At 38.0% G+C, this 144,179-nt stretch overlaps 1 long non-coding RNA gene and 1 pseudogene across 1 annotated transcript; one reads left to right on the top strand and one right to left on the bottom strand.

Moving 5' to 3' along the window:
- The first annotated feature begins 20,380 nt into the window (after window positions 1–20,380).
- On the top strand, window positions 20,381–39,065 carry LOC123642004 (annotated as a pseudogene).
- Window positions 39,066–54,464: 15,399 nt separating this feature from the next.
- LOC123642242 lies at window positions 54,465–112,713 on the bottom strand. Its single transcript, XR_006736410.1, has 3 exons — window positions 112,451–112,713; window positions 98,824–98,929; window positions 54,465–55,910 (listed from the first exon to the last, which is right to left on the bottom strand). It is a non-coding gene; the product is annotated as an uncharacterized LOC123642242 (long non-coding RNA).
- Window positions 112,714–144,179: the final 31,466 nt, after the last annotated feature.

The raw sequence follows: 144,179 nt of genomic DNA, 5'->3' as shown, positions 1-144,179 counted from the left end.
AACCAAAGTAGAAAATATGCATGAAAATTCCTTCTAAATTTTAAAGCGCCATGTACATTGTGGTAAAGCAGAAAAGACACTAGAAATGCTACTTACTAGGTCAATCATGCAAGTTAATCTTCTTTGCCTCAGTTTACTTATCACTAAAATAAGGGTGACAATACATACATAATGATGCTTTTTATGAGGATTAAATGAAATAATACATATAACACTAACTGTAATGTGTTATACTCACCCAATAAAAAATTATCATTATTTTGTACCTATTTCTCCTTCCCACCCCTTTAGTCACTAAGTTCCCTGAAGGTAATTGTACTGTACATATCTCTGTATTTCCCCTAGGACATACTGTAACATTCTTTCTACCCCATCATGGCCTTTTAGAGGTAAAGTGACCTTATATGGCACTTACAAAATTCTGGGGCCTAGGGAACACTTGGATTATACTTGTAAGTGCCCTAGACATTGTGGAAATATCTTGGAAGGAACATCTAGAACCTTCTGCTGTTCAAGCCAACTAGGGCAGAATCATTCACATTTAAGACATTCCTATAAATGTTTCCATGTCTGTAATCAATGAATTATTATAGCTAGGGGTAGGAATTCTTGATGCTAAGTAGAGAACAAGGTAGGAGAGGAGTTTGGGGAGGTACATGGAGAGAGTACATGAATTGTCTTACAGAGATTGAAAATGGTAAGTAATAAATTACTAAGAAACAGGGAAGTAGAACCAGAGCCTGGACTAGTGAATAAGGAATTCACTTCAGGTGCAAAATTTAAGGTGCCAAAAAACGCAGTGATCAATATAAATAATATTTAACACAATATTTTAAAAAATGAAATCAACACTCTGGCCCACTGGCTGGCACCTATTTCTATAAAGAAAGTTCTGCAGGAAACAGGGCCAGGGTTAGGATAAAGCAAGTGAGACAAGGCTGTAAAGTGCAGGGTCGGATTCTGTCTTTGTTTAAAATTTTGATATTGTGTCCATCATAGCTTTTTTGCATTAATTTAAAATTTTAAAATATTACATTAAAATATTATTTAACTCTTTGACTAAGTTTTTTGGTGCCCCTTAAATTTTGTACCCATGGTGAGAGTCTCGCAAGCTTCACTCTATTCCTGGCCCAGAGCAGAGCTGTCCTTTTTTGAGTATCATTTAATGTGCTGGCAATTTACCATATACTCTCTTGTTTAGCTCTCTCTATATCCCTATGAAGTAGCTATTGTTATCTTCATTCTCTACGTGAGAAAACAAGCGAGGAGAGAAGAATCCCTTGCCAAAGGCCTCCCAGCTAAAATGGCATGTCTGCTTCCCAAGTTCATCCTGTCCCCACTCCTGCAGCAGGGCTGCCCCCAAATGTTTCTTTTACATCTGAGGCATCCATACCTGAGCCCGGTTCTCTGCATAGGTGGTATCTGTAACCAGCAATTTTCAGTCTTTTCCCTGCATGCTTCTGCCAGACAGCACCACATGGCCAGAGAAGAATTTATATGCCTTGCACTGCTTCCCACTTTGCAGGACTAGAAGGAAAATACCAGATCTTTTCAGCTGCAATAGCCTGGCTGCCAAGGGAGGAAAAGAGAGGCAGCTGTTCCTGCAAGTACGTGCTGTGCCTGTTACCCAAATGGGCATCCGCAGGCTCTGGGCTGAAGCTCAACAGGAATGTTGGGTTTATGGTTTGGAACTAGATTCCACCCTGAGGAAGCCTATCTTACAGTTGGTCCATTGAACTATTTCAGAGTTCAATGGTGCGTGAGTGGCCTCTCTGGTCCCAACAGTTAGAACATGGCTGAGGGATCTGCCTTTGCCCAGGGATATGCCAAACTCCCTGCAGTGGCCACAGAAAAGCATGAATGACTTCCAGTTTAAAATTGATTTGATTATTCCCTTTCAAAACCCATCAAAAGCATGGGAAAAATGAAGTCTGTGAAAAATATTTTATAGTAAGAATCTAGAAGCAATTTTAATTTCTGTTACTTTTAAGACTGATGAAGATAGACTGATAATAATAATTATTGTCATAATCAAGTGTCACTTTCTAAAACAGAGCAGGACCACTAGCCTGAAAGAGGGGGAATCTCCTTTATTTTCTGTTTCATTCTGGATCAGAGACCTAGGTATTTATGAGCCAGAAAATTATGTTCCCCCCTTTCTTCTACGTGGGTGCTATTTTGAGGTAGTGCAAATACTGTCCCCTTCCATTCTTATCTTTTGACCACTCTTCCTAGACAAACAACACTCACAAAACAGTTTCTTAGAAAATAAGGAGAGGCTCGTGCTGGGACCAGTGCTTTACACATGTTAGGTATTCAGTAAATGTTTGTGGAATGAGTGAATAAATGATTCCCAGAGAAGATGTCAGCCCTGCAGTAAAGCACCGCAGATGGGGCCTGAGACTGGCAGAATGCTCATGGTAACAGTGGAAGAATTTGCATTTCTTAAAGAAAGAAATATGAAAGAAACATTAAAGATACAAGCAAAAGTTAAGGAATTACATAGAGAACAGAACTGAGGCTATGAGATATTCCTGTAAAAAATATTTAAAGTCAAACTTTTCAAAGTCTGATAAAGAGAAAGAAAAAACTCAATTGGACAAAAGTTAAAATGAGAAAGGGTTTATAATAACATAGAAGAGTTTAAATTTTGAAAAATACACTGTTTACATCTCCATTTCAATAATTTGGAAAGCACTGGTGAAATGGATGAATCTTACCTGAGAAAAATGTCTTATCATATTTATTCAAAAACAAGTAAAGAACTTGAGTATATCATTAACCAAGGACTAAATGGACAAGACTTATCAAAGAATTATATTCAAAAAGGTTTAGACTTGAAGGAAACATATTAATCTTTTGCAAAATATTTTTATTATGTAAACTGTTTAAAAGCTTAGAAAAATATCGGAAGATATACAGATCATTTTTATAAAGGTAGCATACGCTTATTCAGAAGAGAAAAACAGCACACATAAAAAAGCAAAACCTTGCGAAAGGACTTAAAAACTAACAGATTGAATTTGAAAGTTTAGCAAATAACCCATGGTCAATAGCATTTATCTAAAAATGTAAGCTTTAATTTCAGAACATTTATAAGTAAATTCTTTATATTAATAGTTGATAGAACAAAGTATATGATAATTTCAATAAATGTGGAGATGGCATTGATAAAAATTAACATCCAAAACTTTTAGAAAACAGAGGCTATCAGAATTAGGAAACTATCAGCAATAAAATAAAAAATATCTACCTTAAACCAACAATAAATATCAATGATTGACTAATTTATTGAACATTTATTGAGCAGCTTCTATGTACCAGATACTTTTTAGCCACTGGGGATATACCAGTGAAAGAAAATAAGCTCTGTCTTGAATTAGAACTTAAGTTAGAATGAGGTGACATTTAATACATAAGACAAATAAGTAAAATATATAACATATTGACATTTAAGTTCTAAGAGGGAAAGCAAAGCATGAAGGGGAATAGGGAATGTCTGGAGTGGGGAGCACTGTGATTTTAGATTTGGTGGCCAAGGAAGGCCTCACTGAAAGGTGACATTGAAGTAAAAACCTGAAGGGGGTGAGGGAGTGAGCCTCGTGGGTGTCTGGGGGAAATGAATTTGAGGTGGAAGGAATACCGTGACTGCTGGCCCTGAGCAAGCTGGGATGAGAGCAGAATGAAATGAGATCAGAGAAATAAGGGGGACAGCAGGGAGACGGTGTTGGGGGCAGATCAGGTGTGGACTTGTAGACCGTTGGAATGATTTTGGCTCTTGCTTTAGGTTAAATGGGCCACTGCAGGAGGATCACTCTGATAGCCATGTACACATTCGACTAACAGGAGCTTGGGCAAAAACAGGGAAACTCCAAGGGGCTTTTGCAGAGATCCAGGCAATCCATATGACATGTGCTTGGACTGGGGTGATGGTGAGAAGCTATGTAGGTCTCTGATCCAGAATGGAACAGAAAATAAAGGAGATTCTCCCTCTTTCAGACTAGTGGTACTGCTCTGTTTTATGAGGTGACACATGATCATGACAACAATGATAACTGCTATTTTGAAGGAAGGATAACAAGAGCTTCTGAAGGATGGGGGTAGGAGAAGAGGAATGGAGGATGATTCTAAAGCTTTGGATAACTAGAAAGATGGAATTAATTGCTGTTTCTTGAGATGAGGAAAGCCATGGGTGGAGCTTGTTAAGGGGAGAATATCAGGAACTCCGTTTTGGAAACCTTAAGTTTGCTGTGGTTATTAGACCTCAAGTAGAGATGTGTGTTGTAGGTTGGTCACACAAATCTGGAGTTCAGAAGAGAGGTCTGGGCTAGACATTAAAAAATTGTGAATTATCAGCATATTGTTGTCAATAAACTATGATATGATGCAGTCAAGGTAGAATAAAACTCTAGAGAAATTCCTGTTTAGAAAGAATCCCATTCCAATTCTAACTTTACAGAGACAAAATAAGTGTACCCTTTCAACTTTATTATTTAATAGGCTTTTGGAAGTAGTCTTGAAAGATATCAAAGGTATAATTATTGGTTAGGAATCACAAATTCTAAACACTATTATTTGTTTCTATGATAGCCTATACTCTATTCTTGCATTTTCTTTTGCCTCTCTGATTGTATCTTTTCAGTCTCCTTTGAGGCTCATCTCCTTGGTGAATTGAAGGTATGTATGGTGTATGTATGATGGTTTCTCAGGATAGCCTTTCAATTTTCTTTGTTTTCAGAGAGGTATAATAGGGTGGCATTGAGACAGTGGAGTTGTCATTATTGTTTCCACACAAGAGTCTATGAGCTTTAAAATGAGGTAGTTTCAGGTCGAAAGTCCAACTCTGCAATTTGTGTGTTTTACCCATAATTATTCTCTCAGTTCGATTTTCTTGATCTAAAGTGTAATATATCTGTAGTGACAGTAGTGCTGTCTACCTCCCAGGGGTGTTTTGAAGGATAAATGAGAACGTGTATGTAAAGTAAATAGGTAGGCTCTTGGTAAAAGATCTATAAATGTTTATTAATGTGTAAATGATAAACTGTCCTAGAACGTGAAGGAGACAGTCCTATAGATATATACTGATATGTGCTTACAATGACAGCAGAGTATGTTGCTTAACATATAATATGGAAAATCTCCAAGCTGTATTCTCTATTTAAAATAGTCTCTTTTTCTTTCCCCCAGAGCAGCTGCCTTCCTTCTTTGAAGTTTAGAGCTTATACCCTTAGTGAAGTCTTCCTAGACATCCCCCTCTGCTGGGACAGATGGTCAAAGCTCTGCAAACAAAAGAAGAAATGTCTGGAGAGAAAAGGAGCTATCCAGCCTGCTCCCTGCAGGGAACCTTCCCCTTTTCTTGGCATTTTGTGGCTAACAATGCCTGTGAGTCTCATTTCATATTGTTAGTCTCCTGAGAAGAAGCAATGTTTCCCTTAGTTTTCAGGATTTAAATTAGGCTGTCTGCACCACATGGTTTATAGATGAGTCCATGGTTTATAACACAAAGACATAATTGGAAACAGAACAATTTGAATCTTAACACCCAGGCTCTTGCAGTGTCTAGGGCAAAGGGAGGTAACAAAGTCTCCCTGATGGTGGAGGCTGAACATTCATTTATTCATTCAACAAACACTTACCATCTGGCCAAGGACAGGTTACCAAACTATTGCTATCAACACAGCCTATGGCTTCAAGGGTTTTAGAAGACAGATTTTCCTTTGGAACATCCAACCTGAGCCTCATGGCTGGGAACAGCAGAAGTGTTTGCTATTCTCCAGCACAGCTGCCCCACTCCTGCCTGAGAGCTGACAGTGGCACAGTTGGGGCTTGTTTACCACCTTCCTCTCACCCTCATTCCTACAACCCTAAGGAGAGACACTAGCAAGTTTATCAGTACATAATATATTTGTTATTCAGCCCAAATTACAAACCACATACTGGTGTCTCTATGTCTTTGTACTCATTTCATGTGCTAATGTTAATGACTTGGATCTGGAGCAGTGATGAGTTGCTAAAGAAAAGTGGGCATTTGGCTGCGTATGTATGCATCTGTGCGTGAATCTTGAATGCTTGCATGATTTTGCTTGTTTCTTTTTAAATTTTCACATATGAATGTCTCTGGAATCCCAACTAGATTGATGCTTTTCATGAACCTGGGTCATAGCCTCAAAATTTTTGGTACTTCCTGCCGTTACTCCTATTGTGTTTGGAGTATATTCTGCTGCATGCTTCATTCATGGTAAACACAGAAATGCCTATTTAATGAACAAATCAAAGACTGAGATATTCTCGGAAATAAAAGAAAGAGAGAGAAGAAAGAGAGAGAAGAGAATAAGATAGGTATAGGGAATGGGTGGATGGGATGAGAGGAACTGATGACAGAACCTCTCAATTACTGGGTGAGAAGGTAGAGAAGGAGAGTGATTTTCCTAGTGTTTCTAAGTCTTATCGCAAATTTCGAAAGGTTATGAAACTCAGTTCTGTGGAAGAGAAGTATATTCTCAAGGAGCTGGGATTCATATACAGCAATCCTTCCCACTCGAAGTCTAGGATTCTAGGATTCTTAGCTCTTAAGAGGCCACGTTACGTAATTTTAAGATGTGATTTTCAGTAGGACATTGCCTGTCCCTATTAGTGCACCAAGTGTGGAGTTCTGAGCATCTGGAGAGGTCTGTAGCCTCCGCTACGTGATGACTGTTCAGTCAGTTCTTTTTGGCTGGGGCATTCGGGATTCTGAAGGGGCGGTGGTGGGTGTGAAGTGCTTTAAAGCAACTTTAAGTGTTAACATTGAACCAGTTGACTTGGGCAATTACTAGTACTTAGTAATAGTTTACCACCATTTACTTAATGACCACTACTGTATGCCAAACATTATTATCTTGCAGTTGTCCCATTTAACTGCTATGACAACCTGATCAGGTAGGCAGTTTTTAGATGAGGAACAAGATGTTTAGTAAGGTTAAGGAGCCCAGGTCTCACACTCAGTAAATTGTAGAGCTGAGAAGATGCTTTCTTCTATATTGTGCTGCTCTTATATTTACTTAGTCTAGGAACCTCACTGAGCTTCCTCTGTGCCTGTTAGTCAACTAGAGGGGACTATGGGTTGAAGGCAGATTTGAAGACGTTTCCATGCACACTTCCACTGTCATTCTGTCACATTAAACTAGCTATCCCTGATGTACTGGGCAGTGTGCGCTTGAGCACTTGAGGGATTATTGCATTTTATGCTTATAAGTGCTACTGCTACATGCATTATAGGGGAAAGATTCCTACATCTTTGTTCTCAGAAGGAAATAAAATTGGATCCTTAATTATATCCAGTAAGTGATAGAATCTGTTGGGAGACAATTCTCCATAGGTCTTGTGTTTGTGTTTCTATTGTGAACAGAAGCATTGGTTGCCTTTGTTCTGGATGACCTTTTCAAGGTTGTTTGTATAGTGAACAGTTTTGGAATCTAGAGAAAGGGTTTCCCTCTGGAGCAAAGGGCAGGAATGCTTAACGTCTAGTACAATCAAGATAATAAGATAGAATATCCCTTTGGAGCATTCGGCAGGCATACTTACTACCCATTATAAAAGAATTGGGTTCCCCAAGCTCAGATGTACTCACTGTATGTATAGATGTCAATTGATCTTACCTCGTGAGAATTAGTGATTGGAGAACTGACAAAAATGCTAATACTCTATCTACTACCATTGCTGTAATAAACTATCCTTTGTCTGTGATCCTTTGTCTCATATCTTATATCAGCATCCATGAAACTTTGGCAAGCTAACTTACCACCTTGTAAGTAGGGGTAAAAATCTCAGCCCCTTCATAGCTCTTGACAGAACCTAGATTCAAATTCAAGTCAGTTTGACTCCCAAGCCCACATTCTTTACCATTGTACTGTTGTGCTAGAAGCTGTGTGTTTGGAGGTAAAGTTATGTAAGTAAAATAATATAATCCCACCTTGTCCCCTCCCTCCTCATGGAACCATCTTTTCATTCAAGGTATTTCTGGGGGGAAAATGGCAGGTTAAACTTCTTTTTTTTTAATATTTTGCTTTCTTGTTTTTATTTTTTATTTATTTATTTATTTATTTTTATTTATTTATTTTTTTTTGAGTCAGAGTCTCACTCTGTTGCCCAGGCTAGAATGAGTGCTGTGGCATCAGCCTAGCTCACAGCAACCTCAAACTCCTGGGCTCAAGCGATCCTTCTGCCTCAGCCTCCGAAGTAGCTGGGACTACAGGCATGTGCCACCATGGTCGGCTAATTTTTTCCATATATATTTTTAGCTGTCCATATAATTTCTTTCTATTTTTAGTAGAGACGGGGTCTCGCTCTTGCTCAGGCTGGTCTCGAACTCCTGAGCTCCAACGATCTGCCTGCCTAGGCCTCCCAGAGTGCTAGGATTACAGGCGTGAGCCACCGCACCCGGCCCTCAGGTTAAACTTCTATCTTGAAGCCACCTCTATTTCTGTTTTCCTGTCCTTATGCCATTTTTAGAAGGTGTTTTGGACTCTAACTGTGAACTCCTCCTTCAGTAACTAGGCGGAGTGTGGAGGAAAGAGTCCATGTGTCTGCCGGCTCTGTGAGAGAGAAAATCCCCAGATAACCCATCGTGTTGCTGTCCATTTCACTTGTCTTCATAATGCAAAAGGAGAGATGGGTCTGAATTACAGTCATTGGCTTCTCATGCCCATTGGTTTATAATTTTGTTAACTGATAGTTACAGGTCCGAACTTATCCTGTTAGCTACATTTCCCAGGGATAGCTTCCACACGTATAGTTCTTTACAATTTACAAATTACAAAAAGACAAGCAATCATTGTCTATTTGATCACAGTAATCATTTTGAAAGATAGAAAAATCAGGCTATAAGTTTAAGGGACTTGTCCAGAGTTACACAGTGCCAGAATTAGAAATTGAGTCCAAATCTACTGATTTTCTGCCCAGTGTCTTTTTTGCAACAGTCTTTCTCATTGAATTCTTTGGAACTAGCCCTCATGCCCTTCATAAAGTTGTTCAAGCTTCAATAAAAAATCAGCCCTCAGCTAACTTCAAGTGAGTAACAATCCAGATAATTTCATTCAAAAGAGAATTGATTGAAAACTTACCTCTTTGATGGTCCAAACTAAAGGAAATCATGGAGGTGCAACTTGGAGTTCAGGGACCATTTAGTAAGAAGTAGATATATTTTCATAGAGCCACAAAAATAATTGCATTTCTCTCTGTAGAATGGTGTGTACCACCCCTGCCTCCCACCTTCATATTATTAGATTGGCACATATTTCATGGGCAATTTTATGCCTACCACATAGAAATGTTGTTAGATAATTTTCAGAGCAAAAATATCTTCAGATGTACCAGTGTTTTGAGAAGTTTTTGTTTTTACTTTCTAATTTCTTCAAATTTTTATTATATATTATGTGAAAAGTACTGTATTAGTGGTCAAGAGGACTATAATGATGAATAACAAGTAACCCCTCTCCTTGAGAATTTTGCATTTCAAAGGCAATTTCAGATATATACTCAACCAGCAACAACTGGAAAAAGAATGAAATAGTTTTGTAGAGAAAGGGGTAAATCACTGTATCTAAGTGGAGAAATGTTAAATGATGTCCAATTAGTGCTAGTGGTAACAGCTTTATGAAGCAGATACTTTTGAACTGGGTCTTCCTGGATAAGTATTAATATTAATAGAATTTGGGTAGTTAGAGAAAGAGAAAAGCCCATTCCTGGCAGAAGGAAGAGCATAGATATAGGGATGGAAAATGAAAGTGACTATTACATTTCAGGGAAAGGCAGAAGTACAGGGTTCATGGAAAAATATAATGGGCAATGAAGATGGAGAAGCAGGATAGAAATAGACTGAAGAGCTTTGAATGCCATTTATACACATTGGATTTTAACCTGTAGGCTATGAGGAGCCATTGAAGTTTTCTGGGTAGAGGTATAGCATTACTCATACGCTTTATTTTATGTCTCCTTCTCAACACTGTGACATTATTAATTATATGTATTGGTCTCATTTTGCAGAAGCAGAAATAAAAATTTATAAAACTAAGTTATTTTTCTCACATAATAGTGGTGACAAAGCAAAGCTTCCAGCCCAAGTCCTTTTCCTCCTCTACTGCAGCTACTCAACATGGAAAATCACCACCTTAATAGGGCTTTCCATTACTATTAAGGAATAAAAACAGAGCGTTGAAGGTAAATGACCTGGTATAATTGCAGTAGGGATAATTAGCAGTCTCTTCTCATTTTCGAATTCAGGGATTCTCAAACATTTGGGTACATATAAATGACTTGGGAGTCTGATTCAGTAGATCTGGGAAGGCACCTGGGGTTCTCAACTTCTAATAAGCTTCCCAGTGATCCAGATGCCTTTGATCCTTGAACAAAAGTTTAGTAGTAAGGCTGTATAACATGTCTCGTGCCCTCTTTACCCTACTTTTAAGTTACACATGAACTTCAAATTTAACATACTGTCCCCAAATGAGCTTAAAAACATTTCCCCTCTGTGTGTCCCTCCATCTGGGCTGTGCTCTGGATGGTGAAGGGGAATTGAAGTTGAATATGCAAAAGCAAGTAGCAATGTCTGAGTACAGGAAGGTTGGCTAGTTCTGTTCTTATTGATGATCACTCTTTTCCTGTGCAACTTTTGCAATCCACTCTCTTCTTTCACTGACTCCCATTGAAAATATGAGTGAAGTATTTTAGGAACAAAACCAGTGAAAAATTAGTATTAATATTTTTTTTAAAGAAAGTTAAAATTTAAAGAGGCTTATGAATTACCATTTCTAAGCTAAGCTCAGTTGGTGATTTAGAAATTCAGAAATTAAGCTCTGATGCTTCAGGCAGTTTCTACCTTGTAAGATCTAAGGCCTGCTCAAAGCAGTCCCCAGCCTCTACGGGTTTCTCCTTCCTCTGTCATCTCTGTGAATTCTGATGAGCAGCGCTTTCGGCTGACAGTGCCAACAGCATCGTAGCTCTCAGCCCTGTGTGCTCTTTACCATTCATTAGCTTCTACTTCTTTTCTATTCCCCTTTCTCCTCCTTTTTCTCTTTGTGCTTTGAAGCCTGTATCATTACTTTCCTTTGATCTCTTGTTTCCCTAACTTCTTTCTATTGCCTTTTTGTTAGTTGTCATGGGAATGTACTAGCTGGGAGGGCTGAGTATGTGAGGCTGTTTGCAGACCTAGTTAGTATTCACAGACCCATAGAATGTTTGTTGCACCTGGAGAAAACTGAGTGATCTCTTGATCAATATCCCATGAGACAAAAAACAAAAAACTCTGAGACTCAGAGAGAGGCAGTAATTTTTCCAGAGAATCCCAGCCTCCAGACTTGAACTTTTCCCTGCTAATGCCCCCTTTAACTCACTGACATGAAGAAGGGAAAAAACCGAGAGCCATAGAGCCCTTACTGTAATATGTTCCAGAAAACTAGATATTTTATATTTACTACTCATTTAAGCCTCACAAAAACCATAAAAAGGGGAATTACTGCCTCTGATTCATAGATGAAAAAACTAAGTTTCAGAGAGGGTAAGTAAATTTCATAAACGTACTCAGCAAATCAGTGGCTGAACCAAAATGAAAACCCAAGGTTATTACAATATCCATGTTTTTTCCACCTCAGTGGACTATAAAGCAGTTTATAAGATTATTTTCACTAACATAACTGTTTTTGCTTAACGTATTAAAATGAATCATTCTTTTCAATTCTCTATCCTTTTGGCAAATTGGGCCAAGGGTTTTAGCGTGTTCCGTTTTTGGTACCTGTCAGGATGTACTGATATTCAAATCCATGAAATTTCTCACTGTCATTCTTCTGTCACGTTACACCCCAAGTCAACACATTTTGGCAAGACACTTACTATGAGCCTGGCAGAAGGTGCTATGTTGAATAGGGACTTGGTGTTTGTTACAGAAGGCCTCTGCCTTCACACGTCATGTACTCTAGTTGAGTCAAGAAAATTGAAACACAAGGGAATATATGTTTGCGTGCACTCTCCTATAACCCTTATATAATTTATGAGGAAATTCTTTGTCCCTGGGAGGCAATGAGATCAGTGTGTTTGGGCTGTAATGATCTCCTAATTGGTCTTTTTCCTGGTCAGCATAAGATTGTGAGTTTGGCAGAGAACAGGTACTAGGGGGCTGGGAGCTAAATGAAGATTCTGTAGGTCACACCATGCTGGCAGAGGTCCTGCCAGATGTTCAGCTGAGACCCCAGAGAAGCCACACGTTGAGAATAGAACTACTCTAGATCTGCCCTAACAAAGACTAAAAACAATATTTTCTAGGACAAAACTCATCCACCAGTGAAATAATTACTTTCCAAAATAAAACTCGACACTCTAAGGGAAGACCAAAATTGCAGCTTTTTAGCATTGTACCATCTACAATGTCCTACAAACAACAAAAAATTACTATGTCTGTGGAAAATAAGGAAATGTGTCCCAAAACTAGGAGGAAAAAAGTCAAGAGACTCAGATTTGACACAGATGTCTAAAAGAGTAAACGAGGACTTTAAAACAACTGTTATAAATATGTGTAAGGACTTAAAAATATAGAAAAAGTTAAGTGTACTATGGGAATCTGTGCAGAGAAATGGAAACTACTTGTATATGAAACCAAATGAAAATTCTCGATCTGAAAACATACCATGTCTGATATTTTAAAAAATCATTAAATGAATGGAATATTTTGAATACTGTGAAAGGAAGAAAAATAGGCATTGAACTCAAAGAGCAAATTAAACTTGAGGTGTGTAAAAGAAGGAAATGGTAAAGATAAGAGTGGAGATTAATGAAGAAGAAAACAAATGTAGAAAATATCAACAAAAACAAAAGTCAGTCTATTAAAAATATCAAGAAAATTGACATGCTTCTAGCTAGCTGTATCATGAAAAAAAATGTGAGAACAAACAAATTAACAATGTCTAAATGAAAGAGTAGGCATTGCTAGAAATTCTACACAGGCATTTAATGAATAGTAAGGTAATAGCATAAATAGAATGAACAACTACATGCCAATAAACTGGATAAATTGATAAATCATTTGAGAGACACAAATTACCAAAACTGACACCAAAAGAAATCTAAAAATTTCCCTATATTCATTAAATAAGTTGATTTCATAATTAATAAACTTTCCATCAAGAAAAATCTAGAGTGAGATGGGCTCACTGTTGAATTCTGTCAAATGTACTAAGAAAAAAATATCAATCTTTATTTAATAAATTAATAAAATACTAATATTAATAAGTTATTAAAAAATCAGTATCCAGTGATGATAAAAACTTGGCAAATTTGAAATGAAAGGAAGCATCCACAACCAGATAAAAGTCATGTATGTCAAACCTACAGCTAACACAATACTTCATGGTGAAATATGGAAGATTGTGAAATGTAAGGATGTTCACTCTTTTTTATTGGTACACAATGATTGTATGTATTTATGGAGTATATGCTATATGTGTACAATGTGTAATGATCAAATCAGAGTAATTAGAATATCCATCACCCCAAATATTTATCATTTCTTTGTGTTGGGAACATTTCAAATCTTCTAGCTATTTTGAAATATATAATATACAATAATTAAGTATACTCAGCCTACTGTGTTATCAAACACTAGAACTGACTCCTTCTAGCTAACTATATTTTTGCACACATTAACCATCCCCATTTTATCCCCCCTTTCCCACTATCATTCCCCAGCCTCTGGAAACCGTCATTCCACTCTCTGTTTCCATGAGATCAATTGTTTTTAATATTTAGCTCCCACATATGAGTTGAAAACATGCAAGATTGTCTTTCTATGCTTGGCTTATTTCACTTCACATAATGTTTTCCAGTTCCATTCCATGTTGTTGCAAATGGAAGAATTTCATTCTCTCTCTTTTTTTTTTTTTTTTGCTATATAATATTACCTTTTGTATATGTACCACAATTTCTTTATCCATTCATTCATTGTTGGACACTTATGTTGATTTCATATCTTGGCAATTGTGAAAAAGGCTGCATAAACATGGGAGTGCAGATATCTTTTCCATGTTCTGAATCCCCTTCTTTTTTGGATATATGTCAAGCAGTGGGATTACTGGGTCATATGGTAGTTCCATTTTTAGTTTTTTAAGAAACCTCAATACTGTTTTCCATAGTGATTGCACTAATTTACATTCCCACCAATAGTGTATGAGGGGCCCTTTCTCCATAACCTCACCAGCATTCGTTATTGCCTGACTTTTTGATAAAAGCCATTTTAACTTGGGTGAGGTGATATCTCATTTTAGTTTTTTTTTTTTCAGAATATTATGGGGGTACAATACCATATGTTAATGGTGTTATAGAGCAACTAGGACTTTCATACATTGCTATTTGTAGAGTAAAATAATTCAATTACTTTGGAAAACAGGCAATTTCTTATAAAGTTAAACCTACACATACCCTATCACTCTGCAATTCCACTCCTAGGTATTTACCCAAGAAAATAAAAACATGTGATAGGTCCAAAAAAAAAGACAAAAGACATGTGTACACTCAAAAAAATTTTTTTGTGTGTGTATATGTGTGTATGTATATTAAAAATAGCTTTATTTGTAATAGATGAAACCTGAAAAGACCTAAATGTTCATAAAGAAGAGAATGGATAAGCAAATTGAGGTATATTCTTAAAATCATATACCACCTAGCAATAGAATGAAGTATTTTTTTTACTTCTGGTAATGTGTTTAATTAAGACCAAATGATAGATATATATACATAATCTAAACTTTTGTACCCCCATAATATACTTAAAAAAAAGAAAAAAAAAAGGCCAAATGATTACAAAATTTCTAAAAGCCAACATTTTCCTCATAAAACATTCTTAAAACTCACAAGCATAATCTTCAGTAGCCATGTTTGAATTTTTCAAGTATTATTATTATTATTCCATTCCAAAAAGAATTGTATTTTGAAGACTTAATTAAATGTTTCATGGATTTGCAGATCCCTACTTTCTATGGATTCCCTGATGAAAGCCAAGAAAACAGCCAAGATGTAAAATGATCTGTCAATCCAGTGTGAAGGCACCAGCTCTGTGCTTAGAATGAAGTATGTTTTTGATAAATGCAATAACATGGGTGAATCTCAAAATATGCTGATGAAGAGAAGTCAGACAAAAAGTACAAAAAAACTTAACATTTATGTAAAATTCCTGAATAGGCAAAAATAATTGACAATCATAGAAATCTGAACAGGGGTTGCTTTTGGAAAGGTATAGTGATTTGCTTATAAGGGATCATTCCAAGCTAATGAAAATATTCTAAGCCCTTATAGGTATGTGTATGTCACACAAGTGTATACATATTTTTTAAATTTTATTTTATTTTTTTATTTTTTTATTTCAGGACATTATGGGTGTGCAACTATTTAGGTTACATATATTGCCTTTGCCCCACCCAAGTCAGAGCTTCATACCCTAGACGGTGGGCACCACACCCATTAGGTGTGAATATACTCATCCCCTCCCTCCTCCTCCCATCTGCCTGACAGCTGATGAATGTTACTACTGTATGTGCACATAAGTGTTGATCAGTTAATACCAGTTTGATGGTGAGTACATGTGGCACTTGTTTTTCCATTCTTGGGATACTTCACTTAGTAGAATGGGTTCCAGCTCTATCCAGGATAACACGAGGTGCTAGATCACCACTGTTTTTTTTTTTTGTGGCTGAGTAGAATTTCATAGTATACATATACCACATTTTATTAATCCACTCGTGTATTGATAGGCACTTGGGTTGTTTCCACCTCTTTGCAATCGTGAATTGTGCTACGATAAACATTCGAGTGCAGATGTCTTTTTTATGGAATGTCTTTTTTTCCTTTGGGTAGATGCCCAGTAATGGGATTGCTGGATCAAATGGTAGTTCTACTTGTAGCTCTTTAAGGTATCTCCATATTGCTTTCCACAGAGGTTGTACTAATTTGCAGTCCCACCAGCAGGGTATGAGTGTTCCTGCCTCTCTGCATCCACACCAACATTTATTGTTTTGAAACTTTTTGATAAGGACCATTTTCACTGGAGTTAAGTGATATCTCAGTGTATGTTTTTATCAAGTCCTTTCTACCCATATACTTAGGATCAGTGTATTTCAGTATATATATTAACAATTTATGACTCAATAAAAAATTGAACCATGCTATTGTCAGCTAAAACATCTCACTGGTTAGGCAGAGGATAGCAAACCTGCTAGAGAGCTCTTTACTTGCTCAAGGGATGAAATATAAAATAGAATCACTGTTTCACAGGTCTATTGAGACTACTACTTCCAAAGTTATGAGACATGTGAATGGAAGGGAAAAATCAAGGGAAGAATTAGACATGGACCGAGGGTGATGAGGAGATGGTAAATATTGTGATTGAGTAAGGGTAAACATAACTCTGGAGGAATTTAGTATTTCTCCAGATGTTTTTATTTTCCTCTCTTTAGGGCTCTGTGTCCTTTCTATAAAAATAGAGAGCTGAACCAGGTGAACCTTCTGTCTTTCCTGTCTATTGCATGGTGAGGAAAGAAAGGGATGATTCATGGAATGCATCTTGCTCTATAGGTTTAGGGGATCCTTTTCCCAGATTTTGTTCACTGGTCAAAACATATTATATAGTGGAACATTTATTCATTCACTAGATATCTATTGTGCTGCTGTCACATGCACAGGGCTCATCAAAGTCCTAAGGACACATAAAACACAAATGAGAAAAACTCAAATTAAGTCCTGGTTCTCATGGAGTTTACATTCCAGTTCAACTCAAAAGACAACAGTGAGCAAATATGCTAGTGTGTGGTGTGTGTGGTGTTAGTGCTGTGCAGAAAATAAACCAGAGTGAGGGAGGGTGGGGCAAGCAACTTTTTATACAAGGTGGTCAGGATGCCTTTGCTTAACATATTTCTTTGGAGAAGAGACCTTAAATAAATGAGGCAGTATATGACATGGCTTCTGGTGGGGAGGAATGCCAGGTGGAGAGAATAGCAAGTGCAAGGGCCCTGAGGTGGGAACATGTTTGGTGGTTTGAGGAATAGCAAGGAGGTCAGTATGGCTGGAGAAGAGTGAATAAGAGATAAGATGGGAGGAGGCAAGGTCACTGGAAGGACGTTGGATCTAACTGGAGGAAATCAGGAGCCTTTGTTTTGTTTTGTTTTTCAGCAGAGAAGATTTGACTTAGCTTTTTATAGAATAACTCTGGCGGCTGTGTGGGTAATAGACTGTAAAGAGCACGGAGAGAATGAGAGAGTCCATTTAGAAGACTCCTGCTTCTCTAGACAAAAGGTGATGGTAGCTTGGGCCAGGCTGGGGTTTGTGCAAGTGAGAATTGTCTGAAGTATATGTGTCTATGTGACAGGTCATAGTCTAATAAGCACCTTGTCAAGAGGTGTTTGGCCCCCATTATTTTCCTTCCCAAAGCAATATTTCTTTCTCGTGGTTTAAAGCCTCACAAGAGAAATTTCCATTGCAGGTCGATTCCCGAGGCCCTAGCTCAGCTTCTCCGGCACGATGGCCACACACAGCACAAGGATGACTCAGGTGCTGGAGCAGACAGCCAGGCTTCGGGGCATATGCCCTCGCTAGTCTGTTCCTCCTCCCACTAGCCTGCATTTCTGCTTTGTCACTTGATGGTATGCACAGTGCTCACAATTTTTAATTTTCTCCAAAATAAATGTGATGGGCTCACATTATGATAGTTCAGCCCCATTGCCCTGAAGGAGGATAGTTAACATGAGAGAGAAGTAAAAGGATCCACAAAAGATTCATTGCTCCTCTGTTCTCCTTTGGAGTATAATAGATGATCAACTCCTGAGGGAGTCTTTGGGAAAGAAATATAACATGCATATTAAATAGTATGAACTCGGTGAGATACAAACAGAGAATGGCTTTATCTCTCACTCGTTGCATTAAGTATACTCTGTCTGATCTTTCTCTCAAACCTCTTTTTACCATCTTGAGAGGTTGTAAAGTCTGTTGATTGCATTCAACTCTGAGAGTAGGTCCATGTGGGTCATTTAGCCTCACTTTCAGTTATAAAGAGATCCTGTCCAGTCTAAATAGAAATTTCAATCTCATACCTGATTCAGATCTTCCCCTCTCTTTCTACCCCCTTCTCCCTCCCACTTCAGCTCAGGCCTGGTCTGTGGCTGAGCTGCGGCAGTGTGCTGGAAAGGGATCGGAGTCCCCGCAAGAGCCAATTGTTAGCAACTCTTTGCAATTCCAAGTGCAATGTTGTCGGGTTGGTGGTTTAAAATCAGCCATGGTGGGAGTATTTGCACCATGGAAATTGGCAGGCACTATAAATTGGAGTGTTTTTCCTCCAAGAGAGCCAGCAGCATATCATTGCTCAGCGGCAAGTAGTGGGGAAAGACATTTTAAAAGAATCTTCCTCTCCACCCTTTCCCTCCTTTTCTGGCTTGCTCTTGTTCTGGGCAGGGGAGGAATTGAGAATTAAAAGATAAAGGGAGAAGGTGTCATTTAACTGGTGCTATTGCAAACTGGCTGTTGATGCTCTCTAAGTGGCAGACATTCGTTGCTGGCTTTCTTTTGGAGAACCAGTGTAAGCTCTTAGAAAGATCTTTCAGGATGTCCACAATGCACAGTTCTCTGGCATGTGGCTGACCTTTTAGGACTCTCCCCATCTTTTGACATGCTGCAGCGAAAAACATAAACCCTTTGTTCACCTAAAAGGCCTTCTTGGGTGGACAGAATACATCATGCAAGATAGCCCAAACTCTGCTTCCTTTTATAGCACCAGTCTTGTCCGTGGGAAACTCAGGCATCTTAGCTACGACGAAAGATGGGAGTCCAGGCTGCCCCACTGGAGCCCACTCTATTTAATTCCTGCCATCCAGAACTGCTCCCGCCATCTCCCTATGTTTAAAATTCTCTAGGCCACAAGCAGGCGCCGTCTCTATGTTCCCATACACCCCAATGATGAGGCTTTGTCAGGCTCCTGTGAACTTCCTGCCTGTGATCCTGTCTGCTCTGATGGGAGCCCCAGGCCGAGCCCACAGATCCTGCATCTCAGTGGGTCTCCAGCTGGGGAGTGAGTTAGCTACTTTCAGTGAAATGGGGGCTTCAGAGCTAAGTCTGGCTCCCAGGGAAGCCCTGCGTCTCAGTCTGGCTTTGCAGCAGCTGTGCCTGAGGTGAGGAACAGCCTGTCATGGCTGGAATAACCAAGGGAAGCTCATCCTCAGGGTACCCAGGGACTTCAGTGGTCCAGGCTGAGAGAAGAGAAGAGAGACTAAACAAGAGCAGGTGGAGCACACACCTCCTAGAGTGTGCCTGGGGATGTCCTGGAGTGCCTGGTGTGCTGTCCCAAAGGACAGAGAAATTCCAGGAGGTTAATGGGACATTCACTACCCAAATGGGTCAATTCAGAGGTGAGGAGGGGTAGGAGGAGTGTTCAGGGATAGCAATTCTGAAGTGAGGCAATTAGAAATCTGTCTGTTTGGAATCTACTATGGTGATAGTAGCAACAGCAGATTTATCTGTCACCAACAGATTTAGGGAATACCTTGCCATGCTCCAGGCAGTGGGTCAAGCTCTTTTCTGCATTATATTATTTTTCCTTCTTATTATCTCCACGAATCAGGTGCTACTACTTTCTATTTTACAGATGAGGAAACTGAGGCACAGCAAGTTCATGCAGCTTGCACAAGATGACACAGTTTCTAAGTGGCACTGTTGAAATTCAGCCCCATGTGGGCTGGCTCGACTTTTCATGCTCTTACTCTTTCACCTCTACTCCCCCTCGGGGTTAGTGGTTAGAAGCACACGTCTTGAATTCAGGTGAGATCTGAGTTTCCATGTGACCACAGGTGACTTGCTTAAAGTGTAAATGTTAGTAATATTTATTGACTTCACAGGGAAGCAAAGAGAATGGTAACTAACCTCAAGTGCTATGCTATACATTCAAGTATCCATTTACCTATTTATTTCTGTATTTATTTACATGTCAAGTTATTATAAGACTTATTAATATTTATTGAGCACTTACTATGTCCCAGGCCCTGCACTGAGTACTTCACATCTCATCTCATTAGTAATCACAATTGCAAGGAGTAGCAGCTACAGCTCACTCAATTTTATAGCTAAGAACACTGCAGTGGTTATATTTTTATCTATGTAAGATTCTAAAGTCAATGTGCTTTTTTATGATAATTGGATGGATATTCAAATATAAGGCTTTATTTATTCATTATTTGTTGTTTTTATTATTCAAGAGGGTTGTGTTGGAGAGAGAGCAGAAAGAGGAAGGGCTCTCTAACAGATAAGGGCTCTATTAGCACTGACAAGATAGGAAAACATCCAAGGAGGCTGTCCGGAATATGGAAGGTGAGTATGATGGATGATGAGCTCCCGAGCCTTTGCCAAGCACTGTGGAGAGGCGGCTGCAGAAGTCAGGGAAGGTGAGTTCCCAAGTCATCCCTGTCTCTGCTAAATCAATACCTGTCAGGGCCCAGCAGGAGGGAGACAGAGGGTGTAAGGAGGTCAGACTTCTCAAGGTTCCTGAAGTCTGCAGGCAGAGCTCCCAGCTGGCAGGGATGCATTTGACAAGGACCTATGGATGCTGGGAGGGGGGCGGCAGGCGGAGCCTCCCTTTCTGCTTCTGCGTGGGATTTAAGTGGAGAGAAATTGGAAAAGTGTCCAGGAAAATTGCCTCTTCCAGCATCTAGTGTCCAGACTGGAAACTTGATTGGACATGAGGATGTTTCTCAGAGTCGCAGGGGTTCTCAGGCAAAGTGAGCAGGCCTCACCATGCCACAGGGGAATAGATCAGGTCACCCTGTCACCATCTGAGGATCCGGGCCCCTCAGCTGGAATGCCACACAGGAAAATGACTTCTCTGCTGCCTTCCCTCTTCCTTTCCCTCTCTTTCTTCTCTCGTGGTCCCCGGCCCAGCCAAGGCGTTTTCAGTGCACTGTTTTTCCAACTGTGCTCTGCATGGCCCTGGGCATTCTCCAAAGCTGTCTCCACGGCCCCAGGAACGCTGAGTGGAGGGAGGGCAGGGAGGGCAGACAGAGCCCAGCCAGCAGCACCAACAGAGAAGTTTTGTTCTTTTATTTTATATATTATGGGTTTTGGTCTAAGGTTTTGTTTGGGGAAAGCCTTTTACCCTCCAGCACTCCTCTCCCAATAAATCCAGACCAGTCATGTGTTTTTTGTGCCTTACTTAGGCCATGGCTCCTAGCACGTAAACTCATGTACTGCATAATATGGTTTTGGTCACTGAAGGACTGTGTGTATGATGGTGTTCCCATAAGATTATAATACTGTATTTTTACTGTATCTTTTCTATGTTTAGATGTGTTTAGATACACAAGTATCTACCATTGTATTACAGTTGCCTACAGTATTCAGTACAGTCACAAGCTGTCCAGGTTTGTAGCGTAGGAGCATAGGCTATACCGTATAGCCTAAGTGTGCAGTACTATCTAGCTTTGTGTAAGTTCACTCTGTGATGTTCACACAATGACAAAATGCCTAATAACACATCTCTTAGAACGTAGCCCTGTTGTTAAGCAATGTGTGACTGTATTCGCTAAATAATAGCCATTATTAATAGTAGTACTACATACACAGGCCCTCAAGGGGCTGATGCTATAGGACATGGATGTATTCCCCTTGCTATTTCATGAGGAGCCATGCTAGGATGTGTCCACTCCTGACACTCCTTGCTCTCCTCTAAGAAGGCGTCGTACATCTCTGCTTGCTCTCTGTAAGCTGGAGTCCAAATGGAGCCTCTCTTGACTAAGGAGCAGACAGCCTGTGATAAAGATGAGACCATGGATATCAAAGTGCTTCATGGATTGTAAAAAGGCTGTAAAACAATTTGATGTTGTTACCCTTATTCTATTTTTAGGAGGAATTACAGTCACAATGAATATTCCTAGTGGGAATTTGGAAGAATTTCCTGGAGCAGATGAACTCCAGTTCTCAAAAGCAGTACGTGTTCCCTAAGCATGTAGCCTGGGACACTGATGGAGACTCCAAGAAGCCTGAATGATGAGGTCTTTGCCTAAAGGGAGCTTACCATAAAGCCTCGAATAACCAGATCCTACTTGCTCATGGCTTCAGTTAAATAGAATGACATCTTTTTTTTTTCCTTTAAACTTTTGTGAGAAAGGTAAATGGCAAGAAGACAAGAATATATCAAATATTTATGTATTATTTTCATTTTTACAGGCATTTATTTTGCAAGGGTAGTTTAGGATATGGACTGTGGTTGTCTATTCAGTGCATATTTATGAAACTGTACCAGCTACTGTCTGGGCCCTGGCGTGCGGGCTGGAGGGAGAGGGGAGGGGAGGAATGGCATTAACTCAGACCCAGGCACTGTGGTGGGAGTAACTGCAAACATGCAGCAAGGTAACTCCAGGGCAAAAAGAGGATAAGTGATGTACAGGAAGTACAGAGCTTCCAGGGAAGTTAAAAGAGGCAGTTTTTTCCTGGCTAGGGCATGTCAGAGCACGGCATCCCGGCATCCCTGCATTTATAAACTCCTAACTGAAAACTGATATTTCCACTGGTGCCAGTTGCACTCTTGGGCAAAATGGTGAGATGAGAAGAGGCTTTTTAAAGTATATTTTTAAAATTGTTTTCCTCTTCTCTCCTTTTCATTGCTCACAAACACCAGTGCCCTTGTACTCTGTCTCCCCTCTCACTCAAAGACACTCTCAGGTCCTTTGGGCACGTGCCATTAGTTGATTGATTAATTCAACAAATAGCCGTCAAGTGCCTTTTCTGTGCCAGGTACTGGGTACCATTCTCAATCACCACACTGGTAATAGCAGTGAATGAGATGGACACGTTTCTCTGTCCTGCAATGGGTAAGCTTGAAAACAAAATAGTAAAAAACAAATTAAACTGTCTGTTAAAAATTTTAAGTAATATTTTTAGGCCATGAAGAGAATGACTTTAAGATGTTGTTCCAGCCAGAGATTAAATGGCTACTCTAGACAGGAGGGTCAGGAACGGCCTCTCTGAAGAGAGACTACTTGAGCAAAGACCTGGATATAAGGATCTAGAAGCACAGTCGTCCAGAAACTGGGGATGTATAAAGACTCTGAGTTTTGAGCTGAGTTTCAAGTGTTTGAGGAATAGAAAGAAAGACAGTGTGTTACAGAGGAATGAATGAGAGAGAAAGCACAAAGGAATGAAGTCAGAGAGGAAGACAGTAATTTGAGTTTTGATATAGGCGTAATGAAAAACCGTTGGAGGTGACTGTAGCAGTATAAAGTGTTTCCCCTATAAGACATTTGCCTTTATGTATTTATATATCTTACTTCCTACACAAAATGTGCCTGAGGCCTCCTTGAATCCTACCTACAATCTCAGCACAGTGCCAGGCACAGAGCAAATGCTCAATAAATATTTACCCATTGGTTGAGCAATGGATAAGATCATAAACAAGAACAGAAGCAAAGGATCAGATCATAAACGAAAGCTACAAAGCCCTGATGGTAGAATATCAGACATTTCACCCCAAGATAGACCTGGGGAGACCCCATCCTCCCAGGTGTCTCAGAGGACACACTGTGAAATGGCCACTGCCCTGGACCTCAGGGCCCTGCCTCTCCTTTCCTTTTTCACAGGCCTCAGGCATTCAGCCTCTTCTCTTTCTCTTTACAGCCACCCCATTATTTGGGGTCTCCTCCCACCAAGCCTGGATTCATAGTCTCCCCTGCTCCTCCCACTTCTGCTAGCTCTATAGAAGGGCACAGGCCTGCCTCACTGAACAGTAGAATTGTTAAGTATTGCAAGGAAAATAACACGAACTGCAAATATGGGAATGTTGTTAGGAGTCTTCCCAAAGCTTTTCTTTTGGTAGATTTGGGGAACCTGCCTTCAGTTTCTTCCTTCTGCAATTGCCCTGGCTGCCACAAGGATGATAAACTGGGGGAAATTTCATTTTTTTAATTGAAATACTGTTTTCCATTATATTGTCACTGAGGGAGATTGACGGGATTCAGGCTGTTCTTGACCCTACATTCGGAGACCTTGGCTAAACATACTGCTGAAACTTGTCTCCGTGTGATTATGTGAGAGCAATTCACTCTTCTTTCCTTCCTCAAACCTGGAGAAAGTTCAGCTTTCCATCTGGACTCCAAATAGTTGTCAAAAATTCACCCTTCAATTCTCCTATTTTTGTCAGCAGGAAAACAGTGGGTAGCATCGGAGAAATAGAATTAAAAACAAAATCTGAATTTAACCCAGAAAAGCTCTCCACAAAGGTAGAAGAGAAATAAAGCAGTTTTGTTATTGAATAAGCCTTAAAGCAGAATGTGATGCACATCACAGGCAATCTGCTACAGAGATTGCCAAGACAGAAAGAAATTTCACTCTTTTATGTAGCCAAGTGGATATAACCTATTACATACATTGCTGTTCTCAAGAGAAATTTGCTAATTTTCTCCTATATTTATGACTAGAGGTAGGTTTTGCAATTTGGAGTCAGTTGACAACTGAATTGGGTCCATCTCCTCCCAGAAAACTGAGAGAGAGGGAACTTTATCTTTTTTGGTGATTACATTTCAAAGAGATGGCTCTTAGGTCTTTGAGGAAACACTTCTAAATTGTGAGACTGGCAAGAGCCTTATTTAACATCTGCCTTGCAGTAGGCGTTGGGATGCCATCGGGCTGATCCCAGTGGGTTAAAGTATAGGTCCCTCAGATACATACTCCAGAAGTGGGTGCTGGCTCAAACATGTGATCTTTCTACCTTGCCAAAAGTTTGAAGTTTTAGTGCTCTCACAGAGTTCTCACTGTGGGTGTCCCAGACCATAATACATGAGTCCTTTTAAGAACTATTTCTAGAGAGCATATTGAATAAATGTTTATTTTATTTGCTGACATAAAGTCTACAAAGTCTCTTCCCTTCTCAGTTGTCTCCTCCAACTTAGAAGAATCTGAGGACAGTTTCTCCCAGGAAGTGCCCTTTTTCCAACTATACAGGGCTAAACAGATGAATAGTGCTCTGAGTCTCAGATGCGAAGCCCCGAATGCTCGAACTTTGGAGGATGAATCCTGTCTCTTCTCTAACTAGCAGAATAATTAATATATTGGGGCCTTGCTTGAACCATCTGCCAAAGGAGGATAATAATTATTCTACCCTTCACCCTTTTCCCATCTTCACCTAGATAATTTCTATTCATTGTATAGGTTTTGACTGAATACTTTCTTTTGTCATAACCTATACTTCGTTTTAAGCTCATTGTGCCTGTAGCTATTAGCTTGCCTGTCTTGCCATGCTGTAAGGACAGAGGACTTATTCACTGCTTATTTTTAGGGACTGCTTATAATAGGGATTAGAGAACTTGTGAATGCTTGAATGAACCTACCTATTTGGATGGTCATGAGATGGAATGCTGTATTGTGAGTAAAGTTCCTGGCACACAAGGTCTATCCTCTCCCTTTCTTTAGAGCTAAGACCCTTTGAGCTGTTCTTCTTTCCTCTATAAGAACATCCTTTGGACATTTCCTCACCCTCAGCTGTGCTCTTTTTTCTTAGATTATGAATACGCTAAGACATGGTAGGTTCTTCTGAAACATTCATCATTTATTCAAATGCTGAATGTGGCCAAGAAATTAGCCTCTTCACTTCCAAAAGATTTTTTAAGCCAGGGGCTTGAAGAAAAAGATATTGCTGCTTATTGGTCTATTAACCAAGCAATCAAACTAACATCTTATTCCAGAAACATTGCATTTAATCAGTTTGGAAAGGGTAGGGGAAGAGCACCAAGAGAGAGTCTGGGTGAGCTCTTTTCTCATTTTGCAAGGTTTCCCTGGATGAGATTGTTCCAAACCATTGGCTTGCTGGGACTGTGGGGAGCAAGACTCAGTGAGGTGGTTCTGACACTTGAAAGGCCCGAGAGAAACACATCCCCACCAGGAGATTTACTGCTTGGAAGCACAGGTACCGATCACGCTGGTATTATAAAAACGGTTTGCTAGCTTCCTTCTGAGCTACAGGTAAGTAAGTGCATACTCACTTTAATCATTAGTAAGAAGATGAATTCTGGCAAAGAGGCTGTTGGTCCCACAGGATGTTCAAGGCTTCAAAGAAACAGATGAACATTTGAATAACTTTCCAGATGGAAGACAGCAGCCAGTATTAATTCTTAATTTATTTCCCCTCAGAGTAAATATCTCCTGGTAACTCTTAGTCAGACAGACAATGAGGGTTCAGCAAAATCATTTAGGAGTTTGCAGAAAAAAAAAACCAAAGGTTTTGAAGGTGAAGGGAAAATAAACATCCAAGAAAGGATTTTTTTTTTATCTCAAACTCAGGTGAATGAATGATTTAGAAATAGAAGGTTTGCATTGTAGACTTTACCAAATGACATCAGCATATTTGGATTTGCTGAATTCTCTCTTACTTTGGTATAACGCTATTCCACTGTTCATTTAATTAAAAAAACTATAATAATAGATCTTTAATTACTTGAAGAGACATTGCTGGTGATCTTTCCTATCTCTAATTATGGAAATTATTTCATATTTTAAAAATAGAATAATTAATCATGAGACTGTTTCACAATTTTGGCTGCTGGGTCTGTGCAAATGACACAGTCCCAGCAATTTTTTTTTTTGAGATGGGGCGAGGTATTAAGCTCTAGATTTTGCTTTTTCTTTTTTAAAAAATAAATTTTATTGTGTATATTTGACATTAACAACATGATGTCATGGGATACATATAGATAGTCAAACGGTTACTACGGTGAAGCAAGTTAGCATATCCATTCTTGCATATAGTTACTTTTTTGAGACAAGAACAGCTAAAATGTACTTATTTATCAAAAATTCCTAATACGATGCAATTTTATTAACTACAGTCCTCATGTTGTATGTTACATTTCTAGACTTGTTCTTTCGCACAGAGAGAATCAAACAGTGATTAGCAAGCGTGGGGTGAGTGGAAAAGAAACGGGGAGATGTAGTTGAAAGAATACCCAGCCTTCTTCCTAGGAAATTTCAATCTCCTATTATCTCATTGCTAAGAGAGGAACAAGCCCTGCCAACAAGGCCATGCAAATATTAACAATTGATATTTGCATAATGCTTTATTATTTAGAATGTATATTTATAAGCTTATTGTATCCAACCCTGTCAGCAACACTGTAAGAAAAGTGTCATTACATACTGAGAGAATAAATAGTAACATTAGTAGTAACAATAATGATAAGAAGAAGAAAGTAGGAAGATAATGACTTGCCCAAGGTCACACACCTGAGGGCAGAGCTGGGATGTAAACCCTTTCTTAATGTTCTTTCCATTGTGTTTGTTTTTTGTAGAGGTGAGGATAAATGAGTGAGACAGACTCTGGTGGGAAGACTTTCAGAATTCTCAATTACAGAGTTGGAAGGAAACCTAAGGATCACCTACCTACAACTCCCTTAGAAAGATGAAGATGGAGGTAATTGCTACCTGTGCACAGATGGTTAGTGGGAGAGCCTGGTCCTTAAGCGAAGCTTCCTGACATGTGGGTTTCTGTTCTTCCTTATTGCACTGTTTTTTTCATGTGCATGCCTATATATGTTTACTATTTATCTTTATTCTTACATATCTTACTTTTCAGTAACCTTCTAGGAGGTGAAGAGGACATTTTCCAATCGAAGAGAAGGCCTAGAAAATTTACACCTTACATACTTAGAATACCACAAAAACTTAGCTTTTATGTTGGGACAGGCCTCATTTTCCTATTTTGGCTAGAGAAATGAGGTGTCAGGGTTCTCGATAAATTATACACTTTTTTCCTGTCCTTTTGTTCCTCCTGCATCCCTTCTCAACTTTGTAACTTTTACTCTGCTGAGGCTTCCAGTATTTTCACATAAATTGCACTGAATGTCAGATGTGGGTCAGTGGATATTGTTGTAAAAAAATATCTGTATGAAAACTGACCAATTTGTGGGATAAAAAGACAATGAAATGCTCCCAATGATTTTGGTGGTTGAATCAGCTTGAATCCACTCCAGTGCTGTCCCTGACCTTTTCCCAGCCATGTGAGTCCTTAAGTTAGTCATGGTGGGAACACTGACTTTTTGGAGTAGACATGATTCAGTATCAGTTTAAATTTAGAAAGCATTGCTGCCCTTACTGTCAAAAAACATACTTTATAAATTATTTCTCTGCAGAGGTTTCAAAGAGGTATAAGATAATTCAGTGGTTTTTATCATAGGCTGTGGATCCTCAAAATGCTGAAGAGTTACTACAACTCCTTAATGTTTCCATGGACTGAAAAAATACAGCAGCCACACATCAATACGATGAGCTCACAATATTTTCCTGCAGCTTTGTCCTGCCGTAGCTTTCTCAGATAAGGACTTTTGTATTTCAGGCAGTTGCTAAAGCTGGGCGTTTGCAGTGCTGCTCAGGAGAGTAGGTAGAGCTCTAGTCTGGAAGGGGGCCCTTTAGAGAACGGGGGGCAAAGAGAGAGGCAGGAACAGCACCTTCAGTTGAGTTTGAAGCAAGCACATGGGCGTTTAAACAATAATACCAGAGAGGCCAGGTGTGGTGGCTCACGCCTGTAATCCTAGCACTCTGGGAAGCTGAGGTGAGTGGATCCCTCGAGGTCAGGAGTTCGAGACCAGCCTGAGCAAGAGTGAGACCCTGTCTCTACTAAAAATAGAAAGAGATTATCTGGCCAACTAAAATATATATAGAAAAAAAGTTAGCCAGGCATGGTGGCGCATGCCTGTAGTCCCAGCTACTCGGGAGGCTGAGGCAGGAGGATTGCTTAAGCCCAGGACTTTGAGGTTGCTGTGAGCTAGGCTGATGCCACGGCACTCTAGCTCGGGCAACAGAGCGAGACTCTGTCTCAAAAAAAAAAAAATAAATAAATAATAATAATAATACCAGAGAGTTAAGACAATTGCAGGATATGAACAGTGTGAGGAAAAGAGCTGGGGAAAGAGGATTTTAAGGAAGTTTGCTGCAGGTTATGAATGACTGTCTTTGGATACCTCTCATGAGACTTTAGATATGATTTAAATTGTTTTTAACAAGTTTTATTTTTTTCCAGATATAATGCTTGTGTTTTGAATCTGGCATTGTTCTTAGATGGGCCACTAAATGTATAGGTCATGAAACACTCAACCAGTTTTTAAAAGTATATAGATATTTTTGTGATTAATAAAATAAAATCCATTTAGAGGTGATATTAAACATAATAGTTTTACATAATTGAATTAGAGCATTGAGCAAGACACTAAAACAGTTCAGGATACAGAGTAGGTTCTTAATAAATATTTCCCAATTTTGACTCTGTGTCCTTATATTCCCTTCCCAATTGGATTCCAAGCACCTCTGTATACCCGGAGGGCCTAATTCGGTGCTTATACACACTAGCTATTCCCACAAGTATATGGAGCTGAACTAAAGTGAATTTGCACTGGAAGCTCTTTTGGGAACCAGTTACACTATAAACCTTGATTTAGATATCAATAAGTTGAGTTAAAAATACAGAATTTTTTGATCAAATTTTAACAATGCTGCTTCAAAATAAAAATATTTTGAGGGAACTTTTTATTACATTATTTCTACTGCATGAATGCCATAAAAGAATTCAGTCAGCAAAAGATTGCATTGTGTATGCTGCAGTTCTTTGTTTATGTTTCATGAATTTTTTTGCATGAATTTGTTTTAGTGCTGCTTGCTTATTATGACGTTGGATTTTCTCCATTATATTTAATCTTCTTAGCAAATTCAAGTCTGTGACAATGCTGAAATGTTTGCTTTTAAGCTTTCCTGATTTGGTATATTAAGTGAGAATTCCTTTTTTCACTTATTCTTAGGGATGGGTCCTATATTAAATCCTAGCTCAGTATCCAAGAAGAATGTTACTGTGTTATGAGTGTTTTGCAGAGCAGGCCATGTAGATATGTATCTATAATTCAGGATGGGTAGGTAGGTTGATGCAGCTCAGGGTCAAGGTGGATCCTACCTTGAAGACTCTCACCAGGAACTCTGCGAAATAAGATCAGATAACCCAAAGATATGGGCTGTGCAGTCTCCAGAACCCACAGAGCAAAGCAACCTAAGCTGTGTGCCGATGCGTGTGGGGGTCACAATGGAGGAACCAGGGGAAGATCCTGTATTGTCCTCTATTTCCCTGACTGGGCACCATGCATGATATGCCTTTTGCTGCTTCTTTTCAATACATACAAAACAGAAACCAAGAAATAAAATTATCTTTCTATAGTCAATTTCAAAATCTTTGAACAAACTTGCACAGCCTTTTTTTTTTTTTTCTGTTTTCCTGTTCCGCTGTATTTGAAAGCTATTTTATATTACTTTAGGCCGTAGTCCTCCTGTCTTGACTGCTTTTCATATCAAGTAAGGTTGAGGGCAACTCAGCTGATGCTGCAAGGGCTCATATTGGGGAGAGAATTGAATAAGATTCTAGAAGCTAAATTTCTTTAGTAATTTATTAAAATATCCCAATCCAACCCTTATCCTGCCAGCATTTGAAAGTTTTACCAAACTGTGTGTGTTCTTCCACATGGGGCTCTGTTGTTTCTGGGCTTAAATCTGCCTGAGCACATCGTCTGCATCAAACGGGAGGCCAAGCCATCCCAGACACTCTTGGAACAGACATAACTTCATGTGAAGCCCCCTTTCTTCTACTCTAAGAGTACCTTTTCGCATAGAGGAAATAAATCCTGAAATTATATATTTAAAACATCAGTCATGAGACTGTTTGATCTAGCCAAGTCCATTTGGAGTCTCATAAAACAACTCGGGCTGATTTTACATTAGAGGAGCCTGATCCTTCTCACGAGTCCATAATTCTTACCCACCCTGAGCAGCAGGACACTCGAAATACTTCTTTGAGTTTCTGGACCAGTATTGACTTTGGGACATGCTATCAGCATTGTAGGGGGCTGGCAAAGAGTGAGGGTGCTTGTAATTTCTTGGATCTTTCCCTGGGGACTTGGTGGGCAACTTCAAGAGAGTAAACTAAAAGCCTGAGCAATAGGCTGAAAGGATGCATTCACAAATGGTAAATATTCATTTACAGGCCTAGGCAGTGATGTAAATATTTAACACTCATACTTTCTCTACAACAAACATCAAAAATAAGTCAGGACGCTTCTCAAAGCTGTGCCCTTACCATGGCATGGAGATGGCACACCTCTGCCCATCATAAAGTCAGCGGACCGTAAGTGGCAGAACTCATGTGCTCAGAGGGAAGGGTGTTCTGCTTTTACTGCTGAGAGTAGAAGAATTGTTACCTTCTGTATATTTGTGTTTTAAAGGGACCTGCCATGAGGGCAGAGGTAACATTTTATCCAGTAAAGGATAAAACCAAACGTATCCTCATTTATTTTTCTGAATTTGCTTTCTCCAGAGATTGAATGTCCCTAAAATTACAAACTACATTAATATTCTTGAGCAAAGATAAGAATTATTGGTGTGTGACTTGCACATAGTTTCTTATCTAAAGGAGCTAAACATTCCATGTTAAATACAAACTACTAAAAAATAAGACAGAATTATCCAAACAATGTCTAAGGAAGATCATTGGTTGCAATTCAGATAAAAATTGATATCCGTGCAACAAATTTATAGGCCTATAATGCTTTAAAATTTTTTTAAACACTAAGAAATTCCCCACTGTCTAGAATATCTGAAGTTTCTTCTTATTTACCATATTTTCAATGAGAATTACACCATTCTTCATGTTTCAAAAAATCATTGATGGTTATAAAAAAAGACATTGTTTAGATTCCTATTGATGAGAAGTTTAATTCTAGGAAAGGCAATCCACATCTTTCTTCCTCTGAAAAGGTTTTTTTAATGCCAATATCCAAAAATCACTCAGTGATTCCATGAGCCCTCTAAGCACTAGGAGCATATGCACATATGCTCAATATCTCTAATCAATGTGGCACTTGAATTAAGCTAATTTATTCAGTGCAAACATGACCTTGAATTATAGAGTAATATTTTAATGTTGTATTAAGGAACTTTACCTATGAGGAAGAATTCTAATTAGTGTATGACAAGAAAAGACACTTAATGTGGGTCATTGACTCGTCATTGTTCGGAAAATAATTGGCACCGTTTGGAAGTCACAGAGAGAGTTTCACACTAAAAAATCATTTGGACAAATGGATAATCAGGTATACTTTGCAGTAGGAGTAAGTGAGGGCTGAACTTTCTCGTTCTCATGTTCATCCATGAATGAAATTAAACAATGCTGAAGATTTAAAAATACTCTACTTGAAAGCACACCTTTGATGGAGATCCAAGTTCTTTCTGCTTTTTCCCCCCATCATCCTCTGGACATTGGCATGCGATAAGAAGCTACTTAAAAAGAAGTCCAACAGTCTCACTGTTATTTTTAGCCTATCCATCAAATTTAAAAACATTTATTTTAGGGTCTACCAAAGGGTTAGTTGGGTGTTGATGGTGTTTAGAGTACAGTAGGTTAACAAGCATACCCCAGTCTTCCAGAGGCTTTCAATCTATTTAGACAGACAGACATAAAAACAGGCAATTAAAATGTAGCATCATTCCTGGGACAACAGGTAAGCCAGAGTGCTGTGGTCATCTCAACACAACCCAGGTGAGGTAAAGTAGTGTTTCAAGGTGATTATAAATATCTCATTTATTGTGTTTTTTTAAAAAAATAATTATTAAAAAAACATGTTTATTATAGAATATAAAGTAAATCTGAAAAATACATTGGAGCTGCATCATAAAGGTAGATAACTTATATAATTTCAACCATCCACTTTTAACATTCTTTTTAAGTCCTCAAAGATATTTTCTGTGACTTCTAGTCTAGGGAGAGGAAAGAAAAAAACCTCTTCAAAGGGCCTCACTCACAGCATTATAGAACCTCTTCCTCAAAGTTAATGTTACTGAGACAATTTTATGTTACTCTGGGAGATTATTTGATTCATGTCTGTTTCCCTCACTATGCAATAAACTCTATCAGGTCGGGGATCTTCTCTCGTTTTAATTCACTTTAGCATCCAGAGTGCCTTGCAAAGTGCTTGTCTCATGCTAGACAGTAAATGAATGTTTGTTGGATGGATGGATAGATGGGTCAATAATGAAACTGGAATACCACGCAGAACTGTGTTGCAGAAATGATGGTGGCCTGGACTAGGGAAGTGACATTGGACTACAGAAAAGTGGATGGATTTAAGAGATAGGAAAGTAATGCAGGACTTGGTTTTGATTAAATGCGTGGAGTAAGGGATAAAGAAGTGACAAGGATGACACCCAGATATATAGTCTGAGTAACTGGGAGGATGATAGCGTCCTTCCTTGAGGCAGATTGATAAATTATACTCCAGTACACTAAAAGGACTTACTAATGTGATCAAAGAACAATAGTCAGTAGCTGGCAAGAAATGAAAGAAGCTCTAAGACATGAGGATCGGATATGCTCTGAGGAGTCTTCAGGAGAATTACTAGGAAACTTTGCACCTTGATTTAGTGAGACAATTAGTGAATCCATTTGTATTAGTTTCCTAGGACTGTTATAGCAAATTTCCACAAACTTAGTGGCTTAAAACAGCAAATTTATTCTTCTATGGTTCTAGAGACTAGAAGCCTGAAATCAAAGTGTCTGCAGGGCTATGCTCACTCTAAAGGCTGCAGGAAGAATCCTTCCTTTCCTCTTCCAGCTCTGGTGGCTCCCGGTATTCCTCAGATGTGGGAGAGTAATTCCAATCTCTGTCTCCATCTTCATATCACAATGGGGTTATATCCTGATAAACCCATCCTAAGTTGAAAATGTCATAAATCAAAAATACATTCAATTTGCTTAACGTACTGAACATCGTACATGTTCAGAACATGTACATTAGCCAACAGATGTGCAAAATCACCTAACACAAATGTTTGAAAATAAAATATTGACTATTTCATGTAATTTATTGAACACTGAGCTGAAAGTGAAAAATAGAATGGGTGTATGGGTACTTGAAGTACAGTTTCTACTGAATGCATATTGCTTTTGCACCACTATAAAGTTGAAAAAGCCTAACTTGAACCATTGTAAGTTGGGGACGGTCTGTATAATCTCCTTTCATTGTCTCTATCTTCCTCTTCTTGTAAGGACATCAGCCTGTTACGTTCTGACAAAGCTATCAACCATGCATAATACAAACTTTGGTTGGGTAAAGAGATATTTTATGTTTTAAAAAGGTAAAAAATATTTGTGTATTTGTTGAAATATTTCCCAATAAAACATTTTAAGTTAAAAAAAAACCTGTGTTTATTAAGTGAAAATAACAATGAATAATAAAAGAATAGATGGATTTGTACAGGTTGAGAGGAGGAAGGAATTCCAGATTTGAATCTGGACAAGAGCAGAGTCACAGAGGCACTGATGTGTGGGGTTATGGTGAGAAGTTGGGGAGAAAATCCCATGCTTGGAGAGAAGGTGTGGGTACAGGGAAGAGCAGTTTAGAGGGAAAGCTTTGTTCCAAGCCCAGCTCTACCTTTGTTGCCAAATGCAGGTTCAGCTCCCCACCACCTCAGAGCCAGACATGAGAGGCAAGAGGCAACAGGTGGGTGTTGGTGAAGGAAAGGTGGTTTATTCAAGTGTCAGCAGCCTGAGGAGACGGCGGACGATTGTCTCAAAGACCATCTCTTGCTTCTCTGCTTACTGAGCGCCTTATAAAAGGAAGGGTAAAGGGGGCTGTTGGCAGAAAGCAAGCTTTGTGCAGGTCATCATGACCTACTGTTTGTTGATAACCAACAAGCAAGACATCTGGTGGATCTTGTTATCAGCAGTCTGCAGTTGGCCTATTCTAGACTCTTGGTGTGTTTTTCCTCAAGGTCGTTTTCTAGTCTTGTGCCCAGCAGCTGTGTAAGCAGTTAGCAGGTTGATCTAAACTTTTAAGACAGAACAAGATGAACGCACACTGGAAGCAAAATGGCTTCCCTTTAGCCAGCCTGGCGTTATAGTCCGAATGGCCCTTGGAATGAACTGGCATCTTTTCGTAATGATAATTAACTTCAGTCCTTAGCTTCCTCATCTTTAAAATGAAGATAGTAATTGTGTTTACTTCACAGCATTGTTTGAAAATTTAATCAGAAGTACCAGAAAAGTCTGAGCACAACATTTGTGCCCTCGAACTTCCCTCATGAGTGGCTGCCCTGTGTGCTGGGCGGTGGCTGCGGGAGGAAGAGGGAGAACGGAGGAGCAGGCAGGGGCAGGTTGGCATCCGACCCTCGCAGACCTCCACCGTCCTCAGACTGTATCGCAAGACAGTAAAAAGCCACTGTTGGCATATTATTAAGAAAATAACTTGAGGAGGCCACTGTGGACATGCAGGTGTGAGGGATGAAGGGACAATGTAAGAGACTGTCCTAAAGGGTCCCAGTAAGTATTAGATGACCAATTGCATAAAAAGAGGGAGGGAAGGCCAGAAAATAACATTGGAGTATCAAGTGTGACTGAATTAAAGGGGAAGGAGCTATTAGCATAAATAAAAAGGGAGCATGCAAAGTTATTTTAGAGATAAAACTGGTTTTACAAGAAGCTTTAAAAATATTATCATTGATCCAAATTTGTTCTCCCCTGCTTCAGATCCAGCAACACCGTAAGAATCTTCAGTGAAGCCTGGTGAACACTTTCTCTGCAAGCAGTGCGTGTGATTTGTGTCCGAGATACCCAGGTTTAAATTCTGGTTCTGCTAATATACTACCAGTGTCAGTTTGCACATCTGTCAAATGGGGATAATATAATACCTATTTCACAGGGTTCTTATTAAGATGAAATGCACTTTGTTCTAGGTCTGTGACCCTGCTTAGAAATGTGTGCTCCGGCTTTAATCAGAGAGGAGGATGAACTGTTGCCAAGAACTCTAAAGTGAATGGGTTCCCAGTTGATTGCAGGTTTACAGAAAAATGATGAAAATTTCTGGCTTAGTCTGTAATGAAGAGGTTCAAAACAGCAATTCTTCTTTTACATGGAGTAGCTATTTAGCTTGAGCAAGTTAAAGCACTGGTGAATAATTTATTGCAAAATAGGCTTTATGGTATGCATAAGTTAGTCAAATACAAGCTCATAAAAGTCAACTTCAGAAAGATTATTAATTCAGGCTATAGGCATAGTGTTTCTGTTTAGAATCCCCTGAAACTTTGAAACATAAGTGAATTCAGGGAAATTGACAATCATTTGAGGAGAAGGAATCGTTTCTGACCCATTCAGCCCAATGGCACCATGCCCCGTGGCAAGGCCCTGCGGAGTGGCGATGACTCCTTCAACACCTTCTTCAGTGAGATGGGGGCTGGCAGGCGCGTTACCGGGCTGTCTTTGTGGACCTGGAGCCTGCTGTCATAGATGGGGTAAGAACTGGCACTTACAGGAAGCTCTTCCACCCTGAGCAGCTGATATCTGGCAAGGAGGAGGCTGCCAACAACTATGCCCGTGGCCACTACACTGCAGGGAAGGAGCTCATCGACCTGGTGCTGGAGCGAATCTGCAAACTGACAGACCAGTGCACCGTGCTTCAGGGCTTTCTGATCTTCCATAGTTTTGGGGGTGGCACTGGCTCAGGCTTTACCTCCCTGCTGATGGAGCGGCTCTCTGTTGACTATGGCAAGAAGCCCAAGTTGGAGTTTGCTATCTGTCCAGCCCCCCGAGTGTCCACAGTGGTTGTAGAGCCCTATAACTCCATTCTGACCACCCCACCACCCTGGAACACTCAGAGTGTGCCTTCATGGTAGACAGTGAGGCCATCTATGATATCTGCCACTGCAACCCGGACATCGAGAGCCCTACCCACACCAACCTCAACCGGCTCATTGGCCAGATTGTGTCCTCCATCACTGCCTCGCTGCATTTTGATGGTGCCCTCAATGTGGACCTCACAGAGTTCCAGACAAATCTGATGCCCTACTCCCGTATCCGCTTTCCACTGGTGACCTACTCTCCCACTGTCTCGGCTGAGAAGGCCTACAGTGACCAGCTCTCCGTGGCAGAGATCACCAATGCCTGCTTTGAACCTTCCAATCAGATGGTCAAGTGTGACCCTCACCATGGCAAGTACGTGGCCTGCTGCATGCCTACCGTGGAGAAGTGGTGTCTAAGGATGTGAATGCCGCCATTGCTACTATCAAGACCAAGCCCAGCATCCAGTTTGTGGACTGGTGTCCCACAGGTTTCAAGGTTGGCATCAACTACCAGCCCCCCACAATGGTGCCTGGGGGCGACCTAGCCAAGGTGCAGCAGGTAGTCTGCATGCTAAACAATACCACGGCCATTGCCGAGGCCTGGGCGCACGTCGACCACAAGTTTGACCTGATGTAGGCCAAGCGGGCATTTGTGCACTGGTACGTGGGCGAGGGCATGGAGGAAAGGGTGTTCTTTGAGGCTCGAGAGGACCTGGCCTCCCTGGAGAAGGATTATGAAGAAGTAGGTGCAGAGTATATGGATGGAGAGCATGAAAGTGAGGAGTTCCAGGGGGTCCTGGTACCTGCAGCATCTGGCCTCTGGCTCCCCTATTCCGTAACTCATTCCACTGTTTCCCCCACCCCTACAAATACAGTCCATGTCTCAATCATGGGTCAAGAATTAATCATATTGCAGGGTTTTGGTGTTCACAGGATTTCATCCCAAGAACTTTGGATAAGAACCCACTGCAGCCTGCCTTAGCAGTGGATGGGCAGGGCTCTGACAGCACAGGCCCCTTCTGCCTGGGATTCAGATGGGCACATACACATATGGCATCATGCAACCACTTTTCTAGACCTTAGATTGACATAGAAACTCAAATTATCTTGATTCTCATGAGTTGGGAGACAGTAAGGGTCTGTGATGTCCAGCAGTACTTCCCTGTTTTATAGTAATTGATTTAATATTACATCACTGATGTTGTCTCAAACCATTTCACTCTCTTCTAGGTACCTTGCTGTCAGAATTTTCAGCACTCCAATACATGAATAATTACCCGTTTGTGTGTTTGGCTAACAATTAGTGAGCCCTTGCTTTGCACTAGGTATGGTGTTAGACACTGGGAATACAAAGGTTAATACCACCTAGAGATGGTCCAGAAACAAAACAAAACAAAGCTAAACAACAAACTTGTAATATAGTAAAAGAGAAAGAGTTACTACAGAGCCAACTACAGTATAAATGTGACCTGTATAATACTAATGCTGTAAGCAGAAGTACTGGGAGCACTAAGCACAGCAATCAAGTCCATCTGAAAGACCTCCCCAACAGCCCTGAAGGACGACTAGGCTTTTGATGAGTGAAAAAGGAGGAGATTATTCAAAGTAACATAAGCAAAATATCCACCAACCTAACAGAGCTGGACCATAGCAGGTAAGGAGAAATGGCAAGAAATGAGCTAGAAAGGGATGTTGGAGACAGAGTCCAGTGTGAATGTTTCCTGTGCACAGTGGGGAGACATGGACAGCTTTTGTGAGGGAGGATGGCAGAAACCAAACCTCAGGGTCCCTGGTGCTGTTTTGGGCTGGAGAGCAAGCTGCCGCTATGGCTGGACTGTACTCCCTAGACCAACACCAAATATACAGGCAGACCTGCACAAATTCACCCATTTGGAACAGCAGCTCCAAATAAGTGAAGCCCTGAAAGGGGCTGACTGCAACCCTGACATCTTCTCAAAAGCTTGGAAAGTAATCACTTTGATGTTAATTGATGCCAATTGGAGAGCATTTACAGTGATTTGGAAGATCAAAAGAAAACATTTTTAAAGTAATTTTCAAGATTAGCTCATGTGGCAGTTGTAAGGGGGGAAGAAGCCAGGGGGCTCAGCACCAATCACTGTCATTTATTACTGCAGGGGCCTGATGGTCAGTGAGGTTGTCTCCACTTGGGGGCACTCAATCTGCAGGCAGACGCAGCTCAACTGTCCTCCGAGGACACTCCAACCCCCAGCTCAAACTCCAAGCCCAAAGCCTGTCACAAGGAGTCAGAACCAGAGAAGGCTAAGCTGAAGAGCTCTCAGAACCCCTCATCCATCTCTGCCTCTGGCACACAGGGTGAGAGCCACAGACTGCAGAGCAGTGAAGCCTTAATCATGGAGCCGAGGAGCCAGTGATAACAGCTGTGGGCTGTAGGGGACAGAGAATTGTAGCCAAAGGCTCTACACTCTGTCCCCATATTTTACAAATAAAAAAGCCAGGACGTGTACTCTGACAAAGGATGTATTCCAACTTGTGATTAATTTTCATGGAAAGACAAAGGGAGAAAACATTTACAGTATGATCTGTCCTAGAAAATTCATACAGAAAACAGATACGTAATCTCAGGAACAAGCTATAGAAGGACAGGGAATTGGTTGCAGTGGTTGTAGAGGAAGCTGTTCCAACTTTCAGTTCCAAGTTTGAAGGGATAGCAGTGCCAGCCACAGCAGGACAGAGAGAGAGAGAGAGATTGCCTAATGAATGCCTATCATAGAGTATGTATTTAATAACTATTTGTTACTGAATAAGTAAATAAATTAATAGCCACAGACTGCACAAGGAAAATCAGCTATAGGAGGGGCAGGTATGTCCCCAGACTGTAGGAACAATTGCAGTCATTCCCAGGCCTTCCTACTCAGAGTATGGTTGCTGAGCAGCAGCAATAGCATCACCGGAGACTTTAGAAATGTAGAAATTTGGGCCCCATTCCTGACCAGTTACTGAGTTAGAGCTTACGCTTTAATCAGCTACCCAGATGACTGAGTGCAATTTAAATTTTGAGAAGCCTTGTTCTAAGGCATGCCCAGTCTTAGGCTGTAAGACAGATGCATAGGACCCTGGGGTCTTTGGCAACAGAGTATTGGGTCATCCAAGAGCTGAACAATCGCATAGTCCTAGGCTGTGTGGATGGGGGTGGGGGTGTGGGGCGGTGTTAAAAATCACAGGTTTCCTAAGGGACAAACCCACAGAATGACGGGTAGAAACAACCACAGATTGAAAGAGATGACCATAGTCACAGGTTGTGTGAGAGACACACAAGACACAGGAACAGAATAAATTGAGAACTGGGTAACAGCTTAAGGGTTCACAGATCTAAAAAATAAAATAAATAAATAAATAATTGAATTTTAAATTTTCTCTGGTACCAGAAAAGAAAGAGAAATTTCCCCTTCCTTTTTCCTTTAGCATTCCTTTGGATAACTTGGAATTGTGAATAGTTTGTCTGTTCGAGATGCACATAAATCTTTTTAAAAGCAAATAAGCCTCTTGACAGTTTTGCCTCTCAGGAATGTCTTTCTTGGGGGCCTTGGAGCCATGTCTTTGAAATGTGAGCATCGGGGAGGTTGGTGCCCTGTTTCCCTGTCTCTGAGGGAGTTTACTTTAGGTGCTGGGCTCCAAGTTGTAGCTACCTACTTGTCATAAAATTAAAGTATTATTTTTCCTTTGAAAAAAGACAACCTGCATGGAATAGATTATATCTGTAATCTCTTTAGTGGATTGTCTATGACTCAGACTTGGTTTACTGCTTAATCACTAAAAACAATGGTGTTTTTTTTTTGGTTCCTTGGCTTGGCAGGAGATTTTATTTTAATTATTTGCCCAACATCAATGTTGACCCAAATGAGTGACAGAGGCAAAAATCTCAATCAGTGGAGATTCATGGAGGACATGCCTGGGTAAACAGTAACTGCAGAGAAAGTTGTGGCTGTTTTTCTGAAGGGGAAGTTGGAACCTTCAGCATTTAAAGGCATAGAGAAGGAGTGTGTGGGGGTGTGGTGCTGATGTGGCAAAGTGCTTGCATTCTTGCCAGGCCCAGCAAATTTACATTTTACTTAAAATAAGGGGGATGTCAGAAGGGGGAAAGGAAGTGAAGGAAGTATCAATTATGTAGATGTCCCTGGGTAGGTGGAAGATGTCCAGTTCTGTTACCTGTAAAGACAAACTTGTAATTCATTATGAGTGTGTAATCAAACAGGCTTTAGTTTTAGGTACTACACATAGTTACAGTTTCCATGTCCTTTCTCATGGGAGATCAGCACGGAGTTTCCTTAAGGAATGATCTGTGGGGCCGGTTCTTCACAGGTGCCAGAGGGGAGGCCTTCACCTTCTCTTTGCATAAGCAGTTGGGGGATGGTAGCCCTGAGATTTTGATGTTTTCTTTTTTACACCGATAACAGTAGCATGAGGATTGGACAGTCTTGGACACTGCTGTGTGTAGGTAAAATGATTCCCATCATGACTGTGAGAAAAAAGCAGCAGAGTCAAAGGTGAATTGTCATTTGATTTATATTTGAGAGTTCATAACATATAATAATAGGTGTTCATTACATCTCCTAAAATGGAATTAAAATTATGTGACCATGGAGAAGGAACTGATTTTTTATGTTGAAGAGACACAATTCTAAGAGTCTAAATCTTATAAGATTTTGGGGGCTCTTGGCCTCCTAAAGGTTTGCTGAAAAAAATCACTGACATGAGGCAGATTGATTAACAGGAGAAAAGGCATACACATTTATTTTAATGTGTATACATGGGAGCCTTCAGAATGAAGACTCAACTTCCTAATTGTTACAGCCCAACCGGGTTGTATTGCCCGATGCACAGAGAAGAGCTAATACACTGAGACAGCCGGAGTTGCAGTGGAGAAAGAGTTTAATATCGCAGGGCACCAAGTGAGGAGATAGGAGGAATTTCTCAAATCCATCTCTCTGAGAATTTGGGCAAAAGGGTTTTGGCAGGCAAAGGGCTAGGCAATTGGGTCTGCTAATTGGCTGAGTTCTGGGTGGGGGTAGAGCACTAGGGGTGTAGAAATTGTCTTCCTATACTGAGTCAGTTCCTGGGTGGGGGTCACAATACCAGTTAAGTCAGTTCCTTGGTATAGGCCACTGGTCTGGGTGGGTCAGTCCATCTACTGGAATGCAGGGCCTGGAAGATATCTCACAAACTAGCCTTAGGTTTCACAAGGATGATGTTATCTATGGAGAAAGTTAAGAATTTTTATGACCAACCATCAGCTATATGGCTCCTGAGTAGCAATTATAGGGAAGCAAAGAGGGGACAGTGGCTGGTTATTATCATTATTTTTAACTATGCCTGTGCCTTTGCAGAGTTTAGTCCCCTACCGCAGTTCTCACCTTGCATCCCTTTACTGTAAAGAGGTTGGATCTCCGTTGGACCTGTGGCAGCCATCTCAAAATATGTCAAAGTATTTCTTTGGGGTAAAATATTCTGATTTTTTTGTATCTCTTAGGAACCCTTCCCTCAAACTGGCAAAAAGAGTGGTCTGTCTAGTTCTAGAAGTTACAGATGATGACCTTGGGAGAATAGCCTAAGCAGCCTGATCTTCCCACCACAGAAACCCTGTGCGGGTGTGGACACAATCAGATGCCCTGGCTCACAGATTTTGAACAGGTGGATTACAGCCCAGAGCAGTGTGATTGTCCACATAGCTGGTTCATCCCCTCTAGAAGATCCCCACAAGTGTTGGTTGGTTGCTTTGTTGGTTGCTTTTTTTATTTATGTATTATTTATTTATTCCCTCAAATAGTTATTAAATGTCCTGGGGTACCAAGCTTAGCACCAGGTGCTGGAAGTATAAGCTGAATAAAGCTCAAGTCTTACTTTCAAGGAGCTCCTAGTTTCTTGAGGAAGAAAATCCCATAAATGTTTACCACACAGGGTGGTAAGTGCCATGATGGGATTTGCACAAGACCTGATGAAAAGTTAGAGGACAACAGATAGCTTGGGGCAAGGTCAGGAAAGTCTTTTGAAAGGTATGACAGCTGAGCTCTGTCTTGAAGTTGGGAGTCTTCTCTAGCCTTGGACCTCAAATTTGTTTCCTTTGGCATAGCTAACTCCTAATCTAGATTCTCCAGGTCTAAGCTTATGTAGCCTCCACCAGGAATCCTTCAATGGCCCTGCAAAGCTGGGGTAGGTGATGCTCCTTTGTGTCCCCACCAGGCCCTGCCTTCTGAGCCCCTTTAGGGCAGAGAGACTTTGTCATACTCGCCTCTGTATCTCCAAAACCTAGCATGGTGCCTGGCCCACAGGTAGTACTTAATACCTCTAAAATGACTCAATGTTAGGTGAAAAGCAGTTATTGAAGTGTGTGAAAGAGGAAGGTTGGGAGGGGTGGGGGTGACTGACTTTATTAGTAGATAGAAGAGAATGAGCATATGAAGGCAAAAAACAGTTACCTATTGTGTGTAAGGAATGACAAATATTTGGGTTGCTGGAGCATTTATATGTTGCAAGAGAGAAAGTGGCCCGAGATATAATTGGGAAACTAAGCCAAGATTGTGCTTCAGTCTATTAGTAAATGGAATCAAGTGTCTTCATCCATTGATCTGTTTTCCTTTGGCAGTTTCTTGAGGATTGGCCATTGAAGCCAACATCCATTTAATGTGAACAGGGTACAGACGATTTTGCTTGCCATGTGACCCACAGAGATGCAATATTTCTAGCAGTGGAATTCCAAACCAAGTATGATGGTCTTAACTGTAGCCCATTATGAACCTCTGGGGGCCCTCCCCCAGAAACAGAGTTATTTACCTCAGAGGGAATCCTCTTGCAAATCGGATTCAGGAACTGGCACAATATACAATGAAGAATATATAATTAGCACCTAATATATTGCAGAATGTCTAACAAGATCCTTCTTGGCCAATAGAAGTTTTCAACACAAGTTTGTTGATGGGTTAGGTCCATTTGTGGCTTAGGGTTTTTGTATCCCAATCTGACTCAGTTGAGACTTCATACAATATAATCTTTACTGGGACAAGAACTGACCTCAGAGATGGTCTTGGGAGGAACCATGGGAACCAGGCAGCTTGGTGCTGCATTGGGATGGGTCTGGATGAAGGGTCAGAGGCCCTGAGTTCTGTTCCTTGCTCTGTCTCAAATGAGTTCTGTGTTCCCTGGCAAGTCATATACCTCTCTGACCCCCAGAAGCTTTATCACAAAACAAGTTTTCACTGAGTGGTTTTGAGAATAAAATGAGATCTTAGACGTAGAACTCTAAAATAGTAAACAATTGTAGCATTTTATTACTAATAAAAATCAGTGCTGAAACTGACCAAGCAGTCACTATGAGTACAGCCCAATGCCAGGGAAACTAGGGGATAGAGAGAAACAAGGCTTTCTATTCCCACCCTGAAGGCTTTTTTTTTTTTTTTTTTAACTTTGACAGTAAAGACAAATCCAACACACACACATAATAGACAACAATTAAGCACTGGCTTTTAACACAATCTGAGTTCAGATAAGAGAAATCTTTGAGAAATGGAGGTGATAAGGAAGGCTACAAGCTGAATGGCAGAGAATCAGTTTACCTTTCCTTTTTTCCTCTCCTTTTTTTTATCTTTTCCTATTCCCACTTTCAGAAAAAAAAATCACAAGTTTCTACACATACTCATCGTAAAAACTCTCAGCAAACTAAGACTAGAAGGGAACTACCTTAATCTGATAAGTTATTTATAAGAAACCTACAGCCAATATCATATTTAATGATTAAATTCAAGGTTGTCTGCTCTCACAAGTTAATTCAATTCTCTTCTGGAGGTTCTGACAAAGCAATGAGGCAGGAAAAGTTAATAAATATCATTATATTTGGGGAAAAAAGCACAACTGTCTATTACTGCAGGAATCATTATTGTCTCTGTGGAAAACGATAAGGAAACTACAAAGCAACTGAAAGAACTAATAAGTGAATTTATCAAGGTTGCAAGTGAAAGAAATCAAAGTATCCCTCCTTACCATATCTTTACCATTGAGATGGCCATTCAGAAGGCCTGCAAAGAGAAGTAGTGCTGCAGATCTGTCTTCCGTGGGGGAGATTTGCATCTGTAGAGAATCTGCATTGACGCAGCCAGGCTTTCTTGGAGCCCTTACCCCTTGTTCAGATGTAGGAAAGATGAACTGAGAGTCTGATGCCTTTCACGATCTGAAAGAAACATTTATCATCTATTCTTTCTGAAAGCTGCTACCTATAAGTTTTCTTCTACATAACAAGACCACCTTTGCTAGTGAGGCCTCCTCTTTTCTCCCTCCCATAATCTGTCTTGCCCCTATAACCTGACTTAGCACCGTAACCTGTTTTGGGACATGCTCTGAGCCCACATTCTTTCTGTAACGTCAAGATGGTGTATAAGCTTCTGTGCCCCATTGTATATCACCCTGAGATTTTCCCTCCATGCATGTTAATAAATTTGTATGCCATTTTTTCTATTAATCTGCTTGTTGTCAGTTGATTTTTCAGTGAAACTTCAGAGGGCAAAGGGGAAGTTCTTTCTTGACCCTTAGACAAGACACAAGATCAATATACAGAATTAATTGTAGTTTTATATGTTAGCAGTAAACCTTTGAAAAATAAAATAAATATTTATAGTATGTTCAAAAGAGGAACATAGAATACTTAAGGTATAAATTTAACAAAATATGTTCAATATCTGTACATCAAAAACTACTAAACATTGCTGAAAGAAATTAAAAAGACCTAAATAGCAAGATATAACATGTTCATGAATTGGAAGACTCAAGAGATAATTATCTTCAAATTATATAAAGTTCTGGAATAGGCCAAACTAATCCAGAGTTGAAAAAATTCAGGATACTTTGGAGGGGTGATTGACTAGGATGGGGAAGGTGTATGCATTTGTGAAAACTCAGGGAGTTTTATATCTAAAAACTTGATGTTTCGTCGAATGTAAATTTTATCTAAATAAAGAACATAAATTATATTGAATTCTAATTAGTAGGTTTGCGACTCATCATGGTATGAGATAGCAATTCTAAAACTACTTTTTGTGTATTATAAGCTTAAGCAAATGAGTAAACGTATTGAGAAAATGAGAACCAGGTTTCTCACTAGTATGAGTATTCTATCAATCTATCTATCTATCTATCCATCCATTCATACATTTGTGTGTTTGTTTTAAATATACATATATTCCCTAGATGTGATGATTGAGGGGTCATAAAAACCATGACTCACCAGTAACAATGAACACATTTGAAACAAGATCTTGATTTCTAAATATCATTCCCTATTAAAAAATAAAAAATCTCCTTGGAGAAATGTATGACTCTAGGGCAGAGGCAGAGAAACTGAGTAGATTCTGGAGCATCTTGTTGTTAGAGAAAGTAAGGAATTATTTAAAGAATGATGAGGACATTATAAAGGGACACCAGAGACAGGTTGAAACAGTTTCCAGAAGGCCAGATCTAGGATAATTTAAGCATCTAAATAAATAAATAGCAAACAAAATGTATTTTATCCCACAGAATAAAATAAAAAACCATAAGTTTATACCAATCTAGAATATGAATAAATATATAAATGGGAGAGGAGAGAAAACTTTTAGCAGAACTGTGGTTATATATATATGTAGTTATATGTATGTGTGTGTGTATCCATCTATGGAATGACAGAGTTAGAAAAACATTACTGCTCTAAAAGTAGAAGGTCAATGTTTAATGTGTAATAGGGTATTTACATAGTTCTTAATTATCGCCCCCAAAATTACCTGTTAGTTACAAACAGAAAATAACACATTTTTATTGTCACCAGGTATATATTACTTAAATCAGGTGATATGGTTAATATCACCAATATTAGGACAAACTGACACTTTTCTGGTATGCCTGAAAAAAATACATAACTTAAATCTAATCATGAGAGTATCAGATAAACCTGAAATGAGAGATTTTCTACCAAATAATTATTTTATTCTCTTTAAAACCCTCAAAGTCAAGAAAGATAAAAATGCATTGAGAAATGATTCTGGATTAAAGGGGACTAGTAAAGAGATGGGAAAATAAGTGAAATGTGTAATCCTGAATTAGATCCTAGAATGGAGGAAAAAGCTTTTAGGATATTATTGGGGCAATTGATGAAATTTAAAAATAGATTGTCATATTATGGTAATATTAAATTTCTCAATTTCATGCATGACTATGTGAGAAAGTTTCTTTGTTCTTAGGAGAAACACACTTAGTCTGTTTCTGTTGCTTATTACAGCATACCTGAAACTGAGTAAATTATAAAGAAAAGAAATTTATTTCTTGGTTATAGAAGCTAAGAAATCCAAGGTAGAGGGGTCACATCTGGTGTGAGCCTTCTTGCTGGTGGGGACACTCTGCAGAGTCCTGAGGTGGTACAGGGCTGCTAAGTGTGCCACCTCAGGTCTTTTTTCTCTCTTTATAAAGCTACCAGTTCCGCTCCCATGATAACCCGTTGGTCCATTAACCCATTTATCTATTAATCCATTCATGAGGGCAAAGTCCTCATGACCCAATCCTAAAGACCAACCTCTCAATAGCGCCACATTGGGGATCAAGTTCCAGCATGAGTTTTAGAGGGGACAAATATTCAATCAATAGCATTCTGCCCCAGTCCCCCAAAACTCATGTCCTTTTCACGTACAAATACATCCATTCCATTATCATGGCCCCAAAATCTTAACTCATTCCAGCACCAACTCAAAAATGTTTGATACCCAGAGTCTCATCTGTGAGACTGTGAAATCAAAACAAGTTATCTACTTTGAAGATACAATGGCAATACAGGCATAAGACAGACATTCCCATTCCAAAAGGGTAGAATGGGCAAAAAGAAAGGCATAACAGGCTCCAGACAAGCCTGAAACCAAGCAGGAAGACATTAAATCTTAAAGCTAGAGAATAATCTCTTCTGGTTCCATGTGCCACCTTGTGGTTACACTTGGGCAGGGATTGGGACCCCCAAGGCCACAGGCAGACCTACCCCCATGGCTCTGCTGGACGCAACCTACATGGGTGTTTGTATGAATTGGGGTCCAGTGCTTGAACCTTTCCCAGGTGGGTGTTGCTGTTGACTCTACAGTTCTAGGGTGCTGGTGGTAGTTCCACCCTTGGCTCCAGTAGGCATTACCCTGGTGAGGATACTCTATGGCAGGTCTGAGCCCACATTGATTCTTGGCATTTCTCTCTAGTAGGGCTCTCTGTAGTGGCCCTGCCCCTATAACAAGTTTGTGCCTGGGGCCCCAGACTTTCCACAACATTCTTTGGAATCAGGGTGGAGGATGCCAAGCCTCCACAGTTCTTGCTTTCTGCAAGCCTGCAAAATTAACACCATGTGTACACTGCCAGGGTTTATGAATTCTACCTTCCAGAGCTGTAGCATGAGCTGCACTTGTGGCCACTTGAGACACAGCTGGGGTGGCTGTGGAGCACTTTGCCAGGGTGCAGGAAGCAAAATCCTCAAGTGGACCTGGGCAGTGAGCCCTTGGAGAGTGCCCCAGGTCTGTCCTCTGAAACCATTCTGCCTTCCTAAGCCTCTGGGCTGTGATGGGAGGGGTCAAAGATCTCTGAAATGTCTTTATGGTCTTTCTTTCATTATTTTGAGGAATAGCACCTGGCTCCCTTCTATCTCTACTAATCTCTTTGCAAATGGTTGCTGGGCTCCACCCTTGATTTCCTCTCCTAAACACACTTTTTCACTCCACGTGGCCAGACTGAGAGTTTTCCAAATCCTTCTTCTCTGCTTCCCTTTTAATTATAAACTCTGTATTTAAATTATTCCTGTGCTTGCAAATCCCAGCATAAGCAGCCAAAAGTAACCATACAGGTCTTTCTATATTTTGCTTAAAAATTTCTTTTGCCAGATACCCTAGTTGATCACTCTCAAATTCAGCCTTCCACAAAGCCCTGAGGCATGGATACAGTTTAGCCAATTTTTTTTTTTTTTGTCAATTTATAACAAGAACGGCCTTCACTCCAGTTTCTAATACCTTCTCAGTTCCATTTGAAACCTTGTCAGGAGGCCTTTACTTTTATCAGCATTCTGATCATGACCTATCTATCTCTAAGGAGTTCCGAACTCTCCCTAGTCTTCTTGTCTTCTAAACCCTCACCAAAATTGTCCTTAAGGCACTGTTGATAAGAATATAAGCTTTCTCTAGTTTGCGCCTACAGATTCTTCCAGACTCTGCCCATTACTCAATTCCAAAGCTACTTCACATATTCAGGTATTCATTCATTACTAGCAACAGCCCAACTCCTGGTACCAATTTTCTGTCTTAGTTTATTTTCTGTTGCTTATAACAGAATATCTGAAACTAGCTAATTTATTTAAAAAGGAAATTTATTTCTTACAGTTGTGGAGAATGATAAACCCAAGGTTGAGAGTCTACCTCTGGTAAGGGCCTTCTTGCTGGTAGGGACGTCACAGAGTCTTGAGGTGGTGCAGGGTATCACATGGTGAGGGGGCTGAGCATTCTAGCTCATGTTTCTATTCCTCTTAGTATAAAGTCATTAGTACAACTCCTGTGATATCTCTTTAATCCATTCACCCATTAATCCATTAATCCATGTATGGATTAAACTATTTATGAAGAAAGAGCCCTCAGGACTCAATCACCTCTTATAGGCCTTACCTCTTGATAATGCCACATTGAGGATTAAGTTTTAACATGAGTTTTAGAGGGGACAAACATTCAAACCATAGCACACACTGTCCTTGTTTATAGAAAATAGTCACATTAAGGAGTAAATAAGAAAAATGTCTCCAAATTATTCTCAAATGGTTCATAAAAGAAAAAATGTATATGTATATGTAATAAAGTAAATGAACAAAATGTAAACAAATGATAAATCTGGGTAAAGTGTATGCAGAAATTCCTTGTACTATTCTTGCAATTTTTCTGTAAATTTGAAATTATGTCAAAATAAAAATTACCAAAAAAGTTGCAGGGTAATTAAAACAAAGTCAGAATAATGGTTACATCTTGAGGGAAAAGGAAGATAGGAAAATGCTGCTGGGAAAGGCCATATAGGGGCCTATGGAGACATTAAAGGTACTTGCAATTTTCTGTTTCTTAATCTGAATATTAAGTACATAGTCGTTTATCTGGTTATTAGTATTACTGACACTCTTAATTTATACCTGTTTCTGTAGGTATGATTCATTTCATTACAAAAAGGAGTCACCAAGAGGATAAATTAACATCTGAGATGATACTACTTATTTGTAGTAAAGTCAGGGCAAAAGCCCAAATCTCTGGATTCCCATCAAGTCCATTTCTCTGCCAGGTGACAATATTGGGAATGATGATTAAGATAATATGCGGTTGGCCAGAGAACCTCAAATCCTGACCTCAACCACCCATTTCTCTCCTACATGGTTCTAAAGGGAAATACATGCACAGAAAAATGCCCTGTTGACTGATAAGGCGCAACTTCAATGCTGACTAGGTCCTTGATCCCTAAACCTAGTGCAATCTCTGGTGAGTAAGCTGCACCAGGTAGAGAACTTCCCTTTTCCAGGATAGAGATGGCCAGGCCTGAGAATCACAGCAAGCTGAATGACATTCTCCATTCTATTCTTCCTCACTATACTGAAGTCTTGGACTATGAGTGATCCTAATGGCAACAAAAGATTTCACCAGAGCTCCCCAGCTGGCAAGAGAAACAAAAAGTCTGTTTGTCTAGAATTATTTATATTCTTCTAAGTTTTGTCCATTTCTTAGTAAAAGCTGCCTAATTGGGTTTCTTGCCCTCAACCAAATAAAAATGATAAATATGAGAATGAAATAGAAAGTGAGCTGTGAGTGTGTTCTGGACAATAGATAGCATTTTCTTTTTTTATTTGTAGGCTACCTTAGGGGCCAACAATGAGACATAGAAGTAGGTCATAACTAGAGACAAGTCTTATGAATATAAAAAACTTGAGGAATTAGAGTCTGTGGTATCTTGTGAACAAGTCCAATCATAACATTCCTTTGTCTGCTTTTTTGTTATGTGACTATAAAAAGATGTCAACAGTGCATTTAAATTGTCCTGTAGAGAGGAAATATGCATAATGAAGGTAAGAATATGCTTATAACCATATGTTTGTTCTCACAAAAAAATGTGCCAATATAAGAAATGTTCCATTTTGAAGTTTTTGGCACCATGTGGTGGTGGTAGGTTGAAACTTCCATGGTGGGTTCTTTTGATTTTTCTTCCCCTCATATTATATCTTTACATTTTTCAATCAAAAGGTTTCTATACAACCACCTCCTCCCCCTTGCTCCTTTGTATTAAGGTAAGGTCTGAAAACACATTGCAAACAATGTCATATTTCATATACTTAGAGACAAAGGAAATGGTTGCTTAGCAACAAGGTCCTGGTAAAAATTTTAAGCATTCTTTTACTTTTGCTTTCCATTTTAGGGCAGTGCTCAGGAAGCTGTTTGCAAAGAGATCCAGGACTAGAAGAAAAAGTCTAAAAAAAGTCTGCCTAAAACAGACGGAGGAGGAGGCGGACATTAATTAAGAACTTGTCACAATGAAAGTGGCATTCTCAGTGGCAATGGGAATGGAAAGAAGAGATTAGAAAGACTTAGCCTCAGGTGGGACAGAAAGCTTCACCTTTCCATTTTCCTTCTGCTCTGACTTCTCCAAAACTTAACATGAAATTCTAATCGCTTAGCTGAGAATGAAAGGCACAAAGGGAAGCCAACTCACACTACATCAGCCATTCAGAGCTCTCTTATCTTGAGAGATTTAGGCACAGTTTGGGAATGGCAGAAGCTGAAAGTTTATTTTGTCTGTTATTAGACCTCCTCAAAACATCTGGTTTCTGTAGGATGACTATTATTAATATTATATTTCAATTGATTTTCTATCAGGGATATCTTCCTGTGTTATTGAATATTTCATGAAAATATGATTGTTCAGAAGCTTTTGCCATGGGTATGACGTACTTGACTTAGCCATCCTTTATTGCACATTTAGTTTATTCTGAGCAATTTGCTTCTATTAATGTTAATTCTCTGAATTTAGTCTTATGCAAGTCTTTATATTTCAGAAAATTTCCACAGGACAGGTGGCTAATAGTAAAATTGATAGATTTTTAAAAAATCCTATATTTTTGTTTTGAACTTTTAACATATTCTTGATATCTGTAAACTAATTACTTCCAGAAAATTTGTACTAACCTACAAGTAAATATTTTCTAATTTGATGGGGAATAACATGTTGAGAGTTTATTTTAGCTGCTCTTTGGTTATTAGTAAGGTTAAATATACATTTTTTACCTGTGTCTGTGTGTGTGTGTGTATATACATATATATGTTTTTATAGTCCATTACTAAGTCTTTCTTTTCTGAAGTTTCTGATCACAATATTGACCATTTAATTTCCATTAGAATTCTGTTTTCTATGGATTTATAAAAGTTTTTTACACACACACGTAATATCTTTTATACAATGACAAATGAAGTAAGACAGGTGGGGAATCAAGAGAAAGAACTAACATAAAAGATATATATTTATGGTAATATATGTTGCAAATATTTTTCCCAATTTGTTATTTGCCTTTGACTTTATGGGTTTTATTCTATTTTAGTTTACTTATTTTACTTTTTAAATTAAACTAATTGATTTTTATTTCAAAATATTACAGGAGTACAAACACTTTGGTTATGTAAATTACCCTTGCACCTCCTGACAAGCATGCCCATCCCCCAGACAGTACACACCATATCTGTTATGTGTGGCTTTACCCAAACCCTCCACCCCCTCCCACCTGCCTGACACCCTATGAATGTTACTTCCCATATGTGCACATAAGTATTGATCAATTGGTACCAATTTAATGGTGAGTACCTGTAGTGTTTGTTTTTCCATTCTTATAATTCACTGAGAAGAATGGGCTCCAGCTCCATCCAAGATAATACAATAGGTAGTTCATCATGTTTTGTGGCTGAGTAGTACTCCATGGTATATATATACCACATTTTATTAATCCACTCATGTATTAATGGGCACTTGGGTTGTTTCCACATTGTTCTAGAACTCTTATGGTTTCAAGCCTTAGGTTTAACTCTTATCCACCATAAGTTGATTTTTGTGAGAGGTGAAAGGTGAGAATCCTGTTTCAGTCTTCAACATGTGGCTATCTGATTTTCCCAGCACCATTTATTGAATAGGTATTCTTTTCCCCAGTGTATGTTTTTGTTTGCTTCATCAAAGATCAGATGGCTATATGAGGATGGTTTTATATCTGGGTTCTCAGTCCTGTTCCATTGGTCTATGTCTCTGTTCTTGTGCCAGTAGCATGCTCTTTTCATTACTAGAGCTTCATAGTATAGCTTGAAGTGTGGTAAATTGATGCCTCCCAATTTGTTCTTTTTGCTTAAGGTTGCTTTAGCTACCCAGGGTCTTCTCTGGTTCCATATGAAGTATACAATTATTTTTTCTAGATCTACAAAAAATAATGTTGGTATTTTAAAAGGGATTGCATTGAATATATAGATCATTTTGGGTAGTATAAATACTTTAACAATGTTGATTCTGCCAGCTCTATTTTATTTTTGATATAGAGACATTTTATATGTTTCCTTAGCAGCCCAAAGAGCACAGTAACAAACAAACATTCCAGCATCTGATTGCATGGGAGTGAAACTTGTCTCTAACATCCCTGTGCTGTGTGATTTTGGTCAAATTACTTTAATTCTTCTCTGCCTTATTTTTCTCTTCTACCCAAGGAGCATTGTAATTACTCCTAGGTCATTGGTGATGATGAGGTTTTAGCAAACTGATACTTATAGAAGGCACAAAGAATGATGTCTGGCACATACCAAGCACTCAATAAGTTAAAGTAGCTAGTGTCATATAGCAAATAGATTAGTCTATTTCTTTGTGATTTCTCCCACGGATTTTGTGTTCAGAAAGTTCACATCCATAGAAAAACTATAAAGTATTTCTTTATCTCTTGTTTTGTTTTCTTTATAATCTATTTACTTATTAATTTAATTCTTTCATGCACCAGAAATTATTTCAGTATATGGTAAGAGGTGAGTTAACTTGATTTTTTTCCCCAAATGTAAATGTTTTCTTTTGTCAGTTAACCCATTGTTTCTCTCTCATTTGTTTGTGTAATTCCTTTATCACTGACAAGTTTTTATATACAGCTGGTTCTGTTTCTGGAATCTCTGTTCTATTCTGTTGTCTTCTGAGTTCTATCCTAGTGCCATATTGAAAAAAAATCAGTATAAGTTTTAATATTTAGTAGGTGAATTCTGATCACATCATTTTCAAAATTCTCTTAGTTATTTTTAACTGTTAAGTAGTCCAGGTGAACCACTGTAACATATTAAAAATATCACTGGTATTTTGAATAGGCTTATACTGATCTATAAATTGATTTAGGGAGAAGTGACACTTGAAATATTTAATATCTTCTTTACAAAATCTTCTTTTGTATCTCCCAATGAATTTTTAGTGTTTTCATAAAGCTTCCCACACACTGCTTGATATTATTAGCAGTTAATATTTTTTGCTTGTTGTAGAAAGAATTTTCTCCCCTTGTTTGGGAGATGTAAGAGAAAACAAGTTACTGTCAAAATTCTCAACTTAGCCTGAGTTTTCTTCACGTACAGTGTCTTCGTGTGTTCTTTTTGCAAAATGTTGGGATTCTGAATCAGGGATTACCTACAAACATCATTTAAACAGAGTTATTTTTACTAATTAAGCGCATTTTTATTGTAGCTCAACTACACACAAGGCTTGTTTGCAAAGATAGAAATGGTTCCTGCTCTACATTGTTTACATTAGATAATTGATTCAATGACAGCTGTGATAAGCATTAGGGAGAATGGACAGTGAACAAGATGGGGCTCTAATTTGGGCCCAACATCATGTAAGGTTAGAGCAGGTATTCTCTAGGAAGTGACATTTGCACTGGAATCTGAGGGATCAATGGGAATTAACTAGGCAACTGGTGGATGTTCCTGACAGAGGAGCAGGCCAGAACCCAGGATGTTCAGGGAATTAAGACAGGGCCTGTATGCAATGCAGAAATGGGGAGGGAGTATATCATAGGAGTCTGATAGAAGCTACTGAGAGGTGAGAAGAATGGTTAGACTCTCAGGTGAGGGCTGGAGCTCCTAGGAAATGAGAAGAGATAGAGGTGAAGCTTTGTCTGGAAACCTGAAACACGGGCAAGTATTTTTCAGGCTAATAGATTTGGGGAGTGGTTGGGAAGCTGTAAGACTTACAACAATATTTTAGGACATATATTATGATCATCTCTGTTTTAAGGATAAGAAAACTAAACAATTAGCTTAGGATCAATCACTTAGCTAGACAGTAACAGAGTTAACCTGTCAATTTAAGTATGTTCTGAATTAACATTATTTGCCTCTTTTAGTCAAATTTGGTGGAATAAGGAAGACTCAGGGAATATTCTTGACAAATAAAAAACCCAACAACCTATAATGATAAAAAATAATACTTTCTTATGTTAGTATATTTCACAGGGCATAGTCACAGACATTATCTCTTGTGATCCTTCTACCAGCCCTATCAGTTAGACAAGGTATGCATTATCATCTCTGCTTCATAGAGAGAAAGAACAGTCTCAGCGAGTGTATTTAGGTACAGTGCTCACAAAGTACGCCTGCCTTTCTCAGCATGGATATATAGTTCCCATAGGGTAATGAAATGGTTTGTTGTATTTTAGCTTGTCATTGTATCTTAGCACCAGGGCACTGCCATCATTTTGCTGTCCTTGAAAGCAGTTCAATTTCTGCATTTAGGACTGAAATTACAGCGTCTCAAAGCTAAATTTAAAAGAGCAATTTACTGCTGTCCCCATGAAGAAACAGAACCAATCAATGTAATAAAAAAAAATTTAAGATCATTCTGTACTTTGTACAGTTGCTGTGGCAGTCGTGTGACTCACAGGGAGCAGCAAACTACCTGCCATTGTGGGATATTTAGAAAGCAGAACAGAGCTTGGCCTCAGGCGGGTACTCAAGAAATGCATGTTAGACAGATAGATGGAGAAAGGAAAGTGAATGGAAGGGTGAGGAGGAGGATGGAGGGACGGTTGCTTCCAGGAATGAGAGATGGTGACCTGTTTCTCAACATCATGGCTTTTATCGTCTTCAGCATTTTCTGCTAAGAACAAGTCCTTTGTCATTGGTTTCAACAGCGTTTTTTATTCCAGTTTTTACCTGAAAGAAGGATAAGAGCAGACAGGTAGAAAATGTTAAAATCAAGGGCAGCCTTTTGGTTTGGAAATCTCCTTCCTAAGGGAGAGAGGTGTTTCAGAGTAATTATCAGACTCAAGCTCAGACCCTCCCGCTTCCTTTCTAACAGATCCAGTGGGTTAGTCCTCAAGTCCCATCACACCTCCCTTTAGGGGACATTTCGAAACTGTCCCTTAATTTCCATTTATGGGCTGGGTGTGGTGGCTCACACCTGCAATCCTGGCACTCTGGGAGGCTGAGGCGGGTGGATCATTTGAGCTCGGGAGTTTGAGAGCAGCCTGAGCAAGAGCGAGATTCTGTCTCTACTAAAAATAGAAAGAAATTAGCTGGACAACTAAAAATATATAGAAAAAAATTAGCCGGGCACGGTGGCACATGCCTGTAGTCCCAGCTACTCGGGAGGCTGAGGCAGCAGGATCACTTGAGCCCAGGAGTTTGAGGTTGCTGTGAGCTGGGCTGACGCCATGGCACTCTAGCCCAGGCAACAGAGTGAGACTCTGTCTCAAAAAAAAAAAAAAAAAAAAAAAATCCCATTTATATTCTTGTCGCAGTTGCTCAAATCCCTGTCATCTCATTTCTGGGCTGTTACGCTAGTGTCTCAACTGTTCTATTTTCTTTATGTTTTTCCATTATATCTTGCATACACCATATTCAAACTAAAATTTAAAAACTAACTTTGTTGTTTCTTCTGTCTTCCAAAGCTTTCAGTGGCTGTTCATAATAAAGCCTAAATTTCTTATGCTGGTCTGCTAAGCCTTCCATAATGAGGCCTTCATATTTATCTCTGCATAAACCTACTCGAAACTGAATGGTCTCTTCCCCAGAACATGTTTTACCATCACCTTCCACCACTCATTATTTTGTCCTGTATTTACTGCGAACCTTCTGTGTAGGCTATAAGCTAGACTGTGAGCATCAGAAAAAGACAGAATATGAAAAGACAAACTCCTCTCCTTGGGGAGCTCCATTTCCTGGGATATACAGATAAGCCGTTTGATTAGAGAGTGAATGTGCTGCAATAGGATAAGAACAAGATAGTAGAGAAGCTCAGCAGAGAGACACCGCCAGACTAAATTGGAAACTTCCTTCTTTAAATCACCTCTGTATATCTAGCTCAGTACTTCCTGTATTATTAATATAATTTCATATGTACCCTGTTTTATAATAATTCATTACCTCTGAAATCAGAGCTAGAGTCTTATTCACCTCTGCCTCCTAAAAACCCAGTTCAACACCAAACACACATCAACACATGCAACAGTGAGCAGTTACTGGTTATGGGAGTTGCTATGCTGGATGTTTATATACATCTTCCCAGTTGATTTCTACAATGCAATGGGCATTATTAATATGTTAGTAATACCCCTATTTTACACAGTGATATCAAATACCTTGACCAATGATTATTAAGTGGAAGAGCCAGGATTAGAACTCTAGTCAGTTCTGATGCCAAAGATTGAATCCCTTCTAAATATTAACATATGAATGATTTAGTGATGAAGGAATGAATGTTTCTCTGTGGGTGCTTTCTTTTCCCCTAGGACTTCCTAAAGCCTTAGAAGAAGTCACACACATCCAAAAATTATTTTCTTTTCCTTTAAAGTGACAGTTGTTCAAGTTGAATTGATAGACGTGAAAATTAGTCAATTTGGAGAAATCATAAGCTCCAGGCACGTGCAAGGTGGTGAGACAGACGAGTGTGATGGGTGGGTACTAGATGTTGATCCTGAAAGGGCTGGGAATGGAGCCCACATGATTATGTAGAGGGAATCACATTATGTGTTCTGCTTCAGTGACCGATAAAATAATGGGGTCAGGGGTAACAATTCCAGGGGAAGGAGATGGTTGCTTTTTGGAGGGCTCCACCAAATTCCCTTTCTTCCTCCCCTAGCCTAGCTATGTCCTCTGAGAGGTGATATCTTCTCTTCTCATCTTTCTCCAGGTACAAGGTCTTTAAAGGGATGGGATTATAAGGGAAGAAGCTTGCATGTGCAGAGGGAAAATGAGCTGCACTGGGTTTGGCAGGATTTGGTAGCTGTTCCCTGCCGGCCACCATAATAAAGTAAGGGAATGGGAATTATGCGAATGAACAATATTAGTCTGTTGGCTCATCCGCTTCCACTCATCTGAGTAAATCCTTGGGCTCAGGGAAGGTTGTATAGCCTTCGGGGCTTTTAAAAATCTGGTGATGTTGACTTGGCTGAAGCAAACCTTGAAGATACACTCTGAGTAGTAGTTATTCAGAAGAAGGAGCTATGGTAAAGTGGAAAGAACATGGAATTTGACTTCAGGAAGTTCAGGCGCTGACTGTGGCTTGGCCTCTTACCAGCTGTGTGAACCTTTTTGAGATTTAGCTTATTGTCTGTAAATGAAGGTAAAATACCTGCAGAAACCTGGTTTTGAGGATTAAAACAATTTTACTTGTAAAAGAGTCCAAAACATGAGAGAAGGTCCCTATCTTTTCTTGTGTAAACGCCCAAGGTGAAGAATTCTTCCACCTTCACTCCCACCCCAGGAGATTTCAATGGAGATTTGTCTTTAATGATAGATAGAAATAAGTGATTAGGGCTAGGACCCTCCCAATAAACAGTTGTATAATAGAGATCCAAACTATAAATGTGTAAATTATCTCCAGCCTCTTTCCTTGGACATTAAGAAAAATTCTGGCATTTCCTTCTCTTCTAGGATATGGTTGGTCAAGTCCCCTTTACAGTTCTGAAGACTACTGGAATTGACCAAATATTTAATGGTTTTTCTCTTTCTTTTGTAACTCTATAACTGTTATCTATTGCACTTATTTACTATACACAAAGAACTGAACTCTTGTCCCAAACTAATAAAGGATGTATAGTGCATTAAGAGACAAGGGTATGCACTGATATCAAAATACTGTGAGAATTGTCTGTCTGAAAACTGTTTGCATTTTGTTTGAATAATAAAAGGAAATTGCTCATAAGTTCTGCCTCAGTTCAGCAAAGAGAGTTGTCATCTTATTTTACCACAGTCCTCCATCTGGAACCTAGGTGCTATAACAAAATGAGACTAAGCTAACCCCTAGGCACATTTGTACCAGGTACTCACTCTGGGTGGAAGCAGCCTGGCAACTCAAGGAGTAGTGTAGGCTTGATTCTAGCCCTTCCTGGGTCAGTGATCTTGTATAAAAAACTAGACCAGTGTTCTTGGTGGTCATCTGATTAATGTGATGATAGTCCCCCCTTCCCCTTTAAAGCTTTTGTCTGCTGATATCCATAGAGGGTGATTGTGCACTGCATGCAAACTCCTATAACGATGCTCCTCGACTTGTGATCGGGTTATGTCCTGATAAACCCATTGCAAGTTGGAAATATCAAAAGTTGAAAATGCATTTAATACACCTAAACTACTGAACTTCATAACTTAGCTTAGCCTACCTTAAACATGCTCAGAACACGTATATTAGCCTGTGGTTGAGCAAAACTATCTAACACAAAGCCTATTTTATAATAAAATGTTTACTATCTTATGTAATTTATTGACTACTGTAATGACAATGAAAAACAGTACCATATATCACTAACCTGGGAAAAGATCAGAATTCAAAATTTGAAGTATGGTTTCTACTGAATACAAATCACTTTTGCACCATCTTAAACTCTAAAAATCATCATAAGTCAAACCATTATAAGTCTGGGACTGTCTTATATCAAGTAAGTATGGCTCAAAGACTTCTCAGAATTATGAAGAAAAAAATTGATTAAGGTATTAACAAAAATGTATTGAGTACCTACAATGTGATAACCATTGAGATAGGTACTTTCAAAAATGTTTCCTTTGATCCCCGTAGTAGACTTGGGGATCCACTATGTTAGATATCTACTGTGTAAGTTATTATTGTCCCTAGTTTACAGCTGAAGAAATCATGGTTCAGAGGTGAAATAAAACCACACAGAAGACAAATATCACAACAGAATTTTGACTTGAAGTCTTTTCCAGTCATGTTCTTTTTTTATAGCATTATGCTGCCTTAAAACATCCTGTCTGTGAGATGTCAAATTCCCTCCATCCCAAGGCTTCTCCCACATTACAATGTAGCTGGTTTATAGATAATCCCCCCAGAGTGAATACATAGGAGATTAGGCTAATACTAAACTGTACAGCATTGTTTTAATTTGGGTAACTTTTTTTTAATTTTCTTGATTGATTATATCTTTATTTGTCAGCAAAGTGAACTGGTCAAAGAAAATAAACACTGACTCATTTGATTTACCAGCATCCATTAGGCAATGTGCCCAAGAAGAAATCTATTTATTTATTAGTTCAATCATTCATTCAACACATAATCATTTATTGATGCCTTGTTAGACTTGGCGAGGCATCATTCAGAGTTTATGAAGATAAATGGAACTACAATAAAGAATTTTGCTCAAGTGGGGAATACAATCATGTCAACAAATAATTGTGATACTCATCCTTCAAAACTCTGCAAAGATGTTGTCATCTCTAGGCTCCACCTTGGATTTTACTAGATACTCATCGTTTGTGTTACCACAGCACATCACGTATATTGCTTTGTTAGCATTTAGCCACATGATATTGGAATTTTCTCATTATTTTTTATCTCCCTACTCATGAGCAAGGACTTTCTCCTATCTTTATACATTCCATACCTTATCCCATATCTGCCATATACTTGTGACTATGAATATTTGGGGAATTATGTCATATAGTACTAAAGCAGAGATGTACCAGCTTCAATAAAAGCATAATGGATTAAGATTTGCTTAAAGAGTTGGAGAAAATTCTCAAAGGGGGAGAAAAGGATATTCAACAAGTACTATAGTGTAAAGTTGAAAAGAACTATAAAAGAAAGAAGAAAAATGTAAGGCGGTATAGTCAGAGTATATGGCATGGGCAAAGAGAGTCAGAGAGTTATAAACGTGCCTAGTTGCTAAGGGAATGGCAAATGGTCTGACAGGCAGGAGTGAAGGGTAATTAAGCACAGATAGAAAAGAATGGCACTGGGTAGGTACATTGAGGGCAGATTTTCTTTAAAGGAGTTGTATAGAAGGGTTAGAGTCTAAACTATGTTGTGTGGGCAATGAGGGGCTATAGAAGATTTGCTAGGAAGGGGGCTGACACATTGGATGGGTATTTTTGAAAAAATCACTCAGGTTTCAGTTAAGCCCCTTGACATTCATTTTTCTGTTCTTTGGATTTTCTTGGTAGGATGCAGGGATTATACTAGGGAAGTTAAGTTGCAAGGAGGCAGTCATGATAGGCATCACCATCTAAACTTATACTTTTATTTTCTTAGTTTATTTTAAGAAGAGTCCTCAGTTCCCCTGAATTCTTGAATAACTTTTGGAAAAATAATAACCAAAGCACAAAAATACCTTCTTCATTGTACACTCAGCAGTTTGGGTTAGGCAGTACTCCCTTCTTTTCTTCCTCTGTCTCTGGACCTGCACACTTATCATATTCATTTTCTTATGGATTTGCTTGTTTGTGTTACATGTTGGCAAATGACTGTATAATTACTGGGTCATATCAACTTCCTGGCAGTATTACATTATGAAAATAGCATGAGTTTGGCTCATTTACACAATATATAGCTTTATAAAATTGTACATATTTAACTGGAGTTGGCCATTGCTACCATTAAAGCTCACCATTAGGTACACCAGGATAATATAGTGCAACAAGTTTTAACTAAAGTCAGAACGCTTGTATTGAGTTCCAGCTCTACCAGTTCATCCACAGAAGGGAAATTATGCTAACTTCCTTCTTTCTTTCTCAAAGTATTTCAGTGTAAAATACATGAGCAGATGAAAAAGCCATTTTAATTTGCAAAGCTGTTACCACATCATTAAGTTAACACTTAATGACTAAGTGCCTAGGTTTTAGACTCAGAAAATGGGCTCAAATCCTGGTTCTCCTTTCCTCTGTGACTCTGATGACTCAAACATTAGATCTTTTGTTATAATACCGCAGTTTCCTGAAATTCTGTATTTTTTTAAGTCTATTGTCTCTCTAGTTTTCAGATTAGGTAGTTTCTACTAATCTATATTCAAATTCACTGACATTTTCCTAGGCCCTCTTCATTTTTCTGTTTAGCCTATCTATTGACTCTTCTATTTTGGTTGTCGTATTTTTCAATTCTAAAATTTCTAATTGGTAGTTCTTTATATTTTCTATTTCATTTCTGAAACTTTTTTTCTTTTTTTCCAGCTTTCGAAGATTAGAAAGGAAGAAAAACATAGAAAGAGTGAAAATATAGGGGTAAATACAATAGACTTTCTTCTCTTGGGTTTTCTAAATTATGCTTGAGAGTTGAAGCAAAAATTATAACACTGTTCGATGTGGTTATTAATGTATGTAAAAGAAACATTTAAGATAATTATATTATAAATGGGGGAGGGTAATGGGGTATAAAGGGAGATAAATTTTCTGCAATTAACTAGAGCTGGTAAAATGACAACATAGCAGACTGTGATAAGTTATGTATGTATAATACCTAAAGCAACCACTAAAAAAGCTATGTGAAGAGATATACTCAAAAACACTATATAGGTCAAAACAGAATTCTCGCAGATGTTCACAGAACACATAGAAAATCAGGAAAAATAAAACAGAAGTGAGCAAACAAAAATAACAAAATGGATTCCATATATATAACACTCTTAAATGACAAAATTATAGAGATGGAAAACAAAGTAATAGCTGCCAGTTTTTATGTATGGTAGGAGGGGGTAGCCTAAGGGAAGTCTTAGGGGTGATAGAATAGTTCTGTATCTTGATTGAAGTGATAGTTACACAAACCTATACATGTGATAGAATGGCACAGAACTATACACCTTTGGGGGAAACTGGGTAAAGAGTACATGGGATCTCTTATTACTATCTTTGCAATTTCCTGTGAATCTATAATCATTTCAAAATAAAAAGGTTTAAAAAGTAGTAAATATTAAAAAAAATATGGTATTGTGTCTTCTGAGTTCTAGCTCAGCTTGCCTTCCCTGCATTACAGGGCTATTGAAACAGATAGTAGTAACACATTAGGGATATATAGAAAGTCCCATACATCTTACATACTAATTTTCATTTTTTGAAATTACCTAACAACTTTGTCAATTATCCTTTACCTATTGCATCTATGGTTGCAACGTCTGAGCTCTCCTTCTTTCAACTATCCTATGAATATTTTCCTGATTTTACCAGCCCCATGTTCGCATTCACATACAGACCATCAAGTTTCCCCCCATGCCACTTAAGATAATCATATAAGGTTTAGTGCTTTTTGCTGTATCATATTTGCTAGCCCTATTCACCTAACCGATTTGTAAGTTCTGTAAGATCAGTTACAAGTGTCATATTTTTTCTGTCTATATACCTGACTCAGAGATTTTGCTAAATCCTTTATAGGCTATGCAATGATAGTCAGATGCATTCATTAGAAAATTGTTTGCGAAATTTTGAAAAGCAAACCCTTTTCAAAATTGACTTAAATGGCATTTTAAAGGCACATTTCTCAAAGGATTTAAATATTGGCCTCAAGAAATATCTATTTCCTACTGCCAAAATTTTAGCCACAGCATTTAGCACATCTCTTGCTTTTAGAAAAGAAACTCCAACTCAAATTGGTTTGAACAATAAAGGGAATATTCATGAATGTAACTGAAAGTTTAGGGATAATTCAATCAAAGCCTGATCCAGGGCCACTGATGCCAACAAGGATCTGATCTTCTGATCTCTGCAATGTTAGGTTCTGCCGTAAGTTTCACAAAACACCCTGATCACTCCAGGCTGTCTAATTGTTGCAAAATGGCTGCTGCAGTTCCAGTCCTGACACATGTTCCCACACTCTCTGGAAAAAGAGAGTTTTCAAAGAAAAAAGAGGAATCTGTTCTTTCTCAGGTTACCCAGCAAAAGTCACTTTGCTTTGCCTTGACTCTGACTGGTTCCTGTTCCCATTTCCAAAATTTATACTTCAAGTGAGAGGGCTTAAATACATGAGTTATTTTTAGCAAGTCTTACACCACTCCTGGATCTGCCCATGGGAATCAGTAGTACCCAAATTAAGTGGCTGAGAATATGTGGTTAATGATTTCTTCAGTGCAAACTTTGGGTACTGTTGGTGGATGGAAAGGGATGTGGATGCTGAGAATGTGACCAACAATGTCCACTGCAAAATACTGGAAAAAAGCAATCATGGAAAGCAAAGACTGTAGCTGAGAAAGCCTCCCAGATCCCTCTTATTTGGAGCTGGGTCAAGAGTCAGAAGACATGGTTTTCAGGTTTGATTTTGTCTTTCGTTGCAATGGTCAAAACAACTAATTTTCTGTTTCTCCTTTTAAATTTTATTTAGATGGAAATAATGCTTCTGTATTCAATGATAGTGAGGATTAAATAAAATGTTGATTGCATATGTGTTTTAAAATCTGTATTTGGAGTTGAATAAATATAAAATGACTTTATATATCTTCCACTATATGCTTGCATGTTGGTACATTTATTAAATATATATGTATTTATCCTATCATTTGTTGTTTTCTGTTTCTTAGAGTTTGTTGAACTCACATTTTTATCTTAAAAAAACAGAAAATAATATTTGTGAGAAAACATGTACCATTTTCTCTTCAGCTAAAAAGACAGAACAATTTTACTGTTTGTCAGTGAAGAAAAGTGTTTGCAAGAAGTGGATATCTGTGAGATATTTTATATATGCTAGCTCATTAAATTCTCCCCCAAATCCCATGAGGCAAATACTATTAACCCAAATTTACCAAAAAGGAAACTGAGTGGAAGTATCTTATCACACATTAGTAAACAACAAATCTAGATTCAAACTCATGTCAGCCTAACACCAAGTTTCTGCTCTTTCCACGGCAGAATGTGTTTGTTACAAGGAAAATCTGAATTCCCTCAGAGCAAAAGTATATTGAGTTTTAAACAAATATCCCCCCAAAATTCAGATTTTCTAAAAGGGCATTTTTAGTGTTCTTAACTGTTGGATAGATATTCATATTTTAGTGTTTAAGATTTCAGAGTTTAGCCTAATCATCTTGCCATCTGCTATGAGATGATGAGCCCATCTGTCATAATATTCAAGACAGTATCAGATTCCATTTATTCTATAAGAAGACAATAACTTTTGAAATACCAAATTTGAATATGTTTGATTACAACATTGTGTTATGGAGAAATTGCAAAGCTTGTTCCATATAGTTGAATGACAGCTGACGTTTTAGCATTGATATGATGATGATGAGGGCAGCCAAACTGGGAAATCTAGACTCTCAAAAGCTGATTTGGTGATTTTTCAGATCTGGTATTACGGCCTCTCTCTTAATGACTCCTGTATTATGTTCAATAATACACATTCTCTAGAAATCTTGGAAGTAATATTCTTAGCATTTCACAAAGTGCTTTCAATTCCATTACTCATATAGTCCTCATTTAATATAATTATACCTTATTAATCTTACCCTTATTCTATTTATGTTATTCCATTCTATGTATTTTCTCTATTTATTTGGAAATAACCAAGCCATGTTCTAAGCGGAGTTGCCAATCATTTGTTTTTAAAAGGGAAACGTGGATCATGAGAATGTCCAGTCTGGGGACCATACATGGGCTATTACAGAGGAAAAACAGGTGATGCATCCTTATTTTTTGATCAAATGAGTTTAAAGAAATGGGTTCTTGGGTTTTAACATGAGTTGACTCATGAGTGTTTTAAGGCAGGATTGGTAAGAGTATCCTCTCTTCACCCCAATCTTGTTTACTTAACCCTAGAGTTATCTAGGTTATAAAAATAAATTAAAATCCCCCAAAGAATACTTCCTTAATTTTCAAGATTAATTCAATTCTCAAATAGGTATGAAACATCACCTACCGACCCCATTTTCTTTTATTCTGCTCCATTTTAGAAACAAAGTTCTCAATAACTGTTGTCAAGCAAATTTAACCTTATGCTTGAGTAACTTAGGATCTCAGGACACCAAATATGTGTTAATGTACAGGTTCGTGGATGACATATAGGAATTCAGGTCAGTTACAGAATTTAGTTTAACAGACAAATCTGGCTGTCTTATGTTTATTTTTCTTCTACTCCTATCCCAACTCCTGCAAAGACTCTAGGAAAACTCTTTTTTAGCCCCTAGGTATTAAGAACAACAACAAGCAGATTGACACTATGACCTCTATATCCAGGCAGACCCTAGCATCCTGTGCTAGAAACCTCCCTTACTCCTTTACCTGTGTAGTACCAGTATTTTGGTTATTTCAGCCCTTGTCTTCTTCTCTGGTATTTTTGTTACTTCTTGCTAAAGGAGTCAGCCTAAATGGCTGTGTTTATATCAGCTGGCCTCTGCCTTTGGCCAAAGATGATTGGCTTTAATATGGAGACTGACTCAAGCTAAGCCAGATAGATGGATTCTTCCTTCCCTCCTCCCTTTCTCCTCCCTTCTCTCCTTCCTTTCTTCCTTTCTTTTAAAAGAAGAGCCACAAACTGTCCCCACATGGCTTTGGACACTAAAAAAATAAATTCTGTGAGAGTCTAGGGTGGGAAAATGAGGAGAAAGGCTCTGAGTTTAATACCTGGACTCTTGGAGAGAAATCACAGCCCTGATTGAGACAAGCTTGTAGTGAGAACTTCTAGTTTCTGACAACTTTCCAAATGCAGACAGTAATAGCCTGGACAGAAGCTGTACCAGTGTTCAACACAGAGAATTGGGCTTCCCATCCCTGTTTCCTTTTCCATACCTTCCTTCATCAATGCATAAGAGGAATTGAGAAGTACTGAGGATAAAACACAAATTATAAGCAGAGAAACTGATAGTAATGGTGATGTTTGTGGAGGAGGTAGGGAGAAAATTGTGAATTTTGAATCCTTCCAAAAGTAAACTTCACTCCAAAGGGCATCTTGTAACCAAGCAGAAAGGAAGTAGAAGCAAGAGATGATGTTATTGCAGAAGAGAAGCATCTCTAAACACTTGGTGAGGTGGATCTGGAGTTCAGAGCTTGACACACTTGCAGAGTGGCGTCCTGTCCACACCCACCCAGCACCTGCTATTACAGTAGACTGAGCCCTGCCTTTGGAGATCCTCGTTTGAGTGTATGTATTATATGATCTTGGACAGAGTCACTTGACTTTTTGAATTCTCAGTTTCATTTCCTTTTAAGTGCAGGTCATACCAACTATCTCCCTTTCATGACCAAATTTGTTGTGAATATCAATAGAAATAATACAAACATTTCTAATGCAAATATTTATTTCGAATAAATAAAACTTAATTTGTCAAGTAATATAAACAGCTGAGTTATTATATTTAAGAAACAAAAAAACAACTATGTGGCAAAGGGATTATATATTAGTCTGAATTCTGAAGAAAAACACTACCGTGCCTAAGATAATGGGAAAACCTGACAAAAAGATGAAAAGATATTAAATGCACCCCCATGCTCTTTGTACCATGCAGCACTGCAGAGGCTGTTAAATCCCCAGAGTAATGATCACTAAATAATCAGAGGCCATTCTTCTTTACTTCATAGAACAAGTTCTTCTTGTAATTCCTTAATCACAAAGGAAGACATGGGTAGCAAAACATATTATGATTTTACCTTGAGTGATTCTACAGTAAATTAAAGTCTTTGGTATTTTATGCTTAAAATGATGATCCTTTTTGATAATTATTGCTATTCAAAGAGAAAGGGAAGGAAGGAGGAAGAGAGACATAATGAGAGAGAGCAAAAGAGAGAAATGAGTTAGCCTTATCCAAAAACAGAAACCTTTCTTATTCCTCCAACACCAGGTTCAAAAGCAAGTATTATTCTTTTAAATTTAAAGTCCTAAATTCTTTTCCTTTAAGCATAAGTACTTTTATATTGAGTCACTTTCTAAAGGAGATGGACACCATACTTATGGATCTGATTTAAAAATCTCAAGTTTGCATTTTAGATTTTTTTTTTCTTATTTCACATTAAGGGTAAGAATCTTTGCCAACTGCACTCAATTACATCCTTTTGTATTTCACAGTAAAAGAGCAAAGTAGTTGGAAAAAGTTTGTATGACTCATTTTTTCTTTCTTCCTTTTTTTTTTTTTTTTTTTTGTAACTCCAAAGTTTGGAAAAACTCTCTCTTCTAATTAATTCTTTCTGTTAACATACTTCCACCTCCAGCATCCTGATGATCTTCTCCATCTCCAGGTCTGAGTTGTGTATTTATAGCAGTCCTAAAATGTGTCACATACCTAATAAAGATGATCCCATATAAGCCTAAGAAAAAACTTACAATGTAGATATTTTCCCCTATTTTACAGGTGTAGGAAACTGAGGATCTAAGAAGTCAAGAATTATCCTGAAAATCCCACAGGTAGTAAATGACAGAGCTAGAATTTGAACCCAGGTATTTCTTCCTTTAAAGTTCTCCATACTGCAATACTTTCTTTTCACCTGGGAATAAAAATAAGAGAGAGGTTATTTATATTCTAACTGGAGACAGAGCTGGAGAGAAAGTGCTGGGAATACAGAAATAAAAACACTTTACATTCATTTCCCTTACGGTATTTCATAGTCCAATAGTGGAGGCAGGTGCAGACATAGACTGATAATTGCAAAATTCTGTGACAAAACAATCATATCATCTAAAATTTATTAAGTGTACCCTATTTGTGAAGCACTGTTCTAAGTGCTTACTTGTGTTGATTCATGTTAAATGATCAAAGAGTTCAGGAGGGGTATGACGAGTGAAGAAAAGGAAGAAGCAGTTCTGTTGAGGGAATCTATGGCATCACCTGAAGAGCAGGATCATTAGACTAGGCATTGAAGGATGGGTAGGTTTGGGTGGAAATATTGCAAACAAAGGGAATAATAACATGTGCAAAGGCAAAAAGATGTGGAAAAGCTTGGACATATGGTTTTGCCCATGTGGAAGGAGCAGATGAGGCAGTGGGATGGATAGTTTGAACAGATAGGCAGGGCTCAGATCCACAGAGGCCATGCATGTCACACTGTACTTTGGATTTTACTTTATTGGCAGTGGGAGTCTATTAAAGGTTTTAGGTTGATGAATGACATCGGACCTCAGCCCCCTGATCACACCAACCATAAATGCTGAGGTCATGAGACAGAGCTAGAGGGCACTGTTCTTTCTAGGTCAGAGTGCTGAAACCCCAAGACTTGGACCAACCTTTGATTGTACCAATACAGGGGTTGAAGCTTCCCCAAATCATACGTCTTCAATGACCAAGGGTTATGGTCTGTCTCCTAGAGCCTGATAACAGACCAGCTAGATCCCTATGTGCTGCCTCAGATTGTGACGGGCAGCAGAAAATCCACATATTTGCATTTTTTTCTGTCTTCAGAATTTCCCCCAATAGATGGAAGGAAAATCCTGGCATTCATGCTTGTTTAGCCTGTCAGGTAAACATTTGTATAAATCACCCTCTAGAAGGCTTAGTGGAGCACCTCTACTACAAAGTAGACATAGCTTCATTTGCACCCAAGTTGGCTTAGGTGTCGTTCTCCTGAAAGTAAGGGAATAGAACAAAGGGCTTTTGACAGTCTTTCTTGACCCTGTTTCTACAATAGGTCTCTCTTTATTCTGACGTATATGCATCACTTAATTCAGAGCAAAATTGTTTATCTAGCTACAATTTACTCTTCCCATTTTTCTGACTTCAATCAGCAATCTCTTCAGAGCTTGCAGGCTCAGGCAGATGTGGGATCCTGGTGTCATGCACAGAAGCGGCTTGATTATAATCACGTTCCTCTAATGATCTCATTCTAACTAGGCAGCAGCTTGATGCCCCTGTTCCCTTCACAGATCCGCCTTGAGGGCTCAGTTCTATCATCATGACTGGATGTCTTTCTATTTTTGCTTTCTTGTTATTCAATAAAGCTATGGTTTCCTAGTTATTTGGCATCCCTACTTATAAAGCACCCAGCCCATCAAAGGGAGAAAGTGAGTCCTTCATTTCTTTCTTCTAGGAACAATTGGTAAGATAATTGTTCTTGTCTCCATCCCAATTTGTTACCGAGCTCTCTAAGGCACAGCACTGCCTGTAAGAATCCTTTCTGCAAGCCGCTTTCTTTTCTCTTTGTGCCAGTGACGTTGAAAACTTGACTCCTTCATTCCTTCTGAAGCTCATCTCATGTCATTATTCCTCCAACCTCATTTCCCAAGCCAGTTATGATCCCATTATCTCTGCTAACTGGCTATATTATACATATGTAGATTGTTGAAGATGAAGAAATTATGACCTTAATATTTAATTGCTTTTTATAAAGTGGTATTTTTTTTGGAAATCAATCTCTGAGGTGGTGGCATTTCTCTATTATATACCATTCAATGATGGTCAGTTAACTGCAAAACAAAGCAAAACAAAATCTTAGTCATGATTTTTAGGAAGAAATGATATTTCTGTCTAGACCCAGATTACTGATATTCATTCAGCTGTTTAAAATGAAAAGTGGAACATGGGGACCTTAAAAAGTAGCATTACCTCAGAGCTGTAGGAAACGGTGTCTCTGATGAGAATAGAGTAGAAGTGAGGGGAAAAAATCATTGTCCCTCATTCATCAACATAGACGTTCCAGATGCATACCTCAGAATCATATATTTATGCCATTCATTTATTGTCATTTATCCCATTCAAACATAGATTGATTTACTCATACAGTCATCCATTCACATATTTATTGAGCCCCAATGGTAGGCTAGGCTCTGGAAGTTCAGGTTCAATAAGACATAGCCAATCTCTCTGCCTTCAAGATCTCACAGTGTAACGGAGGTGGCAGAAAAATACGAAAGGGCCACTTTAGGAGAGGACTTATTCCAAGTGAGGAGGCTGTGATCACAGGAAACAATAATCAATTGCAGTACAGTAGTTCCCCTAATCCATGGTTTCTCTTTCCACTGTTTCAGTTATGCATGGTAAACTATGGTCTGAAAATAGGTGAGTGTAGTACAATAGGATATTTTGAGAGAGAGATCACATCCACATAACTTTTATTACAGTATGTTGTTATAATTTTTCTATTTTACTATTAGTTATTATTACTAATCTCTTACTGTGCCTAATTTATAAATTAAACTTTATCATAGGTATGTATGTATATGGAAAAGCATGGAATTTGGTGTTATTTGCAACTTCAGATATCCACTGGAAGCCTTGGAACATATCCCCTGCAGTTACAGGGAGCTACTTTACTAAAGAATTAGCTGGACTGAGTGAGATAAAGTAGAAATGAATACAGATACTGATGATAGGCAAAACAGCATTTACAGAAACACAATCAAGTGTTACAATCTGGTTGCCTACAATTAGACTAGTTCTTCAGAATGGTTCTATCTGGGCTAAGCATAGTGATTTATATTTGAATTAAGATGCCTTTATACATGCATGATGTAGTTTCTACTTCTCCCTATTATTTAACATGCTTAAGTTACCTGCTTGACCTGTAAATGTATTTCAGTTTTTGAATCTTGGCATCGAGACAGCAAACAGAATGAAGCATTAGAGGAGCTTCCAATAGCTCAGTATGGACAGAACAAAAGGTAAATGCAGGGAAGCAAGAAAAGAACTGCAGAAGTGCATGGGAATCTGAATATGAAGAGCCTTGCATACAATGAAAAAGAATATGAATTTCATTCAGAAAATTAAAGGAAACAGTTAAAGTATCTCAGTCAGGAAGTGCCAGGGTTAAATTTGTCTTATACATAGATCATGGGCAGCAGTGTACTGGGTGGATTGGAGGAGATAAAAAAATAGAGACAAGGATAAAAGTTATATGGGTATTGATTAAACCAGGCTGGATATTATAAAGGCCCAATAAGTAACAATCAAACTAAAGGTGTGAGACATATTTATTTCAAATTTTGAAGAGGTTGAAAGAATAAATGATTGAGTAGGGAATGATTTAAAGGGGAGTGTCTTAGATGAAGACTATTTTTCTGCCTTAGACGGATGGCTAGATTCATGGTGGTGCCATTTGCCAAAACAAGAAAGAAAGATTAATTTTCAGGAATTTAAAACCCTCCTCTATTGTCCTCACTCATCATCTCCATGTCTAGAGATGAGTTCTCTGCTTATGTCTACGATCCTGCAATTTCAGACAGGGTTACTGAGAAACAGATCATTGTAACCGGCTCTGTAAGCAAGAAAACATTTTTTTAATAGTTTTCTTTTTTATAGTTCTCTTACATTTCAAGTTCCAAGGCCAGTAAGATTTGTTGACCAGAACTTTGTAACTTTCTGTTGCACTGATGCATTCCCTTTTGAGTTTCCTTCCCAGAAATGGTGGGAACTCCTTGTAGCTATAGGATAACTACAGAGATTTACACCACCTGTTTTTGTCTGGAGACAAGGTAAGTGGCATCCCACCACAGATTGTGCCCAAGGACCCACTGAGCAGCCTGCTCCCTCATCCCACCTGTACACAAGATTGAAAGAATGGCCAATATTAAACCCTAGCTCGTTATACTACTAAAACCCCCACCCTGGGAGGGACATATCTGCCATTTTTTTGACTGTGTGATGTATGTACTAGCATGATCTCCCACTGCACTTGCATGCCCTGTACTCCACCCCAAACATGTAATGATGCTCACTCCCCTCAGTCATTATTCACTTTACCTCCAGAAAAAACCCTGACTGTTGGTTAGGGAGGCAGATTTGAGGCAGTCCATTTCTCCCACCTTCCAGACATGTTGTCTGCAATAATCCTCTCTTCCTTGACAATCTTTGTGTCTCAGTAATTTGTTTTCTGTGCAAAAAGCAACATAGAGAACCACTCTTGAGGGTTCATTAACATCATGGCTTAGGGAACAGGGTATTGGAATTATAATCAGGAAAATCCATTTTATACCATTTCTTTACTTAATCTTGGACATGTTATTTTCATTGTGCCTCAAGTATCTCATATGCAAAATGAAGATACCAAAAATTTTCTGCTTAACTGAAGGCTCATTTGAAGATAAAATGTGCTGAAAGAAGTGAATGTAGTTTGGGAAATAAAAAATATAAAGGAAATATCTAAGAAGTTAATTGAGTTTCTTGGCACATATATGTCAGAAAAGTCAGCATTGAGCCAGAGACTATCATAGGGTAGATTAAAAAGCAGTGAAAGATATAACAAGATTACTGTGTCAAAACCTGGAGAAAATAAAACTAAAATAAGCAAAATATAAACTGGTGAGATGCGATGAAACTTCGGAAGTCAGGTAAGACTGACAAGGAAATCATCTCTCTCAAGAGTCAGGGACAATAACTCTGAGGCAGGAGGCCAGGTTGGTTCCACAGTTCTTCCTCTGGAAACATCCAGGCTGAGAGGTTCACTATGACAGTCCAGCTGCTGGCTCTATAAATCCTCCATACCTAGGATGTAATGTTGATGAAGAAGCTGGTGAGCCACACAGGGTAGCTGGGGCTATGGTCTACCCTGTGTATCTCTCAGAGATGCTGCCTTCTTTGGGGTTGGAAGTTCATTTGTGCATGCTGAGGATCCAAATGTGATAGGGATGCCTACATCTCATTATTCTGCAATCTTCTTCTCAAGCAAATGTTAATGGATTCCCAAAGCAGGTCCTACAGAGGTTGCCTCAACATAGATAGTTAAATTAATTAGGATATGGATTGAGAGGCTATAACAAAAAGACTCCCTAAATGCAGTCCCACAAACAAGAGAGAAGTTTATTTCTTTCTCTTTTACAATTCTTGGCAGGTGGTCTGGGGCTGTGTTGGTGGCTCGACAGGGTGAGAACTCAAGCTCCCTAATCTCAAGGCTCCATCATTGTCTTATCCAAATATTTGAAATTGGCTGAACATCACATCTGCTAGGAGTACATCTTGGCCAGCAGAAAGGAGAAAAGAGGGGGAGGAAGCATATTCCTTGCCTTTTAAGGACATAATCTGGAGGTTTCATATATTACTTGTTCAATTAGACAAAGCTTAATCATATATCCACATCTAGCTTCAAAAAGACTGAGGACTGTAGTCTTTAGTTGGTGATCCATGTGCCCAGCTAAACTTGGGAACTACAGAAGCAGAAGGGCTGATTGGACACTGTGGGAGAGTTACCAGTCTTTGGCGTAGTGATAAAAACAGTTGAGACCAGAATGTTAGTAACAAAGATCACCTCAGAATTGGTTTTTAGAGATATCTGTAAAACTAATCTTCAATCTAAAGAGATGATGTGAAATATTAGTCTGCTGAAAAATTTCATTATAGCTCCTACTGTGTTTTCTTTTTATCAAGTATTATTCACATACAGTATAATGTACAAGTCATAAATGATAAAATTAATGAGGTTTGCCAAACATATATACTCATCTAACCCATGCCCTATTTAAACAGTATTTTTATCACTCCCAAACATTTCTCCATGCCCATTTTCAGTTAATCCCCCAAACTCAGGCAATCGCTGGTTTGAATAGTTGTGCCTATTCTAGAGCTTCATGGGAATGAAATCAAACAGCATAAACTATTTTACATCTTTTACTCAGAAAAATGAGTTTTAAGTTTCATCTCTGTTGTTGTGAGTAGTATTCCACTATACAAGTTTACTACAGCTTGTCTATTCTCCTATTGATGAATATTTGGGTGGTTTGTCAGTTTGGACTACTATGAGTAAAGTGATGATGAATATGTATTTTTTACAGGACATCTATTTTTATTTCTCTTGGATCAATACTTAGGAGTGGAATTACTGTGTCACAGGCTTTATGTATGCTCCCAAGAAATTGCCAGTTTTTCTACCAGCAATTTATGAGAGTTCCACTTGTTCTAAGTCCTCACCAATATATGATGTTGGCAGAATTTTCAATAGAAGCTATTCTAATGGGCCTGTTGGGTTTTGAAGAAGTAAACAATAAATTTTTTTCTCTGACTCACATATTATCATGTTCTTTAATAACTTCATAGGGCATAAAATATGTATAACATATTTTGAAACAAAATCTTATTCAGAAAAATGATCCTATGACAAATATTTTATTACAATAAGAAGGACTCTTTACAAGACTTTATGGTATAGAGTCAAAAGATCAGGATCTTGCCAACTTTTTCATCTACAAAGAGAAAATAGCAATAGCCTTTCAAGGTTTTTGTGATATCTAAATAAGGTAATGTGCCTAATATTAGCATGGTGCATAACACAGAGTACATGCACAGTATATTTAAATAGAATCTAAGATGAGGTAGTCATTCAAATAATTATGGTCATGGCCATAATCATTACCATGATCATCATTATCATCACCATTATTATCTTTATAATCATATCACTAATTTTAACTGAAATCATACCATACTTCAGTAACTATTGAGCACTTGAATATTTTAATTAAATTCTCAAAACAGGTCTTAACTTCAGCATTGATATTTAAAATTTTCATGCAATGTTTGCCCCTTTTATTCAAAGGTTCTGGCTTGCACCAAGGAATGCTTGCTGCTCTGTGCCCTTTGTTGGATACAGGAGCTATTGTATCAGGAGCTTGGGCAAACACAGAGGCATCACAGACTGGAACTCATGGGCAGAAAGCCAGCATAGCATAGGAGCACTATTTCTTTGGCACCTTGTGGAGAGGGGACCCTTTCCTGGAACATAGCTCCATGGTGTGTTCAGTTGTGGCTCATACCAAACAGCTTTCTGTAGTATTCTAAGGGAATTAGGGACTGGTACATCTGCTCATTCTCTGGCTACTGTTTCAATCTAGTCTGTTCCAAGAGACACCATAAGTGTTTGTTTAAACACATTTCATGCACCATATAACAGATGATGAGCTTGGACTCAGAAAAGGTACATGATTTGACCAAGGTTGTAAAGTTATCAAGTGGAAGAAACAAAATTCAAATCCAAGCTATGTGGCTCAAAGTTTCTATTCTAACTTGCTATATGAACTCCTTAATTGGAGTTTTATTATTAAACCTAACTGGGACTCCATGTTTCTATTTAGTATATGATTATAGACTTTCCTCATGCAATATGTCTGAGGAGGCCAAATGAAAAATCAAATATTGTCATAAATTTGTACATGCAGTGACATGACAACAGAAAATGATGACATCAATCCAGTGAGGACCATTTGGGTATCTAAGTAATTTCAAAACAAATCTCTGGAACACAATTTTGTCTCAAAGATTAGAGAGAACAAAAATCTGGGTAGAATTACAGTTGTCCCACTTACTGGCTATTCCACTTGAGATATATTACCTAGCCTCTTTTAGACTAAGTTTCTTTATATGTAAAATAAAGATGTTGGGCTGGAATAAGCTCAAGAGATCTATTGTACAACATAGAGACTATAGTTAGTGTATTATATTCTTAAAAATTGCTAAGGGAGTAGATTTTATGTGTTCTCACCATAAAAAAATGATATGTCTGTGAGGAAATGCATATGTTAATTTGCTCAATTTAGCCATACAGTGTATGCATATTTCAAAACAACATCTTGTACATGATAAATACAATTTCTATTTGTCAATTAAAAAAGATACTGGGACATCTTCATAGGTTTATTTGAGGTTGTAACATAACTTGTGTTATCATATTTTGTGGATCCTAAGAAATGATTGATTATAAGTACCATGGATTATTTTATTTTCAATTAAGAAAAAATATTAATTATAAATTATAAATATCAATCATAAATTATAAATTATAAATTTTTAATTGAAATTATAAGATACATCAGAATTTCAGAGATGTTAAAGTATGGAAAATGTGTATCTTAAACATCAATAAAATGCTGAGTGCCTGCCACAGAAGCCCCCACTAAATGATTATCTACCATTGGTATTGTTACTATTATCACTATTATCATCACCATGAAAATCCATAAAACTGGCACAAAGAAGAGTTCTTAGAATAAGGTTCTTCAAAACATGATAGAAAAGATGATTCCCAGGTGCTTACAACTCTATCCATTGCGATCTGAATCATGGGGACACCAGGACCTCATACATTTGCTAACTATGATATCTGCTTTATTTTATTTTTCATTGTGTCAGCATTAAACCATTATTGGTGAGAGGATTTTCCAGAAGGAATTCTGAAAAGGACAGGAGAGGACATCTACTGATAGAAATAAAACCAAGTCTCTTGGTTATATATCCTGAGTAACACAAGTGTCACATTTGAAATTAAGGCACATTCCTCCATTGTCATCCATAGATATGGAGAAGGAAAACCCTGAGACAGAACAAGTATCTCTTTCTTTTTAAAGGTATAGTACTAATGATCTGTAGATATTCCATATTCTATTACATAGTCTATAAGGGAAAGATCTTATCAGGAAAAAAGAAAGTTTATTTGGGTTCAAATCTGGAGATTTAGTATTTTACAATGTGTGATCTTAAGCAAGTTACCCATCCTCTCTGGGTCTCAGTGTCTTTAGCTGTAAAATGGCATAGAGTTGCCTTCCAGAGTTGTTTAAATGGCCTTCCCATGTGCAGTTCCTTCTATTCTTTTTTTTCCTCCTGGTAAGTTCTACTTTATATTTCAGTGCAAGTATCTCTTCCCGAGGAAATTATAATGAGGCCCCAAGGAATTTCTGTTTTTATTTTTTTGGGGGGGACGCTTATAATTTTAATTTGAAGAATTGCTTTTAAGAATATGTTTAACATTTATCTCCTCCACTAGATCATGGGCTCTGTGATGTTAGAAATTACGCATATCATTGTTTTATCCCAAGCCTCTACCACAGCACCTGGCACACTGTGGATGCTCCATCATTTTCTCAAATGAATGAATGAATGCATAAATGAAAAAATGAGGTAAAATGTCTAGTTCAACTCTTGGCACTGAACAAGCCTTCAAATGGTAGCTATTGTAATTTTTCCAACAGCTCAATGACATTTTATGAAAACCTTTGGAAATTATTCTTCCTGTGTTGCTGTGTTGCAATCATTTTAGCTGCATTAAGCCTGCTTGTCTGGGACCTGGCTTAATTTTCAGGAATCATTTTGACTCACATGGCTGAAGGAAGATTTCTGAGCATGTTTGCCATTGCATAGTGGGCTGCCACAATCTATATCCATTTGATTGGACCTTAGTGAAGATTTGTTTCTTTAGAAATTAAGGCATTTCCTCCTCCTGTGAGTGAGAACGAATCAACAATTGCTATAGAAGTACCAGCACCTATCGATGCCTTCCAATTATCTATGAAGCCCTGGTGACAGGAAAGAGCGGTGTTTTTGCTTCAGGAGTTGCCTGGGGGAAAAGCACAGCCATTTTCAAATGCACGGAACAAGGGGATTGGAAAGAATAAATGAGAGCACCTGAATGGAACCGCAGTCAGGCAGAGAGTTTTCATCATGATAATCTGTCAGGCCCAGGCCATGATTCTTACGGTGCAAAGAGGCCTATTTCCACATGGCAAAAGGTGTATAGAATGAGCTGGTGAAACACGTTTAGAGATTTCTGAAAAATGATGCAGCTTGTTTCCATATATGTGGATTGAGCATGTGGAGATCATTTACCAAAGCTGTGGCACCATCTGGTTTTGATCTGACAATGGAGTTTTTTCTAGCCCACCTAGATTCTGAAGTCAGACTGTGTGGGTTTGAATCCCAGTCCCATCATCACTTATTAGATGTGTAAATGCTGGGTGCATCACCAAAGTTATTTGAGTGGTTATTATAACCACTTAATGCAACACCAGTTTAAATGAGATTTCACAGGTGTAATGCTCAGTAAAGAATATTAAGCTAGTTATATGTGGTTGGAAAGTTCACATTTTTTCACTATACAATGATATTCACTCAGATAGTACTATTAACTGCAGTGTGCGTTAAGTGCCACCCATCACAAGCAAAATGGCCTGAGATATTTGTGACAGAGCTTTTACTGTTTAAATCCATAGTGTTTGGATTCTGAGAATGAGTGACTGGGAACCCCAAGACCAGGCCCTAATAAATAACTTTCATTTCTCCAGTGCCTATCATGGGGCATGGTAGATAATGGAGACTTAGTACATGTTATTGTAATGATATTGCTAGAAAAGGAAATGAAAAGTCAGAAAAAGGAACAGTCAGGGTGGGAAAGTGGCTGCTGGTCTTGAATGTCCCTAGCTGCTTCTACTGCTTTTTTGATATGTTTTCTAAGTCACTAAGTATTTCACTTGCCCCCTTTCATGTGAACTCTGTTTCAGCAACATTCTACATGAGAACACACCTTGCAGGTGTTATATACTGATTGCCATGTGATTGATTTCTGCATGCAACAGGACTATTGTTTCTGTTAGGTCAATATATTTCTCTTAAAGCAACTTCTAAGACTGAGAGTTTTCTGGCAACCTCATCACATTTACCCAGGTCCATTCTAAGCTTACTGTTAAGTGACACCTGAGAACTTTTTGACTGAAACTCCAACATCCTGTACACAAATAATTGATTTCTTTGAACTAAAACCCAAGACGTGACAACTACTTCTGTTGGGCTATTCGTGGAGAGATGGTTTTTATGAAAGAGATGGAGTTTCAGCAGTTGTTTAGATGATGGAAGTGGGTAGGTTGAACTTAAATGCAGGTAGAATGGGTATGTCCTGGGATGGCTAAAGAGATTGATAAGCATCTGTAGGTCCAGAGGATTGGCCTGGCAGAAGAAGGGCAACTACAACAGAGGGTGAGGGGCTTAGAGACAATGTGTGCTGCAATGAAAAATGGCTGCAAACCTGGTAGGGCTGGGAAGAAGTGAGCTTTGGGGGAACTTGGAGTTTCTCATCTTTTCCATCTCCTTGAACCCTCTTCAAGATTTCCTGTACTCTGAGGTACCAAACAGTGGCTAAAGCAATAGCTTTTCTGTACCCAGTAAATTGGAACATCTACCTCCACCAGTTAAAGTAAGGATAAAAATACCTTCAACAGCACAAGCTTGATTCAAGGGCTGCATTTCTTCTATATGTCCCATATATTGAGGATGATTCATAATTACAGTGGATGCTAGAAATAGGAATCCCATTGTGTCACTGCAGAGTATTTGAACATTCAATTATTGCCTTTTGCATACTAGGCCTAATGAGTCTCAGCAGTTAGTAGCTAATATAAAAAGCATAAAGCCACTTGTTACATTTTAAAAATATTCCATTTCTGGCTGCTTCTGTGGTTTTTCTACTTTGAAAGCCAAGATTTACCCTCACCAGCCTTTCATCATTCCGTTTCTTTTTACCCATTCTAAAGAACTAATCTTCTTAGTGCACTGACATCAATGCTGCCTAAATTTATTTCTGGAGGGAGTTTAACAAAGCATTTGTTTCATAGCCTTAAGATTTGGGTAGAGACATTGTGACACGTGGATTAAAGGTAGATGTCCAACTTAAAATGTATTTAAAAGAATGATTATTGAGCCCATCTGGCTTTGCCTATCATAAGCAGAAGTTATTCTTGCTTTCGATTGCTTGGAATATTACTGAAAAATTATAATAAAAACAAAGCACTTAGTGATTTCCCAAAGATTAAATGAAATGGAGTTCCTAGCATGCTGCTATTAACAGATCTCTTGAGAACAAAATGCCTTTATTAAAGCTACCCTGGACAACACAAAGGATGGGAGTATTCAGATCTCCTCAATCATTGGTCCCTGAACCAGGGGGTGGGGAGGAGGATACTGGCACACTCACAGCCTGAGGCCTTCCAGGGGCCATGCAGGGCTTGGCACTGTTTGCCTATAGGGTTGTCCTTAGGATTATAGAATTGCCCCATCTTCCTCAAGGAGCCTAAGATCCTCATCTCAAAAGTAATTAAAGTATACAGGGATAACATCTTGGAAGCCATCACTTACTCTTTCAACAAAGATGCCAGTTTGTGTAGTATTCTCTATTCTTTCCCTAATTTCTCTATCTTCCAGGACTCCTGTACAACCACAGCAACCCATTCCAAATTGTCTGTCACTCAGAATGGGTATTCAGCTCTGCTGTCTCATAACTTGAACTCTTAGTCCCAGTGGAATTAAAATCTTAAGAGGCTGAAAACTGGCCTAGTCAACATCACTGGGCAGATCTATACCCATGATGGAGAAAGTAGGTTTGCACCTTATATTGTCTCATCCAGAAGTGTGAGTAGAGAGAAATATAACACCAACAGAGCTATGTGGCTGAATCCTAGGATATTTGCAATGTTGTAACTAAATCCTGCAATCAGAATTCAGCAAATTCTGGAAGGAGTATAGGTATCAGGACGAAGACATCTTGACCTTGTACTTGGAGAAGGTCTGTTTGTGGGAGGCCATCCTGAGAGATTGAAGTGCCACCTGAAAGCATTGAAAGATCTGGAGAGGGGCAGGCAATGTTTTACTTACACAGGAGCATAACGCTTAGTTCTGCCTCTATCAACAAGATTTTGAACAATGATGTGTGCCTCGGAACACATTCTTTTCATTCATAGAGCCATAGCTATAGAAAGAAAAGTTAAAGAGTAAAATCCATAAATTAAAAACAAAGGAAGAGTAGTACATATGAATAGGGAAAAATTCTTCTCCATGACATCTGGGATTAGGAATAAATTGACATCTACCCAAAGAAGTTTAGGTCAGACTTGAGAAAACAAATTCCTGGAATGATTATGTGATACTAGAAAATTTCAGAGGTTATGGAATCGCTAGTGAAATTTCCAGTCACTTCTGTTTATGCTCCTGATATTTTTTTTTCCTTGAACTTTCTTTGGAGGCTATTTGAACTAGAAAACTGATTTGTTTTATTTTGTTTTGTTTTGTTTTTATGACTGAAGAACTAGACTTTGGTCAAGAAATAAGGACTTAGATTAGTTTATTTTTGGATTTTACAAGGAATTAGAAAGACATTTTTATTTTTATTCTTGTTAAAATCTCTTCATGGTCTCATTGAACCTATTGCCTCTGCCTAAGCAAGTTAAGTATCGTGAATTTTAGTAAAACTGTTCTTGATGACAGATTCTGTAGTGACTTACTTTTCACTCTAGTCAACTGAAGAGTCACAAGCGGGCCTGGGGACAGTAACACCTGGTCACAAGTGAGATTGGATAGCATGATTAGAAAGATAAAGACAGACTCTGTTGTCAAAGTGATTATAATTTATAAAAATTTAATGTGACCTTTTGTGGGAAGAGGCAATGCTCAAATGAAAGAAGATGTTCAAGGTGAGGGAACATGGATAACAATAAGTTTCAGAGTCTAGTCCTACTAATAAAACTTTATTACTCACTAACCTGAGGACAACTAGTAGGAGTTGTTTTTTTTTTTTTTTTTTTCTATAAGTTCCTCATTATTTTGCTTTTCTGTTTCAAAATGGGAATTAAATGTTAAGAAACAAACATGGAAAATTGCCTGGTATTCTTGGGTACACACCACTATGGTGAAACTCATTGAGTGCACTTTGAGTATAATTTGGGCACATTTCACTCTCAAGATTAAAATCCTCAGCTTATAGCTGAATACCAAAATTGAGACAATTTAGCATGTTTTATATTCCTCAATTTTTCAATTTTTAAGCTTTAAAAAAAAAGTCCTTTTATATCCTGTTCCTTTGTCCTGTGAGAGCTGATATAAATTTAAGAGCCATGAATCAGGATGACTTGCTAGAAAATCATTAATTCTCTCTTTATGGGGCAAATTTTCATTAGGTCAAATGCACAGCCAACACCTTTTCTCAGTTTATTTCCTAAGGTTATGTCTGAGAGATATTGTGTCAGTCTGACCTGATTCATTAAATTAAGTCACAGGAGCAATTTCTTGAGGTATTGGCTTTATGCCTGATCCCTGAAAGGCCTGTGGAATCACTGGGCTACTAAGGCTATCGTGAAGTCATATTCAAGATCAGGCTTCAGAAGAGGAGGTACTGGGTTTCAGTTCTTGTTTCTAGGAGGCCTTCCTTCCTTCCTTCCTTCTTTTCACTTAAAGAAAGGCAAATAAATGAACACTGGCTAAATAATTTTTACTAAGAAGATCTAGAATGAGTCCAGTGCTACTTATCTTATAGCTCTTGGTAACTTCTGGGATAAAAGGAGGCAGAAGTGGAAGCTAAACACAGAGACTGACCTGGCAGAAATTGATTCCTTTTCCCCTTCCTCCTTCATTCTGGACATACCTATCTTCTTGACTCTGCCCATATCTGATATCTTTTCTGAATGTGGGTGGAGAAAATGCTGGGAGATTCTGTTTCTCAAAACCTTTTACTCCGTATCAGACTTCATCCCTGTGGCTCATGCCCATTATCTATCACCAGAACACCTGACAATTTTCCTGACAAGGCCAGTCTGAGAGCTTCAGCTGGTATCTCCAATGCACAGACAATCTTGTATTAAAACAATCATCCCACCAGATTGCAGTATCTTGATTACATTGCTTTCTTTCCTGGCATATTGTGGGCTACTTGGTGGAAAAGAACATCATAGTTGTAACTCCAGTGACTAGCAGAGTATCTAAACATAGTAGGTTATTAGTAATTGCAAGTGAATATTGAATGCCTGGATAAGTGCATGGGTAGATGGACGGATGGATGAACATCTGAGTTCTTTTATTGCTCAGAAATGTAAGTTCTCTGAATAAATGAAGGTTTGATGAATATCGCTAAGAATTTTCGCAACATTCTGGGAATCTATGATTCATTGGTTAGGGTTCCTGCTTCAAAGCATGCCTCTAGGTTCTGACCTTTTAATTTTTTTCTCCCAGTCAGAGTTCCTGATTCCCTATTGCCCAAATTACCTGGTGTCTGAATCCTATTCTGTCTGTTGCGTTTTTCTGATCATCCCTGCCTTTGTTGGCTTGTCTGAGCTTGGACCTTATCTATTTAAGTCACATTGCCTCTGCTCTTCCCTGTCCTTATGCCTTAAAAGTCAATGAATGCCATCATTCTATGAAATGTTGCAGTAGACCTGATTAATAATTTGACATTTCACAAAGGCCCCAATGTACATGCTGTGGAAAGGCATGGCCATAATACTTCTATTCATCTATTTACCCACTTAGCCATGTCATTTTTTGAGCAGATATTATGTTCCGAATACACTATATGTATTTGCAGGCTTAGGATAAGTGAAGACTAAATGGAGTGCCTGATCTCAAGAGGCTTAGCATCTACCGGAAATAGGCTTATAAATTAGTAAGTGTAATAAAGTGCTACAATTAGGTGTTAAGGTAGAAATCTGTACAGAGCATGGTGAGAGATCTGAAGAGAACATGGTCAGTATTGCCTAAAGGAGAAGGCAGGAAAGCTTGAGCTGAGTTAATGAGTAACTGCAAGTAGATCGACACAGTTGGAGGTTAGAACACTAGAGAAAGGAAACAAGCTGAGGCTGCTACTGGGCCCTCATCATAGCTCGACCTTTCCTCTGCTCACTCCTATTTCCTTCTTCCTTCAACAGGTGTTGACCTCAAAGGCATTCCTTAATTAACACCCTGTATGTTTAATTCCACCTCAGAGTCTGCTTTACTGAGAAGACAATCTTGCACCTAAGGAGGCTTTCTGTAGGTAATGAAGAGAAATGAAACAAGAGAATAACATGATGACAATTGTGCTTTAGGAAGATCAATTTAGTAACAATTTGGAGATAATATTTAATAGATCAGTTATTAGGCTATTGTCAGAGCCTGCCCAAGAGTCAATAAGGGCCTGAAGTTAGAAAAAGAAGAATAGAGATGGGGGAATAGAAGAGGTGCTATAGATACGGAATAGAGAGAAATGGGTCATAGATGTAATATGGAGAAAGAGGGAAAATAAGTTGAAAAAGAGAGATGCTCACTGAACTACAGAGCTGACGAAGAACAGGTTTTTCTTGGGTGGGGGAGGTGCACAGGAGAAATGGAGTCCACACTGGCCGTGTTGGGGGTGTCTGTAGGATATCTATATAAAGATGGCCGGGACACACAGGGCGGCTCTGGATTTCCACCACTGCAGCCTGGGCTGGGAAAAGGGAACATGACCATCGTCATCCCATGTGTGGAGGCAAATGGAAGGAACGAGATGAGTTCACTCAGGGAGAGTATTTAATCTTCTGAGAAGAGGGTCATGGACAGAACTCTGGAGAACACCAACACTTAAGACACTGTAAGTGCACCCCGAGGCCATTCTGACTATATTGCTAAGTTGGCTAAAGGGAAGCCGTTTTGCTTCCCGTGTACTTTCGGCTTGTTCTGTCTTAAAAGTTTAAAATTAACCTGCTGCTGGCTTACACAGCTGCTGGGCACAAGATTAGAAAATGATCTTGAGAAAAAACAGATCAAGAATCTGGAATAGGTCAACCGCGTACTGCTGATGACAAAATCCACCAGATGACCTATTGTTTGCTGATAATCATCCAGCAGGTCATAATGACCTGCACAAAGCTTGCTTTCTGCTATGTACCTCCTTTACTCCACCCTTTATGAGCTATTCGGTAAGCAAAGAAAGACCAGATGGTCTCGGAGACCCTTAACTTCCATCTGCTCAGGCTGACAGCACTTGAATAAATCACCTTCCCTTCACCAACACTAGCCTCTTTTGTTTGGTTCTCAGGTGGCAGGTAGCCGAACGCGTGTTTGGCAAAAACACTAGCAGAAGAGGAGCCATGGAAAGGGACTGAGGAAGAACCCTCAGAGTATAGATGGAGAAGGGGGGCAGACATCTGTGAAGGAATGGTAGGCAACTCTGTTAGTGGTCAGTAAGGAATGAAAGGTTACTCGGATTTGACATGTGATGACCAACCATGCATTCATCATCTATCATGTTCCAGGCAGTCTGAGTTATAAGACATTTAAGAAAGAATAATGCTAAGTTCTGTCATATAGTAACTGCAGACCACTAAAGGATAAATACAAATAAGAAACTTCTGGGCAGTGTGATAAAAGCTTTGATTAGGATACAGACACAATGCTGGGGAAAATCAGTTTGGGGGGTAGTTGCTGAGCTAATACAGTCTTTTTGGAGCAACTAGTAATGAAAAAGACCTTGGGAAGAGAATTGGCTTCAACAGGAGAAAAGTAGAGAAGCATTCAGAGAAAGATCAGAGGTATGAAAGGGCCTATTTCAAAATCAATCATTATTTCTCTAATGGCCAAAAATGTATTGTGAAAGAATGTCATTGAGTATTTAAAACACATTCTAACATTTCAGCAAGCTAGACACAACTGTCTGCAGGTTCTCTTCATTCTCCTCTGCAGGATAAACTTCAGTACCATTTTCTATGTAATCAAATCACACAAGTCACATCTCACTCGACAGAGAGGTCTAAAGAGTAAAGGATTCTTCAAAGTTTATCGGCTGAAGCTGCTGCTTGCTCTAGGGCCTACTAAATAAAATTTTATTTCTAACAAATGTAGCCTTTAGTTTTCTACACCCCAGGGACCAGAATTTTGAGCTTAGAAAATAATGCTCTTTCCCAAATTGTATTTTCAATGCTATTTGCGCATTTGCTTAAAAAGAAAAAAAAAAAACCTTTTTCTTTCTGATTTTATAGTTGTGCCTTTTGGCATACATAGAGGTGTTGCCAAAAGCTCGAGGCAGAAGAAGAACAAGGACAAGTGGTTTGAGGAGGAAGGAAAGAGAGTTTACTTTGCTGACAAAGGAGGAAATATGGTAGACCTTCTCATCTCAAAATCCCAAATTTCCTGAACAGAGGCAGAAGTACAGAGCTTTTAAAGGGAGGGTTCTAGGCTTCAGGCAATTACTGTAGTTAACTCTTCTAATTATCCCATCTCTGCTAAACTGCAAAGCCTGTGAACTCTGCCAGCCGCCCACCTGGGGGGCTGGTGCCACCTGGGAGTTTTAACAAAAGACTTAACCAGCCTCAGGGATGCAGGCCATGCTGCAGTTCCCAAAACAGTGGGGGAAGTTTTCCAGATCATTCCCTCTGTTACATATTTCACACTCTCAATATTTTCCTTCCATATCTATGGGAGGAGAGGTGACTACTGTCTTACATAGGGAAGAAAATAAAAACCATCTGCAGTCCCAGCACCCAGAGATGACCACTTTTAATAATTTGAAGAATTTCTTCCACTATTTATTCTATATATCTGTTCCTTCATATTGAAATTGTATTTAGTTTTGTGTCTTGCTTTTTTTAAATATAAACATTCTTCTCTGATATTGTAGGGGGTGAGGGGAAACTTCCCCTTTTCCCCAGAAGGTTCACTGAGAGATCAACTCACAATAAGGCAGATTAATAAGAGAAACAGATTTATTCATTGTGCATAAGGAGAATCAGAGTGATTACCCAATATTGCAATGGGGTCCAGAAACTTATATACTCTCATTTTGGAGGGGAAGGGGAGATGAGAAATATAGATAATTAATTATGTTTAGGGGTAATAAATTGTTACTAGGAAGGATGAATAGATATTTGGGAGAATAAATGGATGGGGGAAGCAGATTGACTTGCAAATGAGTCTTTTTGGAAATTAAATCAACCTGAGAGACAGGTATTATATTTAAAATGATCTGGTCTGGTTGCATTCTTATCTTCTTTCCTGTAATATATCAAGATAACAGGGAGGGGGAGAAAAGTTAATTGTTCTTGATGGATTTGTCTGGTTTTATGCAGATAGACGGAAAGCCCCTCCAAGGCCTGTTCAGATCTCCAAGCGCCTTTATTCTAAATACTCTTTACACCAAGGAGTGATATTTTGGGGTGAAATTTCCTGAGACCAACCTTCAATATTATATTCTGAGATCCTTCAATATTATATTCTGACTTCTGAATGATTAGCTTGAGGTTTCCCTTAAGTGATGTCTCTACATGGTGTATGCCCCTGTATTTTATCTGTCACCACTATTCTTATAAACCTTTTCTGAATGCTCCTCTTTCCACTAGGATCAAAGGCTACCACTTAGTGTCCTTCCCTGTATTTTTCACTGGCTCTTTCCAAAGGACCTATATATGTTTGTTGGTGAGGTGCTCCAGGGCAAGAGCCATGTTTTTTAATCTATTTTTGTTTCCTGACGTATAATAGACTTTTATTTTATATCTGTTGACTTAATAATGACTCTAATGAAATCAAATTAAGTAGCATTCTTGAAAGCCCAGGTGACAACCATTGTGCCAAGGATTTTTATCTGTTTTATGGCTAATCTGTATCACAGTTTTCAGTTTTACAGGTGAACATTATGATCCCATTTGTCAGATGAGGACTGAATGTTTAATATAATTGACTCTAAGTTATGAACTAAAAGTCTTGATTAAGGACAGTGAACTGAAACAGTAAGGGCCCCGACCCACTCCTTCCACCTAATCATAAGGTCAATGCCAGTCTCCACAGAGGCTGAAAATTTTGATAAGAAATTTTGACAAGAAATTAAGGTTGTCTCTAAAATAATAGGCCAGAAAAGATAAGAAAGAAACATTTATAAGGTAATGAATCAAGGAGGGGAGGAGAGAGAGCTTTCTACTAGGTAAGGAGGACTATTTTATCACTGACATTGTTTAGAATTGCCAGCATATAGTTATAATAAAGAGCAGATAGTCTTTAGTTGGTTGTATTATTTGTAAAATTTTCTGTAGGCAACACATCCACTGATTACCTGCAGCAGTACAGACTGCTCCAGCCCATCACATGCCTTAGTATGCTCTGCATACATAAAAGTATTATTGATTATAATAGGTTGTATTTGGCAAGTATCAAATGAGTACAGTGAAAGTGGAAAACAATATCCCATATTTTAATCCAATATCACAATTTACTCCTTTCATTCTATTGTTTGAACATTGTATGTTTGGGTCAAAGATGATAAAAAGAAAAAGCTGGTGCTGTGTGGGGGTGAGGGGAACCTTGCCCTTTCTTTGAAAGTTCACTGAAAGGTCAACTTACAATTAAGGCAGATTAATAAGAGAAAGGTTTATTTACCATGTGCATGGGGAGAATCACGGGGTGATTACCCAATACCCAGTGAAGTTCAGATGTTCTTATACCTGGCTTTTTGGAGGGGAGGGGAGATGAGGGGTGCAGGTAATTCTGTTTAGGGGAGACAAATGGTGCTAGGGAGGAGAAATGGATGGGGGACACAGATTGATTTGTAAATAATTCTCTTTGCAAATTAAATTAACCTGAAGGACAGGTATTATTATTTAAATGATTTGGGCCAGGTCTGGTTGCATTCTTAATTGTTTTTTCCTGCAATATGCTGAGACAACAGGAAGAGAAGGTGAAGTCAATTGCCCCTTTGATTTTTGATGGTCAGTCCGGTTTATGCAGATCGAGGGAAAGCTCCTTCCAATGCTTTTTGATCTCAATGGCCTTTAATTCAAAATATTCTTTATACCAAGGAATCATATTTTGGGGTGAAATTTCCTGAGCTCCTTCAGCTGCAATGAGGGCACAGCAGTAGGCCATTCAAAGATTAATTTAGGATAGCGACTTTTTCAATCAGATATCCGGAAACATCCACACATCCTGGGGCTGTGACCTGATTGTCTCTCAGCTGTGTCCTCTTAGGGGCATTCAGGGCCCTTCAGTAACATATCATTATATGTTTGCATCCTTGTCCTCAAATACCCTGAACACACTTATTTTTTGGTAATAATATGAATAATAGACTTGATTTATTAAGTACTCACTTTGACCTAGACATTAATTTGTATAGATTACCTCATTCATTCTAAGAGTAAGGAAATGAAAATAATCTCCATGTACTATAAAAGCTACTAAGTAGGGGGACAAGCCATTTAAAGCCACAATCTTTGCTTTTTTCATTTTGTCAAGCCTTGTTTTGATCTCCTGAGACCTTGCTTGGGGTAAGCATTCTGCTTGTTGAACATCTATTCTCCTTTCTTCTGCTAAAAGCATCTGTTTTTTCCACTGGGGAATTGCATCTTTCCCATTAGATACACTCATAGTATGCCTGTCAATCAAAGTGCATCATCCCTACTCCAGCCATCCTGACATAGTGGTGACCAAAGCGAGGCCAATCAAGCACTCTGTCTCTAGACCTTGTATTTTAAGCCTAGCATCGCATAGTATCTAGTCATTGACAGAATTTATTAATCCTGTGCTGAAGTCCTAAGGAGACTCTTCATTAGTTTCTATTGTCGAAGTCCCAGAGTTGCCCTAGTTCTGGTCCTTTCTGAGCCTTGTTATTCAAATTTTTCTTTAATTCTGTGAGTTATCCTATAGCTTTCCAATAAATTACTTTTTGGCACAAATTAACTAGCGTTGATTACTGGATATCTGTTGCCTACCAACAAAGAACCCCAATCAACATGGTCACATCCTGTGCTTTGTCTATTAAAAACAAAAAAAGACAAATAAACAAGAAATTGTGGGAAGGGGAAGAAAATTTCTCCTTCACTACCAGAAGGTTCACTGAAAGATCAATTTACAATAAGGCAGATTAATAAGAGATAGAGATTACAATTTTTTTTACCATGCACATGGGGAGAATCACAGAATGATTACCCAATATCCCAGTGGATTCCAGAAGTTTATATACCCTCATTTTAGAGGGGAAGGGAAGATGAGGAATATAGGTAATTCTGTTAAGGAGCAATAAATATTAACTAGGGAGGATGAATAGATACTTGGGAGAATGAACGGAAAACAGAGTGACTTGTAAATGATTCTCTTTGGAAATTAAATTAACCTAAGAGACAGGTAATATCTTTAAAATGAGTTGGGCCAGGTCTGGTTGCATTCTTGATCTTCTTTCCTGCAATATATTGAGATAACAGGGAAGGGAAGGAAAGAAAATTGTTCTTCTTGATGGAGCTGTCTGGTTTTTATGAAGATAGAGGGGAAGCCCCTTCTAATGCCTATTGATCTCTAAGGCCTTTAATTCAAAATATTCTTTATACCAAGGAGTCATATTTTGGGGTGAAATTTCCTGAGCTCCTTCAAAATTAGTAACTAGTCCCTATGGGGACACTTTGTTTTATGCTGTGCCCTTATTCAGATTTCTTCTTGTTTTAGAACAAGCCACTGGTGAGGACTGGAACTTCAATAGGTTTACATAGAGGCATAAAGAGAGCAGAGGGTCAAGGGGTCTCTAAGATAAATTGTGGACTTCCAGAAGACCATTGTACAGATGTGGGTACTGAGAAATAGATGAATACAAAGATCTGGTCAATCTTAAAGTGTGAGTTAATGAACAACCTAGAACCAGACATTATCCACCTACCATAAGGATGGGCTTTTTAATATATGCCTCAACCGCACAGTTACTTCACTTTAAATGTCTTTTTACAATATGAAGACCTCTCAATTTTAACCAACTCCCCTAGAAAATTGTTTTTCAACAAAATCATAGTGTAAAAAGTAATTCATAAAGTTAGGATAATAGTTTCTGTTGTTATTTATTTTAGGAATTGGAGGGATCTCTTCATTTATGAAATTATAGAACATAGAGAGTTTGGCTAAGAGAGCTCCATATCTCTTTCAAGATACCTTGAGCATTAAATGACCCAGATGCCTGGTTCTAAGGAGCAGCTTATGATTCTAATCCATGTGCTGAAGGTGACTTTGTTTTTGGCCAGTGCCCCAGTTTTGTTAAGGCATTAGTTTTAATTTCTCAAAAACAGGACCTCTCCATGAAAGGTTTTATGAAAGGGGAGTGACAGACAAGATTCTGTCTGTTGGAGAATCACTCCTGCAGCAATAAAAAAGTTGATTGGAAAAGCACTTAAGTTGGGTCAGGTAGACCAGTCAGGAGGCTATTGCAATAATACAGGAAAGAAGTCATAAAGGTTTAAATCATGGCCCTTTTTGAAGTGAGGAAGAGAAAATGACAATTAATGATTCTGCATTCACTGGAGCTCAGTTTACATGGGCCATCTCATTTGCAGCACTTTATCTACTGAAGGCATTAAATGCTACCAGGCACACCTGCTTCTTAACTTGAGCATCACTCAAGAATAGAACTCAAGCCAAGTAAAATGCAATTTTCTCAGTATGGGACTTCATCTAAAAAGTAGTGAGCACAGCAGTTCCTAATTGCTAGACTGGCGACTCTTTACCTAGGTAGGGAGATCAATTTGAAATAACAACAACAAAACAGGATGTATTCTGTGGCAGACATCTCTCCAAAGACAATCTAGCCAAGGGGAGGTCTGCAAAATCCAAACCTGCTATAAATAGGAAGTTCCAAAGGAAAGCTTCCAAGTTCTTAGGAATGGAACAAGAACCAAGAACCCATAGTATAAACGACTTTATATTTCCAATGTTATGAACATTCTCTGATTTGGTTACGAGATGGAGTGGTCAATGCTGGCTTTTACCAGGGTCCTAAAATATGTAACTGACCATGTGCCTTTACTGCTAGAGACACTTCTCAATCATAAAGACCCCAGAGCCACAGTCCAGCCATAATGTTGGGACAGTTTAGGGGATAGTATGGGCTGTTACAAATCATTGTTATTAATTAAAAAGAGTTAAAGTATGGAAGCTTGAAAATACTTATTTTTTCTTATTACAGCCAATTCAAGATTATATCTAAAATAAGATCACACTCACCCAGTGGCATTACACCATTCTTTCTTGGCTGTAGAGGAAGGGGCTGAAATGCTAGGTCACTGGGGAATTGAATTGTTTTCAGTATGCTCATGGGAGGAAGGTGCAAATGTGATGATTTCAGTTAAAAAAAAAAAAGGTTGATAATCACTGACCACAAGAAGATAGATACTCTTTTAATGATGTTCATAATGAAGGAGCTCAGGAAGTTTCACCCTAGAATATGACTCCTTGGTATAAAGAGTATTTGGAATTACAGGCCCTTGGAAGGAGCCTTCTCTCTCTCTATCTGCATGAAACCAGACCCACCAAAAAGAACAATCTACTTACCTTCCCCTCCCTGTTATCTCAATATATTACAGGAAAGAAGCTCAAGAATGCAAATAAACCTGGCCCCAATCATTTTAAATTTAATACCTGTCTCTCAGGTTAATTTAATTTCCAAAGAGAATCATTGTCAAATCAATCTATTTTCCCCCATCCATTCATTCTCCCAAGTATCTATTCATCCTCCTAGTAATTATTTATTGTTCCTCAAGAGCATTACCTATATTCCTCATCTCTCCCTTCCCTCCAAAATGAGTATGTATAAATTTCTGGATCCCATTGGGATATCAGGTAATCACTCTTTGATTCATCCTGCATACACAGTAAATAAATCACTCTTTGATTCTTCCTGCATGCACAGTAAATAAATCTTTCTCTTATTAATCTGCCTTATAGCGAGTTGGTCTTCCAGTGAACCTCCTAGGGTGACAGGGAAGTCTCCTCACACCCCCACAATAGCCTTTAGAACCTGGTCCCAACCTCCTCCTCTTCTTCCATGGTCTCTCTGCCCAGGACACACTTGATGTTTGGCATTCTTAGAATACAGGGCATTTTACCTCTTTCTTTTGCCTGGAATGTCCTTCTTCTTCCTCCACCCTCCAGTCTCTCTGAAGTGCCCTCTGACTCTCCTACTGAGAGCCAGGTGGCACACAGCATCCTCCACCTCTAATTGCAGCACCAACCTTGCTTTACAAGACTTATGTAGTAAGAGGCCATCTCCTTTAAAAGATTGCCAACCCTTAATTAAGGGCAGGTACTCTGTCTTAGTCACATTTCCAACATGCTTGACTTACAGCAGTGCTCAATGTTTAGGAAACGTTTGGTAAATATTGAGGCAGTAACATCAGGAAGTGTTAGATGTGTGGTAATTTTCCATGTCACAAGCCTAATGAAAATCAAAAAACATCTATTTTGACATGTGTCCTTTTTTTTTTGCTGGAAAGAGAATTACTTCACATCTTGGTTATGTTAATTTAGTAAATATTTCCTGAACATTTCTGGTGGTGATATCATGATCAAAGATTAATAAAACATTATCCTTACCCTCAAATTTCTCAGAAGATAATGAGACACATACTTAACCCCAGCCTTACCATTGAATATGTAGGTGTATGTGCCCATAAGTACACATCATAATGAACTTCAGAATAATTGCAGGAAGTTAGTCTGGGCTAGAATGGGGCCATGGGGTCAACCTTATACTCACAGAACAGAGCTGAGGAAAGTAGAAATTAATTCTGATATTAATTATGATTAGAGACCGGAATGTGGGGACTTCCAGATTTAAGGTAGATAGTGGCTTAAATTCACTTCCTCTTAGATTTGAGTCATACTTTTTTACAGACTTGAAAAGATCCCTGACTAAATTCTCTGAGAAATAGAAAATGAAGTCCTCAATCCTGTGTAAAAATCTCCTCTTCCCTTCTCAGTTAAGTTGAAACACTTGACAGCCCAGCCTTCAGGAGATTGCTTGCAGGGCTGAGTTTTCTCATCCTGAATTTAAAGTTCAATATTTGGGATTTAGTCAGCAGTAGGAGATGGGATCCTAAGAAAGTGAGAGAAGGTTATCTAATGATTACCCTGTAACAGTGAAATGCATAATGGAAAGGAGGAGAGATAAATGGCACTATAAGAGCAGCATTTAGAGTCTCAAAGCCTTGGCCTAAGTTGCTTGTCCTAAGTAAATCCCATTTTCAGGTGCCCTGACTGGTCAGCGGGAGGGAGATCTACATCTGATGATGCCACAGCAAGAGATGTAATTTCCAAATGCTGGCTTAAAAGACAGGCAAAAGCTGTGGGGGTATTCATCATAAAGTTTCAAATATCCAGACTTGGAGAACATTTGGAGGATTCCGAGGGTTGTTCTTTGACCTCGGTCAACCCCAGAAGACATACCATGGATTCAATAAAAAAGGCTGCATAAAGCAATGGAAAAAGCATTAGCTTGTGAGTCTGTAGACCTGGGCTGGTTTCTAATTACACCACTATATGTCTTTAAGCAAGTCACTTAACTTCCCTGAAGCTCAATTTCCCTACCAATAATATTGATACGATTGTAATCCACCATGATTTTGCCTAAATACTACTTACCATAAACTCCATAAACTCAATGAATGGTGGTTGTTATTATTAATATCATAGTGGGAAAGGTTAAGACAAAGAAGAGGTTAAGACTAACCTCTGAACTAGGTGTATCCAGGGCCAAATCCTGGTCTCTATCATTTAAAAAGTTTGTAATCTTTTATTTCTTAAAGCTTTGTAATCTTGAAGAGAAGTTATTTAATCTCTTTGTGATTCAGTTTCTTAGTTTGCAAATGAGTATAATAATAATTACAAGAATACCAGCCTCATAGGTTTGTGGTGAGGATCAAATAAGATGATACACTTAACCCTCTCAATATAATGCTTATCACTTAGTAAGCGTTCAATAAAAGTTAGCTATCATCATCTTCATCATTCTCATCAATGGCATACCTCAGTAGCCTCATCATAATGAAAGTTACTGTTTATCGACAGAGTCTATGTGCTGGGCACTGTGTACTTCATGTGCATCATCCGATAGGGCTTGCTGTTTCCTGGGCTAGAGTGTGATGGAGTCATCATTGCTCACTGTTACCTCAAACTTCTGGGCTGAAGTGATCTTCTCGACTCAGCCTCCAAAGTAGCTGGGACTATGGGTGTGCACCACCACCCCTGGCTTAATCTGCACAATTGTGGGCTGTGGCAGGAGAGAAATGAGCAGAAAAATGGCACTGAGTCCTGGGACTGGTGAAAAAGGCCTTGATCTTGGCATAGGCCCTGAATTTCCTCAGTTCCATGCTTTTGTTCAAATGGTTTCCTCTCTTAGAAATTCCTTCTCTGCCTGGAAATATCCCACTTTTGCTTTAAGGCCCCATCTAAATGTCACCTTATACCAATTATGGGTTTCCAGCCACCCTCAGTGTTTTAGCTGATTTCCTCTGTGTTCCTCCAGTTAGTGCCCATAGCATTTTTATAGAGATTACCACCTGTGTTGTAACTGTTCATTAATTTGTTTACCTCTCCCATGATCCATAACTTCATTGGGGGAATAATGTCTTATCTTATTCATGTTTGTAACCTCAGTATCCAGCACAGTGCTTGGTACATAGTAAATGCAAAACATATGTTAATTTGCAAAGTGGGTAAGTTTGCCTCTGAGTTGTGTCAGTGCACAAATACCTGGCACTAACACCCCAGCCTCTCAGACTTAAGTTCCATTTGCAAAGAACGAACTACATTAAGTCTTCACTTAACATCACTGATAGGTTCTTAGAAATGGCAACTTTGAGAAAAAGGATGTGGTGAGATTTGATAAATGTTGACATGGATGTGGAGAGATATGAACACTCATACGCTGCTGGTGGGACCGCAAACTAGTACAACCTCTGTGGAAAGTAATATGGAGATACATCAAAGAGCTACTTGAGCCAGCAATCCCATTACTGGGTGTCTACCCAAAGGAACAAAAGACATTCTATAAAAAACACATCTGCACTAGAATGTACATAGCAGCACAATTCATAATTGCAAAGATGTGAGAACAACCCAAGTGCCCATATATACATGAGTGGATTAAGAAAATGTGGCATTTGTATACCATGGAGTTCTACTCAGACACACACGCACACACACAAAAAAGGTGATTTAGCACCTCTTGTATTATCCTAGATAGAGCTGGAGCCCATTCTACTAAGTGAAGTATCACAAGAATGGAAAAACAAGCACCACATGTACTCACCATCAAATTGGTATTAACTGATCAACACTTATGTGCACATATAGTAGTAACATTCATTGCATGTGGGGCGGGTGTGAGGGGAGAGGAGGGGCTGGGTATATTCACAGCTAATGGGTGCAGTGCGCACCGTATGGGGTATGGACATGCTTGAAGCTCTGACTTGAGTGGAGCAAAGGTAATATATGTAACCTAAACATTTGTACCCCCATAATATGCTGAAATAAAAAAAACAAAAAAAGGAAAAATGATATATAATGAAACCAATTTTATCACAGGCTAATTGATATAAACAACAGCTAAGTTACCATAGAATATTTTTATCATAAAACCATCGCCAAACTTTTAAATAAATACCCAAAACACTTCTAATATTAAAAATTAAAATAAATGTGAGCTATAATGCATATTTAAGAAAGAGTAATAAAAATGAGTGAGATAACTACTTACCTAATTTTTGGTGAATCAGCGAGTGATGGTGGTTACAATGATGGTGGGTTAAATCAAGGAATAAATGCTTGCAAAGCAAAAATTGTAAGAAGTACATCCTACCACCACCTGGTTCGAAAACAAACAATCACAAATATGGCAGGCTTGCAGAGTGCTTTCATACCACATCATTTATTGCCATGAATTTGTATGATATACTTTATGAATTTTTATTTTATAATAATTTATATTCATTCATTCATTTTCCAACCCAGGAACCCACTGCGGATGGGATGCCATCACATCGTAGAGTGTACACACACACACACACACACATACACACACACACAAATGCTCACTGACTCAGACTGGGAACCTTTAGACACCCCAAAGAAACTAACCTGCACATCTTTGGAATGTGGGAAGAAGCCAGAGTACTGGAGAAAACCCAGATATGAGGAGAATGTGCAAACTTCACACAGTGGCCCTGGCCAGGAATCAATATTTTTTCTCATCAATGTTATAATGAAATGACATTGAACAAAATGATGTTATTAAAGGAACTGCTGTATTCTTTAAGCTGTAAAAATCTTCTCTTTGTATGTAAACGAATGGTAAGAGCTGCTAAGTACATGAAATAGTAAGTATTTTGTTGAATTATTCAGATTATAACTGGACATGTAATTGATGGATTTGATCTGTAAATGGGAATGAAGTCTGATGCCTTGTGATCTTTTTTTTTTATTTCAGCATATCATGGGGGTACAAAAGTTTAGGTTACGTATATTGCCCTTGCCTCTCCACCCCCCGAATCAGAGCTTCAAGCGTGTCCATCCCATAGATGGTGCGCATCGCACTCATTGTGTAGGTATACACCCATTCCCTCCCCCACCCACATCTGCCCAACACCCAATTAATGTTATTCCTAAATGTGCTCTTAGGTGATGATCAGTGAAACCAATTTGATGGTGAGTACATGTGGTGCTTATTTTTCCATTCTTGGGGTACATCACTTAGTAGAATGGGTTCCAGCTCTATCCAAAATATTTCCTATATGAAGCTAAACTTATCCGCCCATCAGATTCCAGTGCCCAGCCAGGCAAAACCACTACAGAGCTTTCTGGGGGAGATGGCTCTTGGTCTTGGGACTGAAGAAAAGTTCATTTTTCTTATAAAAGACTGGCCATTTCTTCTCCCTTCTTATCTAGTGCCTCCCTAACATCCAGCTGCCACCTGTTTCACTAGCTCTGTTTGTAATGTCAGAAAGGAAATTGTGAAGAAGACCAAAGACACAAGGTCAGAGGCAACTGAATTCCAGGATACCCTCTGTGCTGTGGCCTTGATTTCCCCATATTGTCAAAAGAAATAAAACAGTCACCTCCAAATGAAGGGCATTACTGCAAGCAAGGCTCACCTCTATCTCCTGAGAGCTGCAGATATTTTCTGAGACAGATAAAGGCAAGGAATGAACACTGCCTTGAAGGCTGCTCCCTTGGGCTGTCACTTTCAGCAAAAGTCTTCAGAATGCTGCATTGCACACAAAAAAACTTGCTGTCCAATCTCAGACATTTAGAAGTTATCATCTGAAACCCAGGCAGCCAAGGGGTCTGTGGTTTATTGAGCAGTTACTATATGCTAGTACTTATAATTATCTCATTAATTTTTATGATAGCCCAGTGAGATAAGCATTATTATTATAACTCCTTCACATCTGTGGATGAAATGTAGCCTTTCTTTTATAGCCTTGCATTCCCTTAGAATTTCATAGAGCAGTAAAATACCCCAACAAAATTTGAGAATCTTAACTTTAATAAAAGTGGATTTTCTTTCTTTTTTTATAGAAAAGCACTAACCTCCATCTATAATTAGTATAATTTAAATAAAAAGGAAATTTTATTTAAAGGACAAAAAAAGCAGAATCTAAGAATAAAAGGGAGCCCTTTCAATGGAATCCATTTATTTACATAGAAAACCTGCATACTCTACTATCCAGCAATCCTACCTCTAGGTTTTTATTTGAGGATGATTCTTGGCAGTGCACATCAGGAAACATGTACAAAAGTGTCACTTCATTTTGGAAGTAACTAGGAAACAATCCAAATGGCCATCTATAGAAAAAGGGATAAGTAAATGTTAGGTATATTTACATAATGAAATAATATGCAGCAGTTAGGATAAGTGTACAACTGCTGCATGCAAAAATATAGATCTTAATAAAATATTGACTGCTATAAATTCTCAAAAGATTGCCTGCAACAAAATATACTATGTATAAAGTTGAAACTTTATAATATACCTTTTAGGAATACATATATATGTGTGTGTGCATGTGTGTATATATGTATATGTGTGTGTATAATTTTTAAAAGATGAGAATAACACAAAATTTAAGAGAAGAGATAACTCAGGAAAGAGAGGCACAAGAATGAGATGAATCAGAAATACACGTAGATTTAGATTATGGCCAGTGTTATAGTTTCTGTGTTAGATAGGAGATATACCTGTGTTTATTGCATTCTATTGTTTCTAACAAACAAGTAAACAAATCAGGTTTATGCATGAACCAATGATGGGGATGTATCATAAAACAAGAATTATTATTAATTCATTTTTGTTACTTGAGATCCAGATGAAAAACAAAACACAATACAACAAAATAAGAAAAATTTCTCAGTGTATTGTCTTTTTCCCACATTTTCCCAGGGACTGGTTTTATTAGGCAGTCTGTGGATACAAGTTTTGGAGCAGTGATCTAGACCAACCAACTAATTTTTCCAAGAGGTTAAGAGTTCTAAACCCAGCCATAAACTTGGGCATGGTACTAAAACCTCTACTTGAGAGTCTGGATGACAGAAAAAGAAAACATCAGCTAAATGCACAAAGGACAGGAGCAGATGATTGGGTTAAGAAATGGATACACAGAATATATAGGAAAAACCCAGAGACACTATATAGGAAATAGATGTTGGAAAGGATAGGGCCATCTGTGAAAAGTGCTGCTGCTGTAATTGCTTATTAATTCACATTTTCTTCCTGTCTGAAATAATAGGAAATTTACTCTGATGTAGATGGAAGACTTAATTGGGAACTAGAGTTCTCATGGACTTCTCTTTAGCTCTATAGTAGGGAAAGGTTCCACTTATTCTAACTAGTGGGACTTGTATGGAGAGACATGTAGAAGTTATAATTCAGTTTACAAAAAATGCTACATTGATTAATATGCCCAACTTCCTATTCAATGATTAATCTCAACACATCACTACTCTGTTACTTCTCATAGAATTTTGGGTAAAGTTTAAGCTTCTTACAAAGCATTCTACGACTTGATGTCTGTCTTCTTGAACTCATCGACCACACCTCCCTCACAGGCACCTTATTTCAGTGTCTTAGTCTGTTTTCCTCTGCTATAAGAGAATACTACAGACTGGGTAATTTATGAAGAAAAATTTATTTCTCACTATTCTGGAGACTGGGAAGTCCAAGAGCATCATACCAGCATCTGGTGATGGTCATTCCATGGTGAAAGACAGAAGGTGGAAACAAGCTCATGAGGTAGAGAGTGAAGAGTCAAATGGGCCAAACTCATCCTTTTTTAAAATTATGAATCCACTCCCAAAATAAGAGCATTCACCCATTCATTAGGGCATTATCCTCATAACCTACTCACCTCTTAATAGCCCCACCACTTAATGCTGTTATAATGGCAATTAATTTTCCAACACATGATCTTTGGAGAACACATTCAAACTATAGCATCCAGTCTTCCTGATTAGGTTGTCATTTCTTGACTATGCCCTACACTCTCCACCTGGCACATATTGCTCTTTCTGGAAGGCCATTTCTCCTTTTATTATCTAGGTGATCCCTATCAATCCTCCAGTACTCAACTGAGGCATTCCATCTCCAGGAAGCCTTTCTTAATCACTCAGGTAGATAGGCTCTTCCTCTATGCACTTCCATCATAATATTTGTAGTAATCATTGGCTTGTATTTGGTTCTCTATTCCTATACTGAGAGTTCTTTGGAGGAGAAATTTACATTATTAGTTCCATAAGGTTCAAATATCCTATGGAATGGGGCACAATATATACAAGCATATACTCATCTTTATATCTGCACTAACCTGAGCCCAATATATATTGTGTTCAATAAATATTTGTTGAATGGATAAAATGTCAAAGATAATACTGTAACCAAAAGTAATGTTCAGCAAGTAAAGGAGGCCCACTTTAATCTGAACAGCAGCAGATTTGGTATTTAATTCTGCTAGCAGGTGGGTTCAAAGAGGGCCTAACTCTTTATCTGTCAGGGAGGTGATGGAGGGGATTCAAGCATCAAATTTTTAATGGGGGTTGTATTGTGCCACATGCTCTCTAGCTGTCTTTCTAATTCAGAGTTTCCAGGATCATTAAACAGTGGGTTCTGTCATTCAGCTCTGAGCCATGCTGGCACATAGTACAAGACATGTTCCTAGACCCTGGAATACAGGCTTATCCATTGCAGCTTGGTCTCTGAAATCACTGACCCAGCTTGCCAAAATTCCATTCCATGTGGATCTTTTCAGGTGGAAAGGGACTCGTCATTAGATAAGTGAAATATTTTCAATACGCAGCAGTTTTAAGCATCTTCTTTGAATTTCTTCTGGGGAACAGTTGCAACGGGGTCTTTAAAATGCCAGTGAATCATCTATAACTAGAGCCTAAAATTATATGATGAAGCCATCTGTATTGCACTGGGAAAACATCATGTGGAATAATTAATTCATTGGATGTGATGATTACTTAGAATTATAGAAATACAGTATTGGAAAGGCTCTCACGGGGCCTTGTCAAAAATTCTCAGACTCCTCCATAGATCTGTATTTAAACTTACCAGAAACATAATTACTCTACCTTCTAGATTATCTAATCAAAACTTAAATATTTGCCACTAATGAGCTTGCAAAATTTCACAAGTAACTTAATCACTCCAGGCCTCAGTGTCTCATTTTTAAAAGCAGGGGCAGGAATGTGTCATCTTTTTTCAAGTTCTGCTGCTATGATACTAGAGATCTATAGAGCCCCTTCCAGGTTACTGAGGAGCAGAGGGCTGCCTAGAGTAGATGGCCTTCCTCTCCCACACTGTTTAATGTAAAGCAATCTGCCAGCTTCGTATGTTTCTGCCTCTGATTTTACTAAAAAAAAAAAAGAAGAAAAGAAAAGGAAAAAGTTTTGACATTAAATAAAAAGTCATGATCACTAGAACTGAGAGTTTCCAAGCACTTCCTAGCTTTAATAGGCAAGAAATTTACCAATTTCATTGAGAAGTGATCCAGTATAGAGAGTACAGGATTTTGAGGCAGAAGATATGATTAAAATGATGGCTTAGACCACCACCATCTGTGAAATTCTAGGTAAGGCACTGAATTATTTATCATCTGGACTGCAGGTTTAATAACAGCTTTCTCATAGAGCACTTAGCCTGGGTTCCCCAGGAATTTCAAGAGAACCTGAGTGCAGCCATTTTGACCAATGTCTGACCCTATCCATCTTGAACAGGAAGTTGCCAGCATGTCACCAGCCTGGGACCACCTGATGATGGATGAACTACTAAACTGGATGCCTAACAAACTGTGTGCCCTTACCTTTCTGTGTTAGCAGTTTATGATTAACCTTTACGGCCTGATCAAAAGACAATGCTGGTTATGAGCGGCTTTTACTCAATGTTTTTTTTTAACATTTAAAAACATTATCATTGCCCAATAAGGATGTGTTCCTTCCTGCTCAGAAGAGATCCCCTACTCTGTCTGTGGGGTAGGATCTGTTGTCTGTCTCTGTCTCAATAAACTTTCTGTTGCTAATTGCCTCACACTTCAGTTCTTTCCTGCGTGAAGCTGAGAACCCACATAGTGAGTTCAGGGGGTTCTTCTCCCTGCATCAAAAGGAGAAAACTTTTGTCCATTGGCTTCTATTACCCACTGGTAAACTATTTGCCCTGTGAGCTGTTAACTGTTTAATATTTCTGATTTGTGCATGTGTAGGTATCAAATGACTCCCACAAGTGACCTACTTTCTGGCTTCAAAAGTGAAACTATAGGGAAAGGCAGGAGACGAACAGTATGAACCTGATGAGTCCGTTTGTAACTGCATGAAGCTGGTTTGAACCTGTGTCAAACTGGGTGAAGCACCCACGGCTGGAATAAGAAGCACGTCTGAGAAGATTTCTAACAGCACACAAGAGAGTTTGCTGTATTTCACCCCTTGCACCACTCTGATCCACTTGTGCCTCACTAATCCCAGGGAAAATTCTTAGAAAGATACACATTAACAAAAAGGACTAAAGATATAGAAAATCTGAATATATTGTTAATAAGAAATTGAATTATTAATTAAAAACCTTGCTACCAAAAAAATATAGGCTGAGATGACTTCACTGGTGAATTGTATCATATATTTAATGAAGGAATAACATAAATAATTTACAAACTCTTTTGGGATATAGAGATGGAGGGAAGGTTTCCCAACTTAGTCTAATGACATCAGTGTTAATCTGATACCAAAGCTATATAAAAACATCAAAAAATGAATCCAGCAGCATATGGAGATGATTATATATTATGACCTAGTGGGATTATGCCAAGATTGATTTTATATTTTAAAATCCTTTAATGTAATTTATCATATTAATAGAATAAAGAACAAAAATTATACAATTTCTATAGATACAGAAAGCGTTTTAAAAAAATTCAACACTAATTCATGATATAAACTATCAATAAACCAAAAACAGAATGGACTTTCTTCAACCTAATAAAGGGCATCTACAAAAAACCTACAGCTAACATCATGTTTAATAATACAAGATGCAGTGCTTTTTCACTAAGATAGTGACAATGTAAGTGTGTTTGCTCTCAACATTTCTATTCAATGTCTATACTCTAGATTCTAATCCCCTTCCCCCAAGCCTTAAAACAAAGAGAGAGAGGGAAGGAAGGTGGGGGGAAGACAGAGAGTGAGCAAGAGTGAGGGCATCCAGATTGGAAAGAAAGAAATAAAATTGTCTTTATTCTCAGACAAAGTTACCTTGTGCGTAGAAAATAAAGTTTAAGCAATCCACACAAAAAAATTGCAAGGTTGCAGAGTAACAGATCAATATAGAGAAATCAATTGTATTTCTGTATACCAGCAATGAATACAAGGCAACAATTCCACTTACAATAATATCAAAAAGATTAAAATACTTGGAAATAATTTTAACAAAAGAAGCATAAGATTTTTACACTTTATATTATAAAACATTGCTGAAAGGAATTTAAAAAGGTCTAAATCATGGATACAAATAAAGAGTACTCGAGAGAATCAGCTGAAATATGATTAGAGATAAAAAAAACCTCAGAATAAGGTAGATAGATGCCAAAATAAAAATATAAAAACCAATATGTTTCTCATATTTAGAAATAAGCCATTCAAAAATATAAAGGAAAAAAATTTGATTTACTGTTGCAAAATAAAATAAGAAGTACCCTAAAATAAATTTTCTTGTATAAAATCTAAACAAGGCAAAAAATAAGATTTTTGAATAAAATGAGAGATAATCTTTTTAAAACTACTTAGACCAAGTCTTTCAAAATTTATTTGTAATTTTGATGCAACTTAATAAACATTTTAAGAATTTGAGGTGAGATTGTCAAAGCAATTCTAAAACTCATTGGGAAGAACAAATGAATGAAAATTACTAAAAAATTTCAGAAAGAGGGGAGGTGTTATTGCTATACCAGATATAAATGTTTCCTATGGAGTCTCAATAATTGAAATAAAATGGTAAACATGAGTCAACCAGTAGATTAATGGAGCAAAAGGTATTTCTAAAACAGTGTTGTCAATGATTTGTTAGAAACAATTTAAGCATGATTATTATAATAATGGTTGTGCACTTGGAAAACAATAATTTTAGATATCCATTGTATAGAACAATGTTAATTTCAGATGAAGTAAAGAGTTGAATGCCAAAAAAATACCCAAACCCAAAACCAAACAAACAAAAAAACACAAAACCATGTAAACAGAAGGAAGAATATGAGTGAATAGTTATCTGATTATGGATGGGAAAGAACTATAAGACAAATAGTGAAAGATTTCTTAAAGGAAAAATGAAAATAAAGCTCATTAGTTAACAATAAAAACTATTGTTTAAAAATCCTAAACAAAAATAAAAGTCAGGAGAATAATAAAATATTCACTGGAAATATGACAAATGGAAGCTTGCTACAAGCACATAAAATCAATTGCAGGGAAAAAAACCCAGAATCTTCCACCTTACCGAAAAGGAAAATATATGGACAAACAGTAGCATAAGAAATATTAAACAAACAAAAACCAATATGAATATAAATATTAATCAATACAATGCTAATTAAAATTAAATTTTAGTTTCTCTTGTGAAACTGACTGAAAATCAGGTTTTTAAATGGCAAATATTGAGATTTTCCATTAGGCGGTAAAAGAATAAACTAACACAATTTTCTGGTAGATAGTTTGGCAACAACTAACAAAAAGCTCAAAAAAATTTTGCATTTTTTGATCACAGGTTCTTTTTTTGTATACATCTACCAAATTACATGCAACTCTTCTAGTTACAAGGGCCCATAATATTTTTATAATAAAATCTTTCTTCCTGGCCTCTGTGACTCCCAATCCATTATCCACTCCACAGTTGTAGTGATGTTTCTAAAATACAAATATGATTATGTCATTCCCCATCTCAAAACCCTTTTATAGCTAGTCCACTTATCTATTGCTGTGTAACAATATTCTAAAATTTAATGTCTAGAACAAAACTCATTTCATTAGACCTTATAATTTTGTGGGTTATGAATTTGGGCAGAACTTGCATGGGTGTTTCCACTACATCATGAGGTATCACCAGGTCACTTGCTAATATTTCACTGGAAGACGGGCATGTTTGGAGGACCCGTGATAGCTTCCTTCTCTTGTCTAGCCCCTTGACTGGAATGGCTGGAAGGCTGGGCTCAGCTGTCAAGTGAAGCACCTATATGTAGCTTCCCCTGCATGGTCATAAGATCTAGAAGCATCTCAAAATAAAACAAATGGGCATTTCTCCTATGAGAGGGGTAAGAAACAACTTTGTGGAGGAGTAGGGCAAGTGTGTGGGGGTGAACACATGGTATGATTGGAGTAGTGTATGTAACAAGGAATGTTTTGTTTTTGTTTTTGCTCAGTGGTCAGTGGATTTTCAAAATAATCCCTTAAGCATGTGCTGTACCTTAATGCTTGCTTAAACCCAGGGGTGAGCCAAAGTTCAGGGGCATGTGGGGAGGAGAGAAGACTAATACTTGGCTCAGTAAGTCAATGGGTAAGTAATGGGAAAAAAATATATATTAATCATCTCACACAAAACACAAAAATTAACTCAAAAAAGATTATAATTAAAATCTAAATCTATAAAACTCCAGAGAAAAACACAATAAAAAATCTCTGTGGTCGTAAGGTAGGCAAGTTTGTTTGGGACAAAAAATAATGAACCATAAAAAATAAAAGATAAATGAGCTTCATCAAAACTAAAAATCTCAACTCTTTAAAAGGCACTGTTAAGAAAATGAAAAGGCAAAGCCACAGAGAAAATATTTTTTTGGACAAAAGACTTGTATTCTGAAAAAATAATGAATACTTAAAAATCTATATTAAGACAGAAAACCTAATTTTTTAAAAATGAAGAAAATATTTGATCAAATCCTTCACCAATGAAGATATACAAACATAAAATAAGCATATGAAAATATGGTCATCGTCATTAGTCATCACACAGATGCAAATTAAAATCACAATGGAATATCATTACACATCCATTTAAATGGCCAAAATTAAAATGACTAAAATAACAAGTATTGGAAAGGAAGTGGAGCAACTGAGATTCTCATACAAAGCTGGTGGGAATAAAAGTATGTAACTTTGGCCGGGTGCAGTGGCTCACGCCTGTAATCTTAGCCCTCTGGGAGGTCAAGGCAGGTGGATTGCTCGAGGTCAGGAGTTCGAGACCAGCCTGAGCGAGACCCCCTCTTTACTAAAAATAGAAATAAAAATTATCTGGACAACCAAAAATATATATAGAAAAAATTAGCCGAGCATGGTGGCACATGCCTGTAGTCCCAGCTACTGGGAGGCTGAGGCAGTAGGATCGCTTAAGCCCAGGAGTTTGAGGTTGCTGTGAGCTAGGCTGACGCCACGGCACTCACTGTAGCCCGGGCAACAAAGTGAGACTCTGTCTCAAAAAAAAAAAAGTATGTAACTTTTTTGAAAAACAGTAAAATTTTTTTATAAACACACACCTAAAATACAACTCAGCAATTTCAGGCTTAAGTATATACCCAAGAAAAATGAAAACTATGTTCATATAAAAACCTGTATACACTTAGCAGTTGTATTAGTTTCCTAGGGATGCATGACAAATTATCAAAAACAGTTTTTTGGGGAGAGTGTGTGGAGTGGGCGGGGGGTCTCTGCGGAAACAAAACAAAACAAAACAAAACAAAAGCAGTTTTTTTAAAACAACAGAAATTTATTCTGTCATGTTTTAAGTTTGAAATGAAGGTATTAGCAGAGCTGAAGGGTCTAAAGAAAGAATCCATCTGCTGAGGAAACCCTGCTTTCGCCATGGTCACTTGTCAACAGGCCCACATTCTCCAGTCATCCTATTGTAATTTCAGCCCTTGTGCTTCTCTTTTGGGACATAGGAAACAAACATTTTACACAACCCTGTGGGGATTTAAATTTTGCTGATGCTCTTTGACCTACCTGCCTAGGTACCCTATACAGACTTTTCTGCTTTATTGTGCTGAAGCCCACCAGAAAGATGGCTTCTCTATAGGGCTTTCATCCTGGGAAGTAAGGCAAGAAAATCCTCTCTTAAGGTGCCCTCCAAAACTTATCTTCAAATTCTATCATTTCCTTTTGCTAGGATCTGGTCTACAGTTAGAAGTTGAAGGCAGTGAACTCTTTTTTCCATAATTTATAAGTCATTTACTATATTGCTTCATTTTTTGTTCACATAAAATAATGTTCTTCCAATAAAGAAATGATTTTATCTCTTCATTCCATGTAAAGGATACTGTTCTTATAATCTTCATGGTTTTTCTCAATTTTATTATTTTTAGTTTTAACTTTTAGCTTTGAGTTTGAACTCAGAAAAGTTCTGTGTCTCTCAAACATCCCAGCCTTTGCTTCCAAAGTTTTTGCTTTCAAAGTTGTTGCTTCCTCAATGAGTTTTAAGACCTTATTTTGGAACTTAATGCCAACATCTTGACTCTATGTGACCCTCTCTACCATGGCTGTTGTTGTGGGAGATTGCTCTGACTGGGGTCACCCAGGGGACCTGACAATGGCAGGTGGGTGAGTCAATTTAGACCATGGTTGTGGATGACCTGGATGACCAGGGTGTGGGCATTTGCACGATCCAGGTCCCTTAGTAATGTCTTAGTGTTGTGGGGTCCCAGGTGATGAACTGGCCCTTGAGGAGGTTCTTCTGGCTCAGCAGCAGTGTCTTGGGGCCTAGGCTCAACTCTGGAAGCTCAGGAATGGGGTTGTAGGACTGGTGGGGCCCTGGAGCTACAGGGGCAGAACCTCAGGTTTAGGCACAGTGAAAGCTTCAGAGCTGGCTCTACAGATTACAGGAGCAGAGCTGCATGTATGGAGGGCTGCTCTGCCAACATGGAGTCTGTTGACGCCCAGTCACACAAGCAGGGATTTGTCTCAGCAGCCCAGGGACCACATAGGTGGGCTGGAGCTGCTGGTCAGCCAAGGTTCTCCCCCCACACCTAGAACCTGCTTAGGCAGTCACATAAGACTTCCCAGATCATTCCTCTGGTGTTTCAGATCCCACACAGGGGAGAAGTCATGCTCAGCCCCCGTTATAGGGCACAACATGGGGAAACTACTATTCTGTCTGCTCCTTCCCAAGCCTGGTGGGGGCTCTTTGCAGAGTTCTCCCAACCAAGAAAAGCATAGTCCTTACTGTACAGGCACAGGCTCTATGCTTGACTCTTAAGTAGTTTTGTTGGTGTTGCAGAGGTCCTAGGCTTCTCATCATGCATCTTCCATTCAACTAATCAGCAGAATAGACTTGTTTTTCCTGCAAGATGCCAAAAGATTGAATCCTCATGTTCATAATTTCTGGTTGCTTGGAAACAATTCTCATTTTGCCACTGTGAAGGAATTTAGGTCAGCAGTGAATTAATCCTTTACAAATTAGAGAAATATAGCCAATTATGGATTTTAAATTGCCCACTGAAGATGGGAACCATAACACTGATTCTCCATTTTTGTTTCATGGGTGAGAAACAAATTGAAAGGCAGCATTCCAAAGAAATTCTTTCAAAATGAACAATGACATTTTATAGCAAGAAATAAAAGAGAAAACTCCAATGCTTCTTTTTTTTTTTTTTTTTTTTTTTGGGACAGAGTCTCGCTTTGTTGCCCGGGCTAGAATGAGTGCTGTGGCATCAGCCTAGCTCACCAGCAACCTCAAACTCCTGGGCTTAAGCGATCCTACTGCCTCAGCCTCCCGTGTAGCTGGGACTGCAGGCATGTACTACCATGCCCGGCTAACTTTTTTTTCTATATATATTTTAGTTGTCCAGATAATTTCTTTCTATTTTTAGTAGAGACGGGGTCTCGCTCAGGCTGGTCTCGAACTCCTGACCTCGAGCAATCCACCTGCCTCGGCCTCCCAGAGTGCTAGGATTACAGGCGTGAGCCACTGCGCCGGCCTCCAATGCTTCTTAAGACCTACAGCCAAACAATTCTTTTTCCACCTCACACTAGTAGCATATAGCAATGAGGAGATAGAGTGAATAAAATGAATTGTGTCTCTGTGAGATACCTTTATTCTAAGAGAATGTAGATGGTATTTCATGAAAAGGACAGCAGAAATAATCATTTGGGACACCTCACAGGTATTTATTTCAAGTGATAAATTTTGGAAGAAGATGAAGTGGAAGAAGATTCCTAGCTCTTTTCATATTCTGTTCAGACATTAAGGGAGTGCAGGATGTTAGTATATTGGTGGAGAACTGTCAGTCCTGGAGTGAAATCAACTTGGCATGTTCAAGGTTAAGACTGTCTTCCTCCCTTTTCAGGAGGCAGGTAAACAAAGTAGGAAAAGTAGAGGAAAAAAGCTACAAAGAGCCCTAATTCATTTGCCCTGACCCAGAAAATAAATATATATGTATCTATATGGAGAGAGTGGAGTGAGGGAGACAGAAGGGGGGAAAGAGATGGGGAGAGAGAGAGAGATTGCTTTTATGGGTTCTGTCTTTCTAAAGAACCCCAAATGATACTCAGAATATGCTATATTCTAAACACCTGGGAGCTTGTTAAACATGCAGATTTGGGAGACCTATATTATCTCTTGGATGGGACCTTAAAACACTTATTTTTGACAAGTACCCTCCAAGATGATTCTAATACATAGTAAAGTTTGGAAACCACTGTGCTAGAACAATAACAGCATTTGTGTGGAGCTCGCTCTATAGGGGGTCAAGCATTAGGTTTATTATCCTTTACAACCTTATGCAATCCTTAGACAAACTTCATGAGGTAGGCAATATTATATACTTATAAATCATATGAAGATATTGAGGCAGATAGATTAACACCCTCAACCTAATTAGGATTTTTCAACTGCTCAAATCAAGAGCTTCTACATATTAATAACTACTGGATGCCAGCAGTTCCAGAAACTGTTATAAAGTTTTTGTGGAAATCTCAAAAGACCTTGCTTAAAATTTTTACCTAGTTAGAACTGGGTCACTCCAGAAAGATTCCTTAAGGACTTAAACATTACTCAATGTAAATGACACTTTTCAATGCATTTATTGCACCACTCTTTTCTTACAGTTAGAAGAAACCTAAGAGATCAATTGAAATAATCCCATAGTATTATGGATTAAGAAAAGATATGTAGGGAGGTTGAAACTCATTTAAATCATATAAGCAATATCATTTGTTAAAAATATTGCTCAAAATGATTTTAACTGAATTTCTTCTTTTGAAACAATTTAAAATACATTCTTCTGAGCTTTGTTCCTGAATTAAAGCAGGTTTAATCTGAAAGTTTACCAATGTATTAGTTTCTACTTATGAACCTTAAATAAAAACATGAAACTTAGGATAGAGAAGGCCTTAAAAAGTAGATTCAATTATTCTCCAGTCAGAAAACCTTAATTAAATGTTAATTTTTTAATGGAGAAATAGACTAGTCAGCTTTTAGGGGTACCTCAAATGTTCTGTCTGCTTCAACTCTGGAGAAATTCCAGTAGTGTCTTCTAACAGCTGTGATAATCACAGTGTTACATCTCATTCCACACAAGAGGAAATCATTATAAAATAATTGATCATCTCAAATGCAGTCAAGGCAAAATGATTAACTATTAATCAAGAATCTTAGTGATTAGATAGGCTCAAAGGAACAAAGTGATTGCGGCAACCATTTGAAGCCGTGGGAATTGATTCTAGGAAAAAACCACAGCATCCCAGGATTGGTTGTAAAAACATCCTTGGGGCAGAATTGGCCTTGTATAAAACTAGAAAAGATACATTATTTTTTTCTCCCAGGCTAATGTTTCTCAGATTTCAGAATCACCTGGAGGTAGGTCCTGTTAAAACAGATGACTTGGGCCCCATTTCCAGAGTTTCTTATTCAGCAGATCTGGGATAAGGCTTGATAAATTGCTTTTCTAAGAAGTTCCTAGCTTGTGATTCTGCTGCTAATCTTGGAACCACAGTTTGAAACTACTGCCCTAGTAAACAAGCTGCCCAAAAAGAAAAGGAAAAAAATTATTCATAATTTTTTATATATTCAAAACTATGCCATATTTAAAAATAAATGAATGAACACAGTGATAGTAAATAACACTATTGAGATTTACTTGGAACTTACATGGCCCTGTGCATTAGGTCATTTAATTCTCTCAAGAATTTTCCCAGGTAAGTACTTTTATTACCTCCATTTAGAGATGAGAAAACAATAGAAAAACGGTTAATATATTGAAGTCACAAAGATAGTAAAAGACAGAGCTGAGGCATTTGGATCTAGGCAGTCTGATTTTAGAGCATAGTGTTGACCTTAGATCTATGTATACACTTATCAAAGAGAAATTGTTAATACTGGCAAAAGAACAAATATCAAGATTAGATAGAATTGCATGAAAATCTTTCAACACATTTACTAACTATAAGTGACAGACATTTTAGTATCTTTTAACTTTATTGTCCATATAGGTCAAATGGGGCTAATAACATCTATCTCTGTAGGAATGTTAGAAAATAAAATCAAATAACGTATGTAAAACACTCACATAAAGGTCTACCATGCATGTGTGGTGTACAAATTACAGCCATCATCTGTGCATATCAATTATAACTCCAGACACATCAAGAATTAGCTTCCTAAATCAGGATCTACCATTCATCCATCCATTCAATTTTCATATGTTAAACAATGATTATGAAACATTGTGATGTTTTCCAAGAACTAAAGGAAAAAAATGTTACTATAATCTAGTAGCATTCTGAGTCCAGCTCATCATTAAATTGCCATGAAACAGTCAATGTAAATTATTAAACAGTTTCCTCAACCTTTGCAGTGCTGAATCCATCTGTGGGGAGAGTTTTTCGCTTGCCTCTGTTGACTGCAGTAGATTTTCCATATGGGACACTGCAGATGTACTGCTACCAATATACGATTCATGTCTGCAGATAGTATGGGGAGATTTCCATAGCAACAGGCCACTAAAAGCGAGGCAATGAAAAGTCAATGTTATATAACAGGATTTTTTGTTTTGCTTTTGTTCTTTTGCTCTGAGGGAAACGGGTTTGTATTTACTAAGGATTTTAGTGATATAATACACTGAATTTGATAATTACATGAATAATAAATTTTCCCTGCAGGTCATGCCACAAAAAAGGATCACAAACACTCAAAATATCTAAACTTTCGATCATCAGTTAATCACATTATCAATTAGGGTCTTTTTATCTTGTCCTAATTATAAGTCTAGCAATGTGCTTTATAAGTAATCAGTAAAGGACAAGAAAATGTGGTTTGATATAGAATCTACTAATATTCATCTATTCTCTTTTTCACATATATATATGAGACAGCGAGAGAGAGAGAGAGAGGGAGAGAGAAAGAAAATCCCTATTATAAGCTAGGCATTGAAATGAAAAAGAGTCATCTGTCTTTGAGAAACTCCAAGCCTAGTAGAGAAGAAAAAACCCATAGCAAATATATTTAACACATTATAATTAATAGATACTGTGTTAGGGGCAGCAGCAGGACTACTCTTATTAGTAATACAGGAGGCCAATTTCCTGGATCAGCCCTCCTGCTGAAATATCCTAAAAATTATGGATAAGATACCTAAAATAAACTTAAAGTATTAATAAACTCCCAGGACAGTAGGAAATTCTCACTGATAAAGAATGGCAATTCAAAGAACTAAGTAAGCAGTGCTCTGCAACTGTCATTCACTCTAAGAACAAATTACCATAGTACATGAACTTGAATTTAGGTTTTCGTGGACTCCTGGAGTAAAAGGGACAGGAAAGAGTCCAATGCCAGCCAGAAGCAGGGAGCCAAAGTTAGGTCCTCAAGAAGATACGGACCTCTTCAGCATAAGGATGATTTAGAGCCCAAACAAAACCAATGAAATCTTTTTTAGTGTACTGAAAGATCAATTGTCTTTTAATAATAATGAAATAAGTCTCAAATGAAAAATGATACTGTGAGAATTGAGAACCATAACATACTACTTACCCACATTTTCAGTCTATAATTTCACTACCTGGTTCAAGAGAAACTCAGCCACACATTTAAATTAGAGTGGTCCAGTATTGGCAGCACTTGGCAAAAGCAACAGAAAGTCTGACTCTATAGTACTTACCTTTATCCCAGGTCTCAAATAATTCCCACAAATTACTCTGAGAAACTCTAAGAAAAATAACCTCATGAAAACAAACCAAATCCACAAAGAAAGATGGTACCATGGATAAGAGCCAGCATTAGAAAGTAGCAAACACAATTTTATAAAATGAACAGATAATAAAATCAGATACAGATTATAAAATAAACATATGCTTAAATAAATAAAAGACAAGCTTGAAAATATGCGTAGTGAATAAGGAATTGGAATCAATGACCAGACTGGAAAGAAATAGTTTAAATAGCATAGATGGGTTTAGCAGCATATTAGGAAAAGAAGAATAGGAAATTAGTAAAGTAGAATACGGGTCTGAAGAAATTATCTGGAACCAGCATGAAGAGATGAGATGGAGTCTATAAAATAAAAGCAAAGAGAAACAGAAGTGAGAAAACCTAACGTACATGTCATCAAATTTCCAAGAAGAGAAAAGGGAGGAACAGAAGGAATACTGGAATGAATTTGGACCAAGAATTTTTGAGTACAAATAAAATAACAATCTACATTTTTAAGACTAGTAAATCACAAGCAAAATAAAGTAAGAGAGCCTAGAACATTATAGTGAAACCACAGGACAGTAAAGAAAAAGAGAACATCTTAAAATCAGGCAATCAGAAATGAAAAATTCCTTTCAAAGTAGTGATACAAGGGGAGCTGATTTCACAGGAGCAACAATGAAGTTAAAATGATATGTTCAATGTATTGAGAGAAAATAACTGTTAGCCTTGAATTGTATACCTATTAGAAGTATCTCCGAAAAACAGGAGTGGAATGAAGGCATTTTAAGACAAACAAAAACATAAAGAGCTTACCAGCAATAGCCTTAAACAAAAATATTCTTAAGGGTGTATTTAAGGCAGGTGAAAATTCCTCTCAGATGTAATCGTAAGAAGCAATTAAAAGCAAACCAAGTAGTGAATTTGTAACTAAATCTAAACAAGTGCCAACTACATGACATGACAGAATATTGGGGATTCAAAAAATAAAGGTAAAATACATGATAATAATATATAAATTGGGAAAATTTGTGAATGGAATTAAGGGGTCTATAAGATCTTGTATTGCTTAGGAGGTCAAGAAGAAAACTGATTAATTTTAAACTTTAAAAAGAATGCATGTTGCAAGTCCACTGGCTCTGAGCCAACAAAGCTGCAGGAATTGTCCAAGGACTGCCCCCTTGGTGGCCTGACTGCCTTACACATTTATTCCAGGCCCAGGGCACTTTTTGTCAGCTGGTAGGTGACTAGCTCAAACTTGGGTTTGGGGGCCGAGGATTTCCCTCTGGCCGGGCTGGTCTAAATGCTCCCTGCGTGGGCACTGGCAGAATTCTGCCATCTGCTGTGTTGCCCTGTGCCAGGGCAGCCCTGAGTTCTATGGCAAAGTCCCATAATTACTTCACTCCCCCCTGCCCCACCCCGGGCACACAGATCCTCTCTCCACTTGGCATGCTGGCACAGCACTGCTGGGGGCAGGGGGTGGGGTGGCATAGACAATGCAAAACTGTCTTTCCTGCCCTCCTCAGTGCCTCTTTCCTTAATATAATGTTAAAAACAGGTACTGTGATTGCTTACCTGATTGTTGGTTCTTCTGAAGTTACTTCCGTAGGTGGATAGTTGTTGAATTTGGTGTTCGTGTGGAGGGACGATCGCTGGAGGTTTCTGTTTGGCCATCTTGCTCTGCTCCCTCTTATAATCTCTTATTACTTAAAAGCATATTGTAATTTCCCCATGACATTACTTTTTGAATGATTTTTTAACAAAAATGCAAATAAATCCAAAAAAGAAAATCATTAACTTTCCATAGGAAAGGAAGGAAGTCACCTTTGAACTGAGTCTTAACGTATAGGAATAAAATATTTGTGCTCTTACTACTGGTCAGTCAGTTAGCTAACTGCTTTATATGCATCATAGCATTTAATTCTCATAAAAATTTGAAATATAGCTATTATAAGTGCCACTTGTACAGAGTTGGAAACTAAGGCTTAGTAAGGTTTTTGCTCAAGATCGTTTGGCTAATATATAGCAGTGCTAGAACTTTAAATACCATGGCCACCTGGTTAAGAGTATCAGAGGTGTTGGTCTAGGACAGGCCCAGATGACCAGTCTCCCTTACTCCATGGCCCGTATTATTAACCTCTTCACCATATGCAGGAGTTGGTTCAGTGAAGAAAAAGGGGGGGACATTGCAGACAGAAGAAACCATGTATTTACTAGTATAGAACCATGAGGACTTGAAGCCTGGATTGAGCCTGACATTTTTTTCCTGCTTGGGTATTATGGTATTTGTGGAAAGGGATTTGGTTGAAGAGGCTAATCGAGGTGACAATAAGGAGCACCTTGCTAGCATGGACCTCCCTCAGAAGGCCCCTGGTTGTCAAACAGGGATAGTCACACCCCTTTGAGCAGCAGTGTGAAAGGAGGTTTATGAAGGCACAGAATAAACAGGACTCATCGGTCTTAACTGGTTAATAAGTAATTTAAAACATTAATTTCATATGAAAACAAATGCACATATATCATAGAGTGGAATGCAAAACTTACGAATTTTTAAGTTTTAGCTGAAAATGACTTCAAAGACTTTTTATTTATTTTTTACTTTTTTGCTTTTGGCAGGCTCTTATGACAAGCTCCTGAATCTCAAAAATCTGGGTTTGATTCTCTCTCATTAGGAGCTCTTTAGCAGAAAGTTTTAAAGGAGTATTCTGAGAAATAGGAATCTAATTGAGAATGACATGATTGATCGGATTTGTTTCAAATGTTATTTACCCCTAAGGAAATACCATAACACATAACTATAATAATAATAACAAAAATGTAGTCTGGCTTTTTATTTCTTTTACTGACCCTAGACTGAAAATATATTAATTTTCACCAATAGTGTTGATTTAGGAAGAATATCAATATTCTAAGTGAGAAGCTATAGTTTAAACCCAGAAATAAAAAGTCTCTTTTCTAAATCTATGTTACTGACCTGTCTCAGAATATTTCTTGACAGTGTTGGTCTGTCTTTCCAGTACCAAAATAATCAGTTCACCTGGAAACAAGTATTATTTGGAGAACTTCAGAGAATGTCAGACAAAACCTATTGGCAGACTGAATTTATCTCCTGTCAAAGAGAAATTGTGACAACGTGCTGCCATAAACTGCACCGTACAAAATGGAGAAATAAGTTATCTGTTAGAGTTATTAACAGATTTCTAGAGGGAAAAAGATAAGATTAAAACCTGACAGCTTCTAAATGCAATATAATATCCTGAATTGGATCTTGGAACAAAAAAAGGAGATCAGTAGAAAAACTGGTGAAATTCAAATACAGCCTGGAGTTTAGCTAATAGTAATTTACCAATGCTGGTTTCTTAGGTTTGACATATGTACATGGTAATGTAACATTAGCATTAGGGGAAAGTGGGTGAAATACATATGGGAACTCTGTGTGCTATCTTTGCAACATTTTTGTAAATAAAGTTATTACAAAATAAAACATTTATTAAAATATTTAAAAACCAATGACTTCAATGTTATAAAAACAGAAATATTTGATTTGATGCCAAGTCCCCAAACAACTCTGAAAACTGTTTAAGTCATGCCTAGGGTTCTTAAAATTTTTATCTTTTTGCTTAGACTATTCATTATGCCTTGTTCATTTATCATTAACAACTTTGTTATATTTATTAGGTATCTGATCTAGTTCCATTGAGATATTTTAAGTCAAATATCCATTTCTAAATCCCTACGCAGCTATGGTTGGCAGTTAAAAATGTTTAAGATGTAAGATTTTCTCCCAACTATGCTACAGACGGTGGGTTTGCATCCTTTCTTGCTGCCATAAAACATATACAATTATGTTAGGAAAGCAAAGGTGGGAAGGGGTGTTCTCTGCCTGCTGTGTGTTGCCAGTGAATGAGAATGCTGGAGAAGATAACTAGGTTGTTCTTGGTCAGAGGGCAAGTACCTGACAATGACACTTCACAGGCCTATCCTGTGCACATAGGTGTGGCCTCCATGCTATACTTCCTAATCTACTTTTTTGTAATCCATTCTCCAGTAATTGCTTGTTCATTGACTTTTTCTGTAATTATTTTTTTTCAATTTGTTCATCAGCTTTTCTGATTGCCAAACAACATCTTTAAATTTGGCAAGCTGACTCTGTGATGAATGATTATAAATGCACATATTTTCTTTCTTAAATATTTTTAAAAGCTAATTTATACACAGCTTCCTGTTTGAACAATGCAATCATTCAAATGAGTTTGGAAAAAGGCACACTCTATATTAATCTTTAGTTAAGGGTACATTTGGGACTTTAAAACTTCAAGAGCATTAATCTCTGATTCACCTTGAATGTATGTTGACAAATATCTGCTCTTTAGCCTCCACGACTACAAAATCATGCTGTTTTAAGATTAACCTGGAATAAAATTATTGTGTGCTTTATAAATTTTGGAACATTCCTATAAAGGAGTTGTATTAGATGCATTTTCAAGATGAGGAAATGGAAGATTAGAAAGTCAAGTAACTATGAGCATAGAAAATTTAGGGAAGACCAGGCAAGACACTTTTCATAGGAGGTACCTCTGAGCAGTGGGGATAGTGAGGTGTGAGGATAGAGGTGATATGACCTCCTTCTACTTCTGGAATTTCAGCTTTACTACCTGCACATATTAAGTCAATAAAGTTTTTCATAAAGCAAAACAAAATTACCTAGAGATTATGACTTCCCTGTTCCTTATGTTGTTTGATCTATATACGATGGAATAATTTGTTGGTGTCTTCATTTCCCCAATTATTTGCACAGTGCAGTCAATACTCCTTTGAACCAATTTTCTGATCTTCTGCTAAATAATTATTCAGCCAAGAGTATTTATCAAATACCTACCACATGGCCAGCACTATAGTAGACATTGTGGAAGGTGCAGAATAGTGGTAGAAATAAAAAAAAATAACAATGGATAATGTTTCTTGAGCACTTATATGCCAAAGAGTATTTTTAGAACTTTACATGAATTACCTTCATTTCCCACAACAGCCTAACAGAGTAAACAATTATCCACCATTATATATTATACATTATATACCATTTATTATATTATAATATACAATATAAGATATTGGTAAATTGTAATGATATATAATGTATAATATAATACACAGCTAGACAGACAAGACCCCACCCTCATAAAAGACATCCAAAATAGTATTGAACAAGGGCCATAGTTTATGCTTAGCACATGTCTGCCACATAGTTTAGGGTTATGGGTAGACTAAATGAATAAATGCAAAAGAACATGGTTCAGGGTTTCAGTGCTACAGGAACTCAGAGGAGATCCAGGAGGAGTTAGCATCACTAAGGAAGGCTTTGTGAAAGCGGTGGGACAAGACAGGGCACGGCAATACTTAGACAGGAGAACCGGGAAGGGCATAAGCAAAGCCCTGAGCTAACAGTGAGTGGTGGATGTTTCTCCATGAGAATGGAGGTGGTTGGTTTACACAGCGAGTATCTGCTGAGGAAAGGTGAGAAATGTGACAGAGAGGACAGAAAAGTAGCCCTGAGACCGGTGCCTTGGCAGTTTGGCCCAGGGGTCTAGATTTAATGTGGAAGTGGTGGTGATAATAGTAATAACAACGCATAGGCTTCACAGTTGGCCCTATGCTTTCAAAGACATTATCTCACTTAATGTTCATGTTTGTAGAATATTAATGTGGCAGGAAATGGATTGCAGTGAAAAGTGCTTAGATTCAGTGAGGCCCATTAGGACATTACTATTAGCCAGAAGTGCAACGAGCAGAGTCTGAACTGGGGTCAGGATAATTAAGGGGAAATGGAGGATGTAATAGCTATTAAGTGTCTGCTATGTGCCAGAGACTTTATATATGCTGTCTTAATGTTCAGAAGAATTACATGTTATATATAGTATTCTGACAGGGGCTCAAGCCCTGGTTCAAACACTTACTAATTGTGTGACATTAGGCAAGTTATTTAAGTGTTCACTGTCTCATTTTTGCAACAAAATACTTGTTGAACATCTATCAAATGCCAGCACTGGGCTATGTCTAGAAATAGGATGGTGAACTAAACAGACACAGTTCCTGTACTTAGGAGGCTCACAGTCTATGAAGGAGACTCATATTAATATGTACCTGTATTAGTTTCCTGTATTGCTGTATGAGAAATTTCCACAAACTTAGTAGCTTAAAAAAATCAATAACCTAAAAGAAAGCCACCAGTTTATTTCTCACAGTTGTATAGTTATGAAGTTCACACTGGTTCAGCCAGTTTCTCTGCTCTTGGTTTCACAAGACCAACATCAAGGTATTGGCTAGCTGGGCTCTTATTGGATGGCACTGGGAAGAATCCACTTCTAAGCTGATTCATATTGTTGGAAGAATCTAGTTACTTGTGGTTGTAGGACTGAAGCCCCCACTTTCTTACTGGGTGTCCACCGGAGGCCTCCCTTCACTCCTAGTGCATAGGCTCCTATATTCCAGAGCCAGCAACCCAGGCCAAATCCTGCACACATTTGGAATCTCTCACTTCTATGCCACATCTCTCGGACATCTTCTTCTGCTTCCAACTGGAGCCAATTCTCTCCTTTTAAAGATTTGTGTGATTAGATTGGGCCTACCTCGGGAATTCAGCCTGCTCTCCATATTTTAAGGTCCATAACCTTACTTACATCTGCAAAATCCCTTTTGGCATATAATATAACATATCACAAGTTCCAGAGATTAAGGTATGGACATCTGAGAAGAGGGGCATTATTCAGCCTATCATAACCTCCAAAATATATCACAAATATGTTTAATTCTCTTTATTTCCACTGCCCCAAACCAGCCTTTCATCTGGATTGTTCCCACAGAGAAAATTAGTCTTTCATTTAGACTGTTCCCATGGACTTCCTGTATCTGCTTTTGTTCTTGCCCCTTTCTAACATCTTCCCACAAAGCAGCCAGAGGGATCCTCTAAAATGTATTACTCAGGTCCTGTCTCTCCAAAACTTCCATTGTTCTGACAGCTAAGTTCCTCACTTTGACCATAAGGATTTGTGGGATTTGACACCCTTTTTATTCTCTACCCTCTTTTTGCTTCACTCTACCCCCACCTCGTCAGGCTGCAATCACAGGGACCTATGCGAAGTGCCTTAGCCCAGCATTTTATTCCCCGAGTCTTTGCTCATCTAGAATTTTGTGCCTGTGGTGCTTCCTCCTATCCTACCTCATCCCCATAACCTAGAACAAAGCTGCTATCCAACCTTCTTCCCATAACCTGTTTTTAGTTGTCTCCCTTCCTATTTCAGTTCTGATTTAAAAGCTTTTTATTGATGACTTATTGGAAAATTGGTCCCTACCTGTTTTGTGTAGCATGCTTTTCCCCTTCACAGTATCAATGTGTAATTGTAATAAATAATATTAAACATAGTACTTAAACTATGTACCAGGTATTGTTCTAAAAACTTTAAATATAGTAACTTATTTAATTTTCCCAAGAATCCTATGAGGTAAGTATTATACTATTACTGCCTCTATTTTACAGGTGAAGAAACTGAAACATGTAACTTCAGGCTAAGTAACTTGTCCCAAATGATAGCCAATAGGTAAAAGAACCCAATAGTCTACACTCTTAACCAGTATGTGGTATTGCTACTATCTCTATCTAATGAGATATGCATGGGTTAGTTTGTTGTGGTAGGCAGAATAATGTTCTTCAAAAGAAGTTCATGCTGTAATCTTTTAAAGACTGTGACTATATTACATGGCAAAATGAATTTTGCAGATGCAATTAAGGTTTTTACTCAGCTGGCTTTAAGGTAGGAAAAGTACACAGAGTTGTCCATGTGGGCCCAATTTAATCACATAGACCTTCAAAGCAGAGAACTGTCTCCAGCTAGAAGCAGAGAGATGCAGGGGAAGGAGGAGTCAGAGATTCAAGGTACAAGAGGACAGGTTTCACTGTTGTTGGAGGGGCCACTTGGAAAGTCTGGGGTGGCAGGAAGCTGCCAATGTCTAGGAGCAAAGACCAGCCCCCAACAGCCAACAGGGGAACTGGGACTTCAGTCCTATAAAACCAAGGAACTGAACTCAACCAACTCTTTTAATGAACTTGGAATAGGATGCATCCCTAGAGCCTCCAGCAGGAAATGCATCCCTGCCAACACCTTAATTTTCTTCTATGAGACTGTAAGCTGAGAACCAGCTGAGTCATGTTGTATCCAGACTTCTGACCTTCAGAACTGTAAGGTAATAAAGGTGGTGTTTTAAGCTGCAAAATTTGGGTGTTCTGTTATAGTAGCAATAGAAAACTAATAAAGAGGTTAAATAATCAGGGCTTGGTTATAACTAGAGGCAGGGGAGGTGAAGAAATGAGACATGTCAACAGTAAAGTTTTTAGGATTGAGAAATTCAATATTATCATTTAGTTATAGAATTTAGGGGGAAATTTATTTGGGGGAAGGAATTAGAGCTCAAGAGTTTACTTTTTAATAAGTCAAAATATGTCAAATTGGCAGTTGGATATATCAATTTAGAGTCCAGAGGTAGGTCTTAGGTTTAGAACAAGCATCTGGAAGTCATTGATGTGCAATATCACTTGCTTCTTCTATAAAACTGACAATAATACTAGTTGTGATAAAGGATTGTTATGAGAAGCAAATGGCATGATGAATATACAATTCTAGAACAATGCCTTGAATTTGATAAGTGCCCAATAAATGTTTGGTATTATATATTATGATTTCAAATTTATTTGTGAGGAAACTGATACTCAGAAAGTTTCAGAAACTTGCCAATGTGTCTGAAAAATAGTGGAGTCAAGACCTCAACCCAGATCTGCTTGCTCTACAGTCTGTTCTTTCTCCTGTACCATAAGGGATAGTCTTAATTCAAACATGTGGAAGCATCCCTAGATGTTTTCTCTCCTTGTCAGGGTTCTTGGTTAGAAACATGAGAAACCATATGTGACTAATTGAATCAGACAAACCTAATACGTTGGGTGCCTCACAGAATCCTAGAAAAGCTGGAGAACTAGGCTAAGAAAATGAGCAGACACCAATGGAGGCCAAGCAGCAGAAACCAGCCAGAAAAACTACTGAGTGAGCATACCTCCACCACCAACTGGAACTAGGCAATGCAGTTGGTACTATCACTACCGAGGGCTCTGGATGCTGGGCATGCTTGCAGTCACTACTGGTCTGGATTTGGATGTTGCAGCTGCCATCTCTGAGACCTTTGGACTGAATGCCCTACTGTCTCTGCTTTCTTTGATTCACTCCCTTTACATTAAGTCCTGGCTTAGGGCATTTTAGCACAGATACTGCTATGGGCTAAGTTGTGTGTCGTCCCACTCCAACTCATACTTTGAAGTTCTAACCCCTAGTACCTCAGAATGTGACCTTTTTTTTTTGCAGATAGAGTCTGTACAGAATTAATTAATTAAGTTAAAATGAGTTCATTAGTAGGTTCTAATCCAGTATGACTGGTATCCTTATAAGAAAGGGAATTTGGTCACAGGCATGTAAGGAGGGAAGCCTGTCGATTAATACACGCCAAAGAGACAGATCTGGAACTGAGAAGGAACCAACTAACTCTGCCCACCTCTTAATCTTGGACTTCCAGTTTCTAGAACTGTGAGAAAATGAACTTCTGTTGATTAAGCCACACAGTCTGTGGTATTTGTTATGGCACTGTAGCTAAACCAATACAGAGATGAAGAGGATTTAGCCAGTAATTCATTGCTTGGTCTGATGCCTTAATTTTCCCCATTGACATCCAGGACATCTACTCTCCCCAGCATTGGAATCAGGTCCAGGACACCAAATCTTGCCTTTAACCTGCGCTTTTCCTACCAGAAGTCTCAAAACCTCCACATAATATACAGCCATGATAATGTGGGGAAGCTTTCTATAATAATGCAATTTCCCTTATAAAAGGTATGCTAATGAGCAGATTCTTCATACTGGCATGTTATGAAAGACTTGAACCCCTCAGACAATTTCACTTCTGAAAAACTCCATTTAAAACCAACTTGGGGTGTCGTACAAATAATCATACAATTTGATGACTAAATATATTTCTCTTTAATCAGTCCTTTCTCTGGCATTCTTTTTTTTTCTGGCAAATAAAAATTGTATCCACCTAATTTCTTAGTCCAGAAACCTGGTTGATTTTTTTTTTTTTTTAACTAATTTCTGATTCAACTTCCTCATTCAATTAATCAACATTTGCTGTTGACTCAACCACCTAAAATAGTTGTCTACCCCACCCATTTGTCTCATCCCTTCTGCTACTAACCTCATCCAGCATACCATCATCTGTCCTCAAAATTACCACCACAAAATCCTAACTGTGCTCTTTGACTCCAGGGTCTATTTCTCCAATCTTTTCTTAATACTCTAGCCAGAGCCTTCTACGTTGCAAGCTGGCTCTGAGAAGCATTTAAATTCTTCACTGGCTTTCCATGGCCCTCAGGAAAAGGCATAGGAATTTCTTTGCGTAGTTGACCCAGTTCTTCACTATCTTGTCTTTGCCTCCCTTTCCTAACTCCACTCTTTGTTCTAGCCACACCACCAAACACTAACTTTAAGGTGTTTTTGTTGTTTGTTACTGTTTTATTTTTTTGTTTGTTTGTTTTTTTTTGGTGTTTTCTGTCTCCAGGCCTTTGTTCTTGAAGGGATACAGCAGTGATATGGTATAAGTGAAAATGGGGCCAAATTAGACTAGTGTTTACTGAGAGTCCAATTGGTTCTAGCTAATTATCATTCAATCTTCACAACCACCAAATGAGTCAAACATTATTTTGCCTATTTTACAGATGAGACATTTTCAAAGAGAGTGTTAGTCAGTTTCAAAGACAGTGTTAGTCTTTGAAACTAATTTTTGACTACAGGCTTTGTACTTTCCTTCTTACCAGATGGATAGGGTCATTCCCCTCAGGAAGAGGCAGTGATGACAACATGAAATATTAAGCACATACACAAAGATATTTGGAGATCTTCTTGACATATAGGATTACAAATTAACAATTTCTTGTCTTCCTGTGAATTGATCTTTCTGAAAATTACCTGTAATTGGAGTTTGGCCCTTAGTAAGTTTTCAATAAATACCTAGCGAATGTTTCAGGTGTGAATGTTGCTTAATAACTTGAGATACATGTCCAGCCCTTCCCGATGAAAATAACAAGGAAGAAATGCTTACATTAACTTTTATGCAACAGCCAGATTTAGGAATCAGTCTACCTTTTAACAGAAATCATCCTTCACTTATGAGTTCAAATCCATAGAATATCTTTCTCCAGTTGGTATCCATGTGACATTGTGAGATCTGCCTTATAAAGGGAGAGGAAAATATACCTAAGAGGAATTAAGTTATTCTAAGAAATCTTGCTGGTCTTGGTGCCTTTATCAAGGAGAAGCATCCAGCTTGCACAAATCTTTTCTGGGATAAAGAAAATGCCAATGATGTGGGTGCACCTGAACATTATGGTGGGCATTCGTCATTTCATATTTCTTTGTTTTAATTCAAATCCTATGCTATGGAAACAACATATGACATCCTAAAATAGTTCTGCCAGCTCATCCTCTGTTAACTTTAAAAATATCTAACATTTACTGAATGCTTACTATATGCTGACACTGTGTAAAACTCATTACTGTCATGGTCTTACTTAATGCTCATAACAACCCTGGTAAATTTGAATATGTTCTCCATTTTACAGGTAACTTATTCAAACACCTGCAGCCATTAAGAGGCATAGCTGAGAATCTAATCCAGGCCATATCACTTCAAAGACTGTGTTCTTAATCACTATACTATGTTTCCTTAGTGAAGTGTGCTACTATCCTTGGGACACTAGAGAATGTTACACTGGAATAATATTATCCTAGCTGGCCTACTGAAAGATCCTCTATTGCTATTACAAAGTGAATTCCTGTTGCTTTTATTGTCCCTATCTCTTGCTTTTAAATGTGTTTAATAGACTTTCATCTTATGTTCTTTGATCAGGGACTATCTCTTATACTATGGTGGTATCCCCAACTATGTAATACAATGCTTTGTGGTTGAAGATAATCAATAATACCTTGTGTTGCAGAAAGTCAAGATTCAGGCAGATGGTGGTCTACATGCATCTGTGCTTTGACCTGCAGTTATCAAATACCCAGGAGTCCAAAACCATAGGCCATACCTGGCTGCAATTGGAGTCTTGCAGTTAGTAAGTTTTCAATCAATACTTGCTGAATATTTCATGTGTGAATGCTGCTTAATACCTTGTGATAAATGTCCAGCCCTTCCCAGTGAAAATAACAAGAAGACTTTTCAGTTATTACTTTTTAGTGACAAAGGATGAACAAACCAGTCAAGCTATGATTCCTTAGGTACAATGTACCAAGACCAACTTGCGTAGAGTGAGTAAAATTATATGACTTGGTTTTTTCTTAGATGTACTATAAAGTAACTATCTGTATTTTTCTAAATGCCAAGACTTATCAGCAGTAGAATTTTTACGTACTTGAGATACAGCTGATCAAACTCCCTTCATATGATATATTGTAAAAACAATGAAATAGACAGTAGGGATTCATCTGATTTGGATGCTAACAAATTTGGGTCAAGTTTCTCCAGCATCATCAATTCATATTAATTTATTGATAACTGAGATGATGCCAGACACTGCACAAACTCTTAGTTCACCAAGAATGAACCTTCATCTGGCCAGTAAAGAGAAATCTTTGCATCCACCTTGCACATCAATTGGTTTCTGTCAGGTTGATTGTGGCAATATATGTGGTAGTAGCTTCAAAAGAACAGAGAATGAAAAAAAAGAGGAATAAGAATATGTTTCATTATGTAGACTAATGAGTCTATGTAATGTCATTGGTAAGATTGGGCCCCAGGTAACAGGAAGATAACTTATAAATTCCTTCATTCAAGAAAGCCTCTATGTGAGATTGCAGATGATTCTTTGCTTGGTAGAAAGAAGGGGAGAGACATGGGAAAAAAAAAGAGAGGACAGATAAGTGATAACAAAAATAAGGAAATTGAAATTACAAATGAAAATGAATGACCACTGCTAGGGGGCTTACTGAATTTTGTTGGGATTTGAGGTAGAGAAAATATATAAATTCCCTATTTCCTTGGTGAAATTAAGAAACGTGGGAAATTACTATAAGTCTCGGATTTCATAGTAAGCAAATAGAGAGCACAGAAATAAAGTGCCTAAGTGGTGATGAATTTAGCCTCTACTTCTCTTAAGGTCAGAGAGTTGGCCCTGCTGAATGATCACCAGGAAGAAGACCTTGCTACAAAGTTCAGTGGAAAGACAGCCTACCTATCCATCCAGTATAACATAGGTTCTACACATATAGAATTAATAATTCAGCATCCTGGGAGGAAAGCTTATTTGCAACAGTTTATACTAATCCTAAATTAAGGAGGTATTACTTATAGTTTAAACCAATGATATGTCTATTTTAAGAAGTCCTGTCTCACATTACTGAATTTTGCAGGAGTTCCAAAAGAGGGAATGTGTTGAAATGGCAGTACCATCAAAAGTAATGTAAAAGGTACTAATATACATGGATGTTTCTTATTTGTAAGGGATATGGAAGTCTGACTTTGATTAAGCAATAATTTTTAGTTTACTGGATGAAACAGAGTTGCAACATAGTTTGCATGAGTGCAAACTAAGCCATTTACAGCAAGTGATAAGGAAACTGGGTAAAAAGGAAAAATTGTACATTGGGCAAAAAAAAAAAAAAAAAAAGATTTTCTCAAAATAAAAAAATCAAACCATTATTACAAAGGACTTTACCAAGAACTGCTATATTTCCCCCATCCCATTTGCTGGAAGTTAACAAGAGCATCTAGCACTTTGTGTTCATGTCAAATGTCAGATCAGGGCATCCTAACACAAAGGAAAAACACACCTCTCTATAGTGTGGTTCAATTTTAAGTACCACCATTTGGATATATTTTTCATTTTATTACAACTTATTATTTTCTTCTCCCACGTTAATAACATCGTTTTCTTGCTTACCAGGGCACAGCTGTAGAGAGTAGTGACTAATGTTCTTTGTTACAGGTGTTAAGCATGACGACTCTGAAACCGCACTGCCTGGGTCAACTCCAAAATCCATTATTCCTGGCCCCTCAGTTACTCTGAGCCTCAGTCAGGCTCACCACCTGTAAAATGACAATGATAATAGTTGATTATCTTCTTAATGTTCTTCTGAGGAATAGAAGAGTTAACTGTTTAGAATAGTGCCTGCATATATATTCAGAAATATCAGCTATCATTACTATTCTTTTCATGTCATTTTACTTCATTTTTAATCTTTGTAACTCCTCAAATTTCAAATTTTTGCCTCAATTTTATTAGTCTATTTTTATAGGTGGGGAAAATGAGACCTGGGAAGTTATATCACAGCCACTAAAACCAGTGGGTTTTAACGCAGATGTGCCTGATTCCAAAGTCCTTCCCCTTTTCACTGCAGTACATCACCAAATCTCCGCTCTTCTCAGCCAACCATCCTCAATCACACACATGTCCTTCTAAATGGAAACACCTCCATCTCTTCTTTGGGCTTGGTTTTGTTCCTAAATTCGAGCTGCCTGATAAGTCCTCTGGATGCCAGGATGGGATCCCTTCCAGCAGACAAACGAGCATTCTTTGTTTAGTACACATTACCTGGATGAATGTTTCTGAGCTGGAATGTTTGTCTGAAGACCAGTCCTCCAGAAACCAGAAACAGACTTGAGTTTCGGATATTCTGTGCCTATTTCTCGGAATGTGCAACCTGATTTGGACATGAAAAAAACTCATTGTCTATGGGTGAACAAATCTAGATACGTTGGAGGATAGAAGATGGTGCTAACTGATGGGATGTGAAGACAAAAGACATAATCCAGGATGTCTTGGGCAACATGAGAGATATAGTCACCACACCTATAATTTACTTCTATTTTCTGTTAGGAGACATTTGGAGAATGAATTATGGGAGTAGTTCCCTATTCTGAGATTTACTTGGCTATGTGTTACCTTTTCCTTCCTTCTTTTCTTTTTTCTTCTTTCTTTTTGTTTCTCTTTGTAACATTTGTCACAGGAAGGGAAGAACATAGGACCCAGAGGTTGAAGGATGCAATTATCTTTGTATAACCAGACTTTTTGCTGTCCTATTAAAGTGGGATTTGAGAAGTATCATATATGAATAAAGAACATGTCAGGTAGGCTAGTCAGAAAAAGAAAAAGGAATTTCAGCAACTTACTAGACCAGAGTAAATGATATGAAGGGAAAAGATGACATGGAAACCCGCGGTACTAGTGAAGGTCAAGAATTTCACCAGGAAAGAGACAATAGAGCATCATTTAGTTCTACAAAGCAGAGGGAAAAAAAATAGAGAAGAAAAAAACTAGATTTTAAATTGTATGTGCTAAATTTGGGAAAGGAATTGCAAGAGATAAGTTAAAATTCTGAATTCCAAGTAAAGTTATGCAAAGGGACTCCTAGGCCCATCTCATTTGATGTCATCCAAAGCCCAGGGGTGCCTCATGTGTAGTTGAAAAGGGGCCTCCATTCTCCTTGAAAAACTCAGAGAGCAACTTATGATTGACATCTGGAAAATTAATTTGTGCTTATCCAAAAACAAGTGAATGTGCTTTTTAATCATCCCTTAACAAAAATTATTTTTTTCTTTTTTTATACTTTACTTTTGCATATTATCTCTACTTCAGCCTGACTCTCCTGGAAAGGGCTCTGCCTCATAATATACAAGTCCTCCCCACTGGCCAAAATAGATCCCCTATACACAAACACACAATCCTTTACCCTTTGAAAGACATTTTCATAAAAGGCATGAGATGTGTCTCAAAGGGAAGTGCAGAATTGGCCAGGTTGGGCTTTGCAGCCATGGAAACAAGCTGTAAGGGGGAGGGTGTTGGCTGAAACAGGCAGAGTGGGGGCTCTAACTAATGGCTATATTAACTTAGTTGCCCTCATGACATCCTGATACATTTTATTTTCTCAGATCCCATTCAGAAAGCTCACTGGGCCTTACTGATAAGCACTGAGAGGTGTCAGCACAAAGCATGTGCTGATGCACATGTTTTATGGGCAGCTGTGTCCACTTATGGCTACCTCTCCAAAACCCACGCTGGTTAGAAGTGAAGTGAGCATCTTTCAACAGAAGTCTCTTTCTCATATGTTCCAAATAGCCACAGCCTGCAACTTATCTCCTTATATAAGCTTTTACTGGCAAGTCTCCAGGTAGAATCACCTTGGTTCCTTTGTTTCTTCAGTTTTCCTTCTATGAAAGTTGTAATGTGCAATGGAGGTCCTAAGAGGTTCCATGGATCTATCCAGATTAGCAGAAACCACATCAGTGTTGCTGCATAAGTTACCAATCAATTCCTCAGAACTCAAACACTCACTTAGTCTCTACTACATCACCAAGGCCAAGGTGCTGCACCTCTACATGCTTCTAAAAGCTTAACTGACTAGTACATGTATCGACAGTTCATGGTAAGGAAGAGGGAACACTACTCTTGGAGTCAAAAGACCCAGGTTGAGATCTCAGCTCCACAGTTTACTTATGTGATAATTGTATACACATTACTTAAACTCTTTAAGCTTAAATTGCTGATACAAAGTAAAATTAATATCTGTGCTACCTTGCAAGTCCGTTGTGAGGTTTAAATGAGGAAATGAGGAGGAATTATTTTAGAAACCACCAAACCTGATATGAAAATAAAGTACAGTTCTAAGCAAGGGTTCTAAGCCAAAGTTCTAGAGTACTAAAAAAGAAAAGCTATATTTTAGTAATGTAACTTTTCTGTTCTTTCCCTCTGAAAATGTTCAATTTATTAAAAATATCTCCTTCATTGTACTCATTGCCTTTTAACTTAAAAGAGTAGAGAGTCCTGTAGACTGTTATCATTTTCTTGATTCATCTAGACCTTCGATATCTTTCCTCCGTTTAGTTTTCACCTATCCAGGATGCTTTAATTAATCATATTTTCTATTTTCTTCTCATGATCCTTTATACAATGCCCCATGTAATTCAAAGCTACCAGTACTCCTTTGCATTTTGCTTGGTGCTTTATATGAATAGTTAGCAAAACTTTTTCCCCTAGGTAATTGCACTTGATCCTCACAATAATCCTATGAAATGAACAAGGATTACTTTTCAAATGGATTTCTGTGAAAACTAAAACATGCAGGGATACTCATTTTTAACTCAAGATTATTTTGTTTTATTTTGTTTTTTAACCTCATGACATTGCCATTATTTCAAGTTGTTATTTCAAATTGTTTCAGGTGTGCCTTATATAGTTTCTTATTTTATATATTGAAATCTCAATATATATCAGGCCCTATGCTAAGCAGTTTGTCCAATTATATTGAATTATCATTAAAACCTTATAAGAGAAAAATTATTTTTCCTGCTGCAGTTAACTGAGGCTCAGATAGGTTGAGTAATTTCCCTAAGGATACAGAGCTTGAAGGTAGGAGACCTGAAACTGAATTCCAGTTTTCTCTGATTCCAAGGTCTATGCTATTAACCATTATGCTATATTCCCTCTCAAATTTATCTCATGTTTCTTACTTTTCCCAAAGTAGACCTTATTAAATTTTCTTGGACATTTTTGCCACTTTTATCACTGAGCCTGCTACAACTCTGTATCCACACTAATTTAGAACTCAGTCTGAAGCAAAAATTCACTTTCAACCTAATCAGTTTGCTTTGCATATATGGGAAGACTTAAAGTTCTTTGGCAAGCCATAGCCTAAACCCCAAGCAAACATGCATGGGACAGACCCAAACCAACACAGCACAGACCTACAAAACTGAACTAAGATTTGAGCCACTAACACAAAATGGAGCTTATCCCCTGAGACACACATGTGGACACATTAAAAGCAGCATACCACATTTGGGAATAATACCAATTGGGTATTGGACAGAGGAGGTGGGGGCTTGGGGGAGGGGATGGGTGTATACCTACTTGATGAGTGTGATGCGCACTGTCTGGGGAATGGACACGCTTGAAGTTCTGACTGGGGGGATGGGGGTGGAGGGAGGGGATGGGTGCATACCTACTTGATGAGTGCGATGCGCACTGTCTAGGGAATGGACACACTTGAAGCTCAGACTCGGGGGGATGGGGGGACATGGGCAATATATATAACCTGAACTTTTGTACCCCCATAAGAAGCTGAAATAAAAAAAAAAAACAGCATACCAAAAGTTTAGAAAACTAAAATGAGATTTGAATCATCTGTACAAGTCTCAACATAATCTAGTCATGCATACCTATGATAGTCATAAACAAGTATAGCAAAGATTTAGAGAACTAAACTGAAATTTGAACCATCACCCACAAAAGGTAAGACAGAACATTCAAATCTCACTTTTTGATTTCTTCCTAATATAGAAATATCAGCATTCCCCAGAAGATTGTAGTAGGTCACAGAGACCAAATACAACCCACAATTACTTGACATACAAAGAACCAAAAAAATGTAATCCATCTTAAAATAAAGAAAAAGCAACAGATGCTAACACCAAGATGACACAGATGATGGATTTTTCAAAGACTTTAAAGCAGCTATTTTAATTGAGCTTCATACATTGTAAATAGCAAACAACCCCCCCCCACACACTTGAAATGAATTAGAAGATAAATTCTTGACAGGAAATACAATAAAGAACCAATGAAAATTTTAGAACTGAAAATACAATATCTAAAATGAATTCACTGAATGGACTCAAAAGCAAATGGGTATGACAATGCAAATAATAAAGAAATGATCTTAACAAAATGAACAGCCTCTAAGATCTATGGGATGATATCAATGATCTTATGTATATGTGTGTGTGTGTGTGTGTGTGTGTGTGTGTGTGTGTGTGTATGGGGAATTTTAAAAAAATCAGGGGGGATTGGTGCAGGAAAAAAAAATTCAAAATATAATGGCTGAACACTTCCCAACTTTTATAAAAGACATATATTTACTGATTCAAAATGCTTACCAAACCCCAAAAAGGATAAGCTCAAAGAGAACAACACCAGACAAAACTGCTAAAATTCAAATATAAAGAAAAGCCTTGAAAACATTTAGAGAAAATGATGTTAATTATAGGAAGATAATGATTGAATGTTGATTTCTCATCAAAAACCATCAAAACCAGAAGACAACATCTTTAAAGTGATAAAAGAAAGGCAAAAAATTATGTCAAGCAATAATTCTATATCCAATAAAAATATCCTTCAGTAATGAAGGTGAGATAAAGAAATTTTCAGATGATTTAAAACCGAGAGCATGTGTTACTAACAAATATTTTTTATAGGGAGTGATAAAGTCTAAGTAGGCTGTGAAAGGTTAGATCTATATATTGTAATCCTCAAAAGAACCACTAAAATGAAAACAACATACACACATATACATACACTGTGCTAAAAAGCCAAGTAAATAAATTAAAATGGAATATTAAAAATATTCAGAAAAATCAGGAAGGGGAGAACATAGAACAAAAAACAGAAAACAACTAAGAAAATGGTAGGTCTAAATCCAACTAAAACAACAATTACATAAAACATTATTGGTTTTAGCACTCCAATTAACAGAGATAGACAATGTGGATGAAAGGAATATTGAACTGTATGCTGCCACAAGAGGTACATTTAGCATATAAAGTACACAAATAAGTGTAAAGTAAATGGATGGAAAAAAAGACATGGGGTGCAAATAGCATAAGAAGAATGTAACGGCTATGATAACATCAGATGAAATAGACTTTAAGAAAAAGAATATTACCAAAAAATGCATCTTATAATAATAAGAGAAAGGATTCATTAGGAAGAAATAACAATTATAAATGTCTATGTACTTAACAGCAGAGCCTCAATATACAGTACATAAATCAAAAATTGACAAAATTAAAGGATTACAATTTTTTTCTCATTAGAGATTTCAACTGTCTCTTAGTAATAGAATTTCAGTAATAGATCAATGAGACAAAAAGTCAATAAAGGCATAGAAGATCTCAATAATACTGTGAACCACTTTAATTACATTTATAGATCACTCCATCCGATAACTAAACACACATTCTTCTCAACTACACCTGATACACACACTGAGACCATACTCTGGAGCACAAAACAAAGAAGTTAATTTTTTAAAACCTGAATAATACAGAGTATATTCTCTCACATCAAGGGAATAAATTAGAACAAAAACCAATAAACATTGAGTTAAACTCCATTTATCGGAAAATTAAACTACATACTTATAACTTATCAGTTATAACTGATTCATGAGTCAAAGATCAAATTACAAGAAAATCTACAAAATTTTGAACCAATAATTAAAATACATTATCAAAATTTGTAGTAGTTAAAACACTGATAAGTGGAAACATAACTTCAAATGCATATATTAGGGGACAAAATCTAAAATCAATAATTTAAGGCCCATTCTAAGAAACTAAAAAAGAAAGAACAAAGTAAGTAGAAGAAAGGTATTAATAAAAAGCAGAACTCATTTAAAACAGACAATAGAGAAAATTAAATAAATAAACATCTGTTTTTTAGGAAAAAAATCAAAATTGACAAACCTGTAGCTAGAATATCATGAAAAAAAAGAGACAAATAAATCAACAATATTAGTAATAAATGCTTAATATATAATATTTGTTACCACAGACCCTATACATTAAAAGTATAAGAGAATATAATAAACAACTTCAGAGGAAGAAATCCAACAACTACAGGGAATGGACAGGTATCTTAAAAGACACAACTTATAAAAATTACATGAAAAGAAACAGAAAAGCTGAATAGTCTTATGTCAATTAAAGAAATTGAGTGTATCACCAAAACACTCTCCCCCAAAACAAAACAAGCCCTCCAGGCCCAGGGTTTCACTGTGGGATTGGCGTTGACTACTATGAAGATGTCTTCTATGGGGACATCACTGCACATTCCCTGTGTGAGCTGAGTAGGAGTGGTATGGTGGGAAGGTCCAGTGGGTGCACAGGCAGCTGCAACAAGACAAGACTCATGGATAGAATGCTTGTACTCTTGGCTAAAAGCACTTCTCTCTTTTGTTACCACTATGAACTTAACTTCAACAGCCACAAATCAAGTGGGAGAAATGGAGAATTAAAGAAAAAACAGGGCCAGTCCTTTCACTGACCATCAATGTAGTAGTGCCCTGGGCCAAACTCATCTACATTTCTTCCCCTAAGGAATAAAGTATAGGGAAGAATAAAAGAGTTAAAAGGAAAGAAACCTTGGAATCCCTAAGTTGAGGCCAACAATTTCCATTCAAATAACTCTCTAAACATCAAGGTATACAGTGAAAATCTACTTGCCGTTTTATTCTACTATAATCATTCCCTAATTTTGCCATATTATTTCTGCTTTTTTAAAGGGTAACCAATTAATTCTCATTTATACCTACTTGTACTTCTCATCTAAATTTGATCTATCACTTTCCTACCTCATCCCTGATATTCCACTTTCAGAAAACCCTTTTACAATATAGGGGGATTAATCACCATCTACTGAGCAAGCTCTTCATAGAAACAAGGGTAAGAAGGTTCCAAAGGATAGCCAGCATCCAGTTTTCTCTTCTAGAGGCTTGTTGGTACTCGTGGCTTTGGGCATTTGGCATATCCTTCCATGCCATTTTTCAGCCTGTCTTTGACCCTCTCCCCCAATTTCCAGGTCTAATGATATATAAGAGTGAAAGCATGTTGTTCTTCCTCTAAAATGTTGGTAGTTGATATTCTTTTTTATTTTAAGCAAGAAAGGAATGGCAATTAAACTTAAATAAGTCTAATTAATTGACATCTCAAAGTCATCAGTTTGATAATTTATGGTTTTATTTTTATTTATAATGTATCATTCTTTTCGTCTCCTATTCAGAGTTACAAACTGTGTTCACATGCCTGTATTTTCCACAACAAAATCGAGTCAACAAAAAGACTTAATAAACACCAAATTTAGAAATGTCTCCTTCTGCATTCTAATGAATGCCCAATATATAATGACATTTTGTGTTCACATAGCTTTGAAGTTCCTTATCACTCCAAGTTGTCAGAAAAAAACAGTACAGCTTAACAAAGGCTCCAGCCTATCAGGTCCACACCTGAAAACAAAAAAGCTTTGCCTTACTTACAGACAAATTAACTACCAGAAAATCAGTGCATAGCTCAGGGAGGAAAGAAGTTATTAATTTATTGCATTATAATATGTAATTATAACATTAATTTAGCCCTTTATTCACATAGTCAAGCATTAATTCCAACACCAATATGGCCATATTTTCAATGGTTAGATCCTGTTTTATGTTGATAAAAATGGCCATGCGTCTTTAGCCTACTTGTTATAGGACAAGTATTTTTCCCTCTCTGAGCTTAGTAATAAGTTTCAGCTTCTTACAAGGAACAGTGAGAATTCCTTAAGTCCAAACACTATTTTGGATTCCTCACAGCAAATCAAAGGGCACTGGTTCTCATGACTTTTGCCACCATAGAGCATTGCTACTGAAGTTAGAAGTCTACACACTGGTACAAAACTCTGTGCACCACAGGAAGTGCCATAGCACCAGGGCACAACGCCCTCACTAATAAGACCCAAATTTCTTGGGGTCTGTACCCTAGTTTTCTCAGGACAGTCCTAGTTTATGCTTTTTTTTTCTGGTTTAATTATTTAGTCACCTTCCCTTGTCCTTCTACTTTCAAACTGCTCTTAGTTTGGGCGATGAGTTATATGAGCACTTTTATATAGAATTAGCAGCTGAGATGTGCTTAGTTAGCTCTGAGCACTCCATTCACAAGCACTCCATACAAAGAGAGATGGGCTCCAGAATTAGCTCTTGCCTATCTTGACACAGAGAGAATCATTTCCTCAGGTCCTGCCAATCGTGTCAGAGTGGCAGCATCAGCATTAGTCGCACCCTCTGCGTTTCCCTAAAACAATACGGGTTTTGATGTTGCAGCCAGGTACGCCACCCTTTCCTTACTGTGAATATCTTTTGGTGGTGGTGTTCTTTTCTGGCAGCTGGCCAGAGTGTTCAGTAACTTTAATCTTAAAAAAGAAAGAATCTCTGTCCTGCCATCTTTCCATCCAGAAACTCTCCTGAAAACAATTGATGAAACAAGTAAATGAGTAATAGGTAATTATCCTAGAACTTGACCTGCAAACGGAATTTAAACCCCAGAATCCCACTTAGCCAAAAAATGATCTTGTTTCCCCCACCCCAACAAGATATAGGTATTTGTTTTGCTTTCTATAATTGAAGGCTCTTTATGATGATGATCTCAAGCCAGTAATATTCTGGTCCAAAGTGGCTTGATCCCATCTTTGTTAGCAACAGAATCAACAAACAGCTTTTAAATGGATGTTCTCTTGACAAAAAAAAAAGGTCTGCCTCAGTAGGAACTTCATTGTAAGTACACATACACTCTCACACACATTCGCTTATATACACTCTACATTAAAATCTTTCAAAGTCAACTAGTCAATTTAATAATATTGTCTGTAAAAGTACCAAATCTTCATAAAAGAATCATAACTCAAGTACCAAAACATTGATTCAGCAAAATAGTAGCTGTTCTGCTGCAGCCTCTTTCCCCAAGGACATCATCTTACAATAGCTGATTTTTCCTATAAATGAAAAAAGTCTCTCTTCTCTCGCCTCCCTTTAACACACCTACTTATGTACATTTCATAAACTTAGAGGTTATATTTTGAAAAGCACTCTCCTTTCCCTCCTTCCCTCTCTTATAACTCTGACAGTGTTGCTTTTTACCGTAATTCCTTACCTCCACAAATAATCTTCCTCTTAAAGCGGTGTGTGTGCAGTGTGTTTTGGGGGGTGGTGAGGGGTAGACAAAGCCCTATTGGGAACTGCTCCCTTTTGTTGGCTCATGGTTTTATTCAGTTTTTCAGTCTTCAGATTGCTAGTCAAAATATTTTAGGTACAACATCTACACTTTCCTACTCTTTCCCCTTCTTGCCAAAATATAGCACCAAAGATTGATTGAGGAATTAGCTTTTGAGGATCCCACTCAGCAACACCGACACGCACACACAAACCAGCAGACACACTCGCAACGCCTGCACCCCACCCATCAATGTATTAGAAGTTCTTTATGTCTAATCTTAGGAATTTTAGCTTAGTGCTTCATCTTTCTTCAACTCATTTACACAACCGATCCCAGCTGGGTCCTGGAAAATCAAACGGCTTGTCCTTGCTATCGACTTGTGTGGTAATTCATGAGTATTGGTAAAATTCAGACACACACTCAAACCAGTCTAGCTATGAGAGCCTACAGCTTTCAGGTCTGGAAGTGGTCCCTTCGCTTCTCAAGAAGGTGTTCACACGGAACACCATCTCTGGCCTTTCCTCTGGAAAAGTATAGATAGCCTCTTATAGGAACTTCCTGCATCTCCTTCAAATGAAGATGATAATTAGACACTTTTACTGAGCCCGACTTTCACTTCTGTTAGGCCAAAGGACATTTATTTGCTTGCCTTTCTTTCTTGCTCTCCCCACAACTAAACTCTAAACCCCTTGAATGCAGAGCCTGTGTCTTGCTCACTTCTGTGTCTTTAGCATTTTAACTCAGCCATTAATATAAAATGGATTGAACTGATTTCCACATCATAAAAGTCATACCATTTAAAATGGAAATGAGTCACAAGTTATTTTTTCCCACCATTCATAGAGCCTTTAGGCTACTTAAAGGCAGTATTTGGAATGGCGTTTCATGCCTAAATGAGTGTGAATGTTTAAAGATAAACTGTTTTAGTTGTTATTTGTTTGTTTGGTCCGAATCATCTGTGAAACTTGCTTATCTTACTTTTTCCCCAGTTATTACCCCCATGTGAATACAAGTTGTACTGCTGACATTAAAAGAAAAGAAAAGCCAATGCCACATAGCTGGGAAGGGAGGGTAGTTTCTATTTACTGCATTCTAAAAACTCATAAGAGGCTGAAGTTGCTATATCCCTTCAATCCCAAGATTAAACCCTGCCATTTGTAGCTCTGCACCAAGCCTGGGTCCTTCTGGGGAAATCTACCACCTGGAAATGGTTGGCTGAGCTCTGAAATTCACAGGGGGTACCCTTGTAGGGGAGAAAAGATTTTACTGGATCCTCCTTAGGGTCACTGGCTTGGTCTGAAAATCAAGCTGACAAAGATTAACAGGAGAAAAGCATACAAATTTATTTAATAAGGTTACATTGCACAGAAGCCTTCATAAGCAAATGAAGACCTGAACAAATGAGTAAACTGTATATTTTTTATGCTAGGTGGGATAAAGAAGTAGATAGTCATAGAGAAGTATGACTGGATAAGAAATTATGATCTAATGGTAATTAAGTCGGGCGGTGGGGAGCTTATCAGGGTCTTTTTGTTCAGCTTATTCTGTGTTTTCAGAGATAAGGATGTTCCTTTCCTCGGGGTATAGAGAAGGCACCTTTCACATGAGGGTCTTATGACCTGCTTTAGGGGAAGGTCAGAAGAATCTTCCCAGGTTTTATGATCTGCTCCATGGAAGAGGGTAGAGGAATGGTGAGAAGGACCTTTCTGCCTCTGCTGTTTTCTAAAAGAGCTAAATGCTATGTTTTGGGGTAGCATGTCCTAAGTCCCATCGTCTTTCTAATTATTTCATTGTTTTTCCCACTTTTCAATTGCTGAAAACAGCAATATCAAAGGCAAATTCACTGCTGCAAATAAATTTTGTTTGAAAAGATCCTGAGCAAAATATTCTTAAGAAAATGGTGTTTATTCCTGGTCATAATGTATCTTTCTTAATATTGATCTAACAAAAGGCCCTGAATTGCGAAATGAATGCCATAGTTCTAAAGCTAGTCAATAGATTCCAATTGTAATAGAAAGTTTCAACATAACAATAAGACGTTTTTCCCCATCTCCGCATTAATTGTCTTTTTATATCTTTTTTTCCACAAAGCTAAAATTGAATGATGCTGGGAATAGGATGGTTTGCATGTCCAGGTAGTAAGCATTGAGGGCCAAGAAGACTATTATATAATAGCACAGTGCACAATATTGTGTTCTCTCCTCTTGCTTTCCTCTTTATTTCCTTATTTCCAAGTTCCTCTGGGTCTCTCAGTGATGCTTCTTTCATTATGCAAATAAGCCTCTTTTTTTCTCTAAACACTTGACACTAGCTGAAACGCAGATCCTAGTGGCTTAACATCTGCCTGAAGTTGACTTAGTGAGGCATATATTACAACAAAATGTAATGATTCCTAACTAATAGGAACTCTTATAATAACTGCTATGGCAATTTTAAAGTCTGAATTTTATTAGAGATTAATGTATAGTAGTTGTTATATCACAGGTGGAATAGAATATCCATTTGGGTTAAAAGAGAGGAAATGGTCTCCTGCACCTGGAGAAGTTTCTGAAGGCCCTACAAAGGACACAACAGTTCATCCAAGTCAGAAATAATAAAATAATGTGGGCCAAGGTGTATGTTATAGACAGAATGTTTGTATCCTCCACAGTTCATATGTTGAAGCCCTAACCCCCAATGTGAGGGTATTTGCAGGTGGGGCCTTTGGAAGGTAATTAGGTTTAGATGAGTTCATGAGGGTAAGGCCCCATGATGGAATTGGTATCTTTATAAGAAGAGGAAGAGAGACCAGAGCTCACTCTCTTTGCCATGTGAGAACATGGTGAGAAGGTAGCCTTCTGCAATCCAGGAAGAGGGACTTCACAAGGAACCAAATCTGCTGGCAATTTGGTCTTGGACTTCCAGCCTCCATGACCGTGAGAAGTGTCTGTTGTTTAAGCCACCCAGTCTATGGTATTTTGCTATAGCAGTCCGAGCTGACCAGTGTAGGGTGGAAGCATAGAAAAAATGCTATGTTCTGGGAACTGAAAGTTTGATTGAAGCAGACATTAGTGATTTGGGAGTAGTAGAAGATGGGCTAGAGAGAGAACCAAAATTTGAATCTTCAGATCAGGAGAGTCTTGAATTTGACAGAAATAGTTGTGTATTGGTCTTCCATTGCTGCTGTAATAAATCACCACAAACTTAGTGGTTTAAAGCAACATAACTTTATTATCTAACAATTCTATAGGTCAGAAGTCTGAAATGGGTTTCACCAGCCTATAATCAAGGTGTTGGTAAGGCTTTACTTTTTTTTTCTAGAGGGTCTAGGGGAGATCTGATTCTGATCATTCAGTTTACTGGTTGTGAGCTGAGGGTCTTTCCAGTTTGTAGAGGCCACTGGGGCTCATATCCCTCTCCTCCATCTTCAAAGCCAGCAGTGGATGGTCTAGTCCTTCTACCATTGCATTTCTATTAAGTGTTTATATGTTAGATTGGGCCCACCCAGACAATCCAGAATAATTATTTTATCTCAAAGTCCTTGCCCTTAATCATGTCTACAACATTTCTTTTGCCATATAAGGTAACATATTTGTAAATTCTAGGGATTAGGGCATGGATATCTTTAGGAGACCATTATTCTGCCCACCAAGGCTAGTAAATGAAGAATTTCCATTGATGTGATACCAGATAAATCAGCTGACATGCTAAACAACTTAGTGGAAAATGTCCTATGCTACTAATATTTGAGCCTAATCTGTTCATTATGCACATAGAAGAGTGCTGGCTAACGCTAGAAAATGGGATGAATCTTTTTTTCTTTTCTGAAGTTCTTCTCTCACACTCTCCTTTCTATAGGGCAAACTTAACATATAGTAGCTAATAGGGAAAAATCCACTCTCAGCACACAAAGTTGCTATTGGAATATGGATTTGGGGAAAACTCAATATGCAGTAAAAAGGCATTTATGCTCCCTGCCTTTTGACTTATTCCCTGGGTATAAACCACAAGTAAAGACACAATAAGGGAAATGTTTTCTTCCTTAACAAAAGTTTAGCACTGGAGTTCTGTTCATAAAAATAAATTATCTAGCATGAAAATATGAAAATTGGTGGGGTAAAGGCAATATATGTAACCTAAACATTTGTATCCCTGTAATAGGCTGAAATAAAAAAATGTTGATAAAAATAAAACATTGTTTACAAATACTTCTTTATTACATAAAACCAGTTAGTATAGAAAGCTATAGAGTAAATTATTTCTGTGGGCATTTTATGCATTTTTGGACTATCTTTAATTCCTTAAAATGTGAGCCCATTAAAGTTTTAACTAAAGATTTCCTATATTTTTACTGAGAAAATTTTCCTATTAGTAAGCAGAGGGAGTTTGTAAAGCTTCATTTCTTTGAAGAGTCTCAAATTTTATCAAAATTAAGGTCATTAGTTCTCAATTTTTTCATGGTTTATTCAGCATATATGAATGTTTCCATAAAATCTTTGGATGCAATACCCAGGGAGAAGCATAGTTACTTTGGTGATCTCCTTTTCTTCAATAATCTCTTGTTCTTCTATTTCAACAAGATCCCTATAGACTTCTATTGACTAACTGAGGTTATAAATCAACTCAGAGCAGTGGCTATGCCAGCATCATGCAGTCATTAGAAAGTAAAACATAATTTTTTTTGTCACTACATTGGAGGTCTCATTTACTACAAAGCATGGCTTCAAGTTGATCCATTCTAAGTTATTAAAGTTAACGTGAGGAATAGAAGAGGTAGAGTGAAGTGGAAATTTTAAAATATACTTTACAAATAATGGTTTACAACTATTTTAAAAGATGGTCAGATGAGAGAAATTACATAAATTATAAAATAAACATCTATAGAATAAAAACCAGAATAAAGGGGTTAGAATTTAGGCTTTTCCTATATATAAATAAAATATGCTATACATTCCAAGTGAAATAGATATTTATATATTTTTTTGCATTAATTCTTTAAAGAAACATGCATAATTCTGACAGTTCTACCAGCAGCCTCAGCATACTTTTTTTTTAAATAGCTCTATCTTTTTATTTGTCTGCACTTTCTATATGTTTCCTATAGGGAAACATAAACTGGTGGTACAACACTCACAGAACTTTCCAACATTTAGATCAGTGCTCCTTAAACTTTTTTAAACTAACAAATTTTTAAAGTCATGCTAATTTTGAAAAACACCATGATACACTTAATTTCAAACTTAATTAAAAATATATACTGTGGTAAATAAGGGACCACCTGTTGTAGAGACAGTGCTATAAATTCTCCCAATTTATATCATTTTTCTTCCTGGACCTACAGAAAGGTCATACATTCTAACCTTTAGAAGTAAATTTGGAGCCATTAACTGCATTTTGGACAATGAATTGAATGAAAGTGATATGCTCCACTTCTGTGACTGACACATAAAAGCATCTGAGTGACTCTCCACATATTCTCTTCCTGTCCCATTGGAACCTTGTGTTCAAGATGGAGGCAACATGAGCTGGGAAGATCCTGGGTCTCTGAATGACTATGTGGAACACAACCCTCACCAACTCACACTAAACTATGATATAAGCAAAAGGTACACCTTTATTATTTTAGGCCACTAAGAATTAGAGGTTGTTTATTGAAGCAACTAGCCATACTTATCATAATATACTTTATATAGATTTTATTATGTAAACATAATAACAAACACTAAAAGTTTTAGACAGATTTATTATTTAAAAGACCTTTTTCCTATCAAACCTGGAAATAACAGAAATAATTCAAATTTAGCATTAGAATGCCTTCATCCCTCTAGCATAGCTTGAGAACCACTGCTTTTATATGAGACAAGGGTTGAATTATGTCATAAAATCTAGATCATCAAGGCTTATCTAAACTTGACTAAAGCAGTTTTGAATCTATGTTTAGTTCAGCAGGTAAATATTTCATTTGACAAGGGAAGGAAATAATCCACTTTCAGGTAAAGAATAAAGAGAACAAAGAGGACCAAAGATAGTCAAAATACTTATGGAGAAGAGAAGGGAATAATACTTTTCTTATAAGATACCAGGACTTTTATTAAGCTACACTAATTGAAAAAGTATGGTATTGGATACAGGAATACATTTATTAGTGGCATATAACAAAGTCTAGACACAAGCACGTATATATGAACTCTTGTATGTGGTTGAACTTTCACTTCAGATCAGTGGGAAAAGAGCTGTTGAATGACTGGAAATAGAATGATTTGCTAAATCTATGTGAAAAAAGATATTAGTTTTCTACTCTACACTGTTAATAAAAATCAAAACCCTAGATAAAAGGTCAGCTTCTTTAGGACACAGGCTGGGTGTTATTGTATATACATCTTCAGTGTCTTCAACATAGCCTGGTATATAGATGTTTAATGTTAATGTTGGTGGGTAGATGGATAGTAATGAGGAAATAATGAATAGTGAGGGAATGGTAGTATTATGGTCTTCCAGTGTTAAAAAGATCTGGGTTCAAATATC

The sequence above is a fragment of the Lemur catta genome, chromosome 7 (genome assembly GCF_020740605.2).
Source record: "Lemur catta isolate mLemCat1 chromosome 7, mLemCat1.pri, whole genome shotgun sequence".
Classification (NCBI taxonomy): Eukaryota; Metazoa; Chordata; class Mammalia; order Primates; family Lemuridae; genus Lemur; species Lemur catta.
The sequence above is the reverse complement of the archived record's forward strand: the minus strand, read 5'-3'. Positions and strand labels throughout refer to the sequence as shown.